This window comes from Bufo gargarizans, chromosome 6 (genome assembly GCF_014858855.1).
Source record: "Bufo gargarizans isolate SCDJY-AF-19 chromosome 6, ASM1485885v1, whole genome shotgun sequence".
Taxonomy (NCBI): domain Eukaryota; kingdom Metazoa; phylum Chordata; class Amphibia; order Anura; family Bufonidae; genus Bufo; species Bufo gargarizans.
The window spans coordinates 169,996,173-170,140,351 of NC_058085.1; positions in this window are offsets into that span (position 1 = coordinate 169,996,173).

The following is a 144,179-nucleotide window of genomic DNA, read 5'->3' on the forward strand; positions in this document are numbered from 1 at the left end:
TGGTGACCGACAACGGGAAGAACATGTTGCCGGTGCTGCGTCAAGGAATGCTGAGCCATGTGCCCTGCATGGCACACGTGTTCAATCTGGTTGTTAAGTGGTTCCTTAAGTCTTCCACCCATCTGAAAGACATCCTAAAAATGGCCAGGAAACTTTGCATGCACTTTAGCCACTCATACACCATAAAGCACACCCTCCTTGAGCTGCATCGGCAGAACAGCATCCCCCAACATAGGATGATATGCAAGGTTTCCACCCGTTGGAATTCCACCCTCCATATGTTGGACCGACTGTACGAACAGATAAAGGACATCAACAAATTCTTAATGATCCAAGCGGATAGGAGTACTCCCCTTTGTTACTTCAATGTCAGCCAGTGGCAGCTCATGCCTGACACCTGCTGTTTACTCAGGCCCGGGACTACAGGATGACTGCTTCATTCCACTGCTTCATGTCCTGGAACAGATGCTGGTGAATATGGCTTGTCAGGGGACTGGAGAAGTGTTGCTTAGATCTCACGGCCACGTGAGCACTGTGGGGGCTGAACTTGAAGAGCAGAAGGAGGAGGGGGAGGGGGACATTGGAGCACAGGCAATATGTAGTCAATTGAGTGGTTTTTCTACTGCGGTGACAGGAGAGGAGGAGCAGGAGCAGCTGGAGGAGCAAGAGGGTGATGAGAAAGATGAGACAGAGGACCTAGACACACCGTGGCAATATGCAGTGGAGATGGATGCAGGGAATCCCTCAGAGTCACTTGCACAAATGGCTCGCTGCATGCTCACTTGTTTGTGTAGCGATAGCAAAATTGTCATCATTCAGCAGAGGGACGACTTCTGGCTCTCTACCATGTTGGACCCTCTCTACCGTTCCAAAATAGGGGCCTTTTTTAGACCCACTGAGAGAGAGGACAAACTGAAGTACTACAGAGACATCCTATGTAGTCATTTGGCCTCTGCCTATCTGTGCCATCATCCATCCCCTCGCAGGTCTGATCGGGGGGGGGCCCTCTGTGCTCATATTCCACTGCCATGGCTGGGGAGGGGTGTGGTGGCAGGAATAATAGAAGCTCCATCAGCAGCAGCCTGAGTCTAGAGTCCATGATGAGCTGCTTTCTTCACCCGCATAGTGAAGAAACTACTCACCAGCAGCAGCAGGTAGACCTTGAGCAGGACCTGAAACAGCAGGTGGTGGCATACTTGGACAGCACCCTGCCACCCCACATTGAAGATCCGCTGAAATACTGAGCAGCCAAACTGGATTTGTGGTCGCAACTGGCAAAGTTTGCCCTGGAAAAGCTGTCCTGCCCGGCCAGTAGTGTGGCATCAGAGCGGGTGTTTAGTGCAGCGGGGGCTATAGTTACCCCAAGAAAGAACTCGCCTGCCCACCCAAAATGTGCAGAGACTTTTATCAAGATGAATCAGGCATGGATCAACAAGGATTTCCACCCACCAATGCCTGATGCAGCAGATTAGATCATTCATCTCCACACCATGTCACCATGCATGATGGGCTCCGATGTGTTCCTAACAGGAATATATTGCAAAAGTCTCAGCTTTTAATATCTGCTTGTATGACTAACTAGTATAATCAGTGGCATATCCGTTTGGTGCATTTTTTTCTGTTATTTATATAATTATATTTTCATCCGCACAATGCTTCGTTTTGTGTAGGATGACTTTGTGGTGCATGTGGACCGCGCCGGCATCCTCCATTGTACGCATTTTTTGCTGGGGATGGTCGTTTGCTCCAGTCCACATGCGGTGGGACTGCTCCCCCAATGAGAAACACGCTACAGTGTTTGGGGTTTGAGCAGTTCCCCCATATTTGCCACTATATTTCTGTGATTTTGTTTTATATTTATTGAATGTGCCTTTATCTGGCATTTAAACATTCTTTTGCACCTGGTAACCTCCATCACACGGTCTGATATGGGTGTGGCTTATGATCTTGCTTTATTCACATGGCATTAGTTGTCCTGCTATGCGGTTGTGTGGAAGCTTGGCTGTGAGCTGGATTGCATCACCTTCAGACCGTGTTCACACCATAGTTAGCGTAGTGGTAGGACCCCTTGCCATGCTGAGTGACCGTGACGTGGTGCATGATGGGCTCCGATGTGTTCCTGAAAGGAATATATTAGCAAAAGTCTCAGCTTTTAATATCTGCTTGTATGACTAACTAGTATAGTCAGTGGCATATCCGTTTGGTGCATTTTCTTCTGCCTTTTTTAGACACACTGAGGGAGAGGACAAACTGAAGTACTACAGAGACATCCTATGTAGTCATTTGGCCTCTGCCTATCTGCGCCATCATCCATCCCCTCGCAGGTCTGATCAGGGGGGGGGGGGCCCCTCTGTGTTCACATTCTACTGCCATGACTGGGGAGGGGTGTGGTGGCAGGAATAATAGAAGCTCCATCAGCAGCAGCCTGAGTCTAGAGTCCATGATGAGCCGCTTTCTTTACCCGCATAGTGAAGAAACTACTCACCAGCAGCAGCAGGTAGACCTAGAGCAGGACCTGAAACAGCAGGTGGTGGCATACTTGGACAGCACCCTGCCACCCCACATTGAAGATCCGCTGGAATACTGAGCAGCCAAACTGGATTTGTGGTCGCAACTGGCAAAGTTTGCCCTGGAAAAGCTGTCCTGCCCGGCCAGTAGTGTGGCATCAGAGCGGGTGTTTAGTGCAGCGGGGGCTATAGTTACCCCAAGAAAGAACTTGCCTGCCCACCAAAAATGTGCAGAGACTTTTATCAAGATGAATCAGGCATGGATCAACAAGGATTTCCACCCACCAATGCCTGATGCAGCAGATTAGATCATCCATCTCCACACCATGTCACCATGCATGATGGGCTCCGATCTGTTCCTGACAGGAATATAATGCAAAAGTCTCAGCTTTTAATATCTGCTTGTATGACCAGCTAGTATAATCAGTGGCATATCCGTTTGGTGCATTTTTTTCTGTTATTTATATAATTATATGCTCACTACCCTTGATATGAAAAACAAATGGAATTCCAGCACTTGCGATTTTTGGTAGCTAAAATCTTTGTGTTTTATTCAGGCAGTAGACAAAATAGACAGGACATCCACCCACAAGTGTAGCAAACTTGACGAGTTTCGAACAAAAGTTCTTAATCTTAACAATGAACAGTGTCTCCTCTGGTGGTTTTATACTGATTTGAAAAAAGCATTTGATCTCCCTCCACCTGGAGGGCGGGGAATGTAGGAGGATGAAAGCACATTAACCTTCTACTCTCCGGATGAGGCATTGTTCATATGTTTTACAATATAAAATTGCGCATCCATATAAAGTCACAGATTTTTACATGAACATAAATATAAAGTGAAAATAACCACAAATAAAACAGTGAACATACTTAAAAATTGCAATCATATATCACATGTCGAAATAGAAAAAGTACAACACTAAGTATACATTGAGAAACTTAATAAGTATAGATTCATATGTGTTGATAATATTAATCTCGACATGGGACCCTGTATCTCCATTACTATTTTGGATGTCTGGTATTCAACTTAAAAATCCAAAAGGCCTCTCTAAGTCTCACCAAGTGTTTGAAATCTCCTCCTCTTTTTGGTAGTCTCACTTGTTCAATTGCATAAGCTTTGAAATTTCACACTTGCCGTTCATGTTTGCAGATAAAGTGTTTGGCCGCATTGGATGTGTTCACACTGTGCAGATTTGTTATGTAGTTGAGATGCTCCAAAATTCGAACTTTGAATTTTCTGGTGGTGCATCCCACATACATCATGTCACAGGCTACACATTTTATGAGATATATTACCCCTATTGAATTGCAATTAATATAGGGTTTAATTAGATATGTATGAGAATTATTGGCATCATGGAAGGTTTCGGTATTTACTGCATATGTACAAGTGCGGCAGCAGGAGCCTCCGCATCTAGTAAAACCTTTATATATAAGCCAATGATCCTTTTTTTGTTTAACCCTTTGTGAATACATAGAGGGGGATAGGTCATTTACTAAAGTTCTCGGTCTTCTTGACACAATTTTACAACCTTGTTTTAGCATACAGTGCAGTACCTCATCATCATAAAGAATAGGCAAATATTTTTTAATTGTTTGTTGTTGGATTACTTCAAACTGCTTAATGTATGTTAAAACAAGTGTAGGTATATTTTCGTTTTTATATTTTTTCTCGATTTTTGGTGCTTGTTTATAAATTCTTATCTTTTTGCTTATTTTTCCATCTTCGCCGGCAGGAGGGGTAGATGACTCTACTTCTCTTCTTAGTTATAGCTAAACCTCTGGATATCATCCATTTTGGGTATGCTCTCTGTACAAATCTATTTTCGATAATCTGAGCTTCCTTTTCGAAAGCCGCAGCAGTGCTGCAGTTTCTGTAGGCGCGTGTGAATTCTCCCACAGGGATTTTATTTTATTGTGTGGGCGGGATGGTGGCTATCTGCACGTAATAATGTATTCCCTGTTGTTTCTTTACGAAAAGTTTTTGTTTGTATAATTTGATCGGGTATTCCCGAAAGTGTAAGATCGAGAAAATTGATATTTTCGGGATGCTCAGTATATGTGAATTTTAAGTTATATGGATTATTTTCGAGATATTGCATGAAGTGTTGTATGGCAGGCACATCGCCACTTCATATTAGGAACATATCGTCCATCTACCTGCCATACCAGACCACATGTTCTGCAAATGGATTTTTGATATTATAAACATATGCTTCCTCCCAGTAGGACATAGTCAGCTTAGCTAAAGAAGGTGAATATTTCACCCCCATGATACACCTGAGATTTGTACATAATATGTGAAATTAAACGAGAAATAATTGTGAGACATGAGAAATTGAGTAACGACCAGAGTGTAATCTATAAAATCATCGGAAAAACTGCTATATTTATGTAGATGAAATTTGAGTGCTAACATCGCCACATGGTGTGGTATCGATGGATATAATGACACCACATCAATAGACAACCATCTATAGTTTTGAGCCCAGGTCATGTCATAGAAAGATTTTAAAACCAATGAGGTGTCTTTGATATAGCCAGGGATTCTTTTAACAAGGGGCTGTAGGCTACAATCTAGCCAATCACCCAGCCTCTCTGTTAAGGATCCAATCCCACTTACTATAGGACGTAAAGGGGGAGGGAACTGACCCTTATGAACTTTGGGAAGGGCATGCATTATAGGCGTAACTATGGTCTCCACATTTAAATAAGTGAATTATTTCTGATTAATGTGGCCATGTTCTAATCCTGTTCGTAAAATTTCGAGAAATTTCACCTTGTATTTAGGCAGGGGATCCGTGTCTAGCCTTTGTTACAGGGGATCCGAAAGGAGTTTATTCATTTGATCACAATACATGTCACCATCCAGGACGACAACAGAGCCCCCCTTGTCGGCCATCTTAATAACATTGTGATCATTATCAGACAATTCCTTGATCGCTTTTTTATGGTTGGGCGACAGGTTGGTGTGCCCCCCCCCCCCTTCCCCATCCTGGATGCGACTGTTTCAGCTCCCTTTCTATGATGTCCTGGAAAATGTCCATATTGGTTGTTCTGCCCTTTTCTCTGGGCATGTCTGAGCGGTATCCCGTGCAGGTTCATTCATGTCAATATCATTGAAATGTCTAGCAACTGTCAGTTGTCTTACAAACTTATTTATATCTAACATAGTAAAAAAAGAAATCAAAATTGACAGAAGGTACAAAATTCAAACCCAATTTGCGAACTTCAATTTGTTCAGTAGTGAGGACTGTAGCAGACAAATTTATCACATCTAATTGTGCACAATCGATTATCTTTGCTGATGGCGTGTGGATCTGGTTTGTGGCATTTTTATGTTTGCGTCCCGCCCGGCGTATTTGTTTTTTGAAGATGTTGTCGCATTCTCCTCTTTTGTGTTGTTGTTCTCCATATTTATATTTTTCGATTTTTTGTAATACGATAATTTGGGTTTGGCTCCATGTTCTATAGATTGTTGAAGACTTTGTGATAAATCCTGTGAGCCATCGGAAGTGTCGACAGTATCTAACTCACTCTTGGCGATTTATTTTGTGGAAAAAGATCGAAAATGAATACCTTTATTTATCATTCCAAGAATAATTGGCTCTGACATGTCTTGGCGATCTCTGTAGGGAATCATCCGATTATGATAGTAACATTAATGTCCAGAAGTTCAAAACTTATATCCCACGTTTTTATCCAATTATGTCGAGAACAACCAATATGGACATTTTCCAGGACATCATAGAAAGGGAGCTGAAACAGTCGCATCCAGGATGGGGAAGGGGGGGGGGGCACACCAACCTGTCGCCCAACCATAAAAAAGCGATCAAGGAATTGTCTGATAATGATCACAATGTTATTAAGATGGCCGACAAGGGGGGCTCTGTTGTCGTCCTGGATGGTGACATGTATTGTGATCAAATGAATAAACTCCTTTCGGATCCCCTGTAACAAAGGCTAGACACGGATCCCCTGCCTAAATACAAGGTGAAATTTCTCAAAATTTTACGAACAGAATTAGAACATGGCCACATTAATCAGAAACAATTCACTTATTTAAATGTGGAGACCATAGTTACACCTATAATGCATGCCCTTCCCAAAGTTCATAAGGGTCAGTTCCCTCCCCCTTTACGTTCTATAGTAAGTGGGATTGGATCCTTAACAGAGAGGCTGGGTGATTGGCTAGATTGTAGCCTACAGCCCCTTGTTAAAAAAATCCCTGGCTATATCAAAGACACCTCATTGATTTTAAAATCTTTCTATGATATGACCTGGGCTCAAAACTATAGATGGTTGTCTATTGATGTGGTGTCATTATATCCATCGATACCACACCATGTGGCGATGTTAGCATTCAAATTTCATCTACATAAATATAGCGTTCTTTCGATGATTTTATCGATTACACTGTGGCCGTTACTCAATTTCTCATGTCTCACAATTATTTCTCATTTAATTCCACATATTATGTACAAATCTCAGGTGTATCAATGGGGGTGAAATATTCACCTTCTTTAGCTAAGCTGACTATGTCCTACTGGGAGGAAGCATATGTTTATAATATCAAAAATCCATTTGCAGAACATGTGGTCTGGTATGGCAGGTAGATCGACGATATGCTCCTAATATGGAGTGGCGATGTGCCTGCCATACAACACTCCATGCAATATCTCGAAAAATAATCCGTATAACTTAAAATTCACATATACTGAGCATCCCGAAAATATCAATTTTCTCGATCTTACACTTTCAGGAATACCCGATCAAATTATACATACAAAAACTTTTCGTAAAGAAATAACAGGGAATACATTATTACGTGCAGATAGCCACCACCCCGCCCACACAATAAAATCAATCCCTGTGGGAGAATTCACACGTGCCTACAGAAACTGCAGCACTGCTGCGGCTTTCGAAAAGGAAGCTCAGATTATCGAAAATAGATTGGTACAGAGAGCATACCCAAAATGGATGATATCCAGAGGTTTAGCTATAACTAATAAGAGAGGTTGAGAAGAATTCCTTTTTTTAACATCTACCCCTCAGTGACTTTATATGGATGCGCAATTTTATGTTGTAAAACATGAACAGTGCCTCATCCGGAGAGTAGAAGGTTAATGTGCTTTCATCCTCCTACATTCCCCGCCCTCCAGGTGGAGGGAGATCAAATGATTTTTTCAAATCAGTATAAAAGCACCAGAGGAGACATTGTTCATTGTTAAGATTAAGAACTTTTGTTCGAAACGCGTCAAGTTTGCTACACTTATGGGTGGATGTCCTGTCTATTTTGTCTACTGCCTGAATAAAACACAAAGATTTTAGCTACCAAAAATCGTAAGTGCTGGAATTCCATTTGTTTTTCATATCAAGGGTAGTGAAGCCACTTAAAGGGGAATACACACACAATAAACCCTGTGCACACCAAACAGGGAAAGTGCACACATATACACACACACACGTTGCCAGAGGCAACTGCATGCCGTGACAGTGAGGCGCCTAGCCAACAGCTCCAGCTGCTACACTGCCAACAACCATATGTTGCCAATGGCAACCACACGTGAGGCAACAAACCCAGAGCCCTCACCTGTGGTTGACAACATAGAACAAACCGCTGACAACTGCATGCGGGTCAAGGAGTCGCGACCATAACCATGGTCGTGACACTGTTCCTCCGAATTGCACACGTCACTCGCATGACCTTGATTCCATGTGGGGTCTAGGGCCTCATCATCCTCCACATTATCTTCCACCCACTCCTCACCCCTGCCCTCGGCAAAAAGCCTCAGCAGTTGGCACCTGTGTTTCTTCATCATCAGAGATGTGCTGCTGTGGTCCTCCCATGTCCACAACCTGAGATATAAAAGGTTGGGTATCGGTGCACTCAATCTCTTCTACTTATGGGGCAGGGCTATATGGATGGACCACGGAAACCCTTCCAGTAGAGTCATCAAAAAGCATAAGAGTTTGCTGCATGACTTGGGGCTCAGACTGCTTGGTTAATTTGCAAGGAGGTGAGGTGAAAGACAGATGCTCATTGGCTTCAGGTGCCAACTCTGCGCTTTCAGCAGGGGACCGGTTGGGAGACAATGTGAAGGAACAGGAGGCACTGTCAGCCACCCAATCTACTACCGCCTCTTCTTGTTCTGGCCTCACAATTCATACACCGGTATTTGGGCCTACAAAATAACGCTGAACGTTCTATCGTATAGTAAGGTGTTTCATTTGGATGTCACCCACCAAACTAACAGTCGGATTAACTATATTAATTTCCCTGTCACGTATGCAATGCAGGTGTACCACACACAAAAATTGGGTATATTTCACCCATAGAACTAACAGATTGATTAACTATATTTATTTCCCTGTCAGGAATGCAGTTCAGGTGTACCTCACAGCAAGAATGGGAATGTCACCCACCAATCTAAAAGATGGATTAACTATATTAATGAAAAAGCTATTACATATTTTAATATCAGATTAAATGCAGAATGTAAAAGAAAATTTGCCATTAAAAGTGCCCTTTCTGACCCAGGAAAAGTATAACAGCGACTTAAAAAGTTTAAAATAGACAAATCACCAGGACCAGATGGCATACACCCCATATCCTAAGAGAATTAAGTAATGTCATAGCCAGACCCTTATTTCTGGCAAAGCAAATGTGGTACCAATTTTTAAAAAGGATGCAAAAATATACCCCGGAAACTATAGGTGGGTAAGTTTAACATCTGTTGTGGGTAAACTGTTTGAAGGTTTTCTAAGAGATCTTGGAGGATCTCAATGAAAATAATCAAATAACACCATATCAGCATGGCTTCATGAGGGATAGGTCATGTCAAACAAATTTAATCAGTTTCTATGATAAGTTCTAGACTTCACAGTTGTGAATCAATGGATTTCGTATATCTGGACTTCTCCAAAGCATTTTGACACTGTACCACATAAAAGGTTAGTATATAAAATGAGAATGCTCAGATTGGGAGAAAACATCTGTATATGGGTAAGTAACTGGCTCAATGATAGAAAACAGAGAGTGGTTATTAATGGTACACACTCAGATTGGGTCACTGTCACTAGCGGGTACCTCAGGGGTCAGTATTGGGCCCTATTCTCTTTAATATATTTATTAATGATCTTGTAGAAGGCTTGCACAATAAAATATACATTTTTGCAGATGACACTAAACTGTGTAAAAGAATTAACACTGAAGACAATATAAAGCTACAGAGGGATCTGGATAGATTAGAGGCTTGGGCAGTGAAGTGGCAGATGAGGTTTAACACTGACATAAAAATAAAATAACTATCACATTAAAAAAAAGAAATTCCCCTAAATCCATTATTTAAAAAAATTTAAAAAAATAGAAGAAAAAAAATAAAATAGAAATATTTTGTATCACCGCATCCAAAACGACTGACTCTATAATAATATCATATAAGCTACCCCATCAAATGAACGCTGTAAAAGAAAAATATGTATAAACATTGTGACAAAACACAATGTTAATCAATAAAAAGTTGTATGTACCTCAAAATGGTATCAAGGAAAACGTCACCTCATCCCGCAAAAAATGAACCTCCACACAAGACCTTAACCAGAAAAATAAATAAAAATATGGATCTATGAAAATTGCAACACATAAAAGGTTAGTATATAAAATGAGAATGCTCAGATTGGGAGAAAACGTCTGTATGTGGGTAAGTAACTGGCTCAATGATAGAAAACAGAGGGTGGTTATTAACGGTACTCACTCAGATTGGGTCACTGTCACTAGTGGGGTACCTCAGGGGTCAGTATTGGGCCCTATTCTCTTTAATATATTTATTAATGATCTTGTAGAAGGCTTGCACAATAAAATATACATTTTTGCAGATGACACTAAACTGTGTAAAAGAATTAACACTGAAGACAATATAAAGCTACAGATGGATCTGGATAGGCTTGGGCAGTGAATTGGCAGATGAGGTTTAACACTGACAAATGTAAGGTTATGCACATGGGAAGGAATAATGCAAATCACCCGTACATACTAAATGGTAAAAAACTCGGTAACACTGACGTAGAAAAGGTCCTAGGAATTGTAATGAACAGTAAACTAAGCAGTAAAAACAAGTGTCAGGCAGCTGCTGCCAAGGCCAATAAGATAATGGGTTGCATCAAAAGGGGCATAGATGCCCGTGATGAGAACATAGTCCTACCACTTTACAAATCACTAGTCAGACCACACATGGAGTACTGTGTATAGTTCTGGGATCCTGTGAACAAGGCAGACATAGCAGAGCTGGAGAAGGTTCAGAGGAGGGCAACTAAAATAATAACTGGAATGGGGCAACTACAGTACCCTAAAAAATTATCAACATTAATGGTTTTCAAAAAGACAACTGAGGGGAGATTTAATTAATATGTATAAATATATCAGGGGACAGTACAGAGATCTATCCCATCATCTATTTATCACCAGGACTGTGACGATGGGACATCCTCTGCGTCTGGAGGAAAGAAGATTTGTACACAAACATAGAAAAGGAATCTTTACGGTTAGAGCAGTGAGACTATGGAACTCTCTGCCTGAGGAGGTGGTGATGGTGAGTACAATAAAAGAATTAAAGAGGGGCCTGGATGTATTTCTGGAGTGTAATAATATTACAGGCTATAGCTACTAGAGAGGGGTCGTTGATCCAGGGAGTTATTCTGATTCCCTGATTGGAGTCGGAAGGAATTTTTTCCCCCTTAAATGGGGAAAATTGGCTTGTGCTTCACAGTTTTTTTTTTTTGCATTTCTCTGGATCAACTTGCAGGATAGCAGGCCGAACTGGTTGGACAAGTGTCTTTTTTCGGCCTTATATACTATGTTACGTATGAAATGAAGGTGTACCTCACACAAAAATTGGGTATATTTCACCCACCGAACTAACAGATGGATTAACTATATTTATTTCCCTGTATGCAGTGTAGGTGTATCTCACAACAAGAATGGGAATATATCACACACTAATCAAACAGACGGATTAACTGTATTAATTTCCCTGTCACTTATGCAATGCAGTTGCTCCTCACACAAAAAATGGGTATATGTCACCCACCGAACTAACAGACGGATTAACTATATCACTGTGTATATGGCTTAGGAAGCGATTTGCTGCTTCCTGTCCCGACCCAGTGATAATATCATCGCCGGGGTCAGGTGAGTGCAGGAGCTGTCGGGTCTTCCATAGACCACGATCAGCCCTGCACTGAGGCTGTACAGTGCTGTATTATGCTGTACAGCCTCTCTGGGGGGTGTATTTCCCCAGTTACAGGAGAAATCAATAGTTAAAAAATAAATAATAAAATTAAATGTCCCACAGAGGTCTTGTATGACTTTATGGGGGACACAAAGTGTAAAATAAAATAAAAAAGTGTTTTGAAAAAAATAAAATAACTATCACATTAAAAAAAGAAATTCCCCATAATCCATTATTTAAAAAAATGTAAAAAAATAGAAGAAAAAAAATAAAATAGATATATTTTGTATCACCGCATCCAAAACGACTGACTCTATAATAATATCAGATAAGCTACCCCATCAAATGAACGCTGTAAAAGAAAAATATATATATAAACATTGTGACAAAACACAATGTTAATCAATAAAAAGTTGTATGTACCTCAAAATGGTATCAAGGAAAACGTCACCTCATCCCGCAAAAAATGAACCTCCACACAAGACCTTAGCCAGAAAAATAAATAAAAATATGGATCTATGAAAATTGCAACACAAAAACATGATTTATTTTCTAAAAATGCTCTTATTGTGTAAAATACAAAATATCACAAGAAAATATCACATGATCTACCCCATCAAGTAAACGGTGTAAATAATAATAATAATAATAATTATGCCAAAACAGTTTTTTTTTTGTCACCTCACAAAAAAACATAATATCAATCAAAAAGCTGTATGCACCCCAAAATGGTAGTAATAAAAACGTCACCTCGTCCCACAAAAAACAAGCCCTCACACAAGACTATAGCCAGAACAATGAAAAATATTTGGCTCTAAGAAAATGGCAACACAAAAAACATGATATTTTTTTTCTAAAAATGTTTTTATTGTGTATTATTTAGTATCAATGCTCCTGTAATGACTGGAACTATAAAAAGTATCACATGATCTATAGAGATGCCCCGAACTATTCTCCGGCTGACAGTTCTTGTTCGCGTTCGCCGCGGAGGGCGAACATATGCGATGTTCAGTCCAGCCCCTATTTGTCATCATTGAGCAAACTTTGACCCTGCACCTCACAGTCAGCAGACACATTCCAGCCAATCAGCAGCATACCCTCCCTCCCAGACCCTCCCACCTCCTATCAAAAAGCAAGGACAGCATCCATCTTAGATTCATTCTGAAGCTGCAGTGTTAGTGAGAGAAGGGACAGTGCAGCTGCTGCTGATTTAATAGGGAAATTGTTAGCTAGGCCAGTGTATTCAGTGTCCACTCCAGTCCTGAAAGACTCATCTGATCTGCTGTAAGGACAGCGTCCTGACAGCACCCCAAAAGCCCTTTTTAGGGCTAGTACATCAATCTGCTTTTTTTCTTTTCTTTTTGTAATATAATTGCAGTTGCCTGCCAGCGTGTGTCAGGCCCACAGAGTGCACTGTGCCCACTGCCAGTGCCCACCACTCATATCTGGTGGCACAGTAGCTTGCATTTAAAACAGTAAAACATTTTTTTATCTGTAATATAATTGCAGTTGCCTGCCAGCGTGTGTCAGACCCACAGAGTGTACTGTGCCCACTGCCAGTGCCCACCACTCATATCTGGTGGCACAGTAGCTTGCACTTAAAACAGTAAAACAATTTTTTCTCTGTAATATAATTGCAGTTGTTTGTCAGCGTATGTCAGGCCCACAGAGTGTACTGTGCCCACTGCCAGTGCCCACCACTCATATCTGGTGGCACAGTAGCTTGCATTTAAAACAGTAAAAAAAAAAATTATCTGTAATATAATTGCAGTTGCCTGCCAGCGTGTGTCAGACCAACAGAGTGTACTGTGCCCACTGCCAGTGCCCACCACTCATATCTGGTGGCACAGTAGCTTGCACTTAAAACAGTAAAACAATTTTTTCTCTGTAATATAATTGCAGTTGCCTGCCAGCATGTGTCAGGCCCACAGAGTGTACTGTGCCCACTGCCAGTGCCCACCACTCATATCTGGTAGCACAGTAGCTTGCATTTAAAACAGTAAATACAATTTAAAAAAATTAGCACATAGGTATATCAGGTATCTGGGATGGTTTTACACCAGGTCCCAGCTCTCTAGCATATTCCAAAAAATGCATTAGCCAATAGAAGCCTGGTCGCATGACCCTTAGAAGCCAATAGAACCTTGCAGGCCATTAGTCTCCACATACACAGTTGTACACCAGGTTTCCATAACAACCCAGCCATTTTTCTTCACTGCTGTAGGTCAGCTTTAATCTTTCACCAGGATAATGTCTATTGAAGTAAAGCCATAGCGTAATAGCACTTAGTAGCATATTTCTAGATGTGCGCTTGTTTCCGCAATAGATGTATTCTATCTTCTGAAAATCCAGTTTATTTGGTATGTAAATGACACAGTAAGATGCCCAGAGAGGCGTCACTCCTGCAGGAAGGAGCCCAGGCACTCCTCCTGCTAGTGTCCAAGCCACCCTCATGCTGGGAGCAGGGAAAAGGGGGGCAGAGATATGGCTTGAATGTGATGTAGCGGTGGGTGGACACTTTGTGGCAGGAAACGTGCCTGAGCTCCTTCTTGAAAGAGTGACGCCCCTCTGGACACCTTACTGGCTTGTTTGCATACCCAAAAAAATGGATTTTCAAAGTATAAAAAAGATTTATTGTTGGAACAAAGGCACATTTGGAAATAAGGTACTAAGTGCTATTAGGCTATGGCTTTACTTCAATAGCGATTTTCCTGGTGAAAGATTAAAGCTGACCTACAGCAGTGAATAAAAATGGCTGGGTTGTTATGGAAACTTGGTGTACAACTGTGTATGTGGAAACTAAGGGCCTGCAAGGTTCTATTGGCTTCTAAGGGTCATGCGACCAGGCTTCTATTGGCTAATGCATTTTTTGGGAATATGCTAGAGAGCTGAGACCTGGTGTAAAACCATCCCAGATACCTGATGTACCTATGTGCCAATTTTTTTTATTGTAAATGCGACGGTGCGGATTCCTTTAGCGGACATACACACATTGAATCTGCATATATGTGGTCATACACCTGACCTGAGTTACATACGGATACTGCAGCCCTATACGGATTTCGTCCTATAGTATATATTGTGCGGACATTTCATTGTGCGGTCGATGTTGCTATATGTGCATGTTTTCAGTTGCATGTTTTTAGATTCATGTTAGTACGATTTTAGTTCTATATGTCACTATTTTAGGTAATAAATTGGGATTACTGACATTCTGCCTTGATGTTCTCTGGTATTTGAGTGCCCTGCAGTTACTATATTACTTTGCACTTTTTGTACCGGATTTAGGTGAATCCGTGGAGTGAGCACCGGGTCCTTGTGAAGAGGCAGGGTGAGCCGCTGAACACTATTGTATTGTTAGATGAAGATCAGATCACATTTTATTACCAATTTGTGCAGAAATCCATATAATTCCAAAGGGTTCACATACCTTTTCTTGCAACTGTATATATATATAGTTAAGGCTGCGTGCAGCCTGTAATTGTGGGTGGAGCGACCTACCCTATTTAACCCCTCTGGTGCAAGCAGGAGGGCGCCGGTTCTTTGCCTTTGCAGCACCTGCGCCTGACGTCACTTCCGGTCGTGTCTTCAGTCTTGTCGTCACTCCGCATCTCGGTTCGTACAGCCAGCCGCATCGCCTCCCGCAAGTATCACCGCTCTGCGGCCCGGGCAGGTGCGCCTGCCACCGGCACTTCGTGTTCCCCCGTTTCAGCCCAGTCTGTAGCTCCACGCTGACTCCCGGCATCGCGACTGCTGCCGCAGCGTGCATCGCCCTGACGCCTCCCCCCCTCCCCCCCTCCAGGTACCGGGCCCTCCGGCGCATGCGCAGCAAGTTGGTGCGGTGCAGCTGGGCGAGAGCGAGGGGGGCAGGCGGGGACGGCTCTACAGGTATGAATGCTGGGGTAATGGTTTTGGCGCTACCCGGCGATTCCTTGCAGACGCCTGCAAGCCGATCTGAAGTCATGAAGCTTGCATGAAATTAATACGTATAATCATGTTGATATATCAATCCTGTTTTCTACACACTGGATGCATGTACTTTTGGTTTGGACCTTCCGATCAGTGGCTATCATCTGTCGGCCGGTTCTGGGTGGTGGTGCCTGCAAGGGTAGGTTAGCGCCATGGCGTTCATGCCGTCTTCCTGCCTATGTTCCCAGTGCGGGGTCCCGAGCGGCAGGACCAGCAGCACTACCGCCCGGTCTCCAGGGGGCACCGCTTTTCCGTGCGAACGTGTCGCCGGCTGACTGCCTGCTGTTGGCATGCTGCCCATTAACCCCCGCACTGCTGGGGGAGGAGAAAAAAAAGAAAAAGAAAAAGGGGGAGTCTTGGATTTAATGCCAGATGCAGGCCCCGGTCACCCTGGGCTCCTGCCAATCACGCCATTGCGTTCATCATCTTCACCCCCTGGGTGTCTGGGGGCTGTCGTATTCCTTGAGTTTAGGGGTCAGGTTCCCTGAGGCCTTGCGGTGGTGCGGCAGCCTTAAGTCATCCAGGGGTTCCATCTTCCCTGAATCGCTCAGGTATAACGTCTTTCCTGATACCGCTTAATTATCATATGTTTCCCGATCCGCTCAGATGTCATGTCATCCCTGTCACCTCCAGGTGTCACTGGTTCCCTGATTCACTCAGGTGTAATGTCGCCCGGAATTCGCTCAGGTGTAATGTATCCCTGAATCGCTCAGGTGCTAAGTCGTCCCTAAATCGCTCAGATGCAATGTTGTCCCCGAATCACTCAATGTGACGTTTTCCTGTATTGCCCAGGTGTCATGTCTTCCCTGAATCGCTCAGGTATAATGTCTTCCCCGAATCACTCAGGTGTAATGTCTTCCCTGAATCGCTCAGGTGTAATGTCTTCCCTGAATCGCTCAGTTGTATTGTCTCCCTGAATTGCTCAGGTGTAATGTCTCCCTGAATTGCTCAGGTGCAATGTCTCCCTGAATCGCTCAGGTGTAATGTCCCCCTGAATCGCTCAGGTGTAATATCTTCCCTGAATCGCTCAGGTGTAATGTCTTCTCTGGTTCGCTCAGGTGTAATGTCTTCTCTGGTTCACTCAGGTGGTATCTGCCCTGAATCGCTCAGATATCATGTTTTCCCTCAAGTCATTCAGGTGCAGTGTCCGCCCGGCTTCGTGTTGGTGTTACGTGTTCACTGGGTCACTCGGGGGTCATGTGTCCCTTGTTCGTTCGGGGGACATGTGTTCCCTGTTCGCTCGGGTGTCATGGATCCCCTTGGTTGGCCGGGCATCTTGTATTTCCTGTGCGTTCAGGGGTCATGTGTTCCCTGTTCATTCAGGAGTAATGTGTTCCCCGTGTTGGTCAGGTGTCATGTGCAGTATAAACCCGGGTGTCATGTGTTCCCTGAGTCACTCGGGCACGGTTCCGGTCCAGGTTCGTATGGGTCAGGGTCACGCACCCTTTCGCTGCATGAGGGACTAGCTGTTCGCATCCCTCGCCGGGTATCGGTCCAAACACAGCCTATTTCTTCACATAAACAGGGCCTCGGCCACCAGAGCTGCAAGCAAGCCACTATCGTTGCACCAAAGTTTCCTCCTTGTCCAGGTAAGATCCAGCCACGAGGCTGCTGTTACACCCTGTCACTGCGTTAAGTATTCGTCTTCACGAGCTCCCGTTCATTGGTCTTCATCTCACTGCAGAAGTCAGTAGCGTGGTTCTCTTCCCTGATTCGCTCAGGCGTCGTGTTTTTCTCCAAATCGCAGGTGTCATGTTCCCAAAAATCGCATGTGTCATGTCTTCCCTGAATCGCTCAGGGTTATGTTTTCTCCAAATTGCAGGTGTCATTTACCCAAGAATCGCATGTGTCATGTCTTCCCTGAGTGACTCAGGGGTCAGGTCCCCTGAATTGCTCTGGTGTTCTGCCTCCCCTTAGTCACTTAGGGGTAATGTTCCCTGGATCGCTCGGGTCCTGCCTTCGTTCATCACGAGCCGCCATTCCTAGGTCTTCAGTATCGCTGGAGAGTTGGCAGCGCTGTCCGTTGATTCGGTTAGGTTGCGATCCTTTCTATACCATGTTCATTCCTGTTTCCTTCTGATTCTCAGGTTTCATATATCTCCCGGATTAGCTTAAAAATTCACGTATTTACCCATTCACCCAAGTCTAATTCCCTGGATCGCTCGGGTTCATGCATTTCCCTGAATCGCTCAGGTTCATGTATTTACCTGAATCACTCGGGTTTTATGTTTCCAGAATCGTCCGGGTTCATGTTTTCTGGATAGCTCAGGTTTATGTAGGTGCCCAAGTCACTCAGCTTTTACGTTTTTCCCTGATTCACCCAGGTCAGGTATTTCCCTGAATCGCTCAGGTCAGGTATTTTTCTGAATCGCTCAGGTTTAGGTATTTCCCTGAATCGCTCAGGTTTTGTATTTTCCTGTCTCTTTCAGGTTGCCGGTATTTCCAGGTGGTATGTTTTTCCTGATTCACCCAGGTTACGTATTTCCCTGAATCACTTAGGTTTTGTATTTTCCTGTCTCTTTCAGGTTGGCTGTATTTCCAGGTTGTGTGTATTTTCTTGATTCACTCAGGTTATGTATTCCCTGAATCGCTCAGGTCTTTCTTCCCACAGGTTGTTCGCATTTGCCTGAATCACTCAGCTCTTTTTCCCACAGGTTGTTCGCATTTGCCTGAATCGCTCAGGTCTTTTTCCCGCAGGTTGTTCGCATTTGCCTGATTCGCTCAGGTTTTTTTCCCACATGTTGTACACATTTGCCTGAATCGCTCAGGTCTTTTCCCACTGGTGGTACACATTTTCCTGAATCACTCTGGATCCGTTATATTTGCCTGAAACGCTCTGGGTTTTTCCAGCAGTATCCAGTGGCTCCTGTTTACCCGGTTCGGGTTCCGCATGTTTGAATGCCTGATTGCATTGGATCCGGGTGCTTCACGGGGGTTTGGACATGGTCATCCATTATCTTGACAATTTTTGTTACATCAGGTATTGTACTCTGCTCCCACTCAAGCGGCATTCTCCTGTTCTTTGCTACGTCATGGTTTTGCTCAGTCTCACCTGGGCAGTCTGCACCCTGATTCCTGATCATCAAGGGACCTCAGGGCGTCCCCTCGGGCTGGGCTAGTTGCTCCAGCTTTTCGCCAGGCTTGAGGCCCCCGTGGTGGCCGCCAAACTGGCTAGGATTCAGGCCGCCGTTTCTTCCACGGCTTCTTCCAGGGTCCTGTCCAAGTGGGAACTCCTGTGTGGCGGAACCCGCCTCGCCACTGGGCATTGGAGAGGCCTGGCTGGCCGCCTCCTACCTACTGACTATGGCCCCTGGTGTTTTGGTTCGTTTGAATGCAATATTTGGGCATGTGCTATTTTATATTGCTGCTACTGGCCCTTTAATGGCCATCCGGGGACATGTCTGACTTTTAGGAACAATGCCCCTTTAAGACTGTGTAGCAGATTGCATTCAGGCTGTCTTAAATACTATGTATGTTATTATGTGTTCGGTTGAATTGTATATGTGCATGCCAGGGTTCCAGTTAGTCCATTACGTTTAGTAATTGTATTTTGTGAATTACATCTCAGACAATGCTCATTGTGTTTTGTTTATTATGTTACAGACAGAGGGAAGGGGATTTTGTGTACAATTGCTGGGAAGGTTTAAATACTGTAGATACATATGATTGGCTGTGGGTGGTACCTTGTTGGAAGATGTGTATAAATCAATGCTTGTGTTAAAATAAAGGGAGTTCCTGTTTTTAAACCTCAAGGTGAAGTGTCGTCTCATTCTTGGGGGAGGATTTATTGCATGCTGTCCCAGTTTGACTGCTAGGAGTGAAAACCTATTCGTATGGTTTCCTATTCAACTGTCTACAGCATTCAGGCTTGAAGAGGATTTATCTGCTTCTTCGGTTCAGTGATGGTGGTGTCTGCCAGAGTGCTTGGAGATCTCAGGAAACGCTAGGAGCATCCAGCAACGGAGGTACTCAGTCGGGGTGCCAGGTGATCCGTTACATCCTGTCCCTGTTAGGGTTCCTCAGCTGTGCATTTACGATCATGCCCAGGGCAGGTCTGTCACTTCCCGGCTCCTCAGTCTCAAAAAAAAAAAAAAAAAAACATCCTCGGGGGGAGGTGGACGAGGTCACGTTTTCATGGCTTTTATAGCCCATTGCCACACGCACTGCCACCTGTCATTTAACACCATCAAGCTGTATTTGGCCGGCATTCAACACCATCGGATGCTCGGCGAACCCTCTGCCAAATCCATTTCGTATTAGGCCATCAAAGCCACCCTCAGGGTTAGCGCGGCGGTCCAGGTGCGCAGGCAACCCGTGTCAGGCGAGCTTTTCCGCAGATTGTCCGTAGCCCTAGACGGTCTCCCTTTTGGGCACTCAGCAAGCATCATCACAAAAGCAGCCATGTACCTAGGGTTCTATGGGTTCTTAGACCCGGGGAGTTCACCTGCGGCACGGTCAACCGAGCGACCCTGCTCAGGCGACATCTCGCCTGGCATTCGGTCCACCTTATACTGTCCATCCCAGCCACCAAATCCAATCAGGCTGGTCCTCTCACCGAGGTAGAGTTCTTCCCTATGGCCAACTGTTGGTGTCCTGTCAAGGCGCTCCAAGAGCTTCTGGCCTCACTTCAGTCTCCCGCGTTAGACGACCCGTTGCTCCCGTTTAACGGTAGGCCCCCCTTCTTCGGCCCAGTTTGTCTCCAATATCGGCACCCTGGCGGCTGGTTTGGGGTTCAACCCTAGCACGGTATCCGGGCACTCCTCTCATGTAGGGGCCGCTTCCGCAGCATCCAGTCATCAGGTACCGGCACACGTAATCCGCAAGGTGGTCGTTAGCGGTCGTCCTGCTACGCTAGGTACATTCCCAATACGCGAGTTGAGATTGTCAGAGCCTTTCATTCTTTGGGCTTTATGGGTTCCTGGGTTCCATGATGCTCCAATAATACATTGCACCCTACTCCGGGCCGGTTCTCTTTGCCCACTTATCTAGGCCTTACCTCGTCACTGGCACCGGGCACACTCCAGCCAGTTGGTTCAGGGCAGTACATAGGCATGCCTACTCTGTTCCTCGATTAGCTCCTACCACAAATAGTTAAGGCTGCGTGCAGCCTGTAATTGTGGGTGGAGCGACCTACCCTATTTAACCCCTCTGGTGCAAGCAGGAGGGCGCCCGTTCTTTGCCCCTCCCTCCCATCCCCTTTTTCATTCACTCCTCCTGGGTGGCCCACTTATCTAGGCCTTACCTAGTCACTGGCACCGGGCACACTCCAGCCAGTTGGTTCAGGGCAGTACATAGGCATGCCTACTCTGTTCCTCGATTAGCTCCTACCACAAATATATATATATATATATATATATATATATATACAGTACAGACCAAAAGTTTGGACACACCACACCTTCTCATTCAAAGAGTTTTCTTTATTTCCATGACTATGAAAATTGTAGATTCACACTGAAGGCATCAAAACTATGAATTAACACATGTGGAATTATATACATAACAAAAAAGTGTGAAACAACTGAAAATATGTCATATTCTAGGTTCTTCAAAGTAGCCACCTTTTGCTTTGATTACTGCTTTGCACACTCTTGGCATTCTCTTGATGAGCTTCAAGAGGTAGTCACCTGAAATGGTCTTCCAATAGTCTTGAAGGAGTTCCCGGAGATGCTTAGCACTTGTTGGCCCTTTTGCCTTCACTCTGCGGTCCAGCTCACCCCAAACCATCTCGATTGGGTTCAGGTCCAGTGACTGTGGAGGCCAGGTCATCTGGCGCAGCACCCCATCACTCTCCTTCATGGTCAAATAGCCCTTACACAGCCTGGAGGTGTGTTTGGGGTCATTGTCCTGTTGAAAAATAAATGATGGTCCAACTAAACGCAAACCGGATGGAATAGCATGCCGCTGCAAGATGCTGTGGTAGCCATGCTGGTTCAGTATGCCTTCAATTTTGAATAAATCCCCAACAGTGTCACCAGCAAAGCACCCCCACACCATCACACCTCCTCCTCCATGCTTCACGGTGGGAACCAGGCATGTAGAGTCCATCCGTTCACCTTTTCTGCGTCTCACAAAGACACAGTGGTTGGAACCAAAGATCTCAAATTTGGACTCATCAGCACATATTTCCACTGGTCTAATGTCCATTCCTTGTGTTCTTTAGCCCAAACAAGTCTCCTCTGCTTGTTGCCTGTCCTTAGCAGTGGTTTCCTAGCAGATATTCTACCATGAAGGCCTGATTCACACAGTCTCCTCTTAACAGTTGTTCTAGAGATGTGTCTGCTGCTAGAACTCTGTGTGGCATTGACCTGGTCTCTAATCTGAGCTGCTGTTCACCTGCGATTTCTGAGGCTGGTGACTCGGATGAACTTATCCTCCGCAGCAGAGGTGACTCTTGGTCTTCCTTTCCTGGGGCGGTCCGCATGTGAGCCAGTTTCTTTGTAGCGCTTGATGGTTTTTGTGACTGCACTTGGGGACACTTCCAACGTTTTCCCAATTTTTCGGACTGACTGGCCTTCATTTCTTAAAGTAATGATGGCCACTCGTTTTTCTTTACTTAGCTGCTTTTTTCTTGCCATAATACAAATTCTAACAGTCTATTCAGTAGGACTATCAGCTGTGTATCCACCTGACTTCTCCACAAGGCAACTGATGGTCCCAACCCCATTTATAAGGCAAGAAATCCCACTTATTAAACCTGACAGGGCACACCTGTGAAGTGAAAACCATTTCAGGTGACTACCTCTTGAAGCTCATCAAGAGAATGCCAAGAGTGTGCAAAGCAGTAATCAAAGCAAAAGGTGGCTACTTTGATGTTAATTCATAGTTTTGATGCCTTCAGTGTGAATCTACAATTTTCATAGTCATGAAAATAAAGAAAACTCTTTGAATGAGAAGGTGTGTCCAAACTTTTGGTCTGTACTATATATATATATATATATATATATATATATTTATGTATATATATATATATATATATATATATACACAAGGCCTCATATTTTAAGAAAACATACAGTGATCCCATATATATAAAAGTTGGGATCAATGGTTGGATTGAAAGGGATTTTTCATCATTTTACTATTGATACATCATAGATTATACAAGCCTCATCTCGTGTGGAATGCAGTACCCTGAATTAGCACATCTCACACCCCTTGCCAGTTGCTGGACACAATAGCCGCCTCCCTTAACAAAAGGATATTTAAAATCACACCTCACATACAGTGACAGCAACCTATGACAAGTCATTTAACGTATTAGCATGTAGAGTAAACCTGTTCAACATGTAAAATAACCCTTTTCATGTATTGTATATAGCAGATACCAGTATTGTTTAACAAAATTTCAGTTGTATCTTGACACTATGTTCACACCCCCAAATGCCCTATAAGTATGTGCTGTGAAATACAGATTTCAGATATTTAACAACCTAAGTTCAGTCTGGGCTGTTGTATCTCCTGATCAGAGCAAATCGGATATTCGTTGTACAGGGAAATATTCACGGGTTGGAGGTCTGATGCCTCATCATATAACCATAATAAACCTGCCTGAAAAGAAAAACCGCTAACAGAAATAAAAGCTATTAGAAGGATTTTGAGCTTTATTCCCCTTTTTAAACACACTGCTATTATTTTGAACACAACTGTATGTAATATTTTTTTTATTATACATATATAGGGCCTGCAGTATACCGAGTGACATAGTTCTGCAAAATACTGTAGCTGTGTGAGAGACATGCAATACATTTTCACCAGGGCCCAGAATCTACACCGTGAAACTCACATCACCTACTGTTTTTCCAAGGTTATTTGAAAAATAAATATCCTATGACAATATGCTTACAGTAGTTTCATTCAATGCTTTTTATTGAAGGTACTTATATTATGCAAAAAATGTATTTGCCCCTTGCTTTACTGTCAAATGGAACGTTCAAAATAATGTATGAAATAAAGCATTGAATCAACAAACATGCAGAACAAAGCACTGATAAAAAGTATTATCATTTTTAAAGCCTGAAACATAATTGAAGGATCTTTATCATTCCGTCCTGTAGTGTTTGCAGCTGTGAAAGGTATAACCTAGATAATAAGGATGAGATAATGTTACCAAAACCTGCTGATAGGCAAGCAGCTCCCATGACAGTTAATCTATTCCATGTAGCTCCATCATTATTCAATTTTTCTATTGCTAAAAGATTTATTAACCATTCTATCTATAACTATCAATTATCAGATGCTCACTAATAAAATCTACAACACTTACACAGTTGGTATTTAATGTATTTGAAGATACTTCAAACGTAGTAGAAGAGGCTGGTTTATTGAGAGTTAATTGAAAATGGCCCACAAAGTAATGAATGTGGGGAAATATCCTTATTTAAAAATTAACTTTTATATGATATACCTTAAAATATACACCTAGGATGTATCATGAACAACACATATAGTTAAGGGGTTCTCTGGTGTCGACCCCACTGCTGGCAGGAAGAAAAAGGGGCACTCCTTAACACTGATGCGCATATGTAATAAGTGCGCTCAAAATGTTACCCAACCAACACACATAAGCAACATATATTGAGGTTCAAGAATGAGTACCTCACTTCTGGTAGAGCAAGGAGAAAATGTTACTGCCGTGCCTATGTAGACGCAGGCAGTCTTACCTTACCGACCAGGTGACTAGGATCAGCACGGCAGGGGACCAGGCCTGATGAAGGAGTATAGACAGGAATTGTAGTCATGAAAATAGCGGTACTGTGCCCTATATCACCCTATATTCTTGGTAGGAAAGGGGCCTATTCTCATACTACCTGTCTATACAGAGCACTCGCCCTGAGAAGGGCGACCCCGTCCGGATGCCTGTCCCTAGTTAGGACCTGAACCCTAGATTACAGAACAGAACAAAAATAAATAAATAAACACTGCGGTGACTACAAGCCTCCCGACGTGGCACGTTTCTGTCGTGTCGACTCCTCAGGGGGATTTAGAACAAGTAGCGACAAAAAAGCAGACAACCGCTCTATAAGCCGCAGGTAAGAGTTTAGTATACCCTGCGGTTATGCGGTAGCTACAAACACTAGACTCCAAAAATAATAGTAAAGTTCCGAGTCTAGGGGCAGGCATCCGTGGTGCTGGATCGCCATGCCGCAGAGGAATGAATACTTCTCCGCTTTTCAAAGTGGGGGGATATGGTGGTCCTCAATCTGGTGGTATCCCTGTCGTTTAGGGGGTTCCTCAGCCTATGCCAGCCACCCTGACACATACCTTGGTGAAGTTTAAATACCCTTCCTGCGCGCCTCTTGTTGAGAGACCGTCCTTTCTGCACATGCGTCGGCGTGTGACGTCACGCGCATGCGCCTCGACGCACAACGCGCCGCTGCATGTGCCACCTGATTGCGGCGGCCAATCAGATCCAGAGGCGGAGGGAGGTAACGGTTGCCCTGGAGATCCATGTCAACAGGAAGTAACCTCACGGTACGTCCCTGAATAGAGGCGTCCGTGGCAACGCTGTGCTATAAGATCACAGCAACTAAGGGCCGATATTTCTTGCATGATAACGGCAACATGGCTGTAATACAGCGATCTGGACAGAAGACCAATGATCTAAACAGGGATTTGGAATAAGTAGACCTCTCATGCATGTACATGTTATAGTAAGAAAGAAGAAAATGCCTTCATGATTCAAGGACATATATTCCCATAAGGAGTAATAGTCTCTCATCAGCCGATGTGGGCATCATCACATTATTATGGGGGGGGGGGGAAATAAATTACCCCACACTTTATATGAAGCACCCGAAATCCAGCCTTTCATTTAGGCCTAGGGGTGCTGATGTTTTCAATTGAAAAATCCATCGAGATTCTTGTTGCAGCAGACACCTATCCCAATTGCCTCCTCTCACAGGTGGCCTGACCAAGTCAAAGCCCAGGAATTTCAGGGAAGATTTTCCATTATGTACGGTATGTACATGTTTCGAGATAGGGGTATCTCGTTTGTGAGAAATATCCCCCAAATGCTCCCCTATCCGCCTCCTGAATTCACGTATCGTTTTCCCCACATATTCGATCCCACATTCACACTGGATCCGATATATGACCCCTCTGGATTTACAGTTAATGAAATGTGGGATCGAATATGTCCTCTTGGTGACATTGCTCACAAACGACTTGGTGACGTCTATGCGTTTGCATGCTACACAGTTCCCGCATCTGTAGCATCCCAAACTCCTAGGTCGCAACCAGGTGGTTTTGGTGCGATCAGGTGCATAATGACTACGCACAAGTTTGTCGCGTATGTTCGATCCTCTGCGATAGGTAATTTGTGGTTGGTCACCCAAGACGTCTTTTAGGTCAGGGTCCATTTTGAGAATTTGCCAATGGCGTCCCAGAATCTGCCTTACTTGTTGGGACCCCCTATCAAAATTGGCAATCATTCTCATGACCTTGGTTGATGGGAGGGATGGTTTATTAGGTGTGAGTAGTGGGCCTCTTGGTCGAGACAGGGCTGTCCGGTATGCCGCTCTCAGGACGTGGTCTGGGATATCCCCTGGACAAGAATCTACTCCTCATTTCCGCTGCTTGAATGACAAAGTCACGTTTGTCAGAGCAATTTCGTCTCAGACGTAGGTATTGACCCCTAGGAATTCCTGTCCTGAGTGGGAGAGGGTGATTACTCTCCCACCGCAGGAGGGAATTCGTAGAGGTAGCCTTCCTATAAATCGATGTATCCAATTCCCCTCTCCCATTCTTGGAGATTTTTATATCGAGAAAGGGCAGGGTGGTTGGATGGGACTCACTAGTGAAGCGCATACCAATCTTATTTTGATTAAGATGCTGGACAAAGGCTTCAAAGGTACCGCGGTCACCATTCCAAAGAATGAATATATCGTCAATATATCGCGCCCACAGACCAATCTCGTACGTCTCTAGGGCTTCATCCTCCTTAAATACGATGGTCTCCTCCCACCAGCCCAGGAATAAATTGGCATACGATGGGGCACAGGGGCTCCCCATCGCTGTACCCCTGAGCTGGTGGTAGGTCCTCCCATCGAAGGTGAAGAAATTACGTGTAAGCGTAAACTCAAGCAGACGCAGGACGAATTGGCTGTGGGCGCGATACTGACACCCCCGTGATCGTAGAAAGTGTTCTACCGCGTTGAGACCCAGGTTATGAGGTATAGATGAATACAGAGCCTCAACGTCAATACTGGAAAGGAGACATGTATCCTCCAGTGTCAGACCCTCAAGACGCTTCAAGAGATCAGTGGTGTCTCTGACATGGGAGGGGAGAGCCGTGACAAACGGTGCCAGTACCCGGTCGATATAGATACCCAGATTCTGGTTAAGGTTGTCCACCCCCGATACAATGGGTCTCCCTTTAAGAGGGATAACCCCCTTGTGCACCTTAGGGAGGCTGTAGAAGGTAGATTTCCGAGGGTGCAGGGGAAAGAGGAAGGCGAATTCATCAGCGGAAATGATGTTATTAACTTTGGCTTCTTCCAAAATATTTTTGAGTTCACGCCTATAGCCCTCAGTGGGGTCAGTATATAGTACTTCATAAGTCCCTGAATCAGATAGTATGTTCCTACACATCTTCACATATTGTGCCGAGTCCATGACCACAACATTCCCCCCCTTATCAGCGGGTTTAATCACGATTTGGTGGTCGTGAGCTAATGATGAAATAGCGGTGGTCACAGACTCGGCGCAATTGGAATAATGTGTGGACATCTTAAGATCCTCAAGATCCTTAGTCACCATATTAAGGAACACATCTATACATGAGATTTCATTCGCAGTGGGTGGCATCTTTGTACTCCTTATTTTTAGATTTGTGAAGGGACCGTTGCCCAGAGGGTTATCCTCATTGGAATCTAAGAGACTGTAGGATTTTGACATCCTTGAGTAGTTCCATGGGGATACCTAACTCAAGGCATTGACGACGGTCCATGAGTCTAAAATGTTTGTGCCACCTTAATTTACGAATGAATAGATTAACGTCTTTGACAGACTGAAAATCTATCAAATTTTGGGGTGGGCACAAAGCTGAGACCTAATTCAAGAGCCTTGATTTCCTCAGTGTCTAGAACACGTGAGGAAAGGTTTAGGACTTGTGGTCCCAAAATTAAGTTCGGAGGTTTCTGTATGCGGTTGCGTAACGGATATTCCATGTTCTGATTGAACTGGCCTAAAAAACGATTGTCCTGGCCTCTATAGGCGCCCCGACCTCTACCTCTCCTATACCTGCCCCTATTAGGGTGTTGACTCACTTTAGGGGCAGTTTCTCTTTCAGAGTCATGAAAGGTCAGTTTCAGTAGAAGATCTCTCAGAGTTACTTGGTACCGTATCTCTTCTTATATTACTAACGGAGGAATATATGCGGTTTTCTTTGAAGTCTGAGAGATCTCTAATAAACTGTCGATGTTTCCTTTCTTTAAGATGGTATTGATATTTTTCTAGGGTAAGTTGGAGCTGCTTTTCTTTATTCTGAAATTCCGCCTCTTGTGGAAAGCTCTGCACTACCTCTGTGTATTCTGTCAGTTTCTGACTGAGGGCGGTTAGGTTGGCTCTCTCCTCATCCAGCAGAAGCTTCATCAACCTGAGAGAGCTACTAGTAGCTTCTTGCTCCCATTTAGTTAGAAAGCCAGGATGTTGTCTTAAGCGAGCCGCTGGGAGGAGAGAGATACGTAACCCCCTTGGAACAATGTTGTTTTTAATATAGTTGTCTAAACTTTGTACCTCCCACCAGGACGTAATCTGTTCTTTATAGACCTGTGTGAGGTCTGAAAATGCCGTTTGAAAAGATGGTAGATACTTTTTTTGGGTGAACTGTTTGTCCGAGAATATATCCTTGGCCTCATGCAACCAGTTCTCTGCATCAAACCCTGTCGCCAGGAATCCTGCCATATCAGTAGGAAAAGATAATATCTGATTGAGACTATTGGTGAAAACAGTCCCACTGATATTTCAAGATTAACAAATTGAAAATGGCCCACAAAGTAATGAATGTGGGGAAATATCCTTATTTAAAAATTAACTTTTATATGATATACCTTAAAATATACACCTAGGATGTATCATGAACAACACATATAGTTAAGGGGTTCATCTGGTGTCGACCCCACTGCTGGCAGGAAGAAAAAGGGGCACTCCTTAACACTGATGCGCATATGTAATAAGTGCGCTCAAAATGTTACCCAACCAACACACATAAGCAACATATATTGAGGTTCAAGAATGAGTACCTCACTTCTGGTAGAGCAAGGAGAAAATGTTACTGCCGTGCCTATGTAGACGCAGGCAGTCTTACCTTACCGACCAGGTGACTAGGATCAGCACGGCAGGGGACCAGGCCTGATGAAGGAGTATAGACAGGAATTGTAGTCATGAAAATAGCGGTACTGTGCCCTATATCACCCTATATTCTTGGTAGGAAAGGGGCCTATTCTCATACTACCTGTCTATACAGAGCACTCGCCCTGAGAAGGGCGACCCCGTCCGGATGCCTGTCCCTAGTTAGGACCTGAACCCTAGATTATAGCACAGAACAAAAATAAATAAATAAACACTGCGGTGACTACAAGCCTCCCGACGTGGCACGTTTCTGTCGTGTCGACTCCTCAGGGGGATTTAGAACAAGTAGCGACAAAAAAGCAGACAACCGCTCTATACCGCAGGTAAGAGTTTAGTATACCCTGCGGTTATGCGGTAGCTACAAACACTAGACTCCAAAAATAATAGTAAAGTTCCGAGTCTAGGGGCAGGCATCCGTGGTGCTGGATCGCCATGCCGCAGAGGAATGAATACTTCTCCGCTTTTCAAAGTGGGGGGATATGGTGGTCCTCAATCTGGTGGTATCCCTGTCGTTTAGGGGGTTCCTCAGCCTATGCCAGCCACCCTGACACATACCTTGGTGAAGTTTAAATACCCTTCCTGCGCGCCTCTTGTTGAGAGACCGTCCTTTCTGCACATGCGTCGGCGTGTGACGTCACGCGCATGCGCCTCGACGCACAACGCGCCGCTGCATGTGCCACCTGATTGCGGCGGCCAATCAGATCCAGAGGCGGAGGGAGGTAACGGTTGCCCTGGAGATCATGTCAACAGGAAGTAACCTCACGGTACGTCCCTGAATAGAGGCGTCCGTGGCAACGCTGTGCTATAAGATCACAGCAACTAAGGGCCGATATTTCTTGCATGATAACGGCAACATGGCTGTAATACAGCGATCTGGACAGAAGACCAATGATCTAAACAGGGATTTGGAATAAGTAGACCTCTCATGCATGTACATGTTATAGTAAGAAAGAAGAAAATGCCTTCATGATTTAAGGACATATATTCCCATACAGGAGTAAATAGTCTCTCATCACCGATGTGGGCATCATCACATTATTATGGGGGGGGGGGAAATAAATTACCCCACACTTTATATGAAGCACCCGAAATCCAGCCTTTCATTTAGGCCTAGGGGTGCTGATGTTTTCAATTGAAAAATCCATCGAGATTCTTGTTGCAGCAGACACCTATCCCAATTGCCTCCTCTCACAGGTGGCCTGACCAAGTCAAAGCCCAGGAATTTCAGGGAAGATTTTCCATTATGTACGGTATGTACATGTTTCGAGATAGGGGTATCTCGTTTGTGAGAAATAGTCCCCCAAATGCTCCCCTATCCGCCTCCTGAATTCACGTATCGTTTTCCCCACATATTCGATCCCACATTCACACTGGATCCGATATATGACCCCTCTGGATTTACAGTTAATGAAATGTGGGATCGAATATGTCTTCTTGGTGACATTGCTCACAAACGACTTGGTGACGTCTATGCGTTTGCATGCTACACAGTTCCCGCATCTGTAGCATCCCAAACTCCTAGGTCGCAACCAGGTGGTTTTGGTGCGATCAGGTGCATAATGACTACGCACAAGTTTGTCGCGTATGTTCGATCCTCTGCGATAGGTAATTTGTGGTTGGTCACCCAAGACGTCTTTTAGGTCAGGGTCCATTTTGAGAATTTGCCAATGGCGTCCCAGAATCTGCCTCACTTGTTGGGACCCCCTATCAAAATTGGCAATCATTCTCATGACCTTGGTTGATGGGAGGGATGGTTTATTAGGTGTGAGTAGTGGGCCTCTTGGTCGAGACAGGGCTGTCCGGTATGCCGCTCTCAGGACGTGGTCTGGATATCCCCTGGACAAGAATCTACTCCTCATTTCCGCTGCTTGAATGACAAAGTCACGTTTGTCAGAGCAATTTCGTCTCAGACGTAGGTATTGACCCCTAGGAATTCCTGTCCTGAGTGGGAGAGGGATGATTACTCTCCCACCGCAGGAGGGAATTCGTAGAGGTAGCCTTCCTATAAATCGATGTATCCAATTCCCCTCTCCCATTCTTGGAGATTTTTATATCGAGAAAGGGCAGGGTGGTTGGATGGGACTCACTAGTGAAGCGCATACCAATCTTATTTTGATTAAGATGCTGGACAAAGGCTTCAAAGGTACCGCGGTCACCATTCCAAAGAATGAATATATCGTCAATATATCGCGCCCACAGACCAATCTCGTACGTCTCTAGGGCTTCATCCTCCTTAAATACGATGGTCTCCTCCCACCAGCCCAGGAATAAATTGGCATACGATGGGGCACAGGGGCTCCCCATCGCTGTACCCCTGAGCTGGTGGTAGGTCCTCCCATCGAAGGTGAAGAAATTACGTGTAAGCGTAAACTCAAGCAGACGCAGGACGAATTGGCTGTGGGCGCGATACTGACACCCCCGTGATCGTAGAAAATGTTCTACCGCGTTGAGACCCAGGTTGTGAGGTATAGATGAATACAGTGCCTCAACGTCAATACTGGAAAGGAGACATGTATCCTCCAGTGTCAGCCCCTCAAGACGCTTCAAGAGATCAGTGGTGTCTCTGACATGGGAGGGGAGAGCCGTGACAAACGGTGCCAGTACCCGGTCGATATAGATACCCAGATTCTGGTTAAGGTTGTCCACCCCCGATACAATGGGTCTCCCTTTAAGAGGGATAACCCCCTTGTGCACCTTAGGGAGGCTGTAGAAGGTAGATTTCCGAGGGTGCAGGGGAAAAAGGAAGGCGAATTCATCAGCGGAAATGATGTTATTAACTTTGGCTTCTTCCAAAATATTTTTGAGTTCACGCCTATAGCCCTCAGTGGGGTCAGTATATAGTACTTCATAAGTCCCTGAATCAGATAATATGTTCCTACACATCTTCACATATTGTGCCGAGTCCATGACCACAACATTCCCCCCCTTATCAGCGGGTTTAATCACGATTTGGTGGTCGTGAGCTAATGATGAAATAGCGGTGGTCACAGACTCGGCGCAATTGGAATAATGTGTGGACATCTTAAGATCCTCAAGATCCTTCGTCACCATATTAAGGAACACATCTATACATGAGATTTCATTCGCAGTGGGTGGCATCTTTGTACTCCTTATTTTTAGATTTGTGAAGGGACCGTTGCCCAGAGGGTTATCCTCATTGGAATCTAAAGACTGTAGGATTTTGACATCCTTGAGTAGTTCCATGGGGATACCTAACTCAAGGCATTGACGACGGTCCATGAGTTTAAAATGTTTGTGCCACCTTAATTTACGAATGAATAGATTAACGTCTTTGACAGACGAAAATCTATCAAATTTTGGGGTGGGCACAAAGCTGAGACCTAATTCAAGAGCCTTGATTTCCTCAGTGTCTAGAACACGTGAGGAAAGGTTTAGGACTTGTGGTCCCAAAATTAATTCGGAGGTTTCTGTATGCGGTTGCGTAACGGATATTCCATGTTCTGATTGAACTGGCCTAAAAAACGGTTGTCCTGGCCTCTATAGGCGCCCCGACCTCTACCTCTCCTATACCTGCCCCTATTAGGGTGTTGACTCACTTTAGGGGCAGTTTCTCTTTCAGAGTCTGAAAGGTCAGTTTCAGTAGAAGATCTCTCAGAGTTACTTGGTACCGTATCTCTTCTTATATTACTAACGGAGGAATATATGCGGTTTTCTTTGAAGTCTGAGAGATCTCTAATAAACTGTCGATGTTTCCTTTCTTTAAGATGGTATTGATATTTTTCTAGGGTAAGTTGGAGCTGCTTTTCTTTATTCTGAAATTCCGCCTCTTGTGAAAAGCTCTGCAGAGCTTTTCACAAGAGGCGGAATTTCAGAATAAAGAAAAGCAGCTCCAACTTACCCTAGAAAAATATCAATACCATCTTAAAGAAAGGAAACATCGACAGTTTATTAGAGATCTCTCAGACTTCAAAGAAAACCGCATATATTCCTCCGTTAGTAATATAAGAAGAGATACGGTACCAAGTAACTCTGAGAGATCTTCTACTGAAACTGACCTTTCAGACTCTGAAAGAGAAACTGCCCCTAAAGTGAGTCAACACCCTAATAGGGGCAGGTATAGGAGAGGTAGAGGTCGGGGCGCCTATAGAGGCCAGGACAACCGTTTTTTAGGCCAGTTCAATCAGAACATGGAATATCCGTTACGCAACCGCATACAGAAACCTCCGAATTAATTTTGGGACCACAAGTCCTAAACCTTTCCTCACGTGTTCTAGACACTGAGGAAATCAAGGCTCTTGAATTAGGTCTCAGCTTTGTGCCCACCCCAAAATTTGATAGATTTTCGTCTGTCAAAGACGTTAATCTATTCATTCGTAAATTAAGGTGGCACAAACATTTTAAACTCATGGACCGTCGTCAATGCCTTGAGTTAGGTATCCCCATGGAACTACTCAAGGATGTCAAAATCCTACAGTCTTTAGATTCCAATGAGGATAACCCTCTGGGCAACGGTCCCTTCACAAATCTAAAAATAAGGAGTACAAAGATGCCACCCACTGCGAATGAAATCTCATGTATAGATGTGTTCCTTAATATGGTGACTAAGGATCTTGAGGATCTTAAGATGTCCACACATTATTCCAATTGCGCCGAGTCTGTGACCACCGCTATTTCATCATTAGCTCACGACCACCAAATCGTGATTAAACCCGCTGATAAGGGGGGGAATGTTGTGGTCATGGACTCGGCACAATATGTGAAGATGTGTAGGAACATACTATCTGATTCAGGGACTTATGAAGTACTATATACTGACCCCACTGAGGGCTATAGGCGTGAACTCAAAAATATTTTGGAAGAAGCCAAAGTTAATAACATCATTTCCGCTGATGAATTCGCCTTCCTCTTTCCCCTGCACCCTCGGAAATCTACCTTCTACAGCCTCCCTAAGGTGCACAAGGGGGTTATCCCTCTTAAAGGGAGACCCATTGTATCGGGGGTGGACAACCTTAACCAGAATCTGGGTATCTATATCGACCGGGTACTGGCACCGTTTGTCACGGCTCTCCCCTCCCATGTCAGAGACACCACTGATCTCTTGAAGCGTCTTGAGGGTCTGACACTGGAGGATACATGTCTCCTTTCCAGTATTGACGTTGAGGCTCTGTATTCATCTATACCTCATAACCTGGGTCTCAACGCGGTAGAACACTTTCTACGATCACGGGGGTGTCAGTATCGCGCCCACAGCCAATTCGTCCTGCGTCTGCTTGAGTTTACGCTTACACGTAATTTCTTCACCTTCGATGGGAGGACCTACCACCAGCTCAGGGGTACAGCGATGGGGAGCCCCTGTGCCCCATCGTATGCCAATTTATTCCTGGGCTGGTGGGAGGAGACCATCGTATTTAAGGAGGATGAAGCCCTAGAGACGTACGAGATTGGTCTGTGGGCGCGATACATTGACGATATATTCATTCTTTGGAATGGTGACCGCGGTACCTTTGAAGCCTTTGTCCAGCATCTTAATCAAAATAAGATTGGTATGCGCTTCACTAGTGAGTCCCATCCAACCACCCTGCCCTTTCTCGATATAAAAATCTCCAAGAATGGGAGAGGGGAATTGGATACATCGATTTATAGGAAGGCTACCTCTACGAATTCCCTCCTGCGGTGGGAGAGTAATCACCCTCTCCCACTCAGGACAGGAATTCCTAGGGGTCAATACCTACGTCTGAGACGAAATTGCTCTGACAAACGTGATTTTGTCATTCAAGCAGCGGAAATGAGGAGTAGATTCTTGTCCAGGGGATACCCAGACCACGTCCTGAGAGCGGCATACCGGACAGCCCTGTCTCGACCAAGAGGCCCACTACTCACACCTAATAAACCATCCCTCCCATCAACCAAGGTCATGAGAATGATTGCCAATTTTGATAGGGGGTCCCAACAAGTGAGGCAGATTCTGGGACGCCATTGGCAAATTCTCAAAATGGACCCTGACCTAAAAGACGTCTTGGGTGACCAACCACAAATTACCTATCGCAGAGGATCGAACATACGCGACAAACTTGTGCGTAGTCATTATGCACCTGATCGCACCAAAACCACCTGGTTGCGACCTAGGAGTTTGGGATGCTACAGATGCGGGAACTGTGTAGCATGCAAACGCATAGACGTCACCAAGTCGTTTGTGAGCAATGTCACCAAGAGGACATATTCGATCCCACATTTCATTAACTGTAAATCCAGAGGGGTCATATATCGGATCCAGTGTGAATGTGGGATCGAATATGTGGGGAAAACGATACGTGAATTCAGGAGGCGGATAGGGGAGCATTTGGGGGACATTTCTCACAAACGAGATACCCCTATCTCGAAACATGTACATACCGTACATAATGGAAAATCTTCCCTGAAATTCCTGGGCTTTGACTTGGTCAGGCCACCTGTGAGAGGAGGCAATTGGGATAGGTGTCTGCTGCAACAAGAATCTCGATGGATTTTTCAATTGAAAACATCAGCACCCCTAGGCCTAAATGAAAGGCTGGATTTCGGGTGCTTCATATAAAGTGTGGGGTAATTTATTTCCCCCCCCCCAAAATAATGTGATGATGCCCACATCGGCGATGAGAGACTATTTACTCCTTATGGGAATATATGTCCTTAAATCATGAAGGTATTTTCTTCTTTCTTACTATAACATGTACATGCATGAGAGGTCTACTTATTCCAAATCCCTGTTTAGATCATTGGTCTTCTGTCCAGATCGCTGTATTACAGCCATGTTGCCGTTATCATGCAAGAAATATCGGCCCTTAGTTGCTGTGATCTTATAGCACAGCGTTGCCACGGACGCCTCTATTCAGGGACGTACCGTGAGGTTACTTCCTGTTGACATGATCTCCAGGGCAACCGTTACCTCCCTCCGCCTCTGGATCTGATTGGCCGCCGCAATCAGGTGGCACATGCAGCGGCGCGTTGTGCGTCGAGGCGCATGCGCGTGACGTCACACGCCGACGCATGTGCAGAAAGGACGGTCTCTCAACAAGAGGCGCGCAGGAAGGGTATTTAAACTTCACCAAGGTATGTGTCAGGGTGGCTGGCATAGGCTGAGGAACCCCCTAAACGACAGGGATACCACCAGATTGAGGACCACCATATCCCCCCACTTTGAAAAGCGGAGAAGTATTCATTCCTCTGCGGCATGGCGATCCAGCACCACGGATGCCTGCCCCTAGACTCGGAACTTTACTATTATTTTTGGAGTCTAGTGTTTGTAGCTACCGCCTAACCGCAGGGTATACTAAACTCTTACCTGCGGTTATAGAGCGGTTTTCTGCTTTTTTGTCGCTACTTGTTCTAAATCCCCCTGAGGAGTCGACACGACAGAAACGTGCCACGTCGGGAGGCTTGTAGTCACCGCAGTGTTTATTTATTTATTTTTGTTCTGTTCTGTAATCTAGGGTTCAGGTCCTAACTAGGGACAGGCATCCGGACGGGGTCGCCCTTCTCAGGGCGAGTGCTCTGTATAGACAGGTAGTATGAGAATAGGCCCCTTTCCTACCAAGAATATAGGGTGATATAGGGCACAGTACCGCTATTTTCATGACTACAATTCCTGTCTATACTCCCTTCATCAGGCCTGGTCCCCTGCCGTGCTGATCCTAGTCACCTGGTCGGTAAGGTAAGACTGCCTGCGTCTACATAGGCACGGCAGTAACATTTTCTCCTTGCTCTACCAGAAGTGAGGTACTCATTCTTGAACCTCAATATATGTTGCTTATGTGTGTTGGTTGGGTAACATTTTGAGCGCACTTATACATATGCGCATCAGTGTTAAGGAGTGCCCCTTTTTCTTCCTGCCAGCAGTGGGGTCGACACCAGAGAACCCCTTAACTATATGTGTTGTTCATGATACATCCTAGGTGTATATTTTAAGGTATATCATATAAAAGTTAATTTTTAAATAAGGATATTTCCCCACATTCATTACTTTGTGGGCCATTTTCAATTTGTTAATCTTGAAATATCAGTGGGACTGTTTTCACCAATAGTCTCAATCAGATTTTATTGAGAGTTAAAATTATAAAAATAATTATGCATAAGGACAAAAGTGTATAATGATTTCATTCAGGTTTTATTCAGGTGTTCATTGAGTAGTCACCCACATATGACAATATGCAATATAATTCACACTAGAATTTACTTTTACTGAATACATATTTTACTGAATTAAATATGCTTTCCACTTAATACAAATATTTACTAGCAGATGTACTATAGTCAGTTATAGCACATATATAAATTACTGTATTTTTCGCCGTATAAGACGCACCGGCCCATAAGACGCACCTAGGTTTTTGAGGAGGAAAATAAGAAAAAAATATTTTGAACCAAAAGGTGCGCTTTTGGTGGGTTTTGAACTAATTGTGGTCTGTGGGTGACGCACTGTTATGGGGGATCTGTGGGTGACGCACTGTTATGGGGGATCTGTGGGTGACACTTATGGGGGATCTGTGGGTGACACTTATGGGGGATCCTCTCTGGATGGCACTGTTATGAGGATGAGGATCTGTGTATGACAGTTATGGGGGGGGGATCTGTGGATGAAACATATATAGCATCTTATGCTATGTGTCATCCACAGATCCCCTCCATAAGTGTCCCTGTAGTGAATGACCCTCAATACAGGGGGTGGGGGTCGCATCTGCTTTAATAATGACAGCGGGGCCGGTGCAGTGACTGTATTCTACTACACGGGCCCCACTCACTGTATAATCATATCTCTATTAGTTAATTGTTGTATGCATGTAATCGCATAATGAGCGATAATGAGCGCTGTGTATTACCGTACTTACAACTAGAAGCGCTCGCCGTTCGGAGCAGAGAGGGGGGAGGAGGCAGGTCGGGAGGACGGGTGCTGGCAGCGTGAGTCATAGGTCATGCGCCCACGCCGCCTGCTTCATTCATAAAGTGGGCGGCGCAGGCGCGGAACATATGACTCACGCTGCCAGCGCCTGTCCTCCCGGCCTGCCTCCTCCCTCCTCTCTGCTCCGAACGGCGAGCTCTTCTAGTTGTAAGTACGGTAATACACAGCGCTCTTTATCGCTCATTATGCGATTACATGCATACAACAATTAACTATTAGAGATATGATTATACAGTGAGCGGGGCCCGTGTAGTAGAATACAGTCACTGCACGGGCCCCGCTGTCATTATAAATGCAGATGCCGGCCCCCAGCCCCTCCTCCCTCACAGCTGATACACCCGCCGCGTGGCATCGCGGCGGGTGTATCATTGAAAACTGGGCAAAATCAGCTACATTCGCCATATAAGACGCACTGCTATTTTCCCCCCACTTTTGGGGGGGGAAAAGCGTGTCTTATACGGCGAAAAATACGGTAACAATAATTAGCATGGTAACAATACACTGGCACAAAATGCATTGGGAAAATGTCCAGACCCTTTCACTTTATCCACAATTTGTTGCGGCCTTGTGCTAAAATAAAATAAAAAATAAAATAAAATAAAGTTTTCCTCCATCATTCTGCAATCAATAACCCAAAAAACAGGCCATGAGACAGAAAGAAATGCCAGTAGCGTTCAAACATATTTTTACTGCACTGAAAGTTCCTAAGAACATTTTGGCTTCCATACATGTAATTCTAAAATGGAAGAAGTTTGGAACAAGCAGGGCTCTTCCAAGAGCTGACCCCCACACCAAACTAAGTAATGGGGGAGAGGAGTCTTGGTAAGAAGGGTGACTAATAGTAAATTTGGCTGCACTCCAATTAGGCTGTATGAGGTTGCAAGAAACTTCCAGAAGGTTAACTATCACTGCCGCACTCCACCAATCTTGCCTTCATGGCAAGGTGGCCCAAAAGAAGCCTGTCTTCAGTAAAGGACACATGAAAGCAAAGAGTGTTCAAAAATGCATTTAAATGACTGTGAGAAAGATTGAACTTGTTGGCCTCAATTCTAATAATCATGTTTGGAGGAAACCAGGCACTACTCATCACTTGCCCAAAACAATCCCTATAGTAAGTCATGGACGTCGCAGCATCATGCTGAGGAGATGTTTTTTAATGGCTGGGACACCAAATTATCTGTGAGTAGGGTTGAGCGAACACAAACTGTAAAGTTCGGGTTCGTACCGAACTTTAGGATTTTTGGACCCCGGATCCGTACCCGAGCATTTCAGTAAAAAAACATTTCAGTGTTTGGGTTCGGGTTCAGTGTTCGCTAATTTCTTAGCGCTTTTTGAAAGGCTGCGGATCAGCCAATCAACAAGCGCTTAACTGTGTGACCTTAGAAGCCATCACAGCCATGCCTACTAATGGCATGGTTGTTATTGGCCAGTGCAGCATGTGACCCAGACTCTATATAAGATAGAGTCACCTAGCGTTGCACGTCACTCTGCTGCATTTAGTGTAGGGAGAGGATGCTGCTGCTGTGAGGGAGAGAATAGGACAGAATGTTTAATCAGAACTCCAATTGAACTCAGCGATCTACATAGATTTCGTTGTGTGGGTGCAGTGCACAATCTTTTTACCCTGCCCTGAGTGACAGAGAAAAATAACTTTCATCCGTCTGTTAGTTAGGTGGGTGGCGGCGGCGGTGGCCATTTTATGCAAGCTCAGTGCACCAGCACTGCATCTGAGCTTTTGTGACATTCAAATCCAAGCTTGAAAAACTGGAATAATAACCTTGTTTTAAAAACAACACCCTTTTTTGGCAATATCCTACATCTGGTGTCTTTGCAGCATTAGTCAGTGTGCAATTTAAACTAGAAATATAGCTATAATTTTATGGGTTTTAAAAAACACCCTTTTGTGCAAAATACACAATTTTACAGTCCTTGCTGCATCTGCACGTGTTAAATTCAAGCGTTATATACTGCTGTCATATTCTGTTAGTAAAAAAAAATACCCTTTTGAGCAAAATACACAATTTTACAGCCCTTGCTGCATCTGCACTTATGAAATTCAAGCTTTATATACAGCTTTCATATTCTGTTAGTAAAAAAAAAACACCCTTTTTGGGCAAAATACTTAATTTTGCAGCCCTTGCTGCATCTGTGATTGTTAAAAACAAGTTTGAAATACTTCAATAATTTTATGACTTTGAAAAAACACCCATTTTTGGCAATACCCTCCATCTTGGGCCTCTGTCACATTAATCAGTGTGCGATTTAAGCTAGAAATACAGCTATAATTTTCTGGATTTTAAAAAACACCCTTTTTGTGCAAAATACACAATTTTACAGCCCTTGTTGCATCTGCACATGTGAAATTCAAGCGTTATATACAGCTGTGATATTATGTTATAAAAAAAAAATAATGTTTGGGCAAAATAGTTAATATTGCAGCCCTTGCAGCATCTGTTATTGTTAAAAACAAGTTTCAAATACTTCAATAATTTTCTAGGTTTGAAAAAACAACACATTTTTGGCAATAACATTCATCTTTGGCCTCTGCCGCATTAGTCAGTGTGCAAATTAAGCTAGAAATACAGCTATAAATGTCTGGGTTTAAAAAACACACACCCTTTTTGGGCAAAATACGCAATTTTACAGACCTTGCTGCATCTGCACGTGTGACATTCAAGCGTTATATACTGCTGTGGTATTCTCTTATAAAAAATACACCCATTTTGGGCAAAAAACGTAATGTTGCAGGATTTGCTGCATATGTCATTGCGAGATACACCCTTTAGATACTTTGGTTCTATTCTGCTATTAGAAAAACACCCATTTTGGGCAAAAATCTTTAATTGCGGCCTAGTCTGCATCTGTACGTGTGAAATACATCCTTTACATACTGTGGTTCTATTCTGCTATTAATAAAACACCCATTTTGGGCAAAAAATCTTTAATTGCGGCCTAGTCTGCATCTGTACGTGTGAGATACACCCTTTACATACTGTGGTTCTATTCTGCTATTAATAAAACACCCATTTTGGGCAAAAAGTTTTAATTGCGACCTAGTTTGCATCTTTACGTCTGAGATACACCCTTTACATACTGTTGTTCAATTCTGCTATTAATAAAACACCCATTTTGGCCAAAAATCTTTAATTGCGGCCTAATCTGTATCTGTACGTGTGAGATACACCATTTACATACTGTGGTTCTATTCTGCTATTAATAAAACACCAATTTTGGACAAAAATCTTTAATTGTGACCTAGTTTGCATCTGTACGTGTGTGATACACCCTTTACCTACTGTCGTACTATTCTGCTATTAATAAAACACCCATTTAGGGCAAGATCCTAAATTTGAGAAATATGAGGAGAGCCTCAAATAAGGTATTAAGAATTGTGTTGGACGGGACTCCTCTTTCTTTGGTACCGTGTTCAATGGTAATAGAAGTATGATGATAAAGATAGACCACAGCACTCGTTTTTATATGTTTGAATCAATTGTATTTGTTATATTTTCATCAGACCATCCAGGAGTAAACAATGTGCAAACTGGCCAACGTTTCGGTCCTAACACAGGACCTTGTTCACAGCCTTATTTAATTGTGGCATTCTTCCTGTTGGACGGAATCTCCGTCCAACAGGAAGCATGCCACAAGTAACTAAGGCCGTGAACAAGGTCCTGTGTTAGGACCGAAACGTTGGCCAGTTTGCACATTATTTACTCCTGGATGGTCTAATGAAAATATAACAAATACAATTGATTCAAACTTATAAAAATGAGTGCCGTGGTCTATCTTTATCAGCCTCAAATAAGGGACATGGCCCAGGTCGTGGTGCTGCTGGTGGAGCTCCTGTTGCAGGGAGAGGAGGTGATCAATCTGTGCCAGCTACACACACAAGTGAAACCCCTTCCTCAGGTGCGAGTAGGCGACAGAACCTGCAGCGGTATTTGGTCAGTGCCTCCAGTTCCTTCACATTGTCTCCCACCCATTCTCAGGCTGAAAGATCAGAGTTGGCACCTGCAGCCCATGTCCATCAGTCTTTCACCTCACACCCTTGCAAATCAGCCAAGCAGTCTGAGCTCCAAGTCATGCAGCAGTCTCTTCTGCTTTTTGATGACTCTGTTAGCATGGTTTCCCAGGGCCATCCACCTATCCCGCCACAGAAGTGGAAGAGATTGAGTGCACTGATGCCTAACCACTAGGGATGAGCGAACTCGAACTGTATAGTTCGGGTTCGTACCGAATTTTGGGGTGTCCGTGACACGGACCCGAACCCGGACATTTTCGTAAAAGTCCGGGTTCGGGTTCGGTGTTCGTCGCTTTCTTCGCGCTTTTGTGACGCTTTCTTGGCGCTTTTTGAAAGGCTGCAAAGCAGCCAATCAACAAGCGTCATACTACTTGCCCCAAGAGGCCATCACAGCCATGCCTACTATTGGCATGGCTGTGATTGGCCAGAGCACCATGTGACCCAGCCTCTATTTAAGCTGGAGTCACATAGCGCCGCCCGTCACTCTGCTCTGATTAGCGTAGGGAGAGGTTGCGGCTGCGACAGTAGGGCGAGATTAGGCAGATTAACTCCTCCAAAGGACTTGATTAACTGATCGATCTGCAGCTGTGGATCATTGAGCTGCTGATCCTCAATTGCTCACTGTTTTTAGGCTGCACAGACCGTTTGTCAGTCTCATTTTTCTGGGGTGATCGGCGGCCATTTTGTGTCTTGTGGTGCGCCAGCACAAGCTGCGACCAAGTGCATTTAACCCTCAATGGTGTGGTTGTTTTTTGGCTAAAGCCTACATCAGGGTGAAGCTGTCACACCAAGTGCATTTAACCAGCAATAGTCTGTTCATTTTTTGGCCATATACAAAATCAGGGGCAAGCTGCGCCTGTCACCAAGTGCATTTAACCCTCAATGGTGTGGTTGTTTTTTGGCTAAAGCCTACATCAGGGTGAAGCTGTCACACCAAGTGCATTTAACCAGCAATAGTCTGTTCATTTTTTGGCCATATACAAAATCAGGGGCAAGCTGCGCCTGTCACCAAGTGCATTTAACCCTCAATGGTGTGGTTGTTTTTTGGCTAAAGCCTACATCAGGGTGAAGCTGTCACACCAAGTGCATTTAACCAGCAATAGTCTGTTCATTTTTTGGCCATATACAAAATCAGGGGCAAGCTGCGCCTGTCACCAAGTGCATTTAACCCTCAATGGTGTGGTTGTTTTTTGGCTAAAGCCTACATCAGGGTGAAGCTGTCACACCAAGTGCATTTAACCAGCAATAGTCTGTTCATTTTTTGGCCATATCCCAGTCTAATTCTGTCACTAAATCCATACCGGTCACCCAGCGCCTAAATACTAGGCCTCAAATTTATATCCAGCTAAATCTGTCCCTAGTGCTGTAGCTGGGCGAGTTATTTAGTGTCCGTTCAAGCACATTTCTTGTTCTGGGTTGAAATACAATTCCCAATTTAGCAATTTCATAATTTAGTGGTTCCTGCTATATCAGAGCTATTTGAAATCTATCCCAAAAAGGGTATATAATATTGAAGGTGCACATTGGGTCATTCAGAATAACTTCACACACACCCGCTACTGTGTATTTCCAAGTCTAATTCTGTCACTAAACCCATACCTGTCACCCAGCGCCTAAATACTAGGCCTCAAATTTAAATCCCTCTAAATCTCTCGTTACCCACCGCTGTACTGTTGTTGCTGGGCAAGATATTTAGTGTCCGTCAAAGCACATTTTTTGTTCTGGGTTGAAGTACAATTCCCAATTTAGCAATTTCATAATTTAGTGGTTTCTGCTATATCAGAGCTATTTGAAATCTATCCCTAAAAGGGTATATAATATTGAAGGTGCACATAGGGTCATTCAGAATAACTTCACACACACGCTTCTGTGCATTTCCAAGTCTAATTCTGTCACTAAATCCATACCGGTGACCCAGCGCCTAAATACTAGGCCTCAAATTTAAATCCCTCTAAATCTCTCGTTACCCACCACTGTACTGTTGTTGCTGGGCAAGATATTTAGTGTCCGTCAAAGCACATTTTTTGTTCTGGGTTGAAGTACAATTCCCAATTTAGCAATTTCATAATTTAGTGGTTTCTGCTATATCAGAGCTATTTGAAATCTATCCCTAAAAGGGTATATAATATTGAAGGTGCACATAGGGTCATTCAGAATAACTTCACACACACGCTTCTGTGCATTTCCAAGTCTAATTCTGTCACTAAATCCATACCGGTGACCCAGCGCCTAAATACTAGGCCTCAAATTTAAATCCCTCTAAATCTCTCGTTACCCACCGCTGTACTGTTGTTGCTGGGCAAGATATTTAGTGTCCGTCAAAGCACATTTTTTGTTCTGGGTTGAAGTACAATTCCCAATTTAGCAATTTCATAATTTAGTGGTTCCTGCTATATCAGAGCTATTTGAAATCTATCCCAAAAAGGGTATATAATATTGAAGGTGCACATTGGGTCATTCAGAATAACTTCACACACACCCGCTACTGTGTATTTCCAAGTCTAATTCTGTCACTAAACCCATACCTGTCACCCAGCGCCTAAATACTAGGCCTCAAATTTAAATCCCTCTAAATCTCTCGTTACCCACCGCTGTACTGTTGTTGCTGGGCAAGATATTTAGTGTCCGTCAAAGCACATTTTTTGTTCTGGGTTGAAGTACAATTCCCAATTTAGCAATTTCATAATTTAGTGGTTTCTGCTATATCAGAGCTATTTGAAATCTATCCCTAAAAGGGTATATAATATTGAAGGTGCACATAGGGTCATTCAGAATAACTTCACACACACGCTTCTGTGCATTTCCAAGTCTAATTCTGTCACTAAATCCATACCGGTGACCCAGCGCCTAAATACTAGGCCTCAAATTTAAATCCCTCTAAATCTCTCGTTACCCACCGCTGTACTGTTGTTGCTGGGCAAGATATTTAGTGTCCGTCAAAGCACATTTTTTGTTCTGGGTTGAAGTACAATTCCCAATTTAGCAATTTCATAATTTAGTGGTTTCTGCTATATCAGAGCTATTTGAAATCTATCCCTAAAAGGGTATATAATATTGAAGGTGCACATAGGGTCATTCAGAATAACTTCACACACACGCTTCTGTGCATTTCCAAGTCTAATTCTGTCACTAAATCCATACCGGTGACCCAGCGCCTAAATACTAGGCCTCAAATTTAAATCCCTCTAAATCTCTCGTTACCCACCGCTGTACTGTTGTTGCTGGGCAAGATATTTAGTGTCCGTCAAAGCACATTTTTTGTTCTGGGTTGAAGTACAATTCCCAATTTAGCAATTTCATAATTTAGTGGTTTCTGCTATATCAGAGCTATTTGAAATCTATCCCTAAAAGGGTATATAATATTGAAGGTGCACATAGGGTCATTCAGAATAACTTCACACACACGCTTCTGTGCATTTCCAAGTCTAATTCTGTCACTAAATCCATACCGGTGACCCAGCGCCTAAATACTAGGCCTCAAATTTAAATCCCTCTAAATCTCTCGTTACCCACCGCTGTACTGTTGTTGCTGGGCAAGATATTTAGTGTCCGTCAAAGCACATTTTTTGTTCTGGGTTGAAGTACAATTCCCAATTTAGCAATTTCATAATTTAGTGGTTTCTGCTATATCAGAGCTATTTGAAATCTATCCCTAAAAGGGTATATAATATTGAAGGTGCACATAGGGTCATTCAGAATAACTTCACACACACGCTTCTGTGCATTTCCAAGTCTAATTCTGTCACTAAATCCATACCGGTGACCCAGCGCCTAAATACTAGGCCTCAAATTTAAATCCCTCTAAATCTCTCGTTACCCACCGCTGTACTGTTGTTGCTGGGCAAGATATTTAGTGTCCGTCAAAGCACATTTTTTGTTCTGGGTTGAAGTACAATTCCCAATTTAGCAATTTCATAATTTAGTGGTTCCTGCTATATCAGAGCTATTTGAAATCTATCCCAAAAAGGGTATATAATATTGAAGGTGCACATTGGGTCATTCAGAATAACTTCACACACACCCGCTACTGTGTATTTCCAAGTCTAATTCTGTCACTAAACCCATACCTGTCACCCAGCGCCTAAATACTAGGCCTCAAATTTAAATCCCTCTAAATCTCTCGTTACCCACCGCTGTACTGTTGTTGCTGGGCAAGATATTTAGTGTCCGTCAAAGCACATTTTTTGTTCTGGGTTGAAGTACAATTCCCAATTTAGCAATTTCATAATTTAGTGGTTTCTGCTATATCAGAGCTATTTGAAATCTATCCCTAAAAGGGTATATAATATTGAAGGTGCACATAGGGTCATTCAGAATAACTTCACACACACGCTTCTGTGCATTTCCAAGTCTAATTCTGTCACTAAATCCATACCGGTGACCCAGCGCCTAAATACTAGGCCTCAAATTTAAATCCCTCTAAATCTCTCGTTACCCACCGCTGTACTGTTGTTGCTGGGCAAGATATTTAGTGTCCGTCAAAGCACATTTTTTGTTCTGGGTTGAAGTACAATTCCCAATTTAGCAATTTCATAATTTAGTGGTTCCTGCTATATCAGAGCTATTTGAAATCTATCCCAAAAAGGGTATATAATATTGAAGGTGCACATTGGGTCATTCAGAATAACTTCACACACACCCGCTACTGTGTATTTCCAAGTCTAATTCTGTCACTAAACCCATACCTGTCACCCAGCGCCTAAATACTAGGCCTCAAATTTAAATCCCTCTAAATCTCTCGTTACCGCTGTACTGTTGTAGCTGGGAAAGTTATTTAGTGCCCGTCAAAGCACATTTTTTGTTCTGGGTTGAAGTACAATTCCCAATTTAGCAATTTCATAATTTAGTGGTTCCTGCTATATCAGAGCTATTTGAAATCTATCCCAAAAAGGGTATATAATATTCAAGGTGCACATTGGGTCATTCAGAATAACTTCACACACACGCTTCTGTGCATTTCCAAGTCTAATTCTGTCACTAAATCCATACCGGTCACCCAGCGCCTAAATACTAGGCCTCAAATTTATATCCCGCTGAATTTGAATACAATACATTGGGCCAAATAATATATTTGTTGTTGTGGTGAACCATAACAATGAGAAAAACATCTAGTAAGGGACGCGGACGTGGACATGGTCGTGGTGGTGTTAGTGGACCCTCTGGTGCTGGGAGAGGACGTGGCCGTTCTGCCACATCCACACGTCCTAGTGTACCAACTACCTCAGGTCCCAGTAGCCGCCAGAATTTACAGCGATATATGGTGGGGCCCAATGCCGTTCTAAGGATGGTAAGGCCTGAGCAGGTACAGGCATTAGTCAATTGGGTGGCCGACAGTGGATCCAGCACGTTCACATTATCTCCCACCCAGTCTTCTGCAGAAAGCGCACAGATGGCGCCTGAAAACCAACCCCATCAGTCTGTCACATCACCCCCATGCATACCAGGGAAACTGTCTCAGCCTCAAGTTATGCAGCAGTCTCTTATGCTGTTTGAAGACTCCGCTGGCAGGGTTTCCCAAGGGCATCCACCTAGCCCTTCCCCAGCGGTGAAAGACATAGAATGCACTGACGCACAACCACTTATGTTTCCTGATGATGAGGACATGGGAATACCACCTCAGCATGTCTCTGATGATGACGAAACACAGGTGCCAACTGCTGCGTCTTTCTGCAGTGTGCAGACTGAACAGGAGGTCAGGGATCAAGACTGGGTGGAAGACGATGCAGGGGACGATGAGGTCCTAGACCCCACATGGAATGAAGGTCGTGCCACTGACTTTCACAGTTCGGAGGAAGAGGCAGTGGTGAGACCGAGCCAACAGCGTAGCAAAAGAGGGAGCAGTGGGCAAAAGCAGAACACCCGCCGCCAAGAGACTCCGCCTGCTACTGACCGCCGCCATCTGGGACCGAGCACCCCAAAGGCAGCTTCAAGGAGTTCCCTGGCATGGCACTTCTTCAAACAATGTGCTGACGACAAGACCCGAGTGGTTTGCACGCTGTGCCATCAGAGCCTGAAGCGAGGCATTAACGTTCTGAACCTGAGCACAACCTGCATGACCAGGCACCTGCATGCAAAGCATGAACTGCAGTGGAGTAAACACCTTAAAACCAAGGAAGTCACTCAGGCTCCCCCTGCTACCTCTTCTGCTGCTGCCGCCTCGGCCTATTCTGCTGCTGCCGCCTCGGCCTCTTCCTCCGCCTCTGGAGGAACGTTGGCACCTGCCGCCCAGCAAACAGGGGATGTACCACCAACACCACCACCACCACCTCCGTCACCAAGCGTCTCAACCATGTCACACGCCAGCGTTCAGCTCTCCATCTCACAAACATTTGATAGAAAGCGTAAATTCCCACCTAGCCACCCTCGATCCCTGGCCCTGAATGCCAGCATTTCTAAACTACTGGCCTATGAAATGCTGTCATTTAGGCTGGTGGACACAGACAGCTTCAAACAGCTCATGTCGCTTGCTGTCCCACAGTATGTTGTTCCCAGCCGGCACTACTTCTCCAAGAGAGCCGTGCCTTCCCTGCACAACCAAGTATCCGATAAAATCAAGTGTGCACTGCGCAACGCCATCTGTAGCAAGGTCCACCTAACCACAGATACGTGGACCAGTAAGCACGGCCAGGGACGCTATATCTCCCTAACTGCACACTGGGTAAATGTAGTGGCAGCTGGGCCCCAGGCGGAGAGCTGTTTGGCGCACGTCCTGCCGCCGCCAAGGATCGCAGGGCAACATTCTTTGCCTCCTGTTGCCACCTCCTCCTTCTCGGCTTCCTCCTCCTCTTCTTCCACCTGCTCATCCAGTCAGCCACACACCTTCACCACCAACTTCAGCACAGCCCGGGGTAAACGTCAGCAGGCCATTCTGAAACTCATATGTTTGGGGGACAGGCCCCACACCGCACAGGAGTTGTGGCGGGGTATTGAACAACAGACCGACGAGTGGTTGCTGCCGGTGAGCCTCAAGCCCGGCCTGGTGGTGTGTGATAATGGGCGAAATCTCGTTGCAGCTCTGGGACTAGCCAATTTGACGCACATCCCTTGCTTGGCGCATGTGCTGAATTTGGTGGTGCAGAAGTTCATTCACAACTACCCCGACATGTCAGAGCTGCTGCATAAAGTGCGGGCCGTCTGTTCGCGCTTCCGGCGTTCACATCCTGCCGCTGCTCGCCTGTCTGCGCTACAGCGTAACTTCGGCCTTCCCGCTCACCGCCTCATATGCGACGTGCCCACCAGGTGGAACTCCACCTTGCACATGCTGGACAGACTGTGCGAGCAGCAGCAGGCCATAGTGGAGTTTCAGCTGCAGCACGCACGGGTCAGTCGCACTACAGAACAGCACCACTTCACCACCAATGACTGGGCCTCCATGCGAGACCTGTGTGCCCTGTTGCGCTGTTTCGAGTACTCCACCAACATGGCCAGTGGCGATGACACCGTTATCAGCGTTACAATACCACTTCTATGTCTCCTTGAGAAAACACTTAGGGCGATGATGGAACAGGAGGTGGCCCAGGAGGAGGAGGAGGAGGATGAGGAAGAGGGGTCATTTTTAGCACTTTCAGGCCAGTCTCTTCGAAGTGACTCAGAGGGAGGTTTTTTGCAACAGCAGAGGCCAGGTACAAATGTGGCCAGCCAGGGCCCACTACTGGAGGACGAGGAGGACGAGGATGAGGAGGAGGTGGAGGAGGATGAGGATGAAGCATGGTCACAGCGGGGTGGCACCCAACGCAGCTCGGGTCCATCACTGGTGCGTGGCTGGGGGGAAAGGCAGGACGATGACGATACGCCTCCCACAGAGGACAGCTTGTCCTTACCCCTGGGCAGCCTGGCACACATGAGCGACTACATGCTGCAGTGCCTGCGCAACGACAGCAGAGTTGCCCACATTTTAACCTGTGCGGACTACTGGGTTGCCACCCTGCTGGATCCACGCTACAAAGACAATGTGCCCACCTTACTTCCTGCACTGGAGCGTGATAGGAAGATGCGCGAGTACAAGCGCACGTTGGTAGACGCGCTACTGAGAGCATTCCCAAATGTCACAGGGGAACAAGTGGAAGCCCAAGGCCAAGGCAGAGGAGGAGCAAGAGGTCGCCAAGGCAGCTGTGTCACGGCCAGCTCCTCTGAGGGCAGGGTTAGCATGGCAGAGATGTGGAAAACTTTTGTCAACACGCCACAGCTAACTGCACCACCACCTGATACGCAACGTGTTAGCAGGAGGCAACATTTCACTAACATGGTGGAACAGTACGTGTGCACACCCCTCCACGTACTGACTGATGGTTCGGCCCCATTCAACTTCTGGGTCTCTAAATTGTCCACGTGGCCAGAGCTAGCCTTTTATGCCTTGGAGGTGCTGGCCTGCCCGGCAGCCAGCGTTTTGTCTGAACGTGTATTCAGCACGGCAGGGGGCGTCATTACAGACAAACGCAGCCGCCTGTCTACAGCCAATGTGGACAAGCTGACGTTCATAAAAATGAACCAGGCATGGATCCCACAGGACCTGTCCGTCCCTTGTCCAGATTAGACATTAACTACCTCCCCATAACCATATATTATTGGACTCCAGGGCACTTCCTCATTCAATCCTATTTTTATTTTCATTTTACCATTATATTGCGATGCTACCCAAAGTTGAATGAACCTCTCCTCTGCCTGTGTGCTAGGCCTAAATATATGCCAATGGACTGTTGCAGTGGTGGCTGACATGAAGCCTGATTCTCTGCTATGACATGCAGACTAATTCTCTGCTGACATGAAGCCAGATTGTCTGTTACGGGACCTCTCTCCTCTGCCTGGGTGCTGGGCCTAAATTTATGACAATGGACTGTTGCAGTGGTGGCTGACGTGAAGCCTGATTCTCTGCTATGACATGCAGACTGATTCTCTGCTGACATGAAGCCAGATCGTCTGTTACGGGACCTCTCTGCTCTGCCTGTGTGCTAGGCCTAAATATATGCCAATGGACTGTTGCAGTGGTGGGTGACGTGAAGCCTCATTCTCTGCTATGACATGCAGACTGATTCTCTGCTGACATGAAGCCAGATTGTCTGTTACGGGACCTCTCTGCTCTGCCTGTGTGCTAGGCCTAAATATATGCCAATGGACTGTTGCAGTGGTGGGTGACGTGAAGCCTCATTCTCTGCTATGACATGCAGACTGATTCTCTGCTGTCATGAAGCCAGATTGTCTGTTACGGGACCTCTCTGCTCTGCCTGTGTGCTAGGCCTAAATATATGCCAATGGACTGTTGCAGTGGTGGGTGACGTGAAGCCTCATTCTCTGCTATGACATGCAGACTGATTCTCTGCTGACATGAAGCCAGATTGTCTGTTACGGGACCTCTCTGCTCTGCCTGTGTGCTAGGCCTAAATATATGCCAATGGACTGTTGCAGTGGTGGGTGACGTGAAGCCTCATTCTCTGCTATGACATGCAGACTGATTCTCTGCTGTCATGAAGCCAGATTGTCTGTTACGGGACCTCTCTGCTCTGCCTGTGTGCTAGGCCTAAATATATGCCAATGGACTGTTGCAGTGGTGGGTGACGTGAAGCCTCATTCTCTGCTATGACATGCAGACTAATTCTCTGCTGACATGAAGACAGATTCTCTGTTACGGGACCTCTCTCCTCTGCCTGTGTGTGTGCTGGGCCTAAATATATGCCAATGGACTGTTGCAGTGGTGGCTGACGTGAAGCCTCATTCTCTGCTATGACATGCAGACTGATTCTCTGCTGACATGAAGCCAGATTCTCTGTTACGGGACCTCTCTCCTCTGCCTGTGTGTGTGCTGGGCCTAAATATATGCCAATGGACTGTTGCAGTGGTGGCTGACGTGAAGCCTCATTCTCTGCTATGACATGCAGACTGATTCTCTGCTGACATGAAGCCAGATTCTCTGTTACGGGACCTCTCTCCTCTGCCTGTGTGCTAGGCCTAAATATATGCCAATGGACTGTTGCAGTGGTGGCTGACGTGAAGCCTCATTCTCTGCTATGACATGCAGACTAATTCTCTGCTGACATGAAGACAGATTCTCTGTTACGGGACCTCTCTCCTCTGCCTGGGTGCCGGGGCCTAAATATCTGAGAATGGACTGTTCCAGTGGTGGGTGACGGGAAGCCAGATTCTCTGCTATGGAACCTCTCTCCAATTGATTTTGGTTAATTTTTATTTATTTAATTTTTATTTTAATTAATTTCCCTATCCACATTTGTTTGCAGGGGATTTACCTACATGTTGCTGCCTTTTGCAGCCCTCTAGCCCTTTCCTGGGCTGTTTTACAGCCGTTTTAGTGCCGAAAAGTTCGGGTCCCCATTGACTTCAATGGGGTTCGGGTTCGGGACGAAGTTCGGATCGGGTTCGGATTCCGAACCCGAACATTTCCGGGATGTTCGGCCGAACTTCTCGAACCCGAACATCCAGGTGTTCGCTCAACTCTACTAACCACTTATGTTTCAAAATGAGTACATGAAAGGACCATCGCAGCACGTCTCGGATGATGACGAAACACAGGTGCCAACTGCTGGGGCAGTCGAAAATGTGCAGACCGACAAGGAGAGCAGGGGTGAAGATTGGGTGGAAGATTATGTGAAGGACAATGAGGTCCTCGACCCCACATGGAATTAAGGTCATGCGAGTGACCTGTGTAGTTCGGAGGAAGAGTCGGTGGTCGCACAGAGCTACCAGCACAGCAGAAGAGGGAACAGGGTGCAAAAGCATAGCGACCGTCCCCTAGACAGTACGCCTGCTACTTCCCACCGTAGCAAGGCACTGAGCTTGCCAAAGCCAGCTCCAAGGAGTTCCCTGGTGTGGCAGTTCTTCAGACAATGTGCTGACGACAAGACACAAGTGGTTTGCACGCTGTACAATAAGAGCCTGAAGCGAGGCATAAACTTTCTCAACCTGAGCACAACCTGCATGACCAGGCATCTAAGTGCAAAGCATGATCTGCAGTGGAGTAGACACCTCAAAAGCCAAGAAAGGTCTCTGGCTCCTCCTGCTTCCTCTTCTGCTGCAGTCTTGGCCTCTTCATCCACCCCTGGAGTGACAGTGCCACCTGCCACCCTGCAAACAGAGGATCTGCCAGCAACACCACCATCTGGGTCACTAAGCATCTTCACAATGTCCCACGTAAGCGCTCAGCTCTCCATCTCGCAAACACTGGAGCGGAAGAGGAAGTACCTCCCTATCCACCCGCGATCCCTGGCCCTGAATGCCAGCATTTCAAAATTATTGGCCTTTGAAATGCTGTCATTCTGTCTGGTGGAGACAGAGAGTTTTAAAAGCCTTATGGCGGTGGCTGTCCCAGAGTACGTTGTGCCCAGCCGCCACTACTTTTTCAGGCGTGCCATCCCTTCCCTGCACAACCAAGTAGGGGACAAAATCAGGTGTGCACTGCGCAACACTATCTGTGGCAAGGTGTACCTCACTACGGATACGTGGACCAGTAAGCATGGTCAGGGACATTATATCTCATATACATCATAACAGCACACTGAGTAAATGCATTGGAGGCTGGATTGGAGGCGGATAGCAGTTTGCTGCATGTCCTTCCACCACCAAGGATTGCAGGGCGCTTCAGCTTGCCTCCTGTTGCTGCCTCCCCCTACTCCACTTCCTCATTGTCACGGTAGTATCACGGTAGGTAATATAAGGGAAGGAACAGGAAACGGCAAAGCAAACAAAACAACTGACTCGGCCCCAAAACCTAGGGAACAAAAAGGTCACCTCCTAGCAATCCCTAAAAGGCTTTCCCTATGCTACTATGCCCATGTGCATATCTCGATGGTAGATATGCACATGCCAACGTGCCTAAACTGAAACACACTGGACCAAACCCTCAGCAGTAGGGAAAAGGGAAAGAGACTACCAGCTCCTTCAACCACCGAAGGAGCTAGCATCACTCTAGCGGCCTAATAAAAACAGACACAGAAGGAAAAAGGGAAAAGGACTTATCTTTAGATGAGTTGGAGCAGACAATCCACCAAAACTTCCAGAACACAAACAAGGAAGAACTATAACCTGCAAAGGCTATAGGGAGAGAGAGGAATAAATAGCCTCCCCAATGACCAAACGAAACTACACCTGATAGGAGGTGGGATTCTGTTCAAACCCGAAACAAAACAAACTCAAATTGCATCACATGGAGCAACTCTAACAGATCGTCCCAGAACACCCACATGGCAGGGATTGACAGTACCCCCCCCCCCCTCTACGGGTGACTTCCAGACACCCAGGCCCAACTTTATCCGGGTGTTCCCTGTGAAAGGCATTAACAAGCGTTAACATCTGTAGCCACATTCACATTCTTTCCTCGGGACCGTATCCCCTCCAATGCACCAGGTACTAAAGCGAACCAAATCACCCACACACAGGTCCAGACCAGTCATACGTCTCTTGTCAGCCATCCGTTTATATCTTCCACCCATTTTTTTCAAATTAACTTAAATCTTCTGCCATATAGATGACGAAGAGGAAGATAATCTCTCCTATTCTGGTATCCCAGAAGATTCGGTTCCAGAAAAAGTACCAAACTGAGGGTGAAAACCATATGTGCAAAAAAATGGTGACTTATCAGCTGACTCCTGCCTACGATTGTTCAAGGAACGAGGACCACTCATCCTGATTCTCAGTGACAAAACACCTCAAATAGATCTCCATGTTTTGGTTAGTGCGCTCAGTTTGACCATGGATGGAAAGCCGAAGAGAAAGACAACTGAATACCCAGACGACACATCAGAGGGAATCCAGGTAATTTCACAATGTTATCAATAAAAACCTGAGTGAGAGTTTTCGCATTGGGCAAACCTGATAATGGTACAAAGAGAGCCATCTTGCTGAAGCGGTCCACTACCACCAAAATCACAGTTTTCCCAGTTTTCGGCAAACCAGTAATGAAGTTTATGGACAAATGCGTCCAAAGACGAGATGGGAAGGACAAAGGAACAAGGGATCCTGATGTCCGAGTGTGCGCCACCTTCGCGTGTGCATAGTTCTCACAAGCTGCTACATAACTCTCAACACTTTTACGCAACCCATGCCACCAGAATCTCCGGGAAATAAGATCTACAGTGGATCTACTTCTAGGATGTCCTGCAAGAACAGTATCATGATGCTTGAAAACTTTGTATTGCAGTTCAGAAGAAATAAACAACTTCCCTGGAGGACATGATTCAGGAGCCTCCTTTTGAGCCCCCAACACTTCTGTCTCCAGCTCTGGGTAAATAGCGGAAACCACCACCCCATCAGCCAAAATCAGAGCGGGATCCTCCGAATCCCCCCCGGAATGCTACGTGACAACACATACGCTTTGACGTTTTTAATCCCAGGGCAATAGGTGACCACAAAATTGAACCTGGTAAAAAACAATGACCATCTAGCCTGTCTAGGATTTATGTTCAAACAATTTTTATTGTACATATTTGTCTCATAAGTACAAAAATATTACATATCATTTTACAAATATCAGAGAAAGTGAGAATGACATCTTATACATTATAAGACAGCTTATTTCACATAATTCAAGGCATAAAAAAAAAAAGATAATCCAAAGCATAGGAATAATAATACATAAATTAATTATGTATAAGGGGGGGGGGGGGAATTGAATGTTGCAGCGTACGTTTCAGCATCCCTCAGAGAATAAAAGAGAATAAATCTTCGGACTTCTCACGCCTTAGGATAAAAGGATGATAGAGGTATTCCCTTACATAGATTGGAAGCCTCTGTACGCTACCCAGGGGCTCCACACTTTTTGGAATACATAGGTGGATCTGTTTTCCCAACCTGCTATTTGTTCCATCCTGTATATATTATCACATCCTAAGTTCCCAGGTACCCAGTGAGGGAGGGGATGTATCTCGCCATTTAACTGCAACTAATACTCGTGCAGCTGCAAGCAAATGTGAGATGAGACGTTTGGTCGTACCTAAACACTTTAATTTGTCCATTAAGTTTAATAGACAAATCTGTGGAGATGGCTGTACCGGGTTCTCACATATCCTTGTGATTGTTGAGCAGATCTGTTCCCAATAGTCTCCAATTATCTTGCATTCCCACCAGATATGAAAAAAGGTACCTATTTCTCTTTTACATCTCCAGCATCTCTCACTAACCTCGGGATACATTTTATGCAGAATATCTGGCGTGTAATACCATCTGGTGTGTATTTTAAAATAGTTTTCTTGCAATCTCACGCATGTCGAGATCTTCTGGGTCATTGAGAGACACCTGATTAGTGATATATCTTCCCTATCTAAGCTTAAGTCCAATTCCCATTTCACTAGATATAGGTTAATCTCTGAGCTTGTAAAGGTAAGTATCATAGCGTACAGTATAGAGATTTTTTTAACACGTTCCTGTTTCTGGAGGGCTATTTTCTCAAACTTTGTTGGGTCTGTCTTATGTAGTGGAGTCATTGGTTTTAAATAGTCTCTTATGTATGATCTATGTAGAAAAGACAAAGAAGAAATACTGTCCCCTTTATCCCATTCCTCTCCCAATGAACCCCATGCATCTAATAGGTCAACAACTGGTGTGGTAAAAGCTTTTGCCTTTTCAGGTAAAGTTTGTATAAATTGTAGGGATGTATCTTGCAGTAAATCTCTCAGTTGTATCAAAGGGGAAATTGTAGCAGTGAGAAAGTGAGGACTCAATTTTTGTTTCCATAGCCGTATCGTATTTTTAGTAATGGAGTTTCCAATACATGTTTCAGTTGTATACTTTCCATGTAAAAATAGTGGCCGTATTGCAGATTGGCTAATGGCAAACTCAGATTGAATATCCAGTCTGTCACTTTTGTAGCGCAGCCATTCTAAGCATCTCATTCCGTGAACCGCTAAATAATATACATAAAAGTTCGGTACCCCCATACCTCCTTGCTTGATAGGTAAAAAAGTGTATTGTTTTGTAAGTCTAGGTCTTTTTTTATTCCACAAGAACTTGGAAAGAGTTGACTCTATTTTGGTGAAAAAAGAGGCAGGGAGGGGAATAGGGAGGGTTTGAAGGAGATATAAAACTTTGGGTAATATGATGGTTTTAATTAATGAGCGTCTTCCGAACCAGGATGTGAATGCTTTTTCCCAGGAGTCTAGCATATGTGTAATTTCATCAGATAGACCTCTATAGTTCTCATCATATATCCGAATAGGATCCTATGTAAGTTTAATGCCCAAAAACTTCATGCTAGTGGCCGACCATTGATACGGGGTATTGAGCTCCAGGCCCTTCTGTATCCAATGTCACATTTAAAACTTGAGACTTTGTGGGATTAATCAAGAAGTTAGATAGATCCCCAAAGAGTTCAAATAGTGACTGTATAGCCGTGAATGCTTCATTTGGATTCGTAATTAATACCAAAAGGTCATCATCAAATGCTGCTAACTGGTGGTGAACCCCTTGTAGCTCAATACCCTGTATTCTATCGTCCTGTCTTATAGCCTGGAAATGACACTCAACTGTCAAGGCAAATAGTAAGGGCGATAGAGGACAACCCTGTCTTGTCCCATTGGAAATTTGCAGAGGGGGAGAGAGTGTACCATTAACCACCACCCTAGCAGATGGCTTGGAATACATAACCATGATAGCGTTGACAAAGTCTGTAGGGATTTTAAACTTCGTCAAGGCCTTCTGCATAAACAACCAATCTATACGGTCAAACGCTTTTTCGGCATCTGTCACCAACAGTAATAAAGGTACAGAACGGTTATGTGCGTATTGAATGATGTTGATAAGGCGAGTAGTGTTCATCCTACCCTCTCTCCCCGTTACAAACCCAACTTGTTCGCTATTTATAAGGTTTGGTAATAATGGCTTTAGCCTAAGCGCCAAAATTTTGGCAAACATTTTTTAATCATTATTTAATAGAGATATGGGCCTATAACTTGCGCAGCTCGTCTCATCCTTCCCCTCTTTAGGGATGATAGTGATGTGAGCCATCAACATCTGTTCTGGCAATGGCGTCCCTCTGAATGTGTCATTGCATAATGCCAAAAATTGGGGGAGAAGAACTTTTTGGAATTTACAGTAATAGATCATTGGAAAGCCATCAGGGCCCGGACTTTTATGCATCGGGATTGATTTAACTACTTCTATTATCTTCTGTAATGTAACAGGTTTGAGTAGAGAAGCTATCTGTTGGTTTCCCAGTGTAGGAAGCTCCAGAGACGCTAACCAATCATCAATCCTTTTTGATCTCTGATCTCTATCCTGTAGTGTATCACTGGACCGGAGATTATATAATGCCTCATAAAATTCTTTGAACCGTATTGCTATTTCTTCTGTATTCCTAGCTAGTGAGGATGTCGTTGTGCGAATCTTTTGTATGAATGATTTAGCTTTCCTCTTTTTAATATGTGCGAGTAAAAATTTTGAAGCTTTGTCTCCATGCGCATAATATTTAAATTGCACAGAGAGAAAAAGCTTTGCCGTTTTTTGTTTCAGAATATTTTTGAGGGATGAGCGTGCTAGATTCAACTGTATCAGATCCTCCTCAGATCTGTTTTTTTTATGAGAAGTTTCTAAAGTCTGTATTTTCTTTGCTAGGGACGACAGCTGTTCCTCTCTTTTCTTTTTAAGGAAGGAACCTAAACTTATAAAGTGACCTCTTATTACAGCCTTATGGGCCTCCCAGATCACTCCTTGTGCAACATCTGGAGTTGCATTTAGCTGGAAATATTCCTCTAATTTTCCTGTAGCCTTCTGAACATGCTCCGGTGAATCCAATAATGTCTCATTGAGCCTCCAATTTGACATAGGTTTAGGCAATGACTCAAAACCCATCTCTAGAAACACCGGGGCATGGTCTGACAACAGCAAAGTACCAATTGAGGCATTGACACATGAGGTTAGTTTATAAGTAGGGACAAACAGATAGTCAAGTCTCTGATATGATCTGTGGACCACCGAGTAATAAGAGTAATCCTTAACAGTAGGATTTAGTGTCCTCCACACATCTACCAGTCCCAAGGAGCAGTGTGATATGTAGGTCCCCACCTAGAACTAAAATACCTTCCGTAAATTCTCTTAGGAGGTTTAGGGTAGTACATATCCACTGGGTTTGCACAGTGTTTGGTGCATATAAATTTCCAAATGTATAGGTACTGTTCCCTATTGTTCCTTTAATAAAAAGGAACCTACCCTCTGGGTCTTCTAAGATAGAGCTGACATTCAGAGGAAAGTTTTTGTGTAAGGCAATTGAAACTCCCTTTGAGGCTGAGGAGGGCTATGTACCGTGATACCACCTATTGTAAGTAAGATGGCTTAACCGCGGCACGTGGCCCTTCTTAAAATGTGTCTGTTGTAGCATCAAGACGCTCACCTTTTGCTTACGCATAAGCTGAATTATCTGACTTCTTTTGGCAGGTGAGTTTAACCCTCTGACATTGAAGGAACAGATCTTTATGGTAGCCATTTCATGACTTCTCGTAGGTCCAGTGAGTAGCCATTAAGGCCCATAAGGGAGGAATGCCGAAACGCCCGCTGCAGGGAAAAAGGTGGGATGGGGGAGGGGAATTGGAAAATGTAATTCAAAAAGAATAAAGAAAATAACATTAGTGCATGAATCCAAAGATATCTCTAGACATGTAACGTATATGGTAGATAGTAGTAAGATAACCATCCTAATAACAAAGTCTCCTCATACAACGAGGTAATCTAGGGGGGGGGGAGAATTGGACCTAGAACACGGCTAGTCCGTGCACACAAGCATGTAGAACTTCCTTATGTCACAACCATAAATAATAAAGTAAGCACAGGCAAACAGGTCTGCAAATATTTGGCTTGTCTAGCAATCCTGACATATTTATGAAGGATACTATTCCTAACCACCCAACCAGGAGGAGCAATACCCTTTATCTTCCACCCAATCCCTTCCTCCACCTCCTTCCTCTTCCCTAAAGTAACTTCTAGTCTACAGAGCTCTCTAAAAGTGGAGAAGGGGGGTAAAGGACAGGGAGAAATGCAAAAGAGCAGTAGAGGAGAGAAGAAATACAATTCCTATAGTCCCTATAAATCCTTAAGACAACCAGAGGTACATCTTTAGTTTAGCCTAACCTAAATAACAGATGTAATAACATAATATTAACATCAACATTTTCCCCTAGTTAAGCTCAAGATCTACCTAGATCTCCTCATTACTCCTCTACATAGATGTATAACCCAGCAATAAAAATAAGCATTCTTCTTGTGCCTTTGGGGTCTGGAGGATAAGGCAGGGGTCCAGGCAGTCAGCGTCGGAACAGCAGGGAGATCTGTAAGATTTTTCACAGTGGTCCAGTCCTGGATATCTAGTGGCTCTGTCTCCAGGATATTATAGATCTGGATAAGGTCTGCAGTAGATCTGATCACAACTTTGCGCCCTGGTGTATTCACTAACAGACCAAACGCATGGAGCCAACGATAAATAATTTTCCTATTTTGTAGGATTTCCAGGAGTGGCTTCAAAACTCGCCGTTTTTGCAGAGTCATAGGCGACAAATCTTGGAACAAAGCGATTGTGGAGCCAAAACAGGCTACTGGGTGTTTGTCCCTCGCCGCTTTGAGCAGCTTCTCCTTTGTGCTGAAGCTAGTTTGGCGACATATTATGTCCCTCGGTGCTTCTTGAGGTTCAGGGGAGGACGTAACGCTCTGTGAGCCCTGTCCATAGTGAAGTCATCTGTGGCGTCCGGGCCTAGGATTTTGTGAAAAAGTTCCACCATTGATGCCATGATGGCGTCTGAGGGCAGAGTCTCCGGAACTTCTTTTATGCGCAAATTATTTCTACGCCCTCGGTTATCCTGATCCTCTATCAGGTTGTATAATTGATTAATATGGGCTTGGGTATGATCGAAGCTGTTTGTTACCGCCGAATTAAAGGCAATAGTTCCTTCCCAGCCTACTTCAAGGGATTCCACCCTGTCACCAACCTGTTTCAGGTCTGATTTGATATCTTGCAGGTCCTGTCTCAGCAAAGTTAATACAGCCCCTAATGCTTGAGTAATAAAGTCCCTGGATACTGGGAGGTTGTCTCTGGGACGTCTGGTGCATGTTTCGCTGTCCCTACCTCCATCAGAGTCGACCGAGGCGTCCGTTTGCTCTCCTTGTTCAGAGGCTTCTCTTTCCGGCGCCATCTTGGATTCGGTTCTAGTCGGCCCGACTCCTCTTCTCAGGAATTTCGGATTGCAGGAAGGCCAGATTCTTATGGTCAGTAAATACCGTAATCGGATAGGTAGCCCCTACCAGCCAATGGCGCTACTCTTCAAAGGCAAATTTGATGGCCAACAACACTCTATTCCCAACATCTTAATTTCTCTCTGCGGCCGAGAGTTTCTTGGAGAAAAAAGCACACGGACACCATTTGCTAGGAGAGGGACCCTGCAACAAGACTGCTCCGACTCCCACTTCTGATGCATCAACCTCCACAATGAAGGGTTGAGAGACATCAGGTTGCATCAGAATGGGTGCAGAAGCAAAACATTTCTTATTAGCAGAAAAAGCCTGTAATGCCTCATCCGACCAGACAGAGAAGTCAGCGCCCTTCCTAGTCATATCTGTCAAAGGTTTGACAATGGTGGAATAATTCAGGATGAACTTTCTGTAGTAATTACTAAATCCTAAAAACCACATCAGGGCTTTCTGATTCTTCGGCCGATCCCATTCCAGTACCACACAGACCTTTTCGGGATCCATACGAAAACCGGAGGCAGAAAGCAAGGACCCCAAAAATGGCAGCTCCTGAACAGCAAACACACATTTTTCCAACTTAGCATACAATTTATTCTCCCAAAGGATCAATAACACTTGTCTCAAATGATTCTGATGAGTCTTCATATCAGGAGAGTAAATTAGTTTGTCATTGTGGTAAAAAACCACGAACCTCCCCACCAAATTATGAAAAATGTCATTGATAAAGCACTGAAAGACTGCTGGAGCATTAGTTAAACCAAAGGGCATGACTAGGTTCTTCTTCCCTGATTCTGATCAGATTATTAGCTCCTCTTAAATCCAACTTAGAAAACACCTTAGCACCAACAATCTGATCAAAAAGATTCGGAATCAAGGGAAGGGGATAATGATCACGGACTGTAATAAGATTCAGTTCCTGGAAATCTAGGCACAGTCTAAGGGATTCGTCTTTCTTCTTTACAAAAAAGAATTCAGTGGCCATAGGAGACTTAGATGGTCTTATATGTCCCTTAGCTAAACCCTCGGCAATGTACTCCCACATAACTACTCTTTCGGGTTGAGAAAGATTATATAACCAAGATTTTAGCAATTTTGATCCGGGGATAAGATTGACCGTACAATCATACTCCCGATGAGGGGGCAACTCCTGAGCAGGATCATTCCACTCCGAGTCAGTTGTGCATCTTCTAAATTCAGCACAATACGACTCATCAGTACGTTCTCCCTGGCACAAGCTGCACAATTTATATTCAGCCATGGAGACCCCGTCAGGGTCATCATAAATCAGACCCAAGGCTCCAACAAATTCATCCACCGACCAGAGGGACTGAGAACCGGTCAGAAGAGACAAAGCCCAGGACTGAGCGTCACCTTTTAAAAGAGAAATAATAATCCCAACTCTCTGGTTTTCGTCTCCAGATGAAATCGGAAGCAGACGAAAATACAATTTACAGGACTCCCTGAACCGGACAAAGTTATCACTTCCCCCAGAAAACCTACCAGGGAGAGCAATCTTAGGTTCCAGGCAGACCTGGTTTCCTCCTGCGGCACCAGACGCCAAAGAACTTTGAAACTGTGCAACTGAATTGCGGAGGTCAGCTACCTCCAAAGACAATCCCTGCATGCGATCAACCAAAGCATCAATAGTCTCCATTTTGCTGAAAAAAATGACGGTATGGCGGGTTATAATGTCACGGTAGTGTCACAGTAGGTAAGATAAGGGAAGGAAACGGCAAAGCAAACAAAGCAACTGACTAGGCCCCCTCCATTTCTTAAATTTTTCCATTTTAATAGCTTCTCCCACATTTCCGCTCGATCACAATTAAAGTTCATCCATTGATATCCCTTGGATGTGGTCTCTCTTTCTCACGCTCCCCCTCCGGGGTGGAACCCTGATTCGCCGCTAGCCGTGATCAACATGGTAGGTGCAGAAAAGAACATCAAAAGTTGATATAGCAGATATCCAATTGGATCATGAACATCACAGGGACGTGTGATATGGTGGGGCAGTATGCACATGTTTGCACACACCTACACGAACTGACTGATGGTTCTGCCCCCTGCAACTTCTGGGTCTCCAAATTGGGCCCATGGCCTGAGCTTGCCCTTTACGCCTTGGAGTTGCTGGCAAGTCCTGCAGCCAGTGTATTGTCTGAACGTGTGTTTAGCACAACTGGAGGGGGTAATCACAGGTTATATTTCCCAATATTTTGGGGTGTACCCTAATTTAAAAAAATAAAAATACGTTTAAAACCAAAAAACAGTGTAGGCTACCTCCTCCACCTACACAGCCACAGTCACCGCCTCCTCAACCTCCTACTCCATATGGACCTCCTCCTCCTAGATCAAGATTATCATTTTTTAATTAAAGTAATTTCCCTATCCATATTTGTTTGCAGAGCACTTGCCATGCTCTTAACCACATTTTGCTGACATTTGCAGCCCTCTAGCCCTTTCCATGACATTTTTACAGCCATTTTAGTGCTCAAAAGTTCAGGTTCCCATTGACTTCACTGGGGTTCGGGGTCAAGTTCGGATCCCGAACTAGAACTTTTTTGTGAAGTTCGGCCGAACCCGTCAAACCCAAACATGTTTTTTTTAAATTAATTCTTTCTCCACACAATTGCACATTTTTTGGGGGGGATGTTTAATTGAATTCAACCAGCATATAGGTGATCAGTACACCAATACACAGGGTAGTGCACCAAATTATTTGTTAGTGATGACGTGATATTAAGCGTCAGCCCTCAATGATCCATTTAAGTTTATTTATTTCTTCCCATGGTTTACAGTTGTTCAATATAATTAAAGCAGCAAATAAGTGCTCATTACACCAATACATAGGGCAGTGCACCAAATTATATGTGAGTGATAATGTGATATTAAGCATCAAGCCTCAATAAATAATTTCTGTTTATTTCTTTCTCCACATGGTTCAATTTTTTGGGGGTGACAGGGTTGTTCAATTTAATTAAAATAACAAAAAGGTGATCAGTACACCAATACACAGGGTAATGCACCTAATTATCTGTTAGTGATGACGTGATATTAAGCGTCAGCCCTCAATGATCCATTTAAGTTTATTTATTTCTTCCCATGGTTTACAGTTGTTCAATATAATTAAAGCAGCAAATAAGTGCTCATTACACCAATACACAGGGTAGTGCATTAAATTATCAGTGAGTGATAATGTGATATTAAATGCCAGGCCTTAATCATTTTTTTCTGCTAAATTCTTTCTCCACATGGCTACAAATTTTGTTGGGGGTTGTTCAATTTAATTTAACCAGCATATAGGTGATCGGTACACCAATATACAGGTTAGTGCACCAATTTATCTGTTAGTGATTAAGTGCCAGCCCTCAATGATCCATTTAAGTTTATTTATTTCTTCCCATGGTTTAGAGTTGTTCAATATAATTAAAGCAGCAAATAAGTGCTCATTACACCAATACGCAGGGTAGTTCATTAAATTATCTTTGAGTGATAATGTGATATTAAATGCCAGGCCTCAATCATTTTTTTTGTTTAAATCTTTCTCTACATGGTTACAAATTTTGTTGGGGGTTGTTCAATTTAATTTAACCAGCATATAGGTGAACAGAACACCAATACACAGGTTAGTGCACCAATTTATCTGTTAGTGAATAAGCGCCAGCCCTCAATGATCAATTTCAGTTATTTATTTCTCCCCATGGTTTTGAGTTGTTCAATATAATTAAACCAGCAAATAGGTGATTATTACACCAATTCACAGGGTAGTGCACAGATTAACTGTGAGTGATAACATAATATTAAGTGTCAGGTGTCAGATCAACCATTTCCATATTTTTTTTCTCCCCATGGATTAGAGTTGTTCGATTTAATTAAACTAGCAAATAGGTGATCACTACACCAATACACAGGGTGATGAACATTTAGGCCTAAATAAAATTTTCCGTTCGCGACAGGCGAGCGCGAATTTCTGCAAATGTTCGCGAATGGGCGAACCGGGCGAACCGCCATAGACTTAAATAGGCAGGCGAATTTTAAAGCCCACAGGGACTCTTTCTAGCCACAATAGTGATGGAAAAGTTGTTTCAAGGGGACTAACACCTGGACTGTGGCATGCCGGAGGGGGATCCATGGCAAAACTCCCATGGAAAATTACATAGTTGAGGCATAGTTGGATTTTAATCCATAAAGGGCATAAATCACCTAACAATACAATTTTTTTTTTTTTAACAACGTGGTTTAAAACATCCAGTGTGTGTATACGATCAAATATCTGTATGAATCCACGGCACTCTCAGATTAGTAAATTTGAAAAATTAATATTTTATTGTTGTGTCCAACACCATCACGGTTATTTGTATAACAGAAGCAGGGCCAACGTTTCGGTCCTAACCGGACCTTGTTCACGGCCTATAGATAACACAGAAATATATGTCTAACATAAATCAATTGTTGGATCACAGTGATCACCATATGGTGTAAATTTAGAAAACAAAACTTAGAAATACAAGTCCACATTTGTCAAATTATATATAGCAAACTGTAGCTGAAGGGATAACATTCTCACCATCAGGGGGAGGCCTGAATGGACAGGCGACAAATGGTCATAACGATGTCACATATCAATTTTTGATAGAAAAAGAGGGCATTCGTGCAAACCTATGTATCGTTAGATAATATGGAGCCTAATTTATAAGACATGTATGACCAGTAATCGTCCGTCTGAATCAGGTCGTCCACGCTGAGAGTGACAGACAATCCATCAGTATATAGATTCTATGCAGATAACAATCTATTGGTATAGTAAATTGTAAGGTAGCTGATGCTATCTAGCAAGAAAATCAAATAATAATAGCAGTATAATAATCAGGTTTCGATGTCCAAGAGAGGGCCCAAAATATAAGTCAAAGTATGGTACAGAAATTAATCATATGATTACCTGTGCGATATGGAGACGAGGTGTAACCGTGGGTGGCACAAGAGAGGCTATGACTGCGCTGCCGCTTTATAGTAAACGAGCCTCGTGACTATTGGCGTCTGACGTCATCTGTCAGCGTCTGGTTAGTATGTGGAACGCAAGGAGGATCGACGTCTGACGTAATCAGTCAGCGCCTGGTTGGCTTGTGAAGCGCAGGGCGCATGACATGGGCATCATAGATAAGCGTCTGTTTGTGTTGAGACGCATAGTGATTTGTCTTTGAAGTGCGCATGCGTTATTGTTCGTTCACCTCTTATGCCACCAACGGAGACACATACTTCCGCCACATCGAATGTATCAATATGAAATTAGCGCCGAATGTAACATTATATTGATAATAGCAACAGTATATATGGAAGTGGGCAATTATTAACAGATATTCGAAAAGCATACAGGGCATTGAAGTATCATTATTCAAAAAGTGGTATATTAAAATTAATCATTATAGATTGTGTATATTTGTAGTCTAACTCGGCGAGATGCTTGGGTCTTGATTTTGTGATCTGAATCACCATTCATAATATCGATCATCTTGGATGACATCTGGATTAGTTACAAAGTTAAATACAACAGAAATTAGTACATGTTAAGGCAAAATTTGCAAAGCATAGAATTATTGCAGATCAAATGGAGTACAGAAAATTTCATCAGGTCATCATAGAGCAATATTCCATAGTATAATGTAATAAGCATCTAGGTTATATAATAGATGGACTACAAGTATAGTTAGTATTGTTAAACATAGAAAATAATAATGAATTTATAGGCCTACCTAGACCTACGTATCAGCGCGTCTGAATGGAGAAAAAGGAAAAACAATTATAAACATGGGCCACGATTGAACATACATCAATTTGCATATTTAGAGTAATAGATCAAATTCACGATTCAGTCCAAACGGTGAAACTGTTTTAAGCTCGTAGATCCAGAAGGACTCCCTTTTCTGTAACAAAAGTTTGCGGTTACCGCCACGTCTTGGCATTGGTATATGATCAATGATCTGAAATTTTAACTGACTGACCGTGTGTTGTAACTGTAGAAAATGGCTGGGGATGGGGAGTTCTGCTCTTTTGCACCTGATATCCGACTTGTGTTTACTGATCCTATCGCGAATTGGTTGAGAAGTTTCGCCAATGTAGGCCTGGCCGCAAGGGCATTTGATCATATAGACTACATAGGACGTAGCACAAGTATAGTAACCTTTTATATCATAAGTTTTTCCTGTATGTGGATGGGAAAAGGTATTACCCTTTTTCACGTTAGTGCACTGGGCGCAATTTAAGCAAGGAAACGTGCCATTTTTTGAAGGGGCCAAGGTGGACTGTAAGTGTTTAGGTTTCAGTGAACCAATGTCAGCATGAACTAGGGAATCTCGGAGGTTTCGTGGACGCTTATAACACATTCTCATGGGATATGAAAATTCTAAAATCTCTGGGTGGAATTTTTTGAGTAAAGGCCAATGTTTGCGGATAATTTGGTGAATCTTAGGTACAAAGGAATGGTAAGTGGTAATGAATGGTATACGTGGAACAGAAGTCGATTCTTTAGAGGGCATAACATTAGCGGATATTTTTTTAAGCTCAGTATCTAGGAGTGGTTGAGGGTAACCACGTTCCCGAAATCTTTGGGACATCTCGTGTAGACGTATCTCCCTGGTGTGGGATTCAGAGACGATTCGTTTGACTCGCATAAATTGGGATTTAGGTAATGATGTTTTTGTATTGTGAGGATGATTGCTAGAGAAAAGAAGGAGGGTATTTCTATCGGTGGGTTTTTTGTAGAGATCCACCATAAGTTTATCATCCGTTTTTGTTATCAAGGTATCTAAGAAGTGAACGGAATGTTCACTAATAGTAACCGTAAATTGTAAATCTGATGAGACGTTATTGAGGAACTGGAAAAATTGGTCGAACGAATCGCGAGTGTTTTCCCACACCAGGAAGATGTCGTCTATATAGCGGCGCCATATTTTGCAGTGTTGTTGAAAATTTGAGTTGGGGTACACATGTGCTGATTCGAAATTCGCCATATAGGCATTAGCATAAGGGGGGGCCACATTAGCCCCCATTGCTGTACCCTTCCGCTGTATATAATAGTCATCGCCAAACATGAAATAGTTACGTCCTAACACTAGTTTTAATAGATCAGTGCAAAATTTCTGTTGTGAAACCGATAATGATGAAGTCTGAAGTATATTGGAAACAGCCTGTACACCCCCCTCGTGTGGTATAGAGGTGTACAGGCTGCACACATCCAATGTCACCAACAACGCATCCTGGTGTAAAGGACCAATAGCCGAAATTATATTCAGGAAGTGACTAGTATCTAGGAGGAATGAATCGTTTTTTTTTAATCAACGGAGTTAGAATTTTTTCCAAATAAATGGATAAAGGTGAAAGTAATGAATCGGTGGAGGCTACAATCGGCCGACCAGGTGGTTTTTCTAAGTTTTTGTGGATTTTGGGAAGTGTATATAATACTGGCATAATCGGATGTTCCTTATGTAAAAAATTAAATGTAGCCTTATCAATTATGCCTTGTTGTAGAGCATAATCTAGACATTAATTAATCTCTTTTTGAATTTTATAAGTGGGATTATATGAGATTGACTCGTATATATCTGTGTCGGACAGTTGGGTTTGGATTTCATGAATGTAATATTTGGTATCCATGACTACTATGGCACCGCCTTTATCGGCGGGTTTAATTGTGATATTAGAATCATTCATTAGATCTTTAAGAGCTGTATGTTCTATATTAGACAAATTCCTTGATGTTCGGTATATGCCTCTTTTCTGGGCATCTAATTCCTGTCGTATTTCTTTATCTACAAGATCAATATAAGCTTCAACACTATGATCAAATTTGGGGGGCATGAAAGTACTTCTGGATCTAAGGCCTAAGTATGAAACTGACAAACAATCTTGATTGGTGGTTCTATCACTAGTGGTTGAAGAAGCAAAATGCGTTTTTAAACGTAGAGAACGATAGAATCGGTGTAAATCTTGTGTTAAATCGAAATGTTGTAGAGAGGCAACAGGGCAGTAGGAGAGGCCTTTAGAAAGGACCATTATCTCGGCAGGAGATAAGGTTCTGGAGGAGATGTTAATTACTAAGTCACTACCTGGGATCTGGTCTGCATAGGTGGTATTTCCATTTCGACTGGAGTGTCGTCCCCTCCGTATCCTCTTTGTTTTCGGCGGGAGCGGTTCCCGCGCTGATTGAAAAAACGTTGTCTGCGATAGGTCGATTTGTCGCTCCCAGAGGAGGAAGACGCATAGTCCGCATATGAGTAGTGGCCGTAGGTATTTTGTTCCTGCCATTGCCACCTATATACGCGATGTAGCTGATAGTCCTCTGTATCACGGATATATTTGGATCTTTTGGTCTGTTCTAGATGTTTACGATGATCTTCTAGAGATTTCTCAATTTGATTTTTTAAATCAGTAAGTTCCTGGAGCGAGGTGGTTGCTGAGAGCTGAGTCTCAATAGCGACGATCTTCTCTTTTGATTCAAGAATAGATTTCTGTAAAAAATCAATGCTAAGAACCACCTCTCCTCAGGAGCTTACCGATTTAAAAAAACAAATTGAGAAATCTCTAGAAGATCATCGTAAACACCTAGAACAGACCAAAAGATCCAAATATATCCGTGATACAGAGGACTATCAGCTACATCGCGTATATAGGTGGCAATGGCAGGAACAAAATACCTACGGCCACTACTCATATGCGGACTATGCGTCTTCCTCCTCTGGGAGCGACAAATCGACCTATCGCAGACAACGTTTTTTCAATCAGCGCGGGAACCGCTCCCGCCGAAAACAAAGAGGATACGGAGGGGACGACACTCCAGTCGAAATGGAAATACCACCTATGCAGACCAGATCCCAGGTAGTGACTTAGTAATTAACATCTCCTCCAGAACCTTATCTCCTGCCGAGATAATGGTCCTTTCTAAAGGCCTCTCCTACTGCCCTGTTGCCTCTCTACAACATTTCGATTTAACACAAGATTTACACCGATTCTATCGTTCTCTACGTTTAAAAACGCATTTTGCTTCTTCAACCACTAGTGATAGAACCACCAATCAAGATTGTTTGTCAGTTTCATACTTAGGCCTTAGATCCAGAAGTACTTTCATGCCCCCCAAATTTGATCATAGTGTTAAAGCTTATATTGATCTTGTAGATAAAGAAATACGACAGGAATTAGATGCCCAGAAAAGAGGCATATACCGAACATCAAGGAATTTGTCTAATATAGAACATACAGCTCTTAAAGATCTAATGAATGATTCTAATATCACAATTAAACCCGCCGATAAAGGCGGTGCCATAGTAGTCATGGATACCAAATATTACATTCATGAAATCCAAACCCAACTGTCCGACACAGATATATACGAGTCAATCTCATATAATCCCACTTATAAAATTCAAAAAGAGATTAATTCATGTCTAAATTCTGCTCTACAACAAGGCATAATTGATAAGGCTACATTTAATCCGATTATGCCAGTATTATATACACTTCCCAAAATCCACAAAAACTTAGAAAAACCACCTGGTCGGCCGATTGTAGCCTCCACCGATTCATTACTTTCACCTTTATCCATTTATTTGGAAAAAATTCTAACTCCGTTGATTAAAAAAACCGATTCATTCCTCCTAGATACTAGTCACTTCCTGAATATAATTTCGGCTATTGGTCCTTTATACCAGGATGCGTTGTTGGTGACATTGGATGTGTGCAGCCTGTACACCTCTATACCACACGAGGGGGGTGTACAGGCTGTTTCCAATATACTTCAGACTTCATCATTATCGGTTTCACAACAGAAATTTTGCACTGATCTATTAAAACTAGTGTTAGGACGTAACTATTTCATGTTTGGCGATGACTATTATATACAGCGGAAGGGTACAGCAATGGGGGCTAATGTGGCCCCCCCTTATGCTAATGCCTATATGGCGAATTTCGAATCAGCACATGTGTACCCCAACTCAAATTTTCAACAACACTGCAAAATATGGCGCCACTATATAGACGACATCTTCCTGGTGTGGGAAAACACTCGCGATTCGTTCGACCAATTTTTCCAGTTCCTCAATAACGTCTCATCAGATTTACAATTTACGGTTACTATTAGTGAACATTCCGTTCACTTCTTAGATACCTTGATAACAAAAACGGATGATAAACTTATGGTGGATCTCTACAAAAAACCCACCGATAGAAATACCCTCCTTCTTTTCTCTAGCAATCATCCTCACAATACAAAAACATCATTACCTAAATCCCAATTTATGCGAGTCAAACGAATCGTCTCTGAATCCCACACCAGGGAGATACGTCTACACGAGATGTCCCAAAGATTTCGGGAACGTGGTTACCCTCAACCACTCCTAGATACTGAGCTTAAAAAAATATCCGCTAATGTTATGCCCTCTAAAGAATCGACTTCTGTTCCACGTATACCATTCATTACCACTTACCATTCCTTTGTACCTAAGATTCACCAAATTATCCGCAAACACTGGCCTTTACTCAAAAAATTCCACCCAGAGATTTTAGAATTTTCATATCCCATGAGAATGTTTTATAAGCGTCCACGAAACCTCCGAGATTCCCTAGTTCATGCTGACATTGGTTCACTGAAACTTAAACACTTACAGTCCACCTTGGCCCCTTCAAAAAATGGCACGTTTCCTTGCTTAAATTGCGCCCAGTGCACTAACGTGAAAAAGGGTAATACCTTTTCCCATCCACATACAGGAAAAACTTATGATATAAAAGGTTACTATACTTGTGCTACGTCCTATGTAGTCTATATGATCAAATGCCCTTGCGGCCAGGCCTACATTGGCGAAACTTCTCAACCAATTCGCGATAGGATCAGTAAACACAAGTCGGATATCAGGTGCAAAAGAGCAGAACTCCCCATCCCTAGCCATTTTCTACAGTTACAACACACGGTCAGTCAGTTAAAATTTCAGATCATTGATCATATACCAATGCCAAGACGTGGCGGTAACCGCAAACTTTTGTTACAGAAAAGGGAGTCCTTCTGGATCTACGAGCTTAAAACAGTTTCACCGTTTGGACTGAATCGTGAATTTGATCTATTACTCTAAATATGCAAATTGATGTATGTTCAATCGTGGCCCATGTTTATAATTGTTTTTCCTTTTTCTCCATTCAGACGCGCTGATACGTAGGTCTAGGTAGGCCTATAAATTCATTATTATTTTCTATGTTTAAAAATACTAAATATACTTGTAGTCCATCTATTATATAACCTAGATGCTTATTACATTATACTATGGAATATTGCTCTATGATGACCTGATGAAATTTTCTGTACTCCATTTGATCTGCAATAATTCTATGCTTTGCAAATTTTGCCTTAACATGTACTAATTTCTGTTGTATTTAACTTTGTAACTAATCCAGATGTCATCCAAGATGATCGATATTATGAATGGTGATTCAGATCACAAAATCAAGACCCAAGCATCTCGCCGAGTTAGACTACAAATATACACAATCTATAATGATTAATTTTAATATACCACTTTTTGAATAATGATACTTCAATGCCCTGTATGCTTTTCGAATATCTGTTAATAATTGCCCACTTCCATATATACTGTTGCTATTATCAATATAACGTTACATTCGGCGCTAATTTCATATTGATACATTCGATGTGGCGGAAGTATGTGTCTCCGTTGGTGGCATAAGAGGTGAACGAACAATAACGCATGCGCACTTCAAAGACAAATCACTATGCGTCTCAACACAAACAGACGCTTATCTATGATGCCCATGTCATGCGCCCTGCGCTTCACAAGCCAACCAGGCGCTGACTGATTACGTCAGACGTCGATCCTCCTTGCGTTCCACATACTAACCAGACGCTGACAGATGACGTCAGACGCCAATAGTCACGAGGCTCGTTTACTATAAAGCGGCAGCGCAGTCATAGCCTCTCTTGTGCCACCCACGGTTACACCTCGTCTCCATATCGCACAGGTAATCATATGATTAATTTCTGTACCATACTTTGACTTATATTTTGGGCCCTCTCTTGGACATCGAAACCTGATTATTATACTGCTATTATTATTTGATTTTCTTGCTAGATAGCATCAGCTACCTTACAATTTACTATACCAATAGATTGTTATCTGCATAGAATCTATATACTGATGGATTGTCTGTCACTCTCAGCGTGGACGACCTGATTCAGACGGACGATTACTGGTCATACATGTCTTATAAATTAGGCTCCATATTATCTAACGATACATAGGTTTGCACGAATGCCCTCTTTTTCTATCAAAAATTGATATGTGACATCGTTATGACCATTTGTCGCCTGTCCATTCAGGCCTCCCCCCTGATGGTGAGAATGTTATCCCTTCAGCTACAGTTTGCTATATATAATTTGACAAATGTGGACTTGTATTTCTAAGTTTTGTTTTCTAAATTTACACCATATGGTGATCACTGTGATCCAACAATTGATTTATGTTAGACATATATTTCTGTGTTATCTATAGGCCGTGAACAAGGTCCGGTTAGGACCGAAACGTTGGCCCTGCTTCTGTTATACAAATAACCGTGATGGTGTTGGACACAACAATAAAATATTAATTTTTCAAATTTACTAATCTGAGAGTGCCGTGGATTCATACAGATATTTGATAGTGGCATAACAGCCTTTCCATTGAGCACCTCCTTTGGGGATATATTCCCTTATTTTTGTGACGGGGTGCCTTCCAATTTTTGTCTTATCTTGTGTATACGATCAGGTATGATGTTGTATCGATCAGGTAGTGTAAGGGTTGCGCCCGCTTCACAGACATTGACAGACCAAACTTCCCTTTTAATGCACCGCAAACAACCCCAAACAGTCCATTTGCCCAACCGCAAGCTTCCCATTTGCACAAGGTTGGATACCAAGCTAGCCATGTCTCGTTGGTGTCATTGAAGGTTTCTTCCTCCACCCAGCCACGTACAACACAAAGGGTCCCCAAAAGGTGAATTGAATTGATTTTTCGATCAGTGAGATGGTTAAAAAAACGCTGGCTCCCTCCACTTTGTTTGAATCCAAGCCACGGTCACTGCATCTGCGCCGTGCAATTTACTGTCACACCCGATATGAGTGGCATTTTCTGTAGTACTATTCTCATCAGTTTAATCCCTGTTACGTCCCCAATCTAAGGTCCATTTATTAAATTGATTTTTCAAACGGGGAGATGGTTAAAAAAACGCTGGCTCCCTCCCCTTTGTTTGAACCCAAGCAACGGTCACTGCATCTGCGCCGTGCAATTTACTGTCACACCCGATATGAGTGGCATTTTCTGTAGTACTATTCTCATCAGTTTAATCCCTGTTACGTCCCCAATCTGGGGTCCATTTATTAAATTGATTTTTCGAACGGGGAGATGGTTAAAAAACGCTGGCTCCCTCCCCTTTGTTTGAATCCACGCCGCGGTCACTACGTCTGCGCCGTGCAATTTACTGTCACACCCGATATAAGTGGTATTTTCTGTAGTACTATTCTCATCAGCTTAATCCCTGTTACGTCCCATATCAGGGATTGCCTTTTGTGAAAAAAAATTTAGGCCGGGTAACTTCGACTGCCTTCACAGTGACAGACCAAACTCTGATACACCAAACCAAATTGATTTTAGGAACCGGGAGATGGAAAAAGCAGCTTGGTCGGTCCTCTTACTCCCAAATTGGGGCACTGCGCGTGCACGGAGCAATGTGCTGTGACAGCCTTTATGAGTGGTGTCTTAACTAGTACTATTCCTATCAGTTTAATCCCTGTTACGTCCCCTATCCGGGGACGTGTGTCGAATTGATTAACCATTGTCGAATTAACGAACCATTACGACATCCTGCAATAATTTAGTTCTGAGCTTTGTACTTGCTTTGTATTGGAATCGATGGGGATTTTTTTTATTGTCTGCATTATTTCTAATAAACTATTAAGAGACTTTATTATGATTTTTTTATTTTATGTATTAAAAAACCATACAACTTAAAAAAAATTAAAAATAATGTTTTTTCTATGAAAAATTATCCAGCCGATCGCTTTTGGTCTGATCATAATGAAGCAACGGCCTTATCATCTGGGGTGTGGCAACATTGCCAATACACTCATAGAGGTGATGATCGCTTCATTGTGATACGCAAGCCCCTTCACAACAACAAGGTAACGATCACGAACATATGCCTGAAAAATAATGGTATTGTTGCAGCCGCAGTTGTAGCAGCGGCCGGAAAAATTTATGTTTTCAAGGCAGAAAGGTGACTAAAACATTGCGGCTTGAACCCTAGTTAGTGGCGGAGAATTCACGAAAGTCATCCGGTATGCAGACAATACATACAGCAGCGTGGGGACCATTTTGAGGCCAAGGCATGTCATCAGGCCTTTTGTTAGTCAAACGTATCCTCCACTGTCAGTCCCTTCGGGATCCATGCCTCATTCATCTTAATGAAGGTGAGGTAATCAACACTTTTTTGACCGAGGTGACTTCTTTTGTCAGTGATAATGCCTCCTGCTGCACTAAAGGTCCTTTCTGACAGGACACTTGAAGCGGGGCAGGCCAGAAGTTCTATCGCAAACTGGGATAGCTCAGGCCACAGGTCAAGCCTGCACACCCAGTAGTCAAGGGGTTCATCGCTCCTCAGAGTGTCGATATCTGCAGTTAAGGTGAGATAGTCTGCTACCTGTCGGTCGAGTCGTTCTCTAAGGCTGGATCCCGAAGGGCTGTGGCGATGTGTAGGACTGAAAAAGCTCTGCATGTCCTCCATCAAGAACACATCTGTAAAGCGTCCTGTCCTTGCCACTGTGGTCGGAGGAGGATTAGTTTGACCTCTTCCCCAGTTAGATTCCCGTTGTGCTGTGACATCCCCCTTATAAGCTGTGTAAAGCATATTTTTTTTGTTTGGTTTTGAACTGCTGCATCATTTCTGAAATCCGGTAATTTGGTAACATTTCCACCACTTTCTGCTTATACCGGGGGTCTAGTAGCGTGGCCACCCAGTACTTGTCGTTCTCCTTCATCCTTTTTATACGAGGGTCCCTCAACAGACATGACAGCATGAAAGACCCCATTTGCACAAGGTTGGATGCCGAGCTACTCATTTCCCGTTCCTCATCCTCACTGATGTCATTGACGGTCTGTTCTTCACCCCAGCCACGTACAACACCACGGGTCCCAGATAGGTGACAACAACGAGCACCCTGGGATGCCTGCTGTGGTTGGTCTTCCTCCTCCTCAAAGCCACATTCCTCCTCTGACTCCTCTTCCTTATACTCCTCTTGCAGCGTTGCCGCAGGTCCGGCAAGCGATGATGACAAGGCTGTTTCTGGTGGTGATGGTGACCACAACTCTACCTCTTCACGCTCATCTACAGCCTGATCCAGCACTCTTCGCAGGGCACGCTCCAGGAAGAAAACAAATGGCATGAGGTCGCTGCTGGTGCCTTCAGTGCGACTGACTAGGTTTGTCACCTCCTCAACAGTACGCCTACAGGCATTGCGCATGAGCGTCCAGTAACGTGGCAAAAAAAATCCCAGCACCTCAGAGGCTGTCCTAGCAACCCGGTCATACAAATACTCGTTGACGGCTTTTTCTTGTTGAAGCAGGCGGTCGAACATTAGGAGTGTTGAATTCCAACGTGTCGGGCTGTCGCAAATCAAGCGCCTCACTGGCATGTTGTTTCGGCGCTGAATGTCTGAAAAGTGTGCCATGGCCCTGTAGGAACGCCTGAAATGGCCACACACCTTCCTGGCCTGCTTGAGGACGTCCTGTAAGCCTGGGTACTTAGACACAAAGCATTGTATGATGAGATTCAACACATGTGCCATGCACGGCACATGTGACAACTTGCCCTAATTCAATGCCGCCAACAAATTGCTTCCATTGTCATACAACACTTTGCCAATCTCCAGTTTGTGCGGGATCAGCCACTGATCCACCTGTACGTTCGGGGCGGACAGGAGTGCTGGTCTGGTGTGGCTCTCTGCTTTCAGGCAAGTCAACCCCAAGACAGAGTGACACTGTAGTATCCGGGATGTGGAATAGCCCCTGGGGAGCTGGGGGGATTCAGTTGATGTGCAGCCAGACGCCGCAGCAGAAGAGGACTCAGCCGAGGAGGTTATGGAAGAGGATGGAGTAGGAGGAGTAGAGGAGGTGTCAGTAGGCATGCCTGCAAATTGTGGCGGTGTCACCAACTCCGCTGCAGAGCCACGCATTCCATGCTTGGCAGCCGTCAGCAGGTTGACCCAATGCGCAGTAAAGGTGGTATACCTGCCCTGACCGTGCTTTGCAGACCAGGTATTAGTGGTCAGATGGACCCTTGCCCCAACATGGTATGCCAGAGATGCCATGACTTCCTTTTCAATCACTGAGTAGAGGTTTGGGATTGCCTTTTTTGAAAAAAAAATTTGACCGGGTACCTTCCACTGTGGTGTCCCAATAGCGACAAATTGTTTGAAGGCCTCAGACTCCACCAGCTGGTATGGTAAAAGCTGGCGGGCTAAGAGTTCCGTCAAGCCAGCTGTCAGACGCCAGGCAAGGGGGTGACTCTGTGACATTGGCTTCTTACGCTCAAACATTTCCTTTACAGACACCTGACTGTGGGCAGATGAGATGGAACTGCTCAAGGTGAGAGGCGGAGTGGTGGGTGGTTGAGAGGGGGCAAGGAGGACAGCAGTGGTTGACGTGGCTGAAGATACTGGACCAGGAGGAGGATGGTGGCTTTGAGTTTGTGTGCTGCTTGTACTCATGTGTTGATCCTATTGGCGTTTGTCATATGAGATCATGTGCCTTTGCAAAGCAGTTGTACCAAGGTGGGTGTTGGACTTCCCACAACTCAGTTTCTTTTGGCACAGGTTGCAAATGGCATTGCTGTTATCAGAGGCAGACACACAAAAAAAATGCCACACTGCTGAGCTTTCCAATGATGGCATTCTGGTGGTGGCAACAGCATGCGTTGACTAGCGTGCTGTCTGACTGACCCCGGGTGCCGATACATGGTGTCTGACTGTGCCACTAGCTCCTTGCGACGACCTCCCCCTGCTTCCAACTCGTCTCCTCCTTCTCTCTGTCTCCCCTTCTGAACTTTCCCCCTCTTCTTCTTCTCTTCGAGCAGGCACCCACGTGGCATCCACGGACACATCGTCATAATCAACCACTTCACTTGTATCTGACACTTCAGTAAAGGAAGCAGCAGCAGGTACAACATCATCATCATTATCACACTTTACGTCGATCTGTGTAATGCTGCCTGACTGAGACATATCCCTGTTATCTACCTCCTCTGGCAATAATGGTTGTGCATCACTAATTTCATCCAACTGATGTGTAAATAACTCCTCTGAGATATCAAGTGAAGCTGCTGTGGTGACTGTGGTGGTAGTGGTGGTGGTGGCAGCGGGCGGGAGAGTGGTAACTTGAGAGCAGGTGACCAAAGCTGAACTGGAGGAGGATGGTGTGTCAAGGTGCTTAGCAGAAGCTGTTGAAGATTAGGTGTCTTGTGTAAGCCAGTCAACTATTTTCTCTGAATTTTTGGGGTTCAGGGTACATGGTCTCTGAATACTGGGCATTATTCCAGGGCCAGTGGGCCTGACACGCACTGTCTTGCAACTGGGATTATATCACAGAAAAATATTAAATTGAATTATTTTTTTTATCTGCAAGGTATTTGTGAGTGACACCCTGTAACGGTATGAGTGGTGGCCTAGCCAGTGGCCACAGTACAGTCTGTGTGCCAGACACACACTGGCTTGCAACTGGGGTTATATCACAGAAAAATATTAAATACTATTTTTTTATCTGCAAGGTATTTTTGAGTGAGTGGCACCCTGTAACGGTATGAGTGGAGGCCTAGCCAGTGGCCACAGTACAGTTTGGGGCCAGACACACACTGGCTTGCAACTGGGATTATATCACAGAAGAATATTAAATATAATTTTTTTATCTGCAAGGTATTTGTGAGTGAGTGACACCCTGTAACGGTATGAGTGGAGGCCTAGCCAGTGGCCACAGTACAGTCTGTGTGGGCCTGACACACACTGGCTTGCAACTGGGATTATATCAAAGAAAAATATTAATATATTTTTTTTATCTGCAAGGTATTTGTGAGTGACACCCTGTAACGGTATGAGTGGTGGCCTAGCCAGTGGCCACAGTACAGTCTGTCTGGGCCTGACACACACTAGCTTGCAACTGGGATTATATCACAGAAAAAATATTAAATAGAATTTTTTTTATGTGCAAGGTATTTGTGAGTGAGTGACACCCTGTAACTGTATGAGTGGAGGCCTAGCTAGTGGCCACAGTACAGTCTGTGTGGGCCTGACACACACTGGCTTGCAACTGGGATTATATCACAGAAAAATATTAAATTGATTTTCTTTTTTATCTGCAAGGTATTTGTGAGTGAGTGACACCCAGTAACGGTATGAGTAGAGGCCTAGCCAGTGGCCACAGTACAGTCTGTGTGGGCCAGACACACACTGGCTTGCAACTGGAATTATATAACAGAAAAATATTAAATTGATTTTTTTTATCTGCAAGGTATTTGTGAGTGACACCCTGTAACGGTATGAATGGAGGCCTAGCCAGTGGCCACAGTACAGTCTGGGGCCAGACACACACTGGCTTTCAACTAGAGTTATATCACAGAAAAATATTGAATTGAATTTTTTTTATCTGCAAGGTATTTGTGAGTGAGTGACACCCTGTAACGGTATGGGTGGAGGCCTAGCCAGTGGCCACAGTACAGTCTGTGTGGGCCTGACACACACTGGCTTGCAACTGGGATTATATCACAGAAAAATATTACATTTTTTTTTATCTGCAAGGTATTTTCTGTCACACCCTGTATGAATGGTGTGCACACAGTACTATCTGTGGGCCAGACAGTCACTCACTGGCTTGCAACTGCTATTATATCACAGAAAAATATTAAATAGAATTTTTTTTTATCTGCAAGGTATTTTCTGTCACACCCTGTATAAATGGTGTGCACACAGTACTGTCTGTGACTGAGCCTGCAGGCTCTAACACACGGGCAGGCAACTGCAATATATATATATATATATATAAAGCAGACTGATGTAGCAGCCCTGAAAAGGGCTTTTTGGGGTGCTGTGAGGACTCTGTCCTTACAGCAGATGAGTCTGTGGACACAGAACACTGCCCTAGCTAACGCTTTCCCTATTAGATCAGCAGCAGCAGCAGCACTGTCCCTCCTCTCACTGAGAATGCAGCTTCCGAATGAATCTAAAATGGATGCTGTCCAGGAGGTGGGAGGGTCTGGGAGGGAGGGTCTGCTGCTGATTGGCTGGAATGTGTCTGCTGACTGTGAGGTACAGGGTCAAAGTACACTCAATGATGATGTATAGGGGGCGGACCGAACATCGCATATGTTCGCCGGGAACTGTTCGCCGGCGAATAGTTCGGGACATCACTAGTATCCACATTAAAATTGGATGAAGGGTTTAGGAGTTTCAGCTCCTTTACATATGGCACCTTGTTTTTAAAGGGACCAAAAGTAATTGGACAATTGACTCAAAGGCTGTTTTATGTAGGTGTGGCCAATTCCTTTATTATTTTATTTTCAATTAAGCACATAACAGTCCTGGAGTTGATTTGAGGTGTGGTGATTGCATTTTGAAGATTTTGCTGAGAACTAAACATGCTTACAAAGGAGCTCTCCATGCAGGTGAAACAAGCCATCCTTCATCTTTTAAAACAGAAAAAAAAACATCCGAGAAATTGCTACACTATGAGTGGCTAAATCTACAGTTTGGTACATCCTTAAAAAGAAAGAAAGCATTGGTGAGCGCAACAATTCAAAAAGACCTGGACACCCACAGAAGACAACAGTGGTGGATGATCGTGGAATAATTGCCATGGTGAAGAGAAACCCCTTCAGAAAAGCCAACCAAGTGAACAACACTCTCCAGGATATAGGCGTATCAATATCCAAATCTACCATAAAGAGAAGACTTCATGAAAGTAAATACAGAGGGTTCACTGCACGGTGCAAGCCACTCATAAGCCTCAAGAATAAGAAGGCTAGATTTGACTTTGCTAAAAAAAAAATCTAAAAAAAACAGCACACTTCTGGAAGAACATTCTTTGGACAGATGAAACCAAGATCAACTTCTACCAGATTGATGGAAAGAAAAACCTATGGCAAAGGCATGGTACAGCTCATGATCCAAAGCATACCACATGGTCTGTAAAACATGGCAGAGTCAGTGAGATGGCTTGGGCATGCATGGCTGCTAGTGGCACTGGGTCCCTAGTGTTTATTGATGATATGACACAGGACAGAAGCAGTGGGATTAATTCTGGGGTTTTCAGAGACATACTGTGTGCTCAAATCCAGCCAAACTGATTGGCGGGAGTTTCATAATACAGATGGACAATGATCCAAAACATAAAGTCAAAGCAACCCAAAGCAAAAAAGTGGAATATTCTTGAATGGCCAAGTCAGTCACCTGTTCTGAACCCAATAGAGCATGCATTTCACTTGTTAAAGACTAAACTTCAGACAGAAAGGCCCACAAACAAACAGCAACAGAAAACCGCTGCAGTAAAGGCCTGGCAGAGGATTAAAAAGGATGCTTTCGTTCCTCAAATTTTTATGCAATCATTTTTTTAAACCCACTGAATTAAAGCTGAAAGTCTGAACTTCAACTGCATCTGAATTGCTTTGTTCAAAATCCATTGTGGTAATGTACAGAACAAAAATTTGAAAAATGTTGTCTCTGTCCAAATATACGTAACTGTACATTCCCCTTTATTTCTGTTTCCACACAGTTCTAATTTATTTTATGGGGTTGATGAATTTATCAAGACCAGCATATATGTGATTACTACACCAATACACAGGGTAGCGCACAAAAGCATTGTTGAGTGATAACAAATTTAGGCTTAAAACTGTCAAGTTTTAGCGATAGTCCTACCGACTGCTAGAACATCTCAAAACACACACCAAAACAAGCAGAGACAAAGACATGACAGTGAGCAAAACCGAAAACTTTAATAAGAAGATACAGACATAACAGCAGTTAAGGGACCAGTGGCAGAGTACTACTGAGCCAAGTGCATCGGTTTTACTTGGGGCCAAACCCAGAGGGCAGAGACTCAGAGTCAGGGAGCCCTATTCTTCACAGAGCCCCAGATAGTGGGGATGAAATTAGCCGAGGGCTCACTGGTCGCTCCTCCAGGATGGTCTCAGTGCACTTGGCCACTTGCATGCAGAGACTGATGGTGCAAGCATCAGTAGTCCACACAAACAAGGACTGGAACTCAGGCATACATACTGGAACTCGATCAACTGCACAGAGCACGGTACAGATAATACTAATGGGAACCCAGCACACAAGCAGCTGCCTGGACCCCATGTGGAATGGATTCATAGCGGTCTCAGGCAGAGCTGCCCTAACAGGCAGACAAGCAGATGCCTGGACCACATGCAGAACAACACATGGTGGTCTCAGGCATAGCTGCACACAGAGTAGATGTCCTCCCTCTGGAGAACCCAGGGGCCCTCTCACCGAATTCAGAACATACACGATAGGAATAGAAGCAGTAAGAACTGCCAGGCTAACATAGACCTAGACACAACAAATGCAGAAGACAGAGATGTCTTCCCTCGGGAGAAACCAGAAGTTCTCTCGCCGAAGGTGTAGACAGGATTAGCAGTCTAATTATTCCTGTTCCCCATGCGGGGTAAGTCCATGGGCGAATAGACAGAGCTGCACACAAGGCACAGACAGGTAGAACACTGGACCTCATGAGGGATGACAAATAGAGGTCACAAACAAGACATGGAACAGACGAGCAGATGCCTGGGCCCCATGCGGAATGACACATGGTAGTCACAGGTAGAACAACACATTGTGGTCACAGACCAAACATGGAACTATAAAAGGTGACCTAGATGTCTCACTAGGTGGGCACACAGACAGGGGAGAATAACTCCAGGTCAGGTGCATAGCTCCTGCTCCCAGCAAGGACAGAGACAGACTCAACCCCAGGCCCACATCTCACAATAATATAAAGCACCCCACACCCAGACCAAGACATTAACCACACACAAACCAGGAGATGGGGAGGGGAAAACAAGGAGGAGACAGTAAGCACACAAACTAAATTTACTCCACGTTGCTCCTGCAACCAGCTTACAGCCAGTACACCAGAGAACAAACGTGAGCAACAGACAACCCCTATCACAGTGAACATCACAGTAAACACATTGTGACAATCCGTTTGTTTATTTCTGTCTTCATACGTTTCTAATAAGATTTTTTTGGGGGGGTTGTTGAAATTATTAAAGCCAACATATATGTGATTACTACTACTTATCCGCCTCCTCCAGCTCCTGCTGCCTGTTACTCTGTGTGCCAAATCGCGGGCACACAAAACCACAGTGGTGTTCAATATCTCATGGATTCAAATAAGCCATGGCTATTCTAAAACACGAATGGACGCAGAACCGTCCCCAACAGCAGCAGGGCACCTCTATTGTGACGCTCATCACTTATCATCAGCCTCTTGCTCTTCTATTTCCAACTGCTCTTCCTCCAGAACGGCATGGCAACGCTTGACATGAAACGTGATAGAAAGGAGAGGTAGTGTGAGCGATATTGTGCCCTGCTGCTGTTGGGGACGGTTCTGCGTCCATTCGTGTTTTAGAATAGCCATGGCTTATTTGAATCCATGAGATATTGAACACCACTGTGGTTTTGTGTGCCCGCGATTTGGCACACAGAGTAACAGGCAGCAGGAGCTGGAGGAGGCGGATAAGTAGTAGTAATCACATATATGTTGGCTTTAATAATTTCAACAACCCCCCCAAAAAAATCTTATTGGAAACGTATGAAGACAGAAATAAACAAACGGATTGTCACAATGTGTTTACTGTGATGTTCACTGTGATAGGGGTTGTCTGTTGCTCACGTTTGTTCTCTGGTGTACTGGCTGTAAGCTGGTTGCAGGAGCAACGTGGAGTAAATCTAGTTTGTGTGCTTACTGTCTCCTCCTTGTTTTCCCCTCCCCATCTCCTGGTTTGTGTGTGGTTAATGTCTTGGTCTGGGTGTGGGGTGCTTTATATTATTGTGAGATGTGGGCCTGGGGTTGAGTCTGTCTCCGTCCTTGCTGGGAGCAGGAGCTATGCACCTGACCTGGAGTTATTCTCCCCTGTCTGTGTGCCCACCTAGTGAGACATCTAGGTCACCTTTTATAGTTCCATGTTTGGTCTGTGACCACAATGTGTTGTTCTACCTGTGACTACCATGTGTCATTCCGCATGGGGCCCAGGCATCTGCTCGTCTGTTCCATGTCTTGTTTGTGACCTCTATTTGTCATCCCTCATGAGGTCCAGTGTTCTACCTGTCTGTGCCTTGTGTGCAGCTCTGTCTATTCGCCCATGGACTTACCCCGCATGGGGAACAGGAATAATTAGACTGCTAATCCTGTCTACACCTTCGGCGAGAGAGCTTCTGGTTTCTCCCGAGGGAAGACATCTCTGTCTTCTGCATTTGTTGTGTCTAGGTCTATGTTAGCCTGGCAGTTCTTACTGCTTCTATTCCTATCGTGTATGTTCTGAATTCGGTGAGAGGGCCCCTGGGTTCTCCAGAGGGAGGACATCTACTCTGTGTGCAGCTATGCCTGAGACCACCATGTGTTGTTCTGCATGTGGTCCAGGCATCTGCTTGTCTGCCTGTTAGGGCAGCTCTGCCTGAGACCGCTATGAATCCATTCCACATGGGGTCCAGGCAGCTGCTTGTGTGCTGGGTTCCCATTAGTATTATCTGTACCGTGCTCTGTGCAGTTGATCGAGTTCCAGTATGTATGCCTGAGTTCCAGTCCTTGTTTGTGTGGACTACTGATGCTTGCACCATCAGTCTCTGCATGCAAGTGGCCAAGTGCACTGAGACCATCCTGGAGGAGCGACCAGTGAGCCCTCGGCTAATTTCATCCCCACTATCTGGGGCTCTGTGAAGAATAGGGCTCCCTGACTCTGAGTCTCTGCCCTCTGGGTTTGGCCCCAAGTAAAACCGATGCACTTGGCTCAGTAGTACTCTGCCACTGGTCCCTTAACTGCTGTTATGTCTGTATCTTCTTATTAAAGTTTTCGGTTTTGCTCACTGTCATGTCTTTGTCTCTGCTTGTTTTGGTGTGTGTTTTGAGATGTTCTAGCAGTCGGTAGGACTATCGCTAAAACTTGACAGTTTTAAGCCTAAATTTGTTATCACTCAACAATGCTTTTGTGCGCTACCCTGTGTATTGGTGTAGTAATCACATATATGCTGGTCTTGATAAATTCATCAACCCCATAAAATAAATTAGAACTGTGTGGAAACAGAAATAAAGGGGAATGTACAGTTACGTATATTTGGACAGAGACAACATTTTTCAAATTTTTGTTCTGTACATTACCACAATGGATTTTGAACAAAGCAATTCAGATGCAGTTGAAGTTCAGACTTTCAGCTTTAATTCAGTGGGTTTAAAAAAATGATTGCATAAAAATTTGAGGAACGAAAGCATCCTTTTTAATCCTCTGCCAGGCCTTTACTGCAGCGGTTTTCTGTTGCTGTTTGTTTGTGGGCCTTTCTGTCTGAAGTTTAGTCTTTAACAAGTGAAATGCATGCTCTATTGGGTTCAGAACAGGTGACTGACTTGGCCATTCAAGAATATTCCACTTTTTTGCTTTGGCTTGCTTTGACTTTATGTTTTGGATCATTCAACAACATTCAAATTTGCGATATTTAGCTAATATTTGGGCGAATATTCGTCATATATTCAAATTCGAGAATTCACAATTATTTTCTTGATTGCAAAAATAGGCAATGTAATATTCGCGTATTGCACGCACAATACAGGCGTGGGTCACTGTTGTTACACTTTTCAAGCTGCTAGAACTTTCCTGAAACTGGAGAAAATGGTTGGCACGCAGAACATTACGATAGCTTTATATGCAGATAGAGTGCTCCAATATATTTGCAATTGTGCAAATCGGCAATTAATGATGCACATATTTTTGCGCAATATTCACATTTTAGCAGGTCTGACTGCATATTACTGATTGGTGCACTAAGTATTGTTGTGAACTTGTGACATCACAGCACTATGTCTGTAGCATGTATGGATGGACAGCAGAACCTATCACACTACCTAACACCATGCACTGGAACCAGCTACACTATATCATGATCTAACCTACACTGACTATCTCCCACTAACTATCTGTATTATATATATATAAGCTAACTAACTATCTGTCTAATGTAATTAAACAGTAAAGCACAAAACACAGCAATGACACTGCTGTCTCTCTCAGAACTCCATAAAACTATAGAAAATGGCTGCTGGGGAGGTTCTTATATAGTAAGGGGTAAGCAACTTTGGTTGCTAGGGATGCTGCTAAGCTCAGACAAAGACATTGCAGCCTTCTCATTGGCCCACAAGCAAGAAGGGATGTTACTGATGAAAAAAAAATCTAGAATATTCAAGAATATGAATATATAGCACCATATTCTAAATCTTTGCAAATTCTCAAAGTGTCAATATTCCCGATTAAAATTTGCAATTCTAATATTCGCGTCCAACACTAATGATGATGCTGATGATGATGACACTGTCAATAACACCCAATCGTCTCATTGGGGAGCAAAGTTTAAAGAATTAGCTCCTTGGGTATGCTGGCCAGAATGGTGACCCGCTGACTTACTTGCTTATGTAGTGAAGAAAAGCAAATTGACGGCAGCATCTCCAGAAACATTATTTATTCAAATTGGGTCCATATGACAGTCAGTGGTCACCTGACCTGCTGAATCATAGAAAAAGCGATCACCTGACTGGTCACATGACCGCATCACCCAACTTCTCCGTCCACATGCCTACAAAGATACCATGGAGACCAGGTCACGTGCTGTTATCTACAATCATGTGGCCACAAAAAGCGCTTCCATTGCCATGGAAACTAACTAGTATATCAACAAGGGATCTATACCAAAATCATCGATAGATCAACCATTTATACTCAAATGTCATGATCAAAGGGCATGTATCTGCGAGTATTTGGCAATATAAAAAAAACATGGCAAAAGGATCCGCACTAAAAACTTTTTTGCATGCATGGCTGGCCATCTGAGTGCCTCTCCTCTGATCTAAAAGAGAATAAAAATACAAAACCATTAAAAACAACTTAAAGTTACTAGATTGGCTATATACTGGTAATGACAAATTAATCTATACCACTCACATTGAATTTCATATTTAAACCATCGGGTTGTAATGTCTTCAAAGTATAGATCCACTTTAATTCCTTCTTTCTTTCTCCATAGACCCGCGCTATAAAAGCAAAATGGGGGAATGTTTTCCTGCCGAAGAAAGGAAGGCCAAATTACATTATTACCAGGAAACACTGTGTACACAGTTTGCCGCAGCTTAAAGTGAGCAAACGTCTGCTGCCACTGTGTCTGAAAGTCCCCACAAAGTCACCCCTCTCCCACCGCCACAAACAACAGAAGTAACAGCAGCAGTAACAGCAGCCATTTTCAGTCTCCTCAACATGTTAGCACAGTTTTTCCATGTGCTGTGCCAGGCTGAGGCCAATTAGCAAGCCGACAGCTTCTGTCCCAATGCCCAGGTTAAGGCCTACCTAAACTCTGTCCAGTTTCTGGCACATACCCTGTTCCATGGTTACCATGGTCAATAGACCAAACCAAATCCCTTTAGGGGTCTCTACCTAATATTAAAATGTATATCTTTATTTCACAGGATCCCTTGGTTGCCGCTAGAAACTACTAGCAGCTACTAGTTCAGTAGATATAAAACCCTGTTGCACACTGACAATTTTAAACATATTTTTCTTTATTACACTTATGTTTTTAAGAATGATGAAATAAAGATATACATTTTAATATTAGGTAGAGACCCCTAAAGGGATTTGGTTTGGTCTATTGACCGTGGTATACATTGATTATAATATCCCAAGTGTCCCTATGAGGGCTTAGAATTATATACCCTGTTCCCTGACCTAATGGATTTATGGGCAGGCAGACTGGAACAGTTGCCCAAACTGGAACATCATGCTCTCTTTCTTGTCCAGAATCTAGTCTTGGAGAGAGTTTTCAGACCTGTGGGTGGAAAGGTGACAAGGTGGCAAGGTGACAAGCATAGCTTGATGCTTTTGCAAGTGCTGATTTTTTAAGTGCATTGGAGATATCCAGGAGATACTCAGGAGGTAATCTGGAGGTGGATACAATCTAAACAAGTAAGATTTGTTTGTTTAAAATCTTTCCACTCTTTACAATGGCAGACTTAGTTCTGTGCAGGAATTGTTGTGCTTTTATTTCAGGTTCCACTCTTCAGAGGTTTGGATACTGTCTGATCTGATGACAGCTCTCCATAATGCAGCAGGAAATTTCCTTTTTGAAATATGAGCTTTGTAAATTAACCATTAAACAAACTCAGGCTGAGAACATTGCAATGCCACTGCCACAGAGGCCCCCTAGAAATGGAAGATGGGTTACTGCAGGTTCTGGTAGACTGAGAGTTGTGGATAGAAGACATGTCCCACAGTCTGTGGCTCTCCATAATTCTTTTGCAGCACTTTCAGAGTGCAAGAGCAACATGGAGGATGGCTCAAGCACAGTGGGTGAGAAACAATCATCCCCCATGCCTAAAGTATGCAAGACTGCAGCCAAAGACAAAAAGGAGGTGGGACTGATAGTAAGCAGCTGTTGGTGGGTGATTTCATCATAAGAGGTGTGAAGTTTGAGGAAAATTGTGTTGTGAGATGTCTCCCTGGTACTACCGCTAGCAGGGATAGACGACAGGTCCTTAATATTGTTAGGCAAGCAAAGCAGGAAAGGGAGGTGGATTTTATTGTCCATCTTGGGACAAATGATCTGGCTGAGGTTTCAAAGGTGAAAGAAGCTTTTCACACACTTGGAAAGGATATACGGGTAGTTGCATCAACTGTTTCATTCTCTGCAGTTTTGCCTGTGCATAACCTTCAGCATGACAGGAAGATGCACATTAAGGAATTCAATGTATGGCTTGGTGAATGGTGTCTGAACCAAGGGTTTGGATTTGTGTCTCATGTTAGCTCTCGTTGGAATGGAAAATAACTGTACAAGAAAGATGGTTTGCATCTTTCTCTCAAGGGAATGAATGTCCTCGGTGAACAGTTCCAAGTATTTGCTAAGGAGAATTTAAACTAGGAAAGGGGGGCAAAAGATAATCCAGTGGTCCGACTGCCCCCCGTAGCAATGTCAGAAGAGGCCAGTAGCATAAAGGTTAAGAAATGACAAGCTCAGATTCTTGTCTACAAATGCTCACAGTTTAGGGAATAAGACCAATGAACTTGCGGCTATAATGGCATCTGAGAATATAGATGTAGTGGCTGTTACTGAGACGTGGTTCAATGGGGGCAATGACTGGGATATAACAATACCAGGGTTCTCTCTATACAGGAAAGACAGAGAAGGCAAGAAGGGGGAAGGGTGGCCCTGTATGTGAAAGATAGCATAAAATCTAATTTGATACACGTTAGCGAGAACAATTTAGAGTCAGTTTGGGTTGCCTTGCAGCTTGATAATCATAAGGTAACTCGTGTAGGTGTGATATATAGACCACCTAGCCAAGTCAAAGAATTAGATGATCTACTAGTTGAGGAAATAGCTAAAATGACCTTGAAGGGGGAAGTTATCATTATGGGAGACTTCAATCTTCCTGATGTAAACTGGAAAACCAAAATAGCTAGTTCTGACAGGAGTACAACTATTCTAAATTCCCTACTGGGAATATCTCTACAGCAAGTAGTTGAGGAGCCACCCGGGAAGGAGGCCATTTTAGATTTAGTACTCACAAATGGGAATTTGGTATCTGATATTACTGTAGGGGAAAGCTTGGGATCTAGTGATCACCAGTCAGTGTGGTTTACTATAAGTACAGTGACTGAGTCACACCACACAAAAACAAAAGTTTTAGATTTAAAAAAAACTGACTTTTCTAAAATTAGATTAATGGTATATGAGTCCCTATCAGATTGGAACAGTTTCATTGGAGTCCAGGAGAAATGGAACTACTTAAAAGTGGCACTATTGAAGGCAATAGATAATTGCATTAGGCTTGTCAGTAAAAGCAAAAAAGGAAGAGACCACTGTGGTACTCAGCAGAAGTGTCCAAAATCATTAAAAACAAAAAGATAACATTTAGGAATTATAAAAAAAAAAAAAAAAAAAAAAGGAGGATGACAGGCAAATTTATAAGATTAGGCAGAGAGAGGCCAAACAAGTTATAAGAGCTTCTAAAGCACAGGCAGAAGAGAAATTAGCTCAGTCAGGGAAAAAAGGCGATAAGGCATTCTTCAGATACATAAATGAAAAAAGGAAACTAAAACAAGGAATTACCAAATTAAAAACAAAAGAAGGAAGGTATAAGGAAGAAGATAAAGAACTAGCTGACTGCCCCAATGAATACTTCTGTTCAGTTTTTTCAAAGGAAAATGAAGGAAAAGGACCTCAGTTAGGAAAGAAGACTAATGAATCTTTTGATGCATGTGTCTTTACAGAGGAAGTGGTTCTAAGTCAGCTGTCTAAAATTAATACAAATAAGTGACGGGGCCTGATGGGATACACCCAAAGCTATTAAAAGAGCTCAGCGGTTTATTTAACCAATCACTGGCAACAGGAGTCGTCCCAGAAGATTGGAAATTAGCAAATGTTGTGTCCATTCACAAGAAAGGTAGTAGGGAGGAATTGGGCAACTATAGGCCAGTAAGCCTGACATCAATAGTGGGGAAATTAATGGAAACCATACTTAAGGAGAGGATTGTGGAACATCTAAAATCCCATGGATAGAAAGATGAAAAACAGCATGGGTTTACTTCAGAGAGATCATGTCAAACTAATCTTATAGATTTTTTTAATTGGGTGACTAAAATAATAGATGGCGGAGGTGCAGTAGACATAGCTTATCTAGACTTTAGTAAGGCTTTTGATACTGTCCCACATAGAAAGCTTATCAATAAATTAGAGTCTTTGGGCTTGGACTCCCATATTGTTGAATGGATTAGGCAGTGGCTGAGGGACAGACAACAGAGGGTTGTAGTCAATGGAGTATATTCAGACCATGGTCTTGTTACCAGTGGGGTACCTCAGGGATCTGTTCTGGGACCCATATTGTTTAATATCTTTATCAGCGAAATTGCAGAATGCCTTGGTGGTAAGGTGTGTCTTTTTCCTGATGACACAAAGATTTGTAACAGGGTTGATGTTCCTGGATACACTAAATGGAAAAGGATTTAGGAAAACTAGAGGAATGGTCAAAAATCTGGCAACTAAAATTTAATGTTGATAAGTGCAAGATAATGCACCTGGGGCGTAAAAAAAAAAACCAAGAGCAGAATATAAAATCAGTGATACAGTCCTAACCTCAGTATCTGAGGAAAGGGATTTAGGGGTCATTATTTCAGAAGACTTAAAGGTAGGCAGACAATGTCATAGAGCAGCAGGAAATGCTAGCAGAATGCTTAGGGGTATAGGGAGAGGCATTAACAGTAGAAAAAGGGAGGTGTTCATGCCGCTCTACGGAGTACTAGTGAGGCCTCATTTGGAGTATTGTGCTCGGTACTGGAGACCATATCTCCAGAAGGATATTGATACTTTGGAGAGAGTTCAGGAGAAGAGCTTCTAAACTGGTACATGGATTGCAGGATAAAACTTACCAGGAAAGGACCTTAACATGTATAGCTTGGAAGAAAGACGAGACAGAGGGATATGATAGAAACTTTTAAATACATAAAGGGAATCAGCAAGGTAAAAGAGGAGAGAATATTTAAAAGAAGAAAAACTGCTACAAGAGGACATAGTATTAAAGGGATTCTGTCACCTCCCCTAAGCCAAAAATCGATTTTAAAGCAGCCATGCAGCACAGCTTACCTGGATTAGGCTGTGCTCTTTTATCTTGAAATCCGTCCAGCAGTTACTGCAAAAAACGACTTTTATTCATATGCAAATGTATCCTGAAGGTGCCCAGAGGGGCGTTTTGTTCTTCTTAGAGAGCCCAGTACCGCCCCTCTTACAGTGCCCAGCCCGCCTTCCTTGTACTGTCTAACCGCCCCCAGCCTGCCACAGCCTCTCCTCCCTTCGGCTGTGAGGGAGGGGGAGGAGAGGGAGGAGAGGCTGTGGCAGGCTGTGGGCTGTTAGACAGTGCAAGGAAGGCGGGCTGGGCACTGTAAGAGGGGCGGTACTGGGCTCTCTAAGAAGAACAAAACGCCCCTCTGGGCACCTTCAGGATACATTTGCATATGAATAAAAGTCGTTTTTTGCAGTAACTGCTGGACGGATTTCAAGATAAAAGAGCACAGCCTAATCCAGGTAAGCTGTGCTTCATGGCTGCTTTAAAATCGTTTTTTGGCTTAGGGGAGGTGACAGAATCCCTTTAAATTAGAGGGGCAAAGGTTTAAAAGTAATATCAGGAAGTATTACTTTACTGAGAGAGTAGTGGACACATGGACTAGACTTCCTGCAGAAGTGGTAGTTGCAAATACAGTAAAGGAGTTTAAGCATGCATGGGATAGGCATAAGGCCATCCTTCATATAAGATAGGGCCAGGGGCTATTCATTGTATTCAGTATATTGGGCAGACTAGATGGGCCAACTACATTCTATGTTTCTATGTTTAAGTTTTCCTCTGCCATTATCCAAAAAATCACTTTTGTCAAAATGAACCAAGCCTGGATTTGGGAGGATTTTCACAATTCTCTGTTGACGCTGCCATATCTTGCCACTGTTGTGGCTTCCTGACTTCTGACTCTATCATGCCACTGCCACCATCAAGTCACTGCTGCGGTCTGCTAACCATCATGGTCTGTACGGCTGCTGTCTCCATCATGTCACCACTGCCATCATGCCACTTCTACGGCTCGCCTACCATCATGTTTTGTATGGCTGCTGCTGCTGCCTCCATTGTGCCACCACAGGTATCCTGCTACTTCTGCAGCCTGCCAACCATCATTTTCTGTATGGCTGCTACTGCTGCCTCTTCCCTCTCTTCCCTACCGCTGCATCTTCCCTCTGAAATATCTGAGGCTACCACAACAATAGTTCCTATGAATAGGACATATTGAATGATCTATAGGTTACAATGATTATATATAGCAGTCTATGGGACAAATAATCTAACAATTACATGTTGAAGTCCCCTAAGGGTACTTAACCACTTCAACCCCGCTAGCTGAAACCCCCTTCATGACCAGAGCACTTTTTACACTTCGGCACTACACTACTTTCACCGTTTATTGCTCGGTCATGCAACTTACCACCCAAATGAATTTTACCTCCTTTTCTTCTCACTAATAGAGCTTTCATTTGGTGGTATTTTATTGCTGCTGACATTTTTACTTTTTTTGTTATTAATCAAAATGTAACAATTTTTTTGCAAAAAAATGACATTTTTCACTTTCAGCTGTAAAATTTTGCAAAAAAAACCGACATCCATGTATAAATTTTTCGCCAAATTTATTATTCTACATGTCTTTGATAAAAAAAGAAATGTTTGGGCAAAAAAAAAAATGGTTTGGGTAAAAGTTATAGCGTTTACACACTATGGTACAAAAATGTGAATTTCCGCTTTTTGAAGCAGCTCTGACTTTCTGAGCACCTGAGGTTCTACAATGCCCAAACAGTAGAAGAACCCCACAAATGACCCCATTTCGGAAAGTAGACACCCTAAGGTATTCGCTGATGGGCATAGTGAGTTCATAGAACTTTTTATTTTTTGTCACAAGTTAGCGGAAAATGATGATGATTTTATTTTTTATTTTTTTTCTTGCAAAGTCTCATATTCCACTAACTTGCGACAAAAAATGAAAAATTCTAGGAACTCACCATGCCCCTCACAGAATACCTTGGGGTGTCTTCTTTCCAAAATGGGGTCACTTGTGGCGTAGTTATACTGCCCTGGCAATTTAGGGGCCCATATGTGTGAGAAGTACTTTGCAATCAAAATGTGTAAAAAATGACCGGTGAAATCCGAAAGGTGCACTTTGGAATATGTGCCCCTTTGCCGACCTTGACTGCACAAAAGTGTGACACATCTGGTATCGCCGTGCTCAGGAGAAGTTGGGGAATGTGTTTTGGGGTGTCATTTTACATATACCCATGCTGGGTGAGAGAAATATCTTGGCAAAAGACAACTTTTCCCATTTTTTTATACAAAGTTGGCATTTGACCAAGATATTTCTCTCACCCAGCATGGGTATATGTAAAATGACACCACAAAACACATTCCCCAACTTCTCCTGAGTACGGCGATACCAGATGTGTCACACTTTTTTGCTGCCAAGGTGGGCAAAGGGGCACATATTCCAAAGTGCACCTTTCGGATTTTGCAGGCCATTTTTTACACATTTTGATTGCAAGGTACTTCTCACACATATGGGCCCCTAAATTGCCAGGGCAGTATAACTACGCCACAAGTGACCCCATTTTGGAAAGAAGACACCCCAAGGTATTCCGTGAGGGGCACGGTGAGTTCCTCAAATTTTTATTTTTTTTGTCACAAGTTAGCGGAAAATGATGATTTTTTTTTTCTCTTTTTTCCTTACAAAGTCTCATATTCCACTAACTTGCGACAAAAAAAAAATAATTCTAGGAACTCGCCATGCCCCTCACGGAATACCTTGGGGTGTCTTCTTTCCAAAATGGGGTCACTTGTGGCGTAGTTATACTGCCCTGGCAATTTAGGGGCCCATATGTGTGAGAAGTACTTTGCAATCAAAATGTGTAAAAAATGACCGGTGAATTCCGAAAGGTTCACTTTGGAATATGTGCCCCTTTGCCCACCTTGGCAGCAAAAAAGTGTCACACATCTGGTATCGCCGTACTCAGGAGAAGTTGGGGAATGTGTTTTGGGGTGTCATTTTACATATACCCATGCTGGGTGAGAGAAATATCTTGGCAAAAGACAACTTTTCCCATTTTTTTTATACAAAGTTGGCATTTGACCAAGATATTTTTCTCACCCAGCATGGGTATATGTAAAATGACACCCCAAAACACATTCCCCAACTTCTCCTGATTACGGTGATACCAGATGTGTGACACTTTTTTGCAGCCTAGATGCGCAAAGGTGCCCAAATTCCTTTTAGGAGGGCATTTTTAGACATTTGGATCCCAGACTTCTTCTCACGCTTTCGGGCCCCTAAAAAGCCAGGGCAGTATAAATACCCCACATGTGACCCCACTTTGGAAAGAAGACACCCCAAGGTATCCAATGAGGGGCCTGGCAAGTTCATAGAATTTTTTTTTTTTTCGCATAAGTTAGCGGAAATTGATTTATTTATTTTTTTTCTCACAAAGTCTCACTTTCCGCTAACTTAGGACAAAAATTTAAATCTTTCATGGACTCAATATGCCCCTCAGCAAATACCTTGGGGTGTCTTCTTTCCAAAATGGGGTCAGTTGTGGGGTGTTTGTACTGCCCTGGCATTTGAGGGTCTCCGCAATCATTACATGTATGGCCAGCATTAGGAGTTTCTGCTATTCTCCTTATATTGAGCATACAGGTAATGAGATTTTTTTTTCCGTTCAGCCTCTGGGCTGAAAGAAAAAAAATGAACGGCACAGATTTCTTCATTCGCATCGATCAATGTGGATGAAAAAATCTCTGCCCAAAAAAAAAAAATGGAGGGGAAAGGCGTCTGCCAGGACATAGGAGCTCTGCCCTACATCCATACCCACTTAGCTCGTATGCCCTGGCAAACCAGATTTCTCCATTCACATCAATCGATGTGGATGAATAAATCATTGCCGGGATTTTTTATTTTTTTTATATATACAAAGTGTTTGCCAAAGCATAGGAACGCCGCCTCCTCCTCAGCTCGTATGCCTTGGCAAACGTATCTGTTACTGCAGAGTAGAAATCTCGTATTGCAGCGCCGCATACACCGACTTGCGTGTAATCTGACAGCAGCGCAATGCTTCTGTCAGAATGCACATCAGTGCTGCAGCTAATCGATCGGTTGGTCCACCTGGAAGGTAAAAAAAAAAAAAAAAAAACAGGCCGCAACGCAATAATTTTATTAACTTTGGAACAGAATATATAAACTTTAACTTTTTTAACTGAACATTACAGGGCTTCTGTCAGCCCACTAAACCCTTTTTTTTTTTTCCCGTTAATATTAATCCCTACACTGCAAGCTCCCTGTACATATGCTAAATATTCATTTTCGTTCAGTAGATATTGTTAAAAATCAAGTTTTATAATATGTAAATTACCTTGCTACCAGCAAGTAGGGCGGCTACTTGCTGGTAGCAGCCGCATCCTCCTCTCATCATGACGCCCCCTCTGCCGTTTGATTGACAGGGCCAGGGAACGGGTTCGTTCTCTGCTGGCCCTGTTCGAATTCAAAATATCGCGCCTGCGCCGTACCTTTCTTTAATCGGTGCAGGCGCACTGAGAGGCGGCCTCTCTCCCGGCCGCTCCATCCTCAATGCGCCTGCGCCGGGTGTAGATGTGACGTCATCGGCGCAGGCGCATTGAGGATGGAGCGGCCGACAGAGTGGCCGCCTCTCAGTGCGCCTGCGCAGATGACGTCACATGCTGGTAGCAAGGTAATTTACATATTATAAAACTTGATTTTTAACAATATCTACTGAACGAAAATGAATATTTAGCATATGTACAGGGAGCTTGCAGTGTAGGGATTAATATTAACGGGGGGAAAAAAAGGGTTTAGTGGGCTGACAGAAGCCCTTTAACCTTTTTGCTTACTGGTGTTTTTTTTTTTTTTTTTTTTTACCTTTATAGAACAAACCTCTCCTTCCCCATGGGTCAATGTGCAAAGCGCAAATCGCCCAAAGATGTGGCGAAGTGCGTTATGCACTTTGTCCCAGGTGAAAGGAGACGTTTGCAGCAGCTGTGTGAGTGAATGGGCCCTAATAGCCCTGTGTGCCTGTCCTGGCGAGATGATCCCTATGCTAATAGTGTACCTGTGAGTGGTACTTCCGGAAACACTCTCCAAAGCATAGGGCAGGGTGGTCAGGACAGTCAGGACAGAAATAGCGGGTGTCACGCCTTATTCCACTCCTGCTACAGACACGACATCTTTTTCGGGGTGACTGTTGGGTTGAGGTACCAGGAACGACATTGGGGAAATGTCGCTCGTGTAGACGGCTAACTACACTGGTGGATGGGGCCACGGAACCTCCTGGGTACAGGAGGTTCTCGATGATCTCTTCCTGAAATTTGAGGAAGGATCCAGTTCTCCCAGCCTTACTGTAGAGTACAAAACTATTATACAGAGCCAATTGAATTAAATATACAGACACCTTCTTATACCAGCGTCTGGTTCTGCGGGAAACTAAATACGGAGACAACATCTGGTCATTGAAGTCCACCCCTCCCATGAGCAAATTATAGTCGTGGACTGAGAGGGGCTTTTCAATGACACGGGTTGCTCGCTCAATTTGTATTGTCGTGTCTGCGTGAATGGAGGAGAGCATGTAAACGTCACGCTTGTCTCTCCATTTCACCGCGAGCAGTTCTTCGTTACACAGTGCGGCTCTCTGCCCCCTTGCAAGACGGGTGGTAACGAGCCGTTGGGGGAAGCCCACGCGACTAGTTTGCGCGGTACCACAGGCGCCAATCCGTTCTAGAAACAAATGCCTAAAGAGGGCCACACTTGTGTAAAAATTGTCCACATAAAGATGGTACCTCTTGTCGAATAAGGGTGACACCAAGTCCCAAACTGTCTTCCCACTGCTCCCCAGGTAGTCAGGGCAACCGACCGACTCCAGGGTCTGATCTTTTCCCTCATAGATCCGAAATTTGTGGGTATAGCCTGTGGCCCTTTCACAGAGCTTATACAATTTGACCCCATACCGGGCGCGCTTGCTTGGGATGTATTGTTTGAAGCCAAGGCGCCCGGTAAAATGTATCAGGGACTCGTCTACGCAGATGTTTTGCTCTGGGGTATACAAATCTGCAAATTTCAGGTTGAAATGGTCTATGAGGGGCCGAATTTTGTGGAGCCGGTCAAAAGCAGGGTGGCCTCTGGGACGGGAGGCGGTGTTGTCACTAAAGTGCAGGAAACGCAGGATGGCCTCAAAACGTGCCCTGGACATAGCAGCAGAGAACATGGGCATGTGATGAATTGGGTTCGTGGACCAATATGACCACAATTCATGCTTTTTAGTTAGACCCATGTTGAGGAGGAGGCCCAGAAAAGTTTTAATTTCGGAAACTTGGACTGGTTTCCACCGGAAAGGCTGGGCATAAAAGCTTCCCGGGTTAGCGGTGATAAATTGTGTGGCATACCTGTTTGTTTCGGCCACAACTATGTCTAAGAGCTCCGCAGTCAAGAACAGCTCAAAAAATCCCAGGGCCGAACCGATCTGAGCTGTCTCAACCCGAACTCCAGACTGGGCAGTGAAAGGGAAAACTACAGGTGCGGCTGAAGTTGGGGACTGCCAATCAGGGTTTGCCAGCACCTCAGGGATTCTAGGGGCTCTACGGGCACGACTTTGCGGTGGCTGCAACGGGGTCACTACTGCACGTGCCACCGTACCAGCTTAAACTGCCCTTCTGGTGCTCGCTACTTCACCAGGTTGTACGGCAGTGCTGGTACTAGGTCCAGGGAGGGCTGGGCTGCTGGTGTATGCCTCACCACGTAATCCGACAGCACCAGCCCCACTCTGCTGCTCTTGAAGCGGATCCTGCGCAACCTGCGGTCTAGCGACACGGGGCCGGGTACGCCTGGTGGTATCAGGGACCTCAACCTCCTCGTCCGAACTTTGGGTCAGAGAGCCACTGCTTTCTACAGGTTCGTATTCTGACCCGCTGGATTCATCAGATGAGGGTTCCCATTCCTCATCCGACTGGGTCAGAAGCCTGTAGGCCTCTTCAGAAGAATACCCCCTGTTTGACATTTTGGGCAACTAAATTTAGGGGCATTCCCTGAGACTACCCAAGAAAAAAAAAGCAAGCCTGTCTTACAAAGGGGAGGCTAGCGAAGTACCGGAGGCCGCTGCGGTTGATAAAAAATATCAAAACTGATTTTTTTATCGCCGCAGTGCGTGTAAAGTGATTGTGCAGTGATCAAAAAAAAAATTTTTTTGTCACTGCGGTGGGGCGGGCGTGGGTGAACGCACGTGTGGGCGACCGATCAGGCCTGATCGGGAAAACACCGCGTTTTGGGTGGAGGGCGAACTAAAGTGACACTAATACAATTATAGATCTGACCGTGATCAGTTTTGATCACTTCCAGATACTATAAAAGTACAAATGTTGATTAGCGATACGCTAATCAGCGAATAACGGACTGCGGTGCGGTGGGCTGGGCGCTAACTGATCGCTAACTACCTAACCAAGGGGCCTAAACTATACCTAAAACCTAACGGTCAATACCAGTGGGAAAAAAAAGTGACAGTTTGCACTGATCACTTTTTTCCTTTCACTAGTGATTGACAAAGGGGTGATCAAAGGGTTAATTGGGGTTCAGGGGGGTGATCTGGGGCTAAGAGTGTAGTGTTGGTGTACTCACTGTGTAGCCTGCTCCTCTGCTGGATCCAACCGATGAAAAGAACCAGCAGAGGAGCAGGCAGCCATATAACAGATCATATTTACAAATATGATCTGTTATCTGGCTCTCTGATTGGATTTTTTGAAAATCATCAGCTTGCCAGCCGCGATCATTGGCTGGCAAGCTGATGACGAAATGGTCCTCTACGAAATGCCGGCCCGAACTGCGCATGCGCGGGCCGCATAGCGCGTCATCTCGCGTCTTGCGAGATGACGCGTATATGCATCGTTGTGCGCAGTGCTGCCGCCTCCGGACCGCACATCTGCGTTAGGCGGTCCGGAGGCGGTTAAAATGTGTAAAAAATAGTTTTTTTTTAAGTTATAATACTATTAATATAAATGTATTTATCCGGAATAGTGAATGCGTTAACAGAAAATGTTATGCATAATTTGCAGCTTTTTCATTTCTTCACCCCTCCGCACAATTATTTTTTAAATAAAAAGTGATCAAAAATTAATATACAATCCAAGATGTATCAATAAAAACTAGAGCTCCATAGGTATAAAAGATACTATAAAAATTATGGGGGTCAGAATATCGCAATACAAAGAAAAAAATCAGTTTTTTCAAAGTTTAATAAATTTATTGAAAGAAGTATATTAATGTGGTATAGCTGTAATCATACTGACCTATGGAATGAAGGAAACAGGTAGTTTTACCATTATAGGGAACTCCATAAAAACAAAACCCATAAAACTATGGTGGAATTGCATTTCTCTTCTAGCTTCACTCCATTTGGAATTTTTTCCAGCTTCCCACTGCATCATATAAAATATAAAAGGGTATCATTAGAAAGTAAAACTTGTCCTGCAAAATAAAAGCCTCATACGGCTATATAAATGTAAAAATAAAAAAGTTATGGCTCTGGGAAGCCAGGGACTAAAATAACAAAAATGCAAAAACAGAAGTTTCATACAAACCCAAACCACTTTCATTTCCCAAACTATTACATAAATCATAATATATAAAAACCAGTAAGCTATTTGAAAAAAAAAAATTGACAGCACCAGATATTACTTGTTATGTATGCAGGGCCGTCTTTACCAAGGGGCAAAAGGGGCAGATGCCCTGGGCCCAGTTGCTCCTGGGGGGCCCAAGGCAGCTGCCTCTTGAGCCCTGCTAGCTACTGCCCCGGGTGTCAGGCTGTCGGCTACACAGGCATCATGATCGTACTGTGTTAATGATCTAGGTTCTAGGACCTTAATGAGTTGTGATCTAGGACCTTAATGACATCATTACCATGTGACCAGTAACCTAGCAATTACTGGTCACATGGCTATGAGGTCATCACAGGTCCTGTGGAGTGTTGCAGAAGTTAACTGTGGAGCTTTTTTGTGTAAAGATTACATCAGAAAAAGGTGACAGGGGCTGTTATGTTAATATACTGTAAACTACTGTATAGTGGGGTGCTGTATACTGTGTGGTGGGCTGTATATTGTGTGGTGGGCTGTATATTGTGTGGTGGGCTGTATACTGTGTGGTGGGCTGTATATTGTGTAATGGGCTGTATATTGTGTGGTGGGCTGTATACTGTGGGGGGGGGCTGCATACTGTGTGGTGGTCTGTATACTGTGTGGTGGGCTGTATACTCTGTGGTGGGCTGTATACTGTGCGGGGCCTGTATAGTGGGGGGGGGCTATACTGCTGTACTGTATACTGTGGGGGTCTGTATACTGTATATTGTGGGTGCGGTATAGTGTGGAGTGCTATACTGCTGTACTGTATAGTGTGGGGCGCTGTATCGTGTATAGTTTGGCGTGCTATATACAGTGAGGTGTTGTATACCGTGAGGTGTTGTATACTGTGGGCTGCTATACTGCTCTACTATATACTGTGGGGTACTGTATAGTGTGTGGTGCTAAACTGCATACTGTGTCGTGCTGTATACTATAGGGTGCTATACTGCATACTGTGGGGTGCTGGGGTGCACTGTAACACTAGGGTGAGCCGAGCCCTGGTCTCCTTCCTGCAGAGCGGTGCCCACTTCCAGCCCAGAGCACTGATCCTGAGCCGCTGGAGTCTTCAGAGCTGGAAGTATTTACAGTCATTCACTGGACTCTACCAGATGTGTGTATTTTTTGTGTGTGTGTTGTGGTGGAGGGCGTGATTGCATGCTAAGGTGTGGGAAGGCGGGATCCAGGGGGCCCAAGTAAATTTTTGCCCAGGGTCCAATCAATATTAAAGACGGCCCTGTATGTATGGTCGGTTAGTGCATTGAACCCAGCTGAGAAAAGAAAATGTTTCTTTGCAATGATTTTTATTTATTTTTTTACTTCTTTCTACTATTTCTGCTGTCAGTAAGAGTGGCAACCATGTAAGCCATTATGTGTAATTGTTTTAATCATCATTATTCTTATTTTGTAGAATGCTTAGCTGAAACAATTCAGCTATACATTTGTATTTTATACTGTGTTTGACATTTCTCTTCAAAGCAAAAAATGAATTTCCTTGCTAGTAAGGTAATTGGCAGGGTCAGATACCCAAAGAATTCTGGCACAGTCAATCGCTCAAGATGATCTGTGATGATGATAATTTTATCGTCTGTGCTTCTTCAAAATGATAGCTAGAAACAGGAAATGATATATCTGAAAGAAAATAAAACAACAGGCATCAAGATGATAGAAAGTATAGTCCTGTAATGTATTGTCCTGGTGTGACAATGAAATGGATGGAAACATACCAGCCAACTACGAATGAATGTGCTTTACCTTGGAGGCAAAGTGAGAAAGATGAATACATATTTATTATCATTCCTACATAAGTACTGCAAGAATATTAACAGGACAAAAAACACACATACTTCATGCTGTATACTATATTAAAGCTTTTTTTCTAGAGTTTATACAGGTGGTGCAATGCAAAAATCAGCCTTCCCAATAGCAAAAGTTAGTGGACAGAAGGAATACCAAGGAAAGATTAGACCATGCCTGGCCCTGATCCTTTGTACCCATAAGTGATATTCCAGTCAGCTGAGTGTTCTATAATGGCTAAAGTGAAACTACACCATGTATGCTCTTACAAACCGGATTCCCAAAAAGTTGGGACACTATACAAATCGTGAATAAAAACTAAATGCAATGATGTGGAGGTGCCAACTTCTAATATTTTATTCAGAATAGAACATAAATCACGGAACAAAAGTTTAAACTGAGAAAATGTACCATTTTAAGGGAAAAATATGTTGAATCAGAATCTCATGGTGTCAACAAATCCCTAAAAAGTTGGGACAAGGCCATTTTCATCACTGTGTGGCATCTCCCCTTCTTCTTACAACACTCAACAGACGTCTGGGGACTGAGGAGATCAGTTTATCAAGTTTAGAAATAGGAATGCTCTCCCATTCTTGTCTAATACAGGCCTCTAACTGTTCAATCGTCTTGGGCTTTCTTTGTTGCGCCAAATGTTCTCTATAGGTGAAAGATCTGGACTGCAGACTGGCCATTTCAGTACCCGGATCCTTCTCCTTCGCAGCCATGATGTTGTGATTGATGCAGAATGTGGTCTGGCATTATCTTGTTGAAAAATGCAGGGTCTTCCCTGAAAGAGATGACGTCTGTATGAGAGCATATGTTGTTTTAGAACCTGAATATTTTTTTCTGCATTGATGGTGCCTTTCCAGACATGCAAGCTGCCCATGCCACATGCACTCATGCAACCCCATACCATCAGAGATGCAGGCTTCTGAACTGAGCGTTGATAACAACTTGGGTTGTCCTTGTCCTCTTTGGTCCGGATGACATGGCGTCCCAAATTTCCAAAAAGAACTTTGAATCGTGACTCGTCTGACCACAGAACAGTCTTCCATTTTGCCACACTCCCTTTTAAATGATCCCTGGCCCAGTGAAAACGCCTGAGCTTGTGGATCTTGTTTATAAATGGCTTCTTCTTTGCACTGTAGAGTTTTAGCTGGCAACGGCGGATGGCACGGTGGATTGTGTTCACTGACAATGGTTTCTGGAAGTATTCCTGAGCCCATTCTGTGATTTCCATTACAGTAGCATTCCTGTTTGTGGTGCAGTGTCGTTTAAGGGCCCGGAGATCACGGGCATCCAGTATGGTTTTACGGCCTTGACCCTTACGCACAGAGATTGTTCCAGATTCTCTGAATCTTCGGATGATGTTATGCACAGTTGATGATGATAGATGCAAAGTCTTTGCAATTTTTCGCTGGGTAACACCTTTCTGATATTGCTCCACTATCTTTCTGCGCAACATTGTGGGAATTGGTGATCCTCTACCAATCTTGGCTTCTGAGAGACACTGCCACTCTGAGAAGCTCTTTTTATACCCAATCATGTTGCCAATTGACCTAATTAGTGTTAATTGGTCTTCCAGCTCTTGGCTATGCTCAAATTTACTTTTTTCCAGCCTCCTTTTGCTACTTGTCCCAACTTTTTGGGGGATTTGTTGACACCGTGAAAATTTGAATCAACGTATTTTTCCTTTAAGATTATACATTTACTCGGATTAAACGTTTGATCTGTCATCTACGTTCTATTACAAATAAAATATTGACATTTGCCATCTCCACATCATTGCATTCAGTTTTTATTCACAATTTGTTTAGTGTCCCAACTTTTTTGGAATCCGGTTTGTACTTAAAATAACAGAATAGAAAAAAAATAAATCTTGAACTAGGAAGCGGAGGTCAAAGTGGAGTAGGAGGTTGAGAAGGCGGTGGATGTGGGGGTGTAGGTGGAAGCGGCGGGGTAGGAGGAGGAGGTAGCCAACACAATTTTTTTATTTTTTTAAAAATAAATTTTAGAAGACCCCAAAACATTGAGAAATGGAATGCAATGAAAAAGTGCGCTGGAGTATAGCAACGGCTGGGTGTGGCCGGTATACTTGTCTACTCAGCACAAGGTAAGGACAAGTCCTGTGGGATCCATGCCTGGCACATAATGAATGTGAGCTTGTCCACATTGGCTTGTCTGTGATCACCCCCCTGCCATCCTAAACACATGTTCGGACAATACACTGGCCACAGGCCAGGCCAGCACCTCCAAAGCATAAAGGGCAAGCTAAAGCCATGTGTCCAATTTGGAGATGCAGAAGTTGAATGGTGCAGACCCATCAGTCAGTATGTGTAGACGTGTGCACACGTACTGTTCCACTATTTTGCTGAAATGCTGCTCCTGCTAAGACGTTCTATATCAGCTGATGGTGCTGGTAGTTGTGGTGTGCTGACAAAGCTTTTCCACATTTTGGCCATACTAACCCTCCCTTCCTCCTCCTCTGCCTTCGCCTTGTGCTTCCATTGAGCCCCCACTGTCAGGTGGGAATGCCATCAGCAGTGCGTCTACCAGCATGCGCTTGTTCTCGCACATCTTCCTATCACGCTCCAGTGACGGAATTAAGGATGGCATGTTGTCCTTTTAGTGGGGATCCAGCAGGATGGCCACCCAGTAATCAGCATTGGTTAGAATGTGGGCAACTCGACGGTCGTTGCACAGGCACTGCAGCATGTAGTCGCTTTTGTGTGCCAGGCTGTCCAGAGGCAATAACAAGCTGTCGTCTCTGGGAAGTGTATCGTCTGTGTCCTCTGTTTCCCCCCAGCCACGCTCCAGTGATGCCCATGAGCTGGTTTGGGTGCCACCCAGCTGTGAACACAGTTCCTCCTCATCATACTCCTCCTCCTCCACATAATCCAGAACTGTGCCCTGGCTGGACAGTTGTGTACCTGGCCTCTGTTGGTGCAGGAACCCACCCTCTGAGCCACTTGTGAATGACCTGCCTGATAACTGTAGAAATGATCCCTCTTCCTCCATCTCTTCCTCCTGTGTCACATCCTCTTCCATCATCGCCCAAAGTGTTTTTTCAAGGAGACATAGTAACGATGAGGATGGCATCATAGGCACCGGCCATATTGGTGGAGTACCTTAAACAGCACTTCACGGCACACACGTCCCACATGGAGGCCGACTCGGTGGTGGTGAAGTGGTGCTGTCCCGCAGAGCGACTCATCCGTGCGTGCTGCAGCTGAAACTCCACTAACACCTGCTGCTGCTCGCACATTCTCTCCAGCATGTGCAAGGTAGAGTTCCACCTTGTGGGTACGTTGCATATGATGCGTTGAGCTGCAAGGCCGAAGTTACTCTGCAGCACAGACAGGTGAGCCACAGCAGGGTTAGAATGCTGAAAGCATGCAGAGACGGTGCACACTTTCTGCAGCAGCTCTGAGATATTGTGGTAATTTTTCAGGAACTTCTGCATCACCAAACTCAACACATGAGTCAGGCAAGGGATGTGCTTCAAACTGGCTTGGCCCAGAGCTGCTACAGGATTTCGCCCATTATCACACACCACCAGGCTGGGCTTGAGGCTCAGTGGCACCAACCACTCATTGGTATGTTGTTCCATGCCTGTCCACAGCTCCTGAGCGCTGTGGGGCATTTCCCCCAAACAGATGAGTTTCAAAACTGCCTGCTGTCGTTTCCCCCTGGCTGTGCTGAAGTTGGTGGTGAAGGTGTTACGCTGACCAGATGAGGAGGTGGTAGAGGAGGAAGTGGAGTAGGAAGAGGAGGCAACAGGAGGCAAAGAGAAATATCCTGCAATCCTCGGTGTCCCGGCTGAGGATGGGGGAAACCCTCAGCCGTGCAATGCCAGAAGATGTTAGTGGCTGCTCGGCCAGGACGACAGAATTAGGGAGCAGGTGACCTCCTAGCGCATCCCTAATCTGACCCTGACTACTAACTGTATGAGCCGACCTTGATGGTAGGAGGGCTCATACTCAGGGACCTCGGATCCCTACTAACCCTCCTCAGATCCCTGAGCTAGGAGCTGGGTAGACAACCTGTTCCTCTTAGATGCGGAGAAACAGGAGTCTAAACTGGCCAAGCTGCAAGGGGATATAAACATGAAAAGCTTATGGAAATGGCAGGAGGATGAAAAGCACTTCCACACCTATCTGCCACAGACACACTGACTAGATCCCTTGCTCAACAAGCTGGTGGCCACACCAAAACATAAATGGACACAACACACACACATAAACTCACAGGAACCCAGATCCACAGGTGCATTAAACAAGAAAAGGAATACAACATCAACCAAACATCATGAATAACATTTATGACCACAAGGGTGGCCCTCACTGGCAGATGGTAAAGGACCAGGCGGATGACTCCAGCAACATGCCTGAAGTACCCCTCAGATATCAGGTCTCAACTGAGGCTAAATAGCCCATGTAGCCACACCCACGCAGACACACCCAATGCTCACACACTAGGAAGGGAATTAACCCTTCTCACACCAGGGAAGGGAAGACAGCCACTTAAAGGGGTGATGCCCACATGAATAAACCTTGTGCACAAAAACAGAGACAAGGCACACCTACATAGACAGGTTGCCAGGTGCAACCGCATGCACTTACAGCAAGCTGCCTAGCACCATCTCAGGCTGCTATGCTGCCACATAAATAATGTTGCCAGCAGCAACCACAGGTGAGGCAACATACTTCAGCCCTCACCTGTGATTGACAACCAGACCTAGACCGCAGGCAACTGCATGCAGTTACAGGAGTCACGACCATGACCATGGTCGCGACACTCAGTGATGGAAAGACATGCGCCAAACTGCTATCTGCCTCAGGCTCAGCCGCCACTGCATGTACCCAGTGTGCAGTTTGGGAGATATAACATCCCTGCCCATGCTTACTGGTCCACGTATCGGTGGTTATGTGGACCTTGCCACAATTGGCGTTGCGCAGTGCACACCAAATTTTGTCCGCCGCTTGGTTGTGCAGGGCACTGATGGCTCGCTTGGAAAAGTAGTGGCTGCTAGGAACCATGTACTGTGGGACAGCCACCACCATAAGGCTTTTAAAAGTTTCCATCTCCACCAGACGGAATTACAGCATTTCAAAGGCCAGGAATTTCAAAATGCTGGCATTCAGGGCCAGGGATCACGGGTGGGTAGGGGAGGTACTTCCTCTCTTTCTCCAGTGTTTGGGAGATGGACAGCTGAACGCTTACATGGGACAGTGTGAAGATGCTTGATGATGGTAACAGAGGTGGTGGCGTTGCTGCCACATCCTCTCTTTGCTGGGTGTCAGGTGCCACTGTCACTCCAGAGGGGGAGGAAGAGGCCGAGACTGCAGCAGAAGAGGGAGCAGGAGTAGCCCGAGATCTTTTATGTTTTTTGAGGTGTTTACTCTACTGCAGCTCGTGCTTTGCATTTAGATACCTGGTCATGCAGGTGGTGCTCAGGTTTAGAACATGTATTCCTCGCTTCAGGCTGTGATTGCACAGCATGCAAACCACTCGCGTCTTGTCATCAGCACATTGTCTGAAGAACTGCCACGCCAGGGAAATCCATGGAGCTGGATTTGGTGTCCTCAGTCCCTGGGTGTGGTGGGCAGTATAAGGCGTACTGGCTAGGGGACGGCCACTCTGCTTTTGCACCCTGCCCCCTCTTTTGCTGTGCGGCTGGCGCTGTGTGACCACCACCTCTTCCTCTGAACTGCACATGTTACTCCCATGACCTTGATTCCATGTGGGGTCTAGGACCTCATCATCCTGCACATCATCTTCCACCCACTCTTCACCCCTGCCCTCCTTCCCGGTCTGCACACTGCAGAAGGCCGCAGCAGTTGGCACCTGTGTTTCGTCATCATTAGAGATGTGATGCGGTGGTCCTCCCATGTCCACATCCTGAAACATAAGTGGTTGGGCATCAGTGCACTCAATCTCTTCCACTTCTGGGGCAGGGCTAGGTGGATGGCCCATGGAAACCCTGCCAGCAGAGTCATCAAAAAGCATAAGAGACTGCTGCATGACTGCTTGGCTGATTTGCAAGGGGGTGAGGTGAAAGACAGATGCCTATGGGCTGCATGTGCCAACTCTGCGCTTTTAGCAGGGGTCTGAGTGGGAGACAATGTGAAGGAACTGGAGGCACTGTCAGCCACCCAATCTACTACTGCCTCTACTTGTTCTGGCCTCACCATTCATACACCGGTATTCTACAAAATACACCGGGCCTCCAAAATAACGCTAAAGTTTTTGTCGCCTACGTGCACCTGAGGGCTGCATTTGGGCTTGCAGCTGGCACAGATCGACCACGTCATCTCCCTGCAACAGGAGCGCCACCAACACCAGCAACATCACGACCCGGGCCATGTTTCTTATCTGATGCCCTCAGATTAACTATATTAATTTCCCTGTCACATATGCAATGCAGGTGTACCTCACATAAAAATTGAGTATATTTAATTCACCAAACTAACAGATGAATTAAAGAGGACCTTTCACCTTGAAAAACATTGTGAACGAAGTATGCTGCCATGGAGAGGGGCGCCCGGGGATCTCACTGCACTTACTATTATCCCCGGGCGCCGCTCCGTTCTCCCGTTATGCCCTCCGGTATGTTCACTCTCTAAGCTACAGTAGGTGTAGACTGCCCTTTTCCTGTGGGCGTCTCCTTCTCCTAGGCTGCAGCGCTGGCCAATCGCAGCGCACAGCTCACAGCCTGGGAGGTTTTTTTCTTTTTAGTAAGTGCAGTGAGATCCCCGGGCGCCGCTCTCCATGGCAGCATACTTCGTTCACAATGTTTTTCAAGGTGAAAGGTCCTCTTTAAAGAGGTTATCCCATGTAATGAAGTTTCAATTATTGTGTTGTTTATCCCACCACATGCAATTTACTAAATACATGTTTTAATCGATTCCCCCTCCTTTCCTCTCTACTTGCATTTCTTCCTCTGAGTTGTGTGCACGTGGTTGCCAATGGTTATGGCCACTGCCGCGACGGCCATGCTTGTGTGGTGTCCTTCTCTGTCTTCTTGTAGGCTGGATGGCCAGCTTCATGGGATCACGCATATCCGCGCATGCGTGGTCAATCTCTTGCCTCCCTTCGTAAGTTTATTCCTCTTGCATGACCGTGCATGCTCTGTATCGTGCGCCTCTGCCACTCCCAGCTCAGACGCAGTGGCGTACCGCCCATAGAGGCAGACCACGCCACTGCTATGGGGCCCGTGGCACTGGGGGGCCCGTAGTGCAGATAAGGCCCCGCCCACTGATGACCTGCAGCCGGCTATGCGGCTGCTTTTCTCCCCAGGGCCCCCCCATGTTTAGCTGAATCGCCTCCCAGAGGCGCGGCTAAGTCCTCAACACCCGCCCCCCTCCTCAGCGCAGCGCTCTGAAACACCCGATCCTCCTCTCGCCGGCGTCCCAAATCCCGCGCAGGCGCAGTGCCGGCGATTGCCTGCGCCTGCGCTCTGATAATACGGCTGAGGGCAACAGCTTCAACATCGTCACTGGGCATGCGCTGAGCCCAGTGACGATGTTGAAGCTGTTGCCCTCAGCCGTATTATCAGAGCGCAGGCGCAGGCAATCGCCGGCACTGCGCCTGCGCGGGATTTGGGACGCCGGCGAGAGGAGGATCGGGCGTTTCAGAGCGCAGCGCTGAGGAGGGGGGCGGGTGTTGAGGACTTAGCCGCGCCTCTGGGAGGCGATTTAGATTAACTTAGAGGCGTTATTAGTTTTCAAACTTAGCCGGGCACGGCACTTCAGAGGGGCGTTCCTGGGCACCGTGGAGAAAGAATAACGCCCCTCTGGGCTCCTTACAGCTTCATTTACATATCATAAGAATCGATTTTTTGAAGAAATGACAAGACTCACAATCAAAAGAACAAGACAGATGGAAAACAGGTACTCTGTTAAACATGGATTCATGAAAAAAAAATTGGGGGTAAATTGCTAGTGACAGATTCCCTTTAAAGGGAGTCTGTCACCACATTTGACCATATTAGACAGATCCTATAGCGTTATATGTGCCACCCAGCAGTTAAAAACGGTACCTTTGTTGCATATAACCGAGTCTTCTTTCTGCCAAAAATGAAATTTGAAGATTGTGTAAACGAGCCCTCTCAAGTGCCCAGGGCGGTGTCTCAATCTTCCGAGCCCAAGACCGGACCTCCCCAACGGCTCATAACCCTGCCCTCCGTGTGCCTGTGCCCGCCCGTTTACTCCCCTCGCCTCGCCTTTTCCATTGCGTCTGCGCAAGTCTCGTAGCTGGCGCATGCGCAATGCGATGCCCGGTCCTGGCAGGGCATCGCAATACCTACTGCGCATGCGCCGGCTACGAATTTGTCCGCGCAGCCGCAATGGAAAAGGCGAGGGGAGGGGAGTAAACGGGCGGGCACAGGCACAAGGAGGGCAGGGTTATGAGCCGTTAGGGAGGTCCGGTCTTGGGCTCGGAAGATTGAGACACCGCCCTGGGCACTTGAGAGGGCTCGTTTACACAATCTTCAAAGTTCATTTTTGGCAGAAAGAAGACTCGGTTATATGCAACAAAGGTACCGTTTTTAACTGCTGGGTGGCACATATAACGCTATAGGATCTGTCTAATATGGTCAAATGTGGTGACAGATTCCCTTTAAGGCTACTTTCACACTTGCGTTCAGAGCGGATCCGTCTGGTGTCTGCATAGACGGATCCGCACCTATAATGCAAACGCTTAGATCCGTTCAGAACGGATCCGTTTGCATTAACATGAACAAAAAAAAAAAAACATTTATTTTTTTTGTTCATGATAGTGCAAACGGATACGTTTTGACTTTACATTGAAAGTCAATGGGGGACGGATCCGTTTGAAAATTGAGCCATACTGTGTCAACTTCAAACGGATCCGTCCCCATTGACTTACATTGCCTCCGCACGGCCAGGCGGACACACGAACGCTGCAAGCAGCGTTCAAGTGTCCGCCTGCTGAGCGGAGGACAGACGGAGCCATACTGATGCATTCTGAGTGGATCCGCATCCACTCAGAATGCATTAGGGCTGGACGGATCCGTTCGGTGCCGCTTGTGGGAGCCTTCAAACGGAACTCACAAGCGGAGACCCGAACGCAAGTGTGAAAGTAGCCTAACATGGCACCCCAAATAAGGAGACCTGCAGGCTGCAGCAGATATCCCATGTGACAGGTCACCCCCAGGAAACCCCTAACAGTTTCTGTAGGTCATGTATAAATTTATTTAATGGGGGTGTGGCATGGGAGGAGCAAAGTCAGGAAGTGGGAGGGGCCATGGTGGGTAGTGGACGGGGTTAAGGGGCCCAATTCAGATTTTTGCTATGGGGCCCAGTGATTCCTATGTACGCCTCTGCTCAGACGTGAGCGCGCACACACACACATGCGGCAGGGGGATTATGTAAGCAGAGCACTGATTCGGCTGTCATGCAATAGGAAGGTCAACGCCCCCTGACTGAACAGTCTGCCAAGAGGAGAAAGCAGCCAAAGCACGCAAAACAAAAGGTGGCATAACCCCTTTAACTATATCAATTTCACTGTCACTTATGCAATGCAGGTGTACCTCAGACAAAAATGGGTATATGTCACCCAGGGCCGTCTTTATCGTGGGGCAAAAGGGGCAGCTGCTATGGGCCCAGTTGCTCCTGGGGGGCCCAAGGCAGCTGCCTCTTGAGCCCCACTGGCCACTAACGACAAATTCAATGACTTCGAGTGGCGTGCCTGGGGGGGTGGTCCGCCCCGGGTTTCAGGCTGTCAGCTACACAGGGTGCTGCTGCCATGCCTGCCTGCTTGCGCGCACTCCAGGCAGTGAACTGTAAGAGAGTGAGAGCTGTGATTCTGTTAGGAGAAAGGACCCTAGATGACATCACCATTGGATCAGTAACATAGCTATATTATTGGTCACATGGCTATGAGGTAATCAAAGGTCCTTTCTTTCTACCAGGAGTGTTATTGCAGCCTGCAGGAGAAGTTTTCATAATTGTGGACCTTTTCTTGTGTGAAGATTACATCAGGAAAAGGTGACAGGGGCTGTTATGCTAATATACTGTAAGCTACTGTATAGTGGGGTGCTGTATAGTGTGGGGGTGCTATACTGCTCTAATGTATACTATGGGGTGCTGTAAACTGTGGGGTGCTATACTGCTCTACTCTATACTGTGGAATGTTATATACTGTGGGGTGCTGTATATTGTGGGGTGCTATACTGCTGTATTGTATAGTGTGGGGTGCTGTATACTGTATATATTATGTTCTATACTGTATGCTATAGTAAGCTTTACTGTGGGGTGTTATACTATGTATTGCTTACTGTGAGGTACTGTATACTATGGGGTGCTATACTATATATTGAATACTATTGGGTACTGTATACTATAGGGTAAACATAATTATATTTCACTAATAAGTGATCATATATCGTAAAGTTCTGTGTGTCAAAAGTTCTGATCATAAATTCATCTAGTTACAGTGCACAACATCATTAATAAATAATTTAAATCAAGTGTACATGATCGTGCTGATTAAAAGCAAATAATTCATCTAATAGAAAACCTCACATGCAGCTTGAGACAGCAGGACTCATCCCGCGAGACTACCTTGTTGCATAGAACACATAGACGCCCACGTGGCGCCTCCGCCGGGTGGTCACCCGATCAGAGGCAGGTGACCCCAGGCGGAGGCGCCACGCCATTTGAGACTAAGTGTGACTGCCGTTGACGTGTGGACCGATAGGGATATAACCATTGATATATGAGGAAGTGGCAGCTTGTGAACAAGGGTGATAGTGGTGGTATGCCATTGCCCGTTTTACAGTGTTTGTCTCCGTCTTTTGAGGCTTTACTAAAGAAATAGTGTGGTATGATCAGTCCATTGCTGTGAATGGCGGTCATGTGACCATGTCACATGACATGTATGTGTCAGACTGTTTCCACCTTGATTTGGGAACGAGCATGCTCAGTTCCTGTCTGGTGCTGGATCGCCATCTTGGATGTGGGCGTCTATGCGTTCTATGCGACAGGTAGTCTCGCGGGATGAGGAATTTCCCACGCCTGCACACTATGCAATTCCGGACGCCGACTGAGTCCTGCCGTCTCAAGCTGCATGTGAGGTTTTCTATTAGATGAATTATTTGCTTTTAATCAGGAGGATCATGTACACTTGATTTGAATTATTGATTAATGATGTTGTGCACTGTAACTAGATGAATTTATGATCAGAACTTTTGACACACAGCACTTTACGATATATGATCGCTTTTTAGTGAGATATAATTATGTTCACTTGATTTACATTGTTTTTAATAGTGTTTTTGTGCAAATTGATTTATAATTATGTAATCACTTTGCTAATCATGTTTGCTATAAAAACACTTGATGTTTCACTATGTATTATGGCTTGACAAAGGCTCCATGGAGTGAGCTGAAACGTTGCTGTCTTTCACATGGGTGAATAAAAATACCTTTTTTCACGTAGACCTGAGTGCTGCCTTGGCCTTTCCTGTATATATCCAATAGGACTGGGTCCGTGGTCTGCTTCAAGGATTTGCACCGCTGTGGATTTGTGTGCTGCGCATCAACTTTTCTATATATATATATATTTTTTATATATATATATATATATATATATATATATATATTTCTCATTAGGAGAATATTTGTCTCTAAAATAGTGTCTGTGTCTGTAAAGGTGTGTTTTGTAACAATTAATCACATCTTTGGTATGACAGAGGAGGTACTGATATCTCTGTGAGAAAACAAGGCTCATTCATATCATTACGGTCCATAGATCAACAGTGTGAGAAACATTCAGAGAGATGCCTAGAGGTCTGTCTCTAATTGCTACAAGTGTCAGAATTTATCCCTATAGCTTTGAATTAAAGCTTCTAAGGTCAAATGTATAGAATACATTTTAATAAGACTTACATAGTTAACCCTTTATACTATGATGCAAATAGCTTACACAGCAGTGCCACCTAGGTATAAGTAGGTGACATTACAACAGTAGCGAAAGTGCATTCTGGGTAAGGTTATGATGTCATATTTCTTATCAATAGTCACGCCCATCCAACAATGATTGGAAAGTTCCAAACTAGGAAGGTGTGTCTAACTGCTAAGTTTGTGATCATAAACCACACAAAGAGAGAGAGAGAAAGAGATAAGTTGAGCTCTCTAGAGGGGTCTATCAAGATGAAATCCATGGTGAGATGCGCTATGATGGACCACCCAGCTTTCCTAGGAGCAGAAGTGAGATTCCTACTAGGACTTGGTAAGAGAATGTTACAATTCATTCAGTCTAAAACACTCTTGTTAAAAGGGGCGTTCACAGTTTGATCAATTAGTACTGATTGATTTCATGATGTATAAATGTAGGCACTGTTGCACTTTATAATTCACTTGGCTTGAAAAAGGTTCTGAGAGAGAACCAAAACGTTGCTGTATGACATGTGTGAATAAATAGCAATTTTTTTCACTTTTAAGGAGTGTCGTGGATTTTTGCAATTTGTCTACCACCCAGAATAGAGGGGTTACCGCTGGCACCCACTTTACAGTTGGCAAAGGAGTGCTGCCCTACTTTTGATGTATACATATATATATATATATATATATATATATATATATATATAAATAGAAAAATCCAAGGCAGCACACCAATAACAGTGAAAAAGAGGATGTTTATTCCCCCATGTGCAGACAGCAACGTTTCAGCTCTCTCAATGGAGCCTTTGTCAAGCCATAACAATCAGTGCAAACTCAGGTGTTAAATAGCATACATAATTACTGTGTAAATTACATGATTGTACATAAAATTACATGATTATACCAAAAATTCTAACAATAATTCATATTAGCCATCCAAATTCATAGCGTGTATTTATACTGGACAAAATGTACAATTAATATCCGTGTTTACAGCTGTGATGTAAGACAAAATTCATAAATTACTTCATTATGATGTGTATACATGATTCAAAGGTAATTACATACAGGTGCCCATGATTGTGAAATGTAAAATTCAGGAACTCTCACATACTGAAAGCGAGCAGGGGTCATACGGCGTCCGGAAACTGTGAATGCGCATGCACGGGACTTCACTACTCTCACGAGATTGCCTATGCCGGACGGAGATCCAAGACCCACAATCAAGATGGCCGCACACAGGCCGGAGCGCAACGCGCATGTCTAATCCCAACTCAGGGCGGAGTCACTACGGGGGCATAGCGGTCATGTGACCTCTCACCTGATCCAAACATACCACCACGTCATGGACTAAAGTTATTTCCAAAATACAAACGCTATAGCGTAATAAAACAGGGGTCCAGCGGTTTCCAATAGAGCAGTGGCACTCACCACCCATGTGTAAAACCACCTCATCTCGTTATTCAAAAAACATAAATTTATCTATTTACGTCCATGTGGTTCATGCATATGTGTTAGTATCTCCCATGCCTACGGTCACCAACCGGGTACCAGTCGGCAACCCCAGGTCTGTATGACAGCTGTAAAAAGGGCACCAACCAAAAGACACCGAGGTCCCAGAGACCAAGAAATGTGAAAGAAAAGAAGAAAGCACAGTGGTAAGCATCTCTTCAACCACACTAACTGATGCTCAGATTAATGTTTTAAACAAGGGTCTGTCATTTTGCCCAGTTGCCAAAACCAATTGGTTTAATGTAGAGTTGGATCTACAAAGGTTTTATCGTAGGATCAGACTAAAAATATGGGCATCTGAGCAACAGGACAGACCTGTGATTTATAATCTGAGGTCTAGCGAATTGAGTTTACAGAGCACAGGACTGTTTTTAAAAAGTGATTTCAATCTGGTGTCACACCATCCAGCTATTGAGGCCTTCACTCTAGCGGTTGGGCGTGACATAGAGAAACTTAAACAAGATGTGGTGGTGAATTCGTTGAACCATGGTAATATGACTGCTGAAGATATTAAGGCCGTTATTGATCTGTCTGCGGAACACAGCCTCACCATCAAGTCTGCGGACAAAGGTGGTGGGGTTGTGGTAAAGGACACAGATCATTATGTGCAAGAAATTTTATCACAACTGGCAGATAGTAATGTATATCAAAGGGTCTCTAATGACCCTAAATTTCGTTTGCTAAGGGAACTTGGAGAGATGTTAGAGCAGGCCAAACAGGGTGTCATCATAGATGAAAAACTATATAGCTATTTACTATGTGATAAACCAATAACCCCTATACTATATACTCTCCCAAAAATACACAAGAACTTACAAGCCCCCCCTGGCCGGCCGATTGTATCCGGCAGGGGGTCTCTATTTTGTAATCCGGCCATTTTTCTGGATAAGATTTTGCGACCCTTTGCGGTTTCTGCCAGATCTTATATCAGAGATACTAAGGATTTCTTGGAGAAGATTGAGGACTTGAGGGTCCCAGATGGAGCTATTCTTGCTTCGTTTGACGTGTGCAGTTTGTACACGTCAATCGAACATGAATTAGGTTTGCACGCTGTAGAACTATGTCTCCTTTGGACTAATTACACAGAGGAATGTATAATTTTTTTACTTGGCTTATTGAGATTTATTCTATGCAGAAATTATTTTCTATTTCGGGAATGACTATTATGTACAATTAAGGGGGACCGCGATGGGGTCCAATGTGGCGCCCACCTATGCAAACATATATATGACACATCTGGAGGACTCATACATCTATGGGTGTCGCCACTTCAGCCATGTGCTGGGGTGGTGGCGCTACATACAGTCATGTGAAAAAATTAGGACACCCTTTGAAAGCATGTGGTTTTTTGTAACATTTTTAATAAAAGGTTATTTCATCTCCGTTTCAACAATACAGAGAGATTAAAGTAATCCAACTAAACAAAGAAAACTGAAGAAAAGTATTTTCAAGATCTTCTGTAAATGTCATTCTACAAAAATGCCTATTCTAACTGAGGAAAAAGATAGGACACCCTCACATGTATTCCCTCTTAAATTGGCTCAGATCTCACACAGGTATATCACACCAGGTGCACATAATTAGTAGATCGTTACTCTGCATGTTGAATGAGGCTTGCCCTATTTAAACCTCAGACATTTAGTTTGGTGTGCTCCTGACTGTTGAAGTGAGAGTGAGCACCATGGTGAGAGCAAAAGAGCTGTCAGAGGACTTCAGAAAAAAGATTGTAGCAGCCTATGAGTCTGGGAAGGGATTTAAAAAGATCTCAAAAGATTTTGAAATCAGCCATTCCACTGTCCGGAAGATAGTCTACAAGTGGAGGGCTTTCAAAACAACTGCCAACATGCCCAGGACTGGTCGCCCCAGCAAGTTCACCCCAAGAGCAGACCGCAAGATGCTAAAAGAGGTCTCCAAAAACCCTAAAGTGTCATCTCGAGAACTACAGCAGGCTCTGGCTACTGTTGATGTAGAAGTACATGCCTCTACAATCAGAAAGAGACTGTACAAGTTTAACTTGCATGGGAGGTGTGCAAGGAGGAAACCTTTGCTTTCCAAGAGAAACATCGAGGCCAGACTGACATTTGCCAGAGATAAAGTTGACAAAGACCAGGACTTCTGGAATAATGTTCTTTGGACAGATGAGTCCAAAATTGAATTATTTGGACACAACAGCAGAGGACATGTTTGGCGTAAACCAAACACAGCATTCCAAGAAAAGAACCTCATACCAACTGTGAAGCATGGAGGTGGAAGTGTCATGGTTTGGGGCTGCTTTGCTGCAGCAGGACCTGGTCAGCTCACCATCATAGAATCCACGATGAATTCTACTGTGTATCAGAAGGTGCTTGAAGAACATGTGAGACCATCAGTTAGAAAATTAAAGCTGAAGCGGAACTGGACCATGCAACATGACAATGACCCAAAACATACTAGTAAATCAACCAAAGATTGGCTGAAAAAGAAGAAATGGAGAGTCCTGGAATGGCCAAGTCAAAGTCCAGATTTGAATCCCATTGAGATGCTGTGGGGTGACTTGAAAAGGGCTGTACGTGCAAGAAACCCCTCAAACATCTCACAGCTGAAAAAGTTCTGCATTGAGGAGTGGGGTAAAATTTCCTCAGACCGATGTCGAAGACTGGTAGATGGCTACAAGAACCGTCTCACTGCAGTTATTTCAGCCAAAGGAGGTAACACTCGCTATTAGGGGCAAGGGTGTCCTATCTTTTTCCTCAGTTAGAATAGGCATTTTTGTAGAATGACATTTACAGAAGATCTTGAAAAGACTTTTCTTCAGTTTTCTTTGTTTAGTCGGATTACTTTAATCTCTCTGTATTGTTGAAACGGAGATGAAATAACCTTTTATTAAAAATGTTACAAAAAACCACATGCTTTCAAAGGGTGTCCTAATTTTTTCACATGACTGTAGATGATGTGTTTTTGATATGGGTGGGTGCCACAGAGGACCTCATGGCGTTCCACACATTCTTGAATTATATTGACCCTAGTGTCAAATTCGCTGTAATGTACTCTAAAGAAAAATGGCAATTTCTTGACACAGAGGTGATGATCCGGGGGGATACCCTGGTCACCGGCCTCTATGTCAAGTCTACAGATAAAAATACTTTGGTCAGATATGAGAGTCACCACCCTAGGCCAATGATTGAATCTCTTCCCCTCAGCCAGATGTTATGTGTAGCCAGGATAGTTGGAGAAGGACCTGTGAGGGATCAACGTTTATCAGAAATGGCCATCAAATTTAAGAGTAGGGGTTACCCTGATAAGCTTGTGTGACATAGTATTCAGAAGACGAAGGTGAGGATGAGAGATGGAGACCAAGCAAGATCTAGAAAATCTATACCAAAAATACCTCTGGTTACTGATTACTGCAGTAGCAGCCCTTATGTGTCATCTATTGTCAGAAAACACTGGCTGATTTTGAGCAGTGGGTTTGACAATATTGAAGAATTTAAAGTCCCCCCTCTGTGCTCCTTTTGGAGAAGTCGGAATTTAGGAGACAAACTAGTCAGATCTGATGTGGGATCTATGAGGGTTGACTGTGGCACGTATTTCGGCTCTACCCGTAAGGGCTGTTATCCGTGTCACAGCTGTGTGAACTGCCCATATATGCTGAGGGGAGAGTCATTTATCAATCCAGCTAATGGGAAGACAGTTCAGATTAAACAATACCTAACATGTGACTCTACATATGCAATTTATCTTTTATCTTGCCCATGTGGATTAAGGTATGTTGGGGAAACAACCTGGGATGTCAAAACCAGATTAAATCAGCATCGATATACCATTAGAAAGAAGAGGCTTGATCTACCTGTACCTAAACATTTTACAGAAGCAGGTCATGTAGAGCGAGATCTTAAATTTAGGATTCTTGAACAAGTGCCCTTGCCCAGACGAGGCGGGGACAGGACCATACGCCTCAAAAGAAGAGAGCTCTATTGGATTTTTGAGCTTAAGACCCTCAAACCAATGGGGCTCAATGTGGATTTTAGGGTAGTTTGATGTCTCAGTATTATCATTTTTTCTTATTGTTTGTGACTCTATGAGTGTAGGTGATTCCTCCCTTTTTTGCTTTTTCCCTTTCCCTTTTCCTTCTTTCTGTTTTGTTTCTACAATGTGGGGTTCTGTGAAATTCTACTTGCCTTCTGTGTAAGGCTATATTTAAGTGCAATTTGTTAATGATAATGAATAGTAATATTGTCTTTCTATTTTTTGTAGATCAATATAAAGCTAAGCTCTACAATTGGATCGTCTCTGAGATTACTGAAAGAAGGCAGGCTCTACCGGCATTGTTTATATTGCTTTATATTTTGATATTCATAAAATAATTGTTGGAGTTGGACGGAGATCGGGCACCTGAATCATAGATGGGGCAAGGCCTGGTGGCGAATATGAGCATGAATCTTCCTGACTGACAGGTGGTTGAACAGGAGGTGGTAGCATGACACTTGTGTTGAGTGCTCCCTTGAGGGAGCTGTGACCTGGTATCACCTAACTATGCTTGGATATGGTTGGTGCCCTTTTTACAGATGCCATACAGACCTGGGGTTGCCGACTGGTACCCGGTTGGTGACCGTAGGCATGGGAGATACTAACACATATGCGTGAACCACATGGACGTAAATAGATAAATTGATGTTTTTTGAATAATGGGATGAGGTGGTTTTACACATGGGTGGTGAGTGCCACTGCTCTATTGGAAACCGCTGGACCCCTGTTTTATTACGCTATAGCGTGTGTATTTTGGAAATAACTTGACGTCCATGACGTGGTGGCATGTTTGGATCAGGTGAGAGGTAACATGACCACTATGCCCCCGTAGTGACTCCGCCCTGAGTTGGGATTAGACATGCGCGTTGCGCTCCGGCCTGTGTGCGGCCATCTTGATTGTGGGTCTTGGATCTCCGTCTGGCATAGGCAATCTCGTGAGAGTAGTGAAGTCCCGCGCATGCGCATTCACAGTTTCCGGACGCCGTATGACCCCTGCTCGCTTTTAGTATGTGAGAGTTCCTGAATTTTTTTTACATTTCACAATCATGTATGTAATTACCTTTGAATCATGTATACACATCATAATGAAGTAATTTATGAATTTTGTCTGACATCACAGCTGTAAACACGGATATTAATTGTACATTTTGTCCAGTATAAATACACGCTATGAATTTGGATGGCTAATATAAATTATTGTTAGAATTTTTGGTATAATCATGTAATTTTATGTACAATCATGTAATTTACACAGTAATTATGTATGCTATTTAACACCTGAGTTTGCACTGATTGTTATGGCTTGACAAAGGCTCCATTGAGAGAGCTGAAACGTTGCTGTCTGCACATGGGGGAATAAACATCCTCTTTTTCACTGTTATTGGTGTGCTGCCTTGGATTTTTCTATTTTTATACCAATTTGGATCAAGTCTGTGACCTGCTCCAAGGAATTGCACCCCCTTGATGTGTGTGCTGCTCATCTTTTTTTCTTTTTTTTCTTTATATATATATATATATATTGTAAGAAGGAACAAGGAGCCATCTTTGACGGAAGATACGTGTCACCGAGGTTCCTGGCCTCGGTGAGGTAAGAACCGGGTTTTTTCCTGAAGTGTCAGGTCTGTAGTGCAATCTGACACTTCAACTGTTAGAATGGCTGTAAAGCCAATCCGGGCCGGTTCTTATTGGGAGCAGCCAAAGAGCAGGGTGGGTGGCTGTTCCCCACGGTTCCAGGCCGGGTTTTGGCTGGAATATAAAAAACCCAGCCAGCATGTTCAGGTGGTGGATTATCCTCCATGACAGAGGAGCTGAGGAGTCTGTGGTTTGGAGACACTGAGTCATCTGTTTGTGTGAGCCATAGGCTGGGGAAACAGGCCACTAAAGACTGCTGCGGAAACAGGCCACTAAAGACTGCTGAAAATCATCTGCTGACCAGGTGACGTCTTTTTTGCACTGTGAACTTTGTGTGGTGTGAACAGGCACCAAAACTGAACACTTTCTTTTGGCTTGTTTTCTTGCTATGTGTGAATAAACACTGAACTTTGATTTAAACCTTGTTTTTGCCTCTGTACTGCGTCCGCTTACCCTGCCTACCAAAGCGAATCCCCACAATATATATATATATATATATATATATATATATATATATATCATTCTTCGCAAAGCTAAGTGATGGATTCCCAGAGGAAAGACTTGTTTCAAGTCCTTCCCATTTAAGATATGGTCTAGCAAAGATCCTAGATTCCTGTTATTTGTCTTAATAGTCTTACCAAAGTCATATGTGTGAAAATAGTCCAGGATGGGGCGGAAGGATACAGTTATCTCTTCTAAGCTATATCCTTGACTGGATTTGCCCATTCTGGAAGTCATGTGATGTGTAGTTGGTTAGAAGGGGGCGGAATGTATTTAGCATTCCATATTGATGTCTAGGATTAGACATGCCCATCTTGATATCATGAGGTTTTCTCTGAACAGATGTAATGTATATAACTTATATTCCTATTTCGATATCCTAACCTAATAATAGCTTTGTAAGTTATTTCCACTGACATGTATTGTTAAGCTTATAATGCTTTATATCAACGCTGAATATATTCATTTGAATGTATCATTGTGTTTATTTACTTATTTATGTTTATAATCTCGTAACTAGGGATGAGCGAACTCGAATTTTGGGGTGTCCGTGACACGGACCCGAACCCGGACATTTTCATAAAAGTCCGGGTTCGGGTTCGGTGTTCGTCGCTTTCTTGGTGCTTTTTGAAAGGCTGCAAAGCAGCCAATCAACAAGCGTCATACTACTTGCCCCAAGAGGCCATCACAGCCATGCCTACTATTGGCATGGCTGTGATTGGCCAGAGCACCATGTGACCCAGCCTCTATTTAAGCTGGAGTCACATAGCGCCGCCCGTCACTCTGCTCTGATTAGCGTAGGGAGAGGTTGCGGCTGCGACAGTAGGGCGAGATTAGGCAGATTAACTCCTCCAAAGGACTTGATTGATCGATCGATCTGCAGCTGTGCATCATTGAGCTGCTGATACTCAATTGCTCACTGTTTTTAGGCTGCCAAGATCGTTTGTCAGTCACTTTTTTCTGGGGTGATCGGCGGCCATTTTGTGTCTTGTGGTGCGCCAGCACAAGCTGCGACCAAGTGCATTTAACCCTCAATGGTGTGGTTGTTTTTTGGCTAAAGCCTACATCAGGGTGAAGCTTTCACACCAAGTGCATTTAACCAGCAATAGTCTGTTTATTTTTTGGCCATATACTACATCAGGGGCAAGCTGCGCCTGTCACCAAGTGCATTTAACCCTCAATGGTGTGGTTGTTTTTTGGCTAAAGCCTACATCAGGGTGAAGCTGTCACACCAAGTGCATTTAACCAGCAATAGTCTGTTCATTTTTTGGCCATATACTACATCAGGGGCAAGCTGCGCCCGTCACCAAGTGCATTTAACCCTCAGTAGTGTGGTTGGTCAAGCTGTCACACCAAGTGATTTAACCAGCAATAGTCTGTTCATTTTTTGGCCATATACTACATCAGGGGCAAGCTGCGCCTGTCACCAAGTGCATTTAACCCTCAATGGTGGGGTTGTTTTTTGGCTAAAGCCTACATCAGGGTGAAGCTGTCACACCAAGTGCATTTAACCAGCAATAGTCTGTTTATTTTTTGGCCATATACTACATCAGGGGCAAGCTGCGCCCGTCACCAAGTGCATTTAACCCTCAGTAGTGTGGTTGGTCAAGCTGTCACACCAAGTGCATTTAACCAGCAATAGTCTGTTCATTTTTTGGCCATATACTACATCAGGGGCAAGCTGCGCCCGTCACCAAGTGCATTTAACCCTCAGCAGTGTGGTTGGTCAAGCTGTCACACCAAGTGCATTTAACCAGCAATAGTCTGTTCATTTTTTGGCCATATACTACATCAGGGGCAAGCTGCGCCCGTCACCAAGTGCATTTAACCCTCAGTAGTGTGGTTGGTCAAGCTGTCACACCAAGTCCATTTAACCAGCAATAGTGTGGTTATTTTTTGTCCATATCCCAGTCTAATTCTGTCAGTAAATCCATACCGGTCACCCAGCGCCTAAATACTAGGCCTCAAATTTATATCCCGCTAAATCTGTCTTTACCGCTGTACTGTTCTGGCTGGGCAAGTTATTTAGTGTCCGTCAAAGCACATTTTTTGTTCTGGGTTGAAAAACAATTCCCAATTTAGTAATTTCATAATTTAGTGGTTTCTGCTGTATCAGAGCTATTTGAAATCTATCCCTAAAAGGGTATATAATATTCATGGTGCACATAGGGTCATTCAGAATAACTTCACACACACGCTACTGTGCATTATCAAGTCTAATTCTGTCAGTAAATCTATACCGGTCACCCAGCGCCTAAATACTAGGCCTCAAATTTATATTCAGCTGAATTTGAATACAATACATTGGGCCAAATAATATTTTTGTTGTTGTGGTGAACGATAACAATGAGCAAAACATCTAGTAAGGGACGTGGACGTGGACATGGTCGTGGTGGTGTTAGTGGACCCTCTGGTGCTGGGAGAGGACGTGGCCGTTCTGCCACATCCACACGTCCTAGTGTACCAACTACCTCAGGTCCCAGTAGCCGCCAGAATTTACAGCGATATATGGTGGGGCCCAATGCTGTTCTAAGGATGGTAAGGCCTGAGCAGGTACAGGCATTAGTCAATTGGGTGGCCGACAGTGGATCCAGCACGTTCACATTATCTCCCACCCAGTCTTCTGCAGAAAGCGCACAGATGGCACCTGAAAACCAACCCCATCAGTCTGTCACATCACCCCCATGCATACCAGGGAAACTGTCTGAGCCTCAAGTTATGCAGCAGTCTCTTATGCTGTTTGAAGACTCCGCTGGCAGGGTTTCCCAAGGGCATCCACCTAGCCCTTCCCCAGCGGTGAAAGACATAGAATGCACTGACGCACAACCAGTTATGTTTCCTGATGATGAGGACATGGGAATACTACCTCAGCATGTCTCTGATGATGACGAAACACAGGTGCCAACTGCTGCGTCTTTCTGCAGTGTGCAGACTGAACAGGAGGTCAGGGATCAAGACTGAGTGGAAGACGATGCAGGGGACGATGAGGTCCTAGACCCCACATGGAATGAAGGTCGTGCCACTGACTTTCACAGTTCGGAGGAAGAGGCAGTGGTGAGACCGAGCCAACAGCGTAGCAAAAGAGGGAGCAGTGGGCAAAAGCAGAACACCCGCCGCCAAGAGACTCCGCCTGCTACTGACCGCCGCCATCTGGGACCGAGCACCCCAAAGGCAGCTTCAAGGAGTTCCCTGGCATGGCACTTCTTCAAACAATGTGCTGACGACAAGACCCGAGTGGTTTGCACGCTGTGCCATCAGAGCCTGAAGCGAGGCATTAACGTTCTGAACCTGAGCACAACCTGCATGACCAGGCACCTGCATGCAAAGCATGAACTGCAGTGGAGTAAACACCTTAAAACCAAGGAAGTCACTCAGGCTCCCCCTGCTACCTCTTCTGCTGCTGCCGCCTCGGCCTCTTCTGCTGCTGCCGCCTCGGCCTCTTCCTCCGCCTCTGGAGGAACGTTGGCACCTGCCGCCCAGCAAACAGGGGATGTACCACCAACACCACCACCACCTCCATCACCAAGCATCTCAACCATGTCACACGGCAGCGTTCAGCTCTCCATCTCACAAACATTTGAGAGAAAGCGTAAATTCCCACCTAGCCACCCTCGATCCCTGGCCCTGAATGCCAGCATTTCTAAACTACTGGACTATGAAATGCTGTCATTTAGGCTGGTGGACACAGACAGCTTCAAACAGCTCATGTCGCTTGCTGTCCCACAGTATGTTGTTCCCAGCCGGCACTACTTCTCCAAGAGAGCCGTGCCTTCCCTGCACAACCAAGTATCCGATAAAATCAAGTGTGCACTGCACAACGCCATCTGTGGCAAGGTCCACCTAACCACAGATACGTGGACCAGTAAGCACGGCCAGGGACGCTATATCTCCCTAACTGCACACTGGGTAAATGTAGTGGCAGCTGGGCCCCAGGCGGAGAGCTGTTTGGCGCACATCCTTCCGCCGCCAAGGATCGCAGGGCAACATTCTTTGCCTCCTGTTGCCACCTCCTCCTACTCGACTTCCTCCTCCTCTTCTTCCACCTGCTCATCTAGTCAGCCACACACCTTCACCACCAACTTCAGCACAGCCCGGGGTAAACGTCAGCAGGCCATTCTGAAACTCATATGTTTGGGGGACAGGCCCCACACCGCACAGGAGTTGTGGCGGGGTATAGAACAACAGACCGACGAGTGGTTGCTGCCGGTGAGCCTCAAGCCCGGCCTGGTGGTGTGTGATAATGGGCGAAATCTCGTTGCAGCTCTGGGACGAGCCAATTTGACGCACATCCCTTGCTTGGCGCATGTGCTGAATTTGGTGGTGCAGAAGTTCATTCACAACTACCCCGACATGTCAGAGCTGCTGCATAAAGTGCGGGCCGTCTGTTCGCGCTTCCGGCGTTCACATCCTGCTGCTGCTCGCCTGTCTGCGCTACAGCGTAACTTCAGCCTTCCCGCTCACCGCCTCATATGCGACGTGCCCACCAGGTGGAACTCCACCTTGCACATGCTGGACAGACTGTGTGAGCAGCAGCAGGCCATAGTGGAGTTTCAGCTGCAGCACGCACGGGTCAGTCGCACTACAGAACAGCACCACTTCACCACCAATGACTGGGCCTCCATGCGAGACCTGTGTGCCCTGTTGCGCTGTTTCGAGTACTCCACCAACATGGCCAGTGGCGATGACGCCGTTATCAGCGTTACAATACCACTTCTATGTCTCCTTGAGAAAACACTTAGGGCGATGATGGAAGAGGAGGTGGCCCAGGAGGAGGAGGAGGAGGAAGAGGGGTCATTTTTAGCACTTTCAGGCCAGTCTCTTCGAAGTGACTCAGAGGGAGGTTTTTGGCAACAGCAGAGGCCAGGTACAAATGTGGCCAGCCAGGGCCCACTACTGGAGGACGATGAGGATGAGGAGGAGGTGGAGGAGGACGAGGATGAAGCATGGTCACAGCGGGGTGGCACCCAACGCAGCTCGGGTCCATCACTGGTGCGTGGCTGGGGGGAAAGGCAGGACGATGACGATACGCCTCCCACAGAGGACAGCTTGTCCTTACCCCTGGGCAGCCTGGCACACATGAGCGACTACATGCTGCAGTGCCTGCGCAACGACAGCAGAGTTTCCCACATTTTAACGTGTGCGGACTACTGGGTTGCCACCCTGCTGGATCCACGGTACAAAGACAATGTGCCCACCTTACTTCCTGCACTGGAGCGTGATAGGAAGATGCGCGAGTACAAGCGCACGTTGGTAGACGCGCTACTGAGAGAATTCCCAAATGTCACAGGGGAACAAGTGGAAGCCCAAGGCCAAGGCAGAGGAGGAGCAAGAGGTCGCCAAGGCAGCTGTGTCACGGCCAGCTCCTCTGAGGGCAGGGTTAGCATGGCAGAGATGTGGAAAACTTTTGTCAACACGCCACAGCTAACTGCACCACCACATGATACGCAACGTGTTCGCAGGAGGCAACATTTCACTAACATGGTGGAACAGTACGTGTGCACACCCCTCCACGTACTGACTGATGGTTCGGCCCCATTCAACTACTGGGTCTCTAAATTGTCCACGTGGCCAGAGCTAGCCTTTTATGCCTTGGAGGTGCTGGCCTGCCCGGCGGCCAGCGTTTTGTCTGAACATGTATTCAGCACGGCAGGGGGTGTCATTACAGACAAACGCAGCCGCCTGTCTACAGCCAATGTGGACAAGCTAACGTTCATAAAAATGAACCAGGCATGGATCCCACAGGACCTGTCCGTCCCTTGTCCAGATTAGACATTAACTACCTCCCCTTAACCATATATTATTGTACTCCAGGGCACTTCCTCATTCAATCCTATTTTTATTTTCATTTTACCATTATATTGCGAGGCTACCCAAATTTGAATGAACCTCTCCTCTGTCTGGGTGCCGGGGCCTAAATATATGCCAATGGACTGTTCCAATGTTGGGTGACGTGAAGCCTGATTCTCTGCTATGACATGCAGACTAATTCTCTGCTGACATGAAGCCAGATTCTCTGTTACGGGACCTCTCTCCTCTGCCTGGGTGCTGGGCCTAAATATATGCCAATGGACTGTTGCACTGGTGGCTGACGTGAAGCCTGATTGTCTGTTACGGGACTTCTCTCCTCTGCCTGGGTGCTGGGCCTAAATTTATGAAAATGGACTGTTACAGTGGTGGGTGACGTGAAGCCTGATTCTCTGCTATGACATGCAGACTAATTCTCTGCTGACATGAAGCCAGATTCTCTGTTACGGGACCTCTCTCCTCTGCCTGGGTGCTGGGCCTAAATATATGCCAATGGACTGTTGCACTGGTGGCTGACGTGAAGCCTGATTGTCTGTTACTGGACCTCTCTCCTCTGCCTGGGTGCTGGGCCTAAATATCTGACAATGGACTGTTGCATTGGTGGCTGACGTGAAGCCTGATTCTCTGCTATGATATGAAGACTGATTCTCTGCTGACATGAAGCCAGATTATCTGTTACGGGACCTCTCTCCTCTGCCTGGGTGCTGGGCCTAAATTTATGAAAATGGACTGTTACAGTGGTGGGTGACGTGAAGCCTGATTCTCTGCTATGACATGAAGACTGATTCTCTGCTGACATGAAGCCAGATTGTCTGTTACGGGACCTCTCTCCTCTGCCTGGGTGCTGGGCCTAAATTTATGACAATGGACTGTTGCAGTGGTGGCTGACGTGAAGCCTGATTCTCTGCTATGACATGAAGACTGATTCTCTGCTGACATGAAGCCAGATTGTCTGTTACGGGACCTCTCTCCTCTGCCTGGGTGCTGGGCCTAAATTTATGAAAATGGACTCTTACAGTTGTGGGTGACGTGAAGCCTGATTCTCTGCTATGATATGAAGACTAATTCTCTGCTGACATGAAGCCAGATTGTCTGTTACGGGACCTCTCTCCTCTGCCTGGGTGCTTGGCCTAAATTTATGACAATGGACTGTTACAGTGGTGGCGGACGTGAAGCCTGATTCTCTGCTATGACATGCAGACTGATTCTCTGCTGACATGAAGACAGATTCTCTGTTACGGGACCTCTCTCCTCTGCCTGGGTGCTGGGCCTAAATATATGCCAATGGACTGTTGCACTGGTGGCTGATGTGAAGCCTGATTGTCTGTTACGGGACCTCTCTCCTCTGCCTGGGAGCTGGGCCTAAATATCTGACAATGGACTGTTGCATTGGTGGCTGACGTGAAGCCTGATTCTCTTCTATGATATGAAGACTGATTCTCTGCTGACATGAAGCCAGATTGTCTGTTACGGGACCTCTCTCCTCTGCCTGGGTGCTGGGCCTAAATTTATGAAAATTGACTCTTACAGTGGTGGGTGACGTGAAGCCTGATTCTCTGCTATGATAGGAAGACTGATTCTCTGCTGACATGAAGCCAGATTGTCTGTACGGGACCTCTCTCCTCTGCCTGGGTGCTGGGCCTAAATTTATGACAATGGACTGTTGCAGTGGTGGCTGACGTGAAGCCTGATTCTCTGCTATGACATGAAGACTGATTCTCTGCTGACATGAAGCCAGATTGTCTGTTACGGGACCTCTCTCCTCTGCCTGGGTGCTGGGCCTAAATTTATGAAAATGGACTCTTACAGTGGTGGGTGACGTGAAGCCTGATTCTCTGCTATGATATGAGACTGATTCTCTGCTGACATGAAGCCAGATTGTCTGTTACGGGACCTCTCTCCTCTGCCTGGGTGCTTGGCCTAAATTTATGACAATGGACTGTTGCAGTGGTGGCTGACGTGAAGCCTGATTCTCTGCTATGACATGCTGACATGAAGACAGATTCTCTGTTACGGGTCCTCTCTCCTCTGCCTGGGTGCCGGGGCCTAAATATCTGAGAATGGACTGTTCCAGTGGTGGGTGACGTGAAGCCAGATTCTCTGCTATGGGACCTCTCTCCAATTGATTTTGGTTAATTTTTATTTATTTAATTTTTATTTTAATTCATTTCCCTATCCACATTTGTTTGCAGGGGATTTACCTACATGTTGCTGCCTTTTGCAGCCCTCTAGCCCTTTCCTGGGCTGTTTTACAACCTTTTTAGTACCGAAAAGTTCGGGTCCCCATTGACTTCAATGGGGTTCGGGTTCGGGACGAAGTTCGGATCGGGTTCGGATCCCGAACCCGAACATTTCCGGGAAGTTCGGCCGAACTTCTCGAACCCGAACATCCAGGTGTTCACTCAACTCTACTCGTAACCAATAAACCTGTATATTATTGTATAATGCAGAACTATATTTTTGTCATCTCACGTCAAAAGAACTTATTTATCTTAGGAAATAGTCGGACTCAGATGTGAATTGTATCGATTAGTTTGTCTACAATTCACCAGGTCATGATTTCAAGAATTTATGACAAATTTTATTTTTTCATGATTCATTATTTTATGACCATAATTAAAAATTCTTTATTGAATTATTACCGCCCGACAAGGTATATCTCACACAAAAATTGGGTATATTTCAGACACCGAACTAAAAGACAAATTAACTATATACATTTCCCTGTCATGTATGCAATGCAGGTGTATCTCACACAGAAATTGAGTATATGTCGCCCACCGAACTAACAGACAAATTAAATATGTCAATTTAACTGTCACATAAGCAATGCAGGTGAACCTCACACAAAAATTAAGTATATTTCACCCACCAAGCTAACAGACAAATTTACTATATCAATTTCACTGTCATGTATGCAATGAAGGTGTACCTCACACAAAAAAATGGGTATATGTCACCCACCAAACTAACAGACAGATTAACTGTATTTATTTCCCTGTCAGGTATACCTCACAACAAGAATGGGAATATGTCATCCACAAATCTAACAGACGGATTAACTATATAAATTTTACTGTCATGTATGCAATGCAGGTGTACCTTACACAAAAAATTGGGTATATTCCACCCACCGAACTAACAGACAAATTAACTATATCAATTTCACTGTCATGTATGCAGTGCAGGTGTACCTGAGACAAAAAAAATGGGAATATGTTACCCACCGAACGAATAGATTAACTATCATATTTTTGTGTCAGGGGTTCAAAGATGGTGGATTGCACCCACAAAAATATCGCTATAGCTCACCCACAGAATTAACAGCCAGATGAATTATTATATTTCTGTGTCAGGGGTGAAAAGCTGGTGTATTGCACCCACAAAAAATCTTTATACTGTAGGTCACCCACAAAACAAATAGCCAGATTTCTAACTCTCTCCCTCAGTTTAGCTGCCTGCTTCCTGTCCCTGCAATACTCAGAGCTGATGGGCATGCTACATGTGATTCAGCTTTCATAGAAGCTGGGTCACATGATGCACCGACCAATCACACCCATTCCATAAGTAGGCATGGCTGTGATGGTTTCTAAGAGCCTACAGCCAGGGCCGGTGCAAGGATTTTTGCCAACACAAGCAAAGCTACATTTTGGCATCTCCCCGACCTCGCAACTCACCTGGCCCTGGTCCCGTCTGCAGCAGCTGGCTTCTCTTCTTTGTGGTCCTGGTATCTACTCTCTGCTTCAGACAATCGCTGATTTGAGGACCGTATTTTGCACCCTGTAAGACGCACCTAGGTTTTAGAGGAGAATAATAAGAAAAAAATATTTTCCATTACACCTCAGGTCAGACCAGCAATCAGACCCCCAATGTTAATCAGACCTCAGATCAGACCCCCAATGCCTCAAATCAGACCCCCATGTCAGAAATCAGCCCCCTATGTCAGCCATCATGCCCCCATGTCGCCATCATGCACCATGTCAGCCATTAGCCCCCCATGTCAGCCATCACCCCCCCTCCATCAGCCCCCCATGTAAGCCATCATGCCCCCATGTCACATCAGCCCTCCATGTCACATTTCTCCCCCTCCATGTCACATTACCCCCCTCCATGTCATATTTCTCCCCCTCCTTTTTACATAAACCCCTCTGTCACATCACCCCATGTCAAATTTCTCTCCCCGTGTCCGATTTATCCCCCTCCATGTCACATTTCACTCCTCAATGTCACATTTCTCCCCCTCCATGTCAAATCACCTATGTCACATCAGCCCTTCATGTCACATTTCTCCCCTCCATCCATGTCACATTTTTCCCCTCTCTAAACCATGTCACATCACCCCCTCCGTGTTGCCGTGCTGCTGGGCCCGTGCCGCTCAAGTAAGTGATAAAAAAGAAAAAGAAGGTTCATTTTTCCGGATGAAGAGACCGGGGCCTGGTTGGTTGATTTGAATCTTGACTAACTTTGCGACTCTTACGGGCTCCAAGCTATCTTGAAGCTCTTCTCATTGTCTGTAGCTACTGGAGGCCTGTTCATGCAAGGCAGGTTTCCCCCAGAAGTATCTTGGTCGATGAGCAGCCAATACCACACTTGCAGCAATCTTGACAGGATTCATATCCAGGTGGAGAGGAATTGTTTTCTTGGCATGCTTTCTCCATTGCAAAACCACATCCTTGAATAAACAGAAGACTGGTCGACTCTCTCCTATCTTAGGCAACATGTAATTTTTATTAGTAAATTCATTACATTTTTAATATTAAATTGAACCAAAACTTGATTAAAATGATAATAAAGTAAACTTAAATTCGCCAAAACTGACCAAGTAACTCAAGTATGAACTCAGCCATAAAGGTTCATGTTAGTGTCAAGAAAAAGCACACTTCTTTTACACGCTCGTCAGCTGATTCCACATAGATGTTGTCACGACCAGTGGTTAGGTCATGACTCTGTGTCTTCACATGTGGTTGCCTTTGGCAACGTGGTTTGCATGTGTGGGACTTTTCCTTGGATGTGGTGTTTCCCCAATTTGGTATACACAGGGTTAAGGTGTGTCTGGTAGGTGTGGTGGGTGTGACCTCAGGCCTCCTTATATGTCGATGTGGTGGAGCCTGAAGGTCAGTTTGATTTTGGTTGTCAGCTTGGTGTGGAGCTCTGCTCCTGGGCTGTTTGTGATTATGTCTGTGTGAGTCACTCTTATTTATTATTCTGTTTCCTTTGCTGTGTCTGTTGTCCCCTCCGGTGTGTTTCTATCATTCCTCCCCCCACCTGGTGCGTGCTTTCCCAGGGGGTAACTATGGCCCCCACTGCACTAAACACCCGCTATGATGCCACACTACTGGCTGGGCAGGACAGCTTTTCCAGGGCAAACTCTGCTAGTTGTGGCCCCAAACCCAGTTTGGCTACCCAGTAGTCCAGTGGATCTTCAATGTGGGGTGGAAGGGTGCTGTCCAAGTATGCCACCACCTGCTGGTTCAGGTCTTGCCCCAGGTCTACCTGCTGCTGGTGAGTAGTTTATTCACTACGCAGCAGAAGAAAGCTACTCATCAGCGACTCTAGACTCAGGCTGCTGCTGATGGAGCTGGTACTGCTCCTGCCACCCCACCCATCCCCAGCAGCCATGGCATGGAACACGAGCGCAGATGCCCCCCCCCCTTCCCGTCAGACCTGCGAGAGGATAGATGATAGGGCCGATAGGCAGCGGCCAACTCACTACATAGGATGTCTCTGTAGTAGTTTTGCTTGTCCTCCCTCTCGGTGGGTGTAAAAAAGGCCCACATTCTGGAATGGTAGCGAGGGTCCAACAAAGTGGAGAGCCTGAAGTCATCCCTCTGCTGAATGATGACAATCAAGTGAGCATGCAACTGGCCATTTGTGCAAGTGACTCGGAGGGACTCCCTGTCTCCATCTCCACTGCATACTGCCACGGTGTGTCTGGGTCCTCTGTCTCGTCTTCCTCATCATCCTGTAGCTCCTTTGGCTGCTCCTACTCAGCTGAGTAGAAAATCCACCCATTTGGCTACACATTGCTTGTGCTCCAATGTCCTCCTCCAGTTCAGCCGCCACAGGGCTCAGGTGGATGTGAGATCGAGGCACCGCGTCTCCTGTCCCCTGACCAGCCATTGTTACCACCGATCTGTTCCAGGACATGAAGCAGTGGAATGATGATGTTCATCCCGTAGTCCTGGCAACTGGCAAATAACCTGGCATCCTCAAAGGGCCTGAGCAAACAGCAGGTGTCACGCATGAGCTGCCAGTGGCTGACATCGAAGTTACACAGTGGAGTACTCCTATCCACTTGCATCATCAAGAAATCGTTGATGTCCTTTCTCTGTTCGTAATGTTGGCTCTAAATATCGAGGGTGGAATTCCAATGGGTAGAAACTTCGCAGATCAGCCTATGTTGGGGGATGCCATTCTGCCACTGCAACTCAAGAAGTGTGTGCTTTGCGGTATATGAGTGGCTGAAGTGCAAGCAAAGTTTCCTGGCCATATTTAGGATGTCATGCAGATGGGTGGAATACTTCTGGAACCGCTGGACAATCAGATTGAACACGTGTGCCATGCACGGTGCATGGCTCAGCCTTCCTCGATGCAGCACCCACACAATGCATCACATGGAGTAGTTCCTCCCCTGTGTGACTCTGTTCGCCAAGGCAAACCAGGTACAGAACAGCGTAGTTACAGCTCCATAAGTCGGCGCTGCCATGCACTTTGGCAGACACCGACAGGCTCAAGGACTGGCCCACCTTCTGTTCTACATGTGTGTGCAGGACTGGTACTGCCTTTTTCGCAAAGAAATGACAGCTTGGTACTCTCCACCTTGGCTCGGCACAAGCAATCATTTGTCTCAAAGGGGCAGAGTCCACCACTTGGAAAGGGAGGGACAGAAGCACCAGCTACTTGAACAGGAGCACGTTCAGCTTCTGCACCGTTGAATGCGTGCACGCATTCTGTTGCCTCTTGGCAATCTCTTCTTTGATCGATTGCTGACGGATTGACTGACGAGGAGTAGGAACAGGAGTATCTGGACCAGCAGAAGATGGGATTGACAGACAGCTTCCTTCAGCTGAGGTAGTGGAGCCTTGACTGGCTGAACTGGGTGTGTGCCACTGGGTGATGTAGCGGTTGCTGCAAGCTGGACCACCACATCGGAGCCACGGTTCTCCCAGACCACTGTATGACGATGCTGCATATGTTGACGCAGGGCCGTAGTGCCAACATTGGCACCCTGGCCACGCTTCAACTTCTGCCCACAGATGCGACATATAGCCATGTTCACCTCCTCTGGTGCTTTGAAAAAAATCTGCCACACCACAGAGTAGGTGATTTTTTCCCCCAACAGTTCACACTGACTGATTGCTACCGCCGCTGCCTCCGTGAACCCGTGCACAACTACTTTCCAGGCAGGTATACTGCTGCGAACCAGGTGGTCTTCCATGGCATGTTTGGCTCCCAACCTCCCACTGCTGTCACCCTGCTGACTCCCAGCCATGCTACCACCTTGCTGGCTCTGCCGCTGCCTTATTGGCAACCTGCCACCCTCTTCTCCTGATGATGATGAAGCCCCTTCTGCACCCGGCTCCAAAGTGCGATTGGCTTCGTCATCATCGATTAGTGTCTGCACATCACTTATGTCCTCCTCAACAGCCTCTGGGTCAGAAGCCTGACCACTCACAGCACAAGCTCCTGTGCAATTCTCCTCAACACTACTTGACCGCCTAGCCGAGGAAGCTGCGGATGTTTCCTCCAGATCTTGGCTGGGCAGTAGATGCTGACTGTCCTCTAGTAGCTCTTGCTCGCTGAAAATTTAAGCTGAGCCTACAGCATACACTACTTCTCGGGTGAGGGAAAAGAAAAGGATAGAGGCATGTTGAGGACAGGGGAGGGTACAGGGCCTGCTCCCGGGCCATGCCAACTAAGGGTTGTGTATGACGAACCCACCGACTGTTGGCTAAGGGTGTCTGATGTCACTTGGGATGACGTGGATGACTGAGTTAACCAATCAAGAACCGCTGGGCCGGTGGTCTAGACACGACCGCTAAATGACACCGGGAGCTCAGGCCTCTCGCTGCGACTAATGCTGCGACCTTTGCTTGAGCCAGAAACATTCATGCCTTTGCCACTCCTCTGTGCATGGCCTGGCACTTCTCTTCCTGACATACTTGTAGCTGAACTAAACAAGTGCAACAAGTATATTGTTCTTTTTGTACTGAAATAGGCCACTAAATTATTTCTTCGCAAATAACAGCAAACGTGAACTGAGTATATATATTTCTCGTATTGTACTGAAATAGACCACTAAATTATTTCTGCTCAAATAACCCCAAATGTGATCGTCGTGCATTTTTCTCTTTTTCTACAGAAATATGACAAAAAACGCTTTTAGGGCAAATAACACCTAATGTGAACAGCATTTATTTTTCTCGTATTGTACTGAACTGACAAGAAATGTTCTTGGAGCAAAAAACAGGAAATATGTGTATTTTTCTCTGGAAATATGACAATGAATGGTTTTAACGCAAATAGCGCCAAATGTGAAAGGCATGTATTTTTCTCTTTTTCTATGGAAATATGACAATAAATTGTTTTACCGCAAATAGCACCAAATGTGAAAGGCATGTATTTTTCTCTTTTTCTAAGGAAATATGACAAAAAATGCTTTTAGCGCAAATAACACCAAATGTGAACAATGCATTTTTCTCGTATTGTACTGAACTGACAATAGATGTTTTTAGAGCAAATAACACCAAATGTGAACAGCGTCTATTTTTCTCGTACTGTATTATAATAGGGCACTAAACGCTTTCACCCTATATGGCTGCAGAAGTGAACAGAGTATATATTTCTTTTTTTCCACAGATATAAGCCACTAAAGACTTTTCAACATAACACTTGCACCCCTACAACAAATTTCTGGAATGACAGAGCTGTATAATGGCTATTTGGATCCCCAAATAATCTTTGCACTTGTAAATTGTATATTTTTTTTCCTAATTTCCTAATTATGTTTTCTGTATGACTCTCCCTAGCCCCTGCAACGTCTGTCTGCAGTGGCCAGGTACAGGTGGATACTATTCTGTATTTGTCATGATGCCAAATGCAGCGTGTGCAGGGTACTATCCCTGGACCCTTCCAAGGTGTTATAACGCAGGTCCCAGGTTAGGAATGCCAGAGTGGTGTAATGGCATATAATGTCTCTGTAGGATAGTGATAATTGTGTCACGGTAACTCCTACCTGGGTATGGCCAGACACCTGGCTCCTGGCTCACTTGCAATAAATTTGAGTATAGTGATAGTAGGAGTAATAGAGGAATTTTGCAGAAGAAATTATGTCCAGACCTTTAGATGAAGTTCAAACGTTTCTTTACTTGAGGTAACTTTCGTTCAAGCAGTATACAGCTTCGGTCTCCAAGCAGGTTTTGCCAATGATTAGCAGGAATGAATACTTCTGCTTTAAATGTGGAGCTTGTAAAGTTTGGGTTTGTACCGAACTTTACGTTGTTCGGCACCCGAACCCGAACCTTTCAGTAAAAGTTTGGGTTTGGTGTTCGGGTAATATTAATATACCATCGGATCAGAGTTTTCTCCAATCCGATGGTATATTTTAACTTGAAGCGTCCCCATCACCATGGGAACGCCTCTATGTTACAATATACCATCGGATTTGAGTTAGATCGTGAAAACTCGGATCCAACAGTATATTCTAGCACAGAGGCGTTCCCATAGTGATGGGGATGCTTCAAGTTAAAATATACTGAGAACTGTGGACATAACGGCCCCCTGCTGCCTGGCAGCACCTGATCTCTTACAGGGGGCTGTGATCCATACAATTAATGTCTCGGGTGCCGCCTGTAAGAGATCAGGTGCTGCCAGGCAGCAGGGGGCCAGACCCCCCTCCCTCTTCAGTATTAAAATTATTGGTGGTCAGTGTGGCCCCCCTCCCTATTAAAATCATTGGTGGAAAGTGCAGCCCCCCACCACCTATTAAAATCATTGGTGGCTAGTGCGGCCCCCCCACCCCCACCCACCCCCTATTAAAATCATTGGTGTCCAGTGCGGCCTCCCCCCTCCCCCAATTAAAATCATTGGTTAACAACCCCCCTCCCCCCCATCATTGGTGGCAGCAGAGCTGTAGTTCCGATCGGAGTTTCAGTTTAATCGCTGGGGCTCCGATCGGTTACCATGGCAGCCAGGACGCTACTGCAGTCCTAGCTGCCATGGTTACTTAGCACTTTTAGCAGCATTATACTTACATGCGCTGTCTGTGGCCGGCCGGCGCTCCTCCTACTGGTAAGTGAAAGGTCTGTGCAGCGCATTGCTTATAGCACAGACCTGTCACTTACCAGTAGGAGGCGCACCCTCTCTAATCCGATGGTATATTTTAACTTGAAGCGTCCCCATCACCATGGGAATGCCTCTATGTTAGAATATACCATCGAATGTGAGTTAGATCGTGAAAACTCAGATCCACCAGTATATTCTAACACAGAGGCGTTCCCATAGTGATGGGGACGCTTCAAGTTAGAATATACTGATAACTGTGGACATAATGACCCCCTGCTGCCTGGCAGCACCTGATCTCTTGCAGGGGGCTGTGATCCGCACAATTAACCCCTCAGGTGCCGCACCTGAGGGGTTAATTGTGCGGATCACAGCCCCCTGTAAGAGATCAGGTGCTTCCAGGCAGCAGGGGTCCAGACCCCCCTCCCTCCTCAGTATTAAAATCATTGGTAGCCAGTGCGGCCCCCCCTCCCTATTAAAATCATTGGTGGCTAGTGTGGACCCCCACCCCCTATTAAAATCATTGGTGTCCAGGAAAACACAAGGTCCTTTATCTGGGACACTGTGGATAAATAAAGTATCCTCGATTTCCAGACTAGAAGAACTATCTCATTGGGAAATGAGAACACATCACAAATATAAAGAAATTTGGTCCCCTTGGTTCAACTGGAGATCCTCAAAATCTTAATTATTGCCTTGACCTTCCCACTTCTCTACTTCAGCCCCTTCAGACAATTTTGACATCCTGGAATAAATACCAGACCTAACCCACCCACTACTGGTCTACATACATAGGTGATCCCACATCCATCTGCCCTCTAAAACAGGTACTTTATCACCCCCTCCCTCCCCTCCCCCTCTCACCCTCCTATTTTATGTCCTGGTTTATTCACAGTTTATTTGATTTTCTGTTTTCTTCATTAATTAGGCCTAGCCACTGCAGGGGTAAAGTAATAGAGTGGTGACATCTCCCTATTGCCCCCACTGACCCTTCTCCCCTATACGAAGCTCCTTTACAAATCATACAGGGTCCGGATCTTGGAGGTTGGAGGCAGTTAGGGTGTCTGGGGTGTAGAGTCTTTCAACCGACAATTTTAAGACAGCTTATACTTCTTTAGGTCCTTTGTCTCTCACTACTTGCCACTTCACAATCCCCAGGTTTGACCTTCTTTCTTATGTTCTTATTGAGGGCGTAAAAGTCCCCACTCTCAAAGCCAAGTTAGGTAAAATCTGAACTCTATATATGATTTTGTACTATTTATGTACCATTGTATGTGGCTCTACTACATTCTTGATTTGCTGTCTATGAATTGCAACCCCCCCCTTTTTATGAAAATCAATAAAAAGAGTTTAAAAAGAAAAAAAAAAATCATTAGTGTCCAGTGCGGCCTCCCCTCTCCCCACACCTATTTAAAATCATTGGTTAACAACCCCCCCCCCATCATTGGTGGCAGCAGAGCGGCAGTTCCGATCGGAGTCCCAGTTTAATCACTGGGGCTCCGATCGGTTACTATGGCAGCCAGGATGCTACTGCAGTCCTAGCTGCCATTGTTACCTTGCACTTTTAGCAGCATTATACTAACATCCGCTGTCTGTGGCCGGCGGTGCTCCTAACCACCAATGATTTTAATAGGGGGTGGGGATGAGGGTTGGGGGGCCGCATTGGCCGCCAATGATTTTAATACTGGGGAGGGAGGGGGCCACACTGGCCACCAATGATTTTAATATTGGGGAGGGTGGGGGGTCTGGCTCCTGCTGCCTGGCAGCACCCGATCTCTTACAGGGGGCTGAGATCCGCACAATTAATCCCTCAGGTGCGGCACCTGAGGGGTTAATTGTGCTGATCACAGCCCCCTGTACGTGATCGGGTGCTGCCAGGCAGAAGGGGGTCGTTATGTCCACAGCTCTTAGTATATTCTAACTTCACCATGGGAACGCCTCTGTGTTAGAATATACTGTCAGATCTGAGTTTTCACGATCGTGAAAACTCAGATCTGAAAAAGCTAATACTATTATTTTCCGTTATAACCATGTTATAATGGAAAATAATAAAGTGAAGTTCGGGTCTCCATTGACTTTAATGGGGTTCGAGTCCAAGGTCGGATCAAGTTCGGGTCCCGAACTCGAACTTTTTTTTTAAGTTCGGCTGAACTCCTCGAACCCAAACATCTAGGTGTTCGCTCAACTCTACCTATAATGTCACTGTAGGATAGTGATAATTGTGTCACTGTGCCTCCTACCTGGGTATGGCCAGACTCCTGGCTCACTTGCAATAAATTTGAGTGTAATGATAGTAGGAGTAATAGAGGAATTTTGCAGAAGAAATTATGTCCAGACCTTTAGATGAAGTTTAAATGTTTCTTTACTTAAGACAACTTTCATCCAAGCAGTATACAGCTTTGGTCTCTTGGTCCCAGCAGGTTTTAGCAATGATTGTTAGAAAAAAAATACTTCTGCTTTAAATATGGAGCTTACAGGATAAATGTCTGCTTGGTAGCTCTGTAATTGTACCAGGGTTAGCTTCTGCACTTATCTCTAATTTCTGCTGTGTGGGGACTGCTGTCCCTGCACATAGATGATGTGAAATTATTCCTCCCTATCCTTATCGTGTACTTATAAACCACATTTTTTTCACAATGAGGTTTTATTTCACTCTAGCTAGCGCCTGCATAAAAGTACAATGGTGAATGCCAGAATCTAAGATGGTCGTCTTATTTATAGGGCTGTGTCATTACCGGGCTGGCTGCTGATGGCATTATTGGTCTTCCCGCCTTCCAAGAATTCCTTGCCCCATGTCCTTACACATGTAGCTGCCATTTTAACCGCCATTTCAGCCTCCATAGTAGCCTCCATGTTAGGAAAAATACCATGAAGCAAAAGGAAATTCACATTCGTTCAGAATCACATTTCTCCTGAAATTCGGAACGAATTAGACTTCGTCAGCTTCAATTCGCTCATCTCTTGTGACAATGAAATTAAATTTGGTATAAAAAACAAGGACCATCTGGCCTGCCTTGGGTTAAGTCACTTAGCCGACTCCAAGTAAGCTAGATTTTTGTGTTCTGTAAGCACAGTCATAAGATAAATTGCTCTTACCAACCAATGACGCCATTCCTCAAAAGCCAACTTAATGGCCAACAATTCTCTATTACCCTGTCACAGACGTTCCCATGGCAGGTACCAGGAGATTGGAGAGACTGGCAACTTGTGGGTTAAATTGACTTTCACTGTGGATCTTATTGTGTCTGTGTTTTGGTGAATGCCACACCCCTTCCTGCAGGTGTTGCTTGTTGGTGATTTGCCTTTCCCATAAGTACCCACTTCTCACTCTGGGAGGTGTGGTTAATAGATTTTCTTCCTACCTTCTAACTAGCTGGTTGGTTGTACTCTGTGGTGCTTCTGGAGTTGCCAGTTTTCTACTGTCAAATAAGTCTTGTATTTTCTTATTGTTTTGTGTTTGTTATATTTCCTGTTGTTTGTATCTGGGCCTGAGACAGAGACTTCCATTCGTCCATCTGGGAAGGAATGTGTTGTCTCTGTTCCTAACCTCATTCCAGGGCCTTATAGGGATATAAGGGCCTAGGTATACAGCATTAGTGTTGAGCGCGAATATTCGATTCTCGAATTTTTTTCTCGAATATCGCAATTTCGAGATTTCGCGAATATTTCGAATATGGTTCTATATATTCGCGAAATCGAATATTCGTGTTTTTTTTTTTTTTTCTCATCTGAAAATATATTGCTCTTTGCTTCTTGCTTGTGGGTCAATGAGTCCTTGGCCCACAAGCAACTGAATAGAAGCTGGAAAGATGGATCAAATATGACGAATATTCGAAATTAAGAATATATTGCTGTATATTCGTTTTTAGAATATTCGTCCTATTCTATTCTAAACCAATAATCTCGGTTATAATATTCGAGCTCACGAATATTCTAACAGAAAAATCGTAATGCCTAAGGCTACTTTCACACTAGCGTTCGATCGGATCCGATCATAATAATGCAGACGGTGGCTCCGTTCAGAACGGATCCGTCTGCATTATATTGGCAAAAAAAAGCTGTGTGAAATTAGCCTGAGCGGATCCGTCCAGACTTTTACATTGAAAGTCAATGGGGGACGGATCCGTTTGAAGATTGAGCCATATTGTGGCATCTTCAACGGATCCGTCCCCATTGACTATGGCTACTTTCACACTAGCGCTTGATCGGATCCGTTCTGAACGGATCCGATCATATTAATGCAGACGGAGGCTCCGTTCAGTACGGATCCGTCTGCATTAATAACTTAGAAAATTTTCTAACGTCTGAAAGTAGCCTGAGCGGATCCGTTCAGCCTTTCAATGTAAAGTCAATGGGGGACGGATCCGCTTGAAGAATGAGCCATATGGTGTCATCTTCAAGCGGATCCGTTCCCATTGACTAAGGCTACTTTCACACTAGCGTTCGTCGGTCCGCTCGTGAGCTCCGTTTGAAGGAGCTCACGAGCGGACCCGTACGCCTCCGTCCAGCCCTGATGCAGTCTGAATGGAGCGGATCCGCTCAGACTGCATCAGTCTGGCGGCGTTCAGCCTCCGCTCCGCACGGCCAGGCGGACAGCCGAACGCTGCTTGCAGCGTTCAGCTGTCCGCCTGGCCGTGCGGAGGCGTGCGGATCCGTCCAGACTTACAATGTAAGTCAATGGGAACGGATCCGCTTGAAGATGACACCATATGGCTCAATCTTCAAGCGGATCCGTCCCCCATTGACTTTACATTGAAAGTCTGAACGGATCCGCTCAGGCTACTTGCGCACTTGCAAAATTTTTCTAAGTTATTAATGCAGACGGATCCGTACTGAACGGAGCCTCCGTCTGCATTAATATGATCGGATCTGTTCAGAACGGATCCGATCAAGCGCAAGTGTGAAAGTAGCCTTACATTGTAAGTCTGAACGGATTCGCTCGCCTCCGCACGGCCAGGCGGACACCCGAACGCTGCAAGCAGCGGTCAGGTGTCCGCCTGCTGAGCGGAGCGGAGGCTGAACGCCGACAGACTGATGCAGTCTGAGCGGATCCGCATCCATTCAGACTGCATCAGGGCTGGACGGAAGCGTTCGGGTCCGCTCGTGAGCCCCTTCAAATGGAGCTCACGAGCGGACAGCCGAACGCTAGTGTGAAACTAGCCTAATACGTGTGCCCAACCGCATGACATCACTAGTACGTCACCTGAGGTGACACCTTATGTAGATCGCGACTATAAATTGTTTTCACTGGACTCTCCACTCACAGACAGTCCAAACACTCAAGAACAATGTGCTCCGCAAAGATCCTGAGACATCGCTTTGTAAAAGCAGAGGATGAAATAATCGTAGCCGTAAGTAATATTACAGTACTTTCGCATGCATGTCAGAACGATTATTATAAGTTAATCGAGTCTAGCGAAAAATTCGCAAATTCGAATATTTCAATATGAATATAATTTATTTTTCTAATGATTTTTTTTAAGGTAAAAATAGATAATACAGATTTCTGCACTGTTATTACACAGCACTATGTTTGTAGCCTGTATGTATGGACAACAGATACATTTATATCACATTCACTGCACATAGCACGTCCATTTTCCTGTCACTCAATACACACTATATATACGGTACCATACACTATATACCAAACACACAATATATATATATAGATTCTATTTAATGTACATGAGCTTTCTTTGTCTAACCGTATTTGCTGTTTCATTTAGCGTTACCCAGGGTGCACCACGGTGATGCAAACCAGCTGTACACCCCGTACCGTACCGTCACTTCACTAGACAAGTACATTGCAGCTTAGCCGGCCAATATCAGATTGCTCCCTCAGACCCCACACACATAGAATCGCATTACAATCCGATCTTATAACGTTAACATTCAATCTAATATTTCCCCTTTAAAGACGTAACTACTTTTTGCAGGTTTGTTGAGGACATATGTTTTAAAATTTTGAATGTAAAAAATTGGAATTATATTCTTGCATCTTTATATTGCA